The sequence below is a fragment of the Thermobia domestica genome, chromosome 7 (genome assembly GCF_964235325.1).
Source record: "Thermobia domestica chromosome 7, izTheDome1.hap1.1, whole genome shotgun sequence".
Taxonomy (NCBI): domain Eukaryota; kingdom Metazoa; phylum Arthropoda; class Insecta; order Zygentoma; family Lepismatidae; genus Thermobia; species Thermobia domestica.
The window spans coordinates 30,456,504-30,600,682 of record NC_137460.1 but is presented as its reverse complement, the minus strand read 5'-3'; the positions used below and the strand labels follow the sequence as shown (position 1 = coordinate 30,600,682).

The 144,179-nt window shown below is 35.3% G+C and overlaps 1 protein-coding gene across 3 annotated transcripts; it reads left to right on the top strand.

Moving 5' to 3' along the window:
- Positions 1-38,430: 38,430 nt before the first annotated feature.
- On the top strand, positions 38,431-96,534 carry LOC145689969 (uncharacterized). Of its 3 annotated transcripts, none has more exons than XM_081764374.1 (4): positions 38,431-38,981; positions 52,773-53,532; positions 68,738-75,019; positions 93,970-96,534. In XM_081764374.1, exons 2-3 carry the CDS (start codon positions 52,955-52,957, stop codon positions 70,176-70,178), a joined length of 2,019 nt encoding a protein of 672 aa, XP_081620500.1. In that variant the 5' UTR covers positions 38,431-38,981; positions 52,773-52,954; the 3' UTR covers positions 70,179-75,019; positions 93,970-96,534. The 3 variants fall into 3 exon arrangements, with proteins under 3 accessions (XP_081620500.1, XP_081620499.1, XP_081620498.1); XM_081764373.1 differs by having other exon boundaries at positions 38,431-39,348; XM_081764372.1 differs by having other exon boundaries at positions 38,431-39,460.
- The last annotated feature ends 47,645 nt before the right edge of the window (positions 96,535-144,179 follow it).

Sequence of the window (144,179 nt, the reverse complement as noted above, 5' to 3'; positions counted from 1 at the left end):
CGGTTTAACTGATAATTTTAGTGGTTTTCGTATCACTGAACTAGGTTTTCTTTCGCAAGGCTGTATGTAATAACGCAAAGTGGAAGATTTCAATACGAGCTAAAAATTAAAATATGCTTGTGATTATGGTTATCGCTCGGGCCGAATTATTAAGTAAATAAACACTAGAGATCTACGGACACAAGAGTGAGTACAATATTTAAACTTGTTGAGAAAGGTTAGGTGTGACGTGTGTTTGCCAAACAATATATAGACTACATAGTTATTGTCGGTATATTTATTGAATGAATACATCCCTTATTTATTATAGATGTCATATCGTATTTATGTGTGTAAGGGGGTGAGGCATTATTGTCTTGTTTTGAATTATTGCACTTTCAGACTCTACGTCAAGTTGGCCTAATTTTATCTCTCCCCCAATATAAATTGTCTAATTCGCACACTATATATATATAACTGGTCGACACCGTTTTCCAGAGAATATTTCTTAAGAAAATAAGAAATAGAGGAACAATAGACAATATATAATTTTTTATTCCATTTTTAGAAAATAGGTTCTGTAAAACAAGAGTTGGAAACTACGAAAAATGAAACGAACGTATGCTTGTTCTTACGCATCGAAATGTTTTAATAGATGAATTTTAAGTTATACGACCATAAGTATTAATGTTTTATTTTCCTTATACATGTATCAATGGAAGTAAATTTGTGTTTGGTACACTGATTTATTTAAAAAAAAATGTTCATTCATAAAATATTAGTTTTTGTATGCTTAAGGTCACCTTGTGCTTCCTTTAACCTGTACCTGTTTGGTTACGAGTAATTTAAATAATTTTTTATGTCTTCTAAGGGTGTAACGGATTGTAATCCAAATACTGCAAAAGGTGACTGCACCTGACTAGTACATTGGAAAAGGTCATATGGAAAAATTGACATACATCGCGAAACGCCTAGTTTTCGAGTGAAGTGAGGAAAAGAAGTAACTACGTAAAACACCAAGTACGTATTCACCGATTTATTACTAGTAGTACTAATAATGCATACGAAAGTGTTCAAATGTAGTGTGGAGGCTTTTGCGGTAAGCCTTAATCCTATGCTCTCCGCCGAGTAGCGAAATCCTAATTCCTTATCCATGTCTGTGCGTTAGTTGTCTGAATGAGTTCGGATATGTCCGTGTCGTGTATCACAATTGCAGTGCGGGGCGTTGAATGAACCAAGATTCCCGCCGTGTTCACAGATGCAGAATACGCAGACAATATTCGTCTATGGGTTCAGCAATGTCAATAGTCATCAGGCAGTAAACGAGTTTCGATGTAGATTTCCAAACCGCCGAACATCAAACATCCGTCTGTTCGCCAACGTGTACCAGCACATCAGGGACTGTGACATAGCGCCCAATGTTGTACATGCTTAGACGGATAAAACGCTGCCCCGTGCGCCACGTTGGCGTATTGCAATTCGTGGAACGCAGCCCCACAAGAAGTACCAGGCGCATAGCACGTCAGCTCGAGGTCGGATCTCATATGGCAGTGTAGAGAACATTAGCAACGGAAAGCATGCGTCCGTACCATTTCTATCCTTTACAAAACCTTAATGATGGCGACGAAGAGAAACATGCGGCCTTTTGTGCATGGGCAATGCAATATGACCACTTAATCTGGCACAGCATGTTTACCGACCAGGCTACTTTAACGCGAGATGGCGTAAATAATAACCACAGTTGGCCTTAGTGGTGTAATGCGAATTCACATGCCACAATCCTTACAAACTTCCAGCACAGATTCTCGGCATGGTGTGACGTGGTGAATGACATACTCATTGGGCCAATCGTTCTAGACAATAACCTGAATGAACAGACTCCCCTTCAGGTTTTGGAGACACTGTCACCTGCATTTAAAAACTACAACTGGACATGCCTCAATACGTGTACTTTCAGTTAGATGGGGCTCTAGCATACTCGACATTACAGGCCCGAGCGTTGCTCAATGAACATTACCATTGACATGGGATTGGACGCAATAGTCGACCTATATGTTGGCCACCCACGTGACCCGATTTGACGCCAATGGACTGCGGAATCTGAGGTGGATGAAGAATGAAGTGTACAAAGTCAAACCACCCTCCCGTGATGAACTCATTGAGCAGACACTGCAGCACGTATTAAAGAAGACGTCATGGCTCTTTGAAGATGTACACAAGCTTTACGACGACGTGTAGCATTATTTCTCCAGTTTAATTTTGAGATTTTTGAACCTCTTCTCCACACTCGGATGTACTAATTGGTGTCTGGACTCATTGTATCACGCCAAGCACACTCTGTTTCTGTGTTGTTTTCTGATTGTGTTCTTGCATTCATGATAATACGTGTCATACATTGGTATATATCACTTGTTCGTATACATAGTTTTATTTCTAGTTTTCCCCGCCAGTACCTACACACAACATTTGTGCACTTTCGTAAGCATTAATGTGTACTACTAGTAATAAATCGATGAATACGTACGTGGTGTCTTTCGTTGTTACACCTTTTCCCAAATCTACTCGAAAACTAAGTTTTCACAATATGCGTTCATATCAGCTTTTTCTTCATGTACTTATCACGTACAATCACCTACCACAATATTTGCATTACCTTCTGTACAGACACCTAAATTACTTGTAACCAAAGCGATACATGGTGACCTTAACCATAAACAAACACACCATATTTTATGAATGACGCATTTTATTTAACAAAATAAATAAATAAGTAAATCACATCAGCAATTCTTCAGCTATTATTAACTCCCGTCAGTAGAACTTATCTCTCACTCCCTGAAGTGTAGATTGAGCGTACATAGAAAAAATTAAAGTAGGACTACAATCATGGACAATATCCAGTTTCCAATTTCTCAGGATGAAACGAAATATAGAAACTATCCAGCCATGGGCGCCTGAAGAAACTTTTCCACGAGGGATCCACCTCTCTGGTTGCTATATTACGTTTGGTATTTTTTTATTTGTATTAAGAAAATTTTAAGACATTTAAGTTGTTTCCGTGAGTCAGAGGTGTGGCAGGGCCCCACCCTGCCCCACCTTTGGGCGCCCATATATCCAGTACATTTTTCTTGACCTGATATTGTTAATCGTACAGTGCCAATGAATGCGAAGATTTGGATTGATAGTAGACAAGCTACAAGTTGCTTTTCTGCTTTTATTGTGATGGTAAGCCAATATATTGCAATTTACGTTTTATTTACTCTTAATTCTGAACCCGTAATATGTGAGACTTGTATCATCGTTTTTCTTAACACCCAGATAGCAAAAATGACTTGCGACAAACTTGCAGCAGATTTGCAATTCAAGTCTGGCCAACTTGCAGGAGACTTTTGATGCAAGTGCGCAAGTTTGATGCACGTATAATGCAAACTTCCTAGTTGACGCTCTTCGAACTTGCAGTATGCCTGCAGTGCAAGTGTATGGGAATTTTGCAAAGCAAGTTTCTGCAAGGGGTTTACTTGCACAGCAAGCCTGCTGCAAGTTTCCACTTGCTCTGCAAGTGCACATAAGTCGGCAGCAAGTTAGTGCAGGTTTGACGCAAGTCTCTGCAAACATATCACGTGCACTGCAAGTGCACAAGTTGGCAGAAAGTTTGTGTATGTTGAAAGCAAGTCTCTGCAAGGATAGCACTTGCACTGCAAGTCCCTAGGAATTCTACAGCAAGTTTGTAGTAAGTCCTCTGAAAATAAATACTTGCATTGCAGGCCGGTAGTCAGCCCAAAAATTTAGGGGGGGGGACCGACTGAAGTTAGGGGGGCCCGATCCAACAATATTATAGTTCATCGCCATATTATAGTTCATTTGCAAGTCTACTGTGAAAGTTTAAGGGGAACAACAAAAATTTAGGGGGCCCGGCCCCCTAGACACCCTGGATACGGGCCTGTTGCATTGCAAGGCTACAGCAGGTCTTCATCAAGTGCGTGTAGTAAGTCTTCTGTAGGTATATACTTGCATTGCAAGTCTGCTGCAAGTGTGTGGAAGTTAGCAAAGCAAGCCTGCAGCAAGCACTTTACTTCCTCTGCCAGTCTTCTGCTAGTAATAGCACATTGAAGAATGCAATAACGAGTACAGCTTGCACTTCCATTGCAGAAGAAAAGTGCATTATTTTACTATAATACAAATATCCACTTGCGAGACCAAGTGATGTACTTGTAAAAGAAATAGTAAGACATGCATTTTTCTTTTACAATGGAAAGTATAAGCCGCGATGGTTAATGCACATCTCGCCACTGCCTGCCGACTTACACAAGACTTATAGAAGTGAAACGCTTGCAGAAGGTATTGCATGCAAACTTACACTCATACGAGCAAGATATTGTTGGCAAAGAAAATTACAATATGGCCTAAAATTCTGCAACAGCAAAGTAAGACAAAATAATCTGAAAATTCTTTTGCTGTAATCGTCAAAAATCAAGTTATTATTTGTATTGCATTGTGGTTCGTTAAAACAAACAGTTTTAACATGTAAGCAAGCGTCATGATTATAGCAGTTACAATTCAATCACATGGAATTCTTCGAGGAAAGTATAACTAAACGCTAGTGCATAAATCTTGATCTTCTGAGAATGGATACATCAATAAAGCTCTAGAATACCCTTTTTCATACCTTTGATGTTGAAAAAGCTCACCCTAGCTTTATGTTACAGCGAAAAATACTTTTTTAACATAATAGCACGTCGGAGGGTGAAAACTGGAATGCTTTCCGGTAATTTTAGCTCTTTTTATGTCCATTTAAAAATATTTCGAATTTTATAGGCTCGTGTTCATATTCTAAAGGAAATTAAATAAATAACATAAAAGAAATTATTACTTCAATACCATAAGGAAAGTATTCTAAATAATATAAATGAACAACACTTAATTTAGTTTCGTTAATTATATTTCGCCCTTGCTGGTTCAGTTTTTTTTTTTTTTTTTTTTTTTTTTTTTGCTAAATATCTAATATAAAATTTGCTTTTCAAAGTACTACGTTAATTCTTCCACTTGTTCCCTACCAACTGCAGCTGCTTCTCCTTACTGAAATATAAAAGTAAATGCAAACCGTCAATTTCTTACATTATAAATTCATTACATATTTCATTAAATTAATTTAAAAGTAGTTTTCGCATTATTAATGCCACAATGTCTGTAATCAGGGTGTTTACTGGAGTTTACTTTTATATTTCCAGTGTTCTATTAGAAATACTGTCTACTACGATATAATATCAACCCTGCAGCTTGTGCAATATCTTCATCCGTATCTCCTCTTTGAGTGTCACAGCGTTTTATTTTATATCTCAGATTTTATATAAGTAGTATCTATCAACACTATCACGAATCACTATTAGACACAACTATCAACACTATTAGATACAAACTAAACCTTTTTCTTTCTCGGGCTAGATATTCTTTCTCTAAATTTTGGTTTTATTTCTCTAAATTGACGTGATTTGTTTAAGAAGTGAGTGATTAAAGACTGTGATAGTTTTTAATAACTGAGACTGAGAACGTGTAATTGTTTAAAGTAATGAGACATTCAGAACACAGTTTACGTTACTTTAGGTTAATAATCACTGCCCTCTTTTGTATCTTCTACGTCTGCTGTCCCATTGCATCTGTGATAAAGACGTTGAATCCACTCCGTGAGGTACTCGGTTCAATAGAGTTGTTCACTGTACTGCTACAGGTTATAAATTGATATGGAGAGAGAGTAGTTTGGTGTAGAGAATGAGATCTTAAGAATCCAAATCCGACTGAGGGAAATAAGCGCGGATGCACAGAATGAGCCAGAGCGAGCAAAATGAACCAGAATGAGTCCGTCTGTGTCCTTTCAGGGATTTTAATAATTCCTTTGTGGTGGACAACACTGTCGCGTGTTATCTTCGTCTCCTATTGTTTCTTCTCCGAGTCTTGTTTTCTTGAGATGTTCGGTTTAAGGAAACTAAACGTGACTTCATGAATGTACAGTCAGTTGACTATATTCTTTACCTTCAAAGAATTGTGTATTCTCAAGTGTGTTTCCGTTTCATTCTTACAAATTGATAAAAGAGGCAATGTTTGTTACTTTTGTTTCTAAATTCAATTGTAACTAAGACACCTGTATGGTCATCTTGTACTTCAGTACTACACTCTGACTTCATCATCCTTCTGAATCTAGCTGGTACACTCGAGGACAAAACTTGGGTCCTCGACAATATTTTAAACAGATTTACTGCGTATCTAATCAGTCCTCGAGCCATTCAATGAATCAGCTTAAAGAAGCGAAATGCGTAGGTTTTACTACAAAGTAGAAGTACGTATTACCCTTGTATGATATTTGGCAATTATTAAAGATTTCTTTAAGTTTGTAACAAAGGGCTGCATTATAGGTGGCATTTGCGTTATAATACAGGGATCTATCATTCGTTGAGGAAATATCCAGTCTAGTCTCCTTTTACGAAACCCAAAATCTAGTTTCCATTTACAAAACCATCAATTATAAATTTGCATACTACTTCCAGCCTAGTTTTAGCTTGGTGCAGCCAATCGCCTATGTTTCCTTTCATTTTCTCATCAGTAATGTACATTTTCTTGTACGCATTTGAAAACAGAAATAATTAATTAAAAAAAAAAACTGTATTTGAGTATACACAGAAATGCAAGACACTGGTAAAGACGAAGTTTTATAAACAAGACTACATCGATATGTTCACATTTTTTCGTAAGGACAGAAAGATCTAGAATTATTTATTCATAATGTACAAAACAGCTTGGACATGGAGTTAATTTCATCCCTTAATTTTTCTCATTTTAAATAAAAAATATAAGATAAGCACCACGGACCCTAGGGCCGGTTCTAGGCATTTCGTAAATGTAAGCAAACAATATTTAGGCGCCCTCACCTAAAAATTATAATTAATTGACTGTGGATGAAAATTGAATAGTTCCAATTTTTAATAATTAGTAGCATTTTTTCAAAAAGCATAACTAACATGTATTTTGATAAGTATAATTGAAACACAATAAAACTCATGAGCTTTAAGTTTAACATGAACACAGGCTTGATTTTGGCAAAGAGGTATGCTCTTATGCTTCATTAAAAGCATATTTACGTAGTATATTCTAGTGGCAGTGTTATTTTTCTTGTCTTTTTGCTAGTTTTGCTATACGGACACTTTAATTTCTTGATCTTTGAAGTTTTATAACTCTTATTTGGCAACACTGACAGGTGCACTTTCGCTTGTTGGTATTCACATTCTGTGGTAATTCTTTTTATGGCATAAACTCCTATATGTCTCATTTAAAAAATAAAACTTTGTACTGTACTAGCAACACTGTTGAGCTGGTAACATTGTGTGGTACCTCCAAAAGACGTCCATCTTCCACAAGTATCTGGATCCACCACATTCTTGCTAATATTTCTTCTTGTTTCCGATATTCAGGGCTGTCCAACATTACTGAACCACCCTGTATATATATATATATATATATATATATATATATATATATATATATATATATATATATATATATATATATATGGTGTAACATAAATACATGGCCAAAGGTGACGAGGTGATTGCGGACATCCAAATAAGTAAAAATGTTCCTATGAGTCCGATGCCGCTTAGTTTTTGAAATACATGGTGTTGTATTTCGAACTTCTTATTGCCCTACATATTAATCAGTAGCGTAGCGTGATATTCCGAAAGGGGGATGCCAAACTTAGTCATTTGTGCGATATAGTACTACTGCAAGCAGCAATACATAGCTATTCCGAATAGAAATACAGGGTTATACAAAATTTAGGAGGAAACCTCCCTAATTGGAGGTCTAGTGGGGCATAGAGAAGCGAATGCGTGGATTACGTTAGAATTTAATAACCAATTGTCTCAGCTCCTTCTTGCCACTACCGTTGTGACGAGAAAACTAGGCCCCACTTTTGTATGAACATTGTTTCCAGTATCGTTCCCTTCATTTCTTTCTCGTGGGCGGTTTTTTTCTCCACATACCACACGTCAATCTCGTTCTTTAAAATATATATATATTTTATATATATATCGCCCCTAGAAATTTGTCATCTTGGGCCCGGAACTCAGATGCCCGTTCGTGAATATGGGCCTGATTGTATATATCATTTGAAGATGTAAATACAAAGCACTTAAACCAACTCTGGGGGCCTGTTTCTGTATCCAGATACTGAAGTCAAGGGCGGAAATCTGTCTTCAACGTTCGTAGAATGGGTAAGACTGTTCCCATAATCCTTTCCTTTTTTAACGATGTTCAAAATATTTATGAAGTTGAAAAAAATGCTGTGGAGGATTAGGGAAGCAGAGTTGTCTATAACATCGGCAGGAGGGTACATTTTAAGGCTTATTGTGGGGGGAGGGGAGAAGAGACTCATATTACAGTAGATGAATCAGATTTCTGAGGTAAACCTGTTATACTCGTATATTATATACCAAATGATGTAGATGAAATAGTGGTACATATCATTATTACAACTCAGTGCCGTGAGCACATTCTGAAATTTGAATATATGCATAATAATAATTGACATGTTTCTACTTACGCATCCACAATGATCCACATTAAAATTTTAGGACTTTGTTTTATAACAATACAAATAATGACTTCCCCAAAACTATGAAAGAAAATCAATCAGGCCTATATTCGGCACAACAATACTCTTATCTGAGCAAAATTATGATTACCATAATAGTATTATAGGAATTGTTACAGGAATTAAACAAATAGTTGAAAATAGACTACTAATAATTAATGACAATGAAATATTAAAGAATACGATTCTTTTTTAAAAATGAAACAAGTCAAAGGACATCAGTTTCCTTTGTGGCAGTCGGATAGAAATCATCATCATCACAATCTCAAATCGGATTGTTGGGGGGGGGGGACAAGATTGTAGGGAACATGTTCCCCTTATGTTCCCGAGATTTGTGCCAGTGACATAAGGGCCCTGGCACAATCTTTGCGAGTGACGGGGAGTGGTGGTTCTCTTGTCCTACCAGATTGGTGACCGTAATTCTACAGAATACTTTAAATTTATGCCTGTGTCTTTGAGCTCCTTTACGATGAAGATTACAATTACGATGCATTTAGTTACGATTAAGGCATAACTAATTTAATACTATTATTTACATAACCGGCATGCTTAAAAAATGCGTTGAACTAACCATTTCCGTTTTGTTCTATTTCCTTTATATTAGGGCTCGTACGTTCTGTTCAGAAACTATAGCTTAGTTCAAAATATATACAGTTGGAAATACTTGAATATGCCAGCGTAGGGTTGCAAGGGATGAGGAGGAGTGAGAAGGGAAGTATTGCGCATGCGCATTCAACAGAAAGCAGACGAAAACACCGATGCTTTCAGCAGGCCTGGAAGCCCGAGGAAAATAGCATACGACAGGAGGAAAGACAGAAAATGTGCATCTGAGCGACGCGCATGCGTAGGTTCCAGTGTTGCCAATTTGGGGGAAAAGTCGCTAAATCTAGAGGATTCGCCTTCCAGGATAGCGACAAAAAATAATTTTTCCGATTAGCGACTTTTTTGGTGATTTTGGAATGACGATTTGGCGACTTACCTTCACATCTAGCGACTTTTGTGCTGCGAATAACTTGTCCTAAAATAAGTACTATTAGGTCGAATCAGTTCAGATATATGTTTATTTTCTTTTTGCTTATTTGAATCAGTGCAGGTATTGACGCGCTGGGAAAGTGCATAACATTTATCTCTATATTCCCACTTTGATTGCTGTTATCTCTAACCTCCTCATGGGGACCAATCCCAGCTTTTAATGTCCTTTAGTTTACAGAGGTTCCTTTAGAGGCACAAATAATACATTGCCGATAGCAAACAGATTATCTGTAGAAGCGAGAGTAGAAGTGAAGTGTGTAAGATTTTTTCCTAGACCTTTAATTTCGTTCGTTTTTCTAAACTCATTTTTGATTTCGCTGAAAATTGATCATAAAGTTAAAAATGTATAAGAGTGAAATAATTATTAGTTATATATGGCTTTCATATATGTTCTTCTAGCGTAGATAGTACTATGGTTTCAATTGATCACGTATCTTACACACACACATAAATTATATATATATATATATATATATATATATATATATATATATATATATATATATATATATATATATATTTGGTCTAGGAATTAATTCGTGCGGTTGGTACGCACACATTGAAGCTGTAGTACAAACAAAAAATACATAAATACCTTAAGAAAAATATTGTCCATCGCTAGCCACCACTTTCGCCCATCTGTCAGGCAATGTACGGATTCCGTGGCGAAAGAAGTCCTCATCCTTGGAAGCGATCCAGTCAGAGACCCATGTTTCGATATCTTCTGAAGAAGTAAACCGCTGTCCAATCAAATCGTTGTTCATGCAATCGAACAAGTAGTAGTCCGAAGGAGCAACGTCTCGTGAATACGGCGGGTGGGGTAAAACTTCCCATCCGACATTTTCTAAATAGGTTTTGACCGGTTTTGCGACATGTGGGCGAGCGTTATCATGTTGAACAATAAGTTTATCATGTCTGTTCTCCCATTCTGGTCGTGTTCTGGCCAGAGCTTGCTTCAAACGCATTAATTGTCGTCGATAACGTTCTCCATTCATAGTTTCACCCGGTTGCAGCAGCTCATAGTACACCACACCTTTCATATCCCACCATATGCACAGCATAACCTTTGCACAGTGAATATCTCGTTTTGGTTGTGATGGACCTGGTTCACCTGGTTTCACCCAGGCCTTTTTTCGTTTAGGGTTCTCGTAATGGATCCACTTCTCATCACCCGTAATAATTCGATGCAGAAACCCCTTTCTGCTCTGTCGTTGAAGCAGCAATTCGCAAATGGTTTTTCGTCTTTCAACGTCTCTGTCTTTCAATTCATGTGGAACCCAATGTGACATCTTTTGAATCATTCCCATGGCTTTCAAGCGTTTGGAGACTGTTGTTTGATCAACGCCTAATGCTGTTGCAAGTTGTTCCTGCGTTTGACACGAATCCTGCTCGAGCAATGCTGTCAATTCTTCGTCTTGAAATTTTTTTGGCTGTCCAGCTCGTTCTTGGTCTGCCAAGCCGAAATCACCACTTCTAAACCGTGCAAACCACTTCTGACACGTTCGCTCAGCTAGAGCATGGTCACCATACACTTCCACCAAAATACGATGACTTTCAGTCGCACTTTTCTGCATGTTAAAGTAATGCAGCAGGACACCCCGCAAAAACACTTTATCAGGCACAAATTGCGCCATGTTCACTTAACTACAAACTGGTGTTGTTGACGCTTTAATCCACTGCCCTATACTACGAACGATACGCGATGACAGGGGTTTGCAACACATGTGTGGATACACGGAACTGTGGGACGCTCCGTTCGTTGCGCCATCTCTTGTCCACCCGCACGAATTAATTCCTAGACCAAATATATATATATATATATATATATATATATATATATATATATATATATATATATATATATATATGAAAGAGGCAAAATTCCCCGAAAAATTTTTAGCGACTTTTCACCCAAAATTGGAGTCATTTCATCTCCTATTTAGCGACTTTTTGTATTAACTTGTTGGCAACACTGGTAGGTTCCTCTTGTCAAAGTCAGTCGAGAGAGCGCGCCAGAAGATTGCAGTGGAAATAATTGTGATAATTATAAGCAAACAATTTATATATAATGAAATACGTACTTTTTCTTATTAACAGGGGATGCCGGGCATACCGGCGTTCCCTTACGCTATGCCGCTGATATTAATACGGATAAAGATATAAAACTCTACGTACGATTTACAGGCTACATCCATGTTTCTGGTTTCAAATACGGAAAAAAGTATGCGATGAGTTCGTAGTAGTATATTCATTTCTTGCTCGTTGGTTCTTACGTTTTATTTTTCCAGATCATGTTTACATTGTTAAGACACAAATTGTTGATGGATTGTTTCAGTTGTTGCAAGTCTTACAGTTATGCACTGTAGTTTAAAGGAGAGGCGGATGATTAATAAAAGTAAATTACTAGCTCGCAATCCGTTCTGTTTTATCCTGAGGAGTACTGTGGCTCAGTGGTACAGTGCTACCTCTAGTGCGTGGGTGCCTGATTCGATACAAGCAGGCACGTAGCGAAAGGGGGGTCCGGAACCCCCCTCCGAGACCAGAAATGAAAAAAATAAGGAAGGATGAAATAAAATGGAATGAGAAAAAAATGAAGGACCAGCGTTAAAAATACAAAGTATAAAAACTACAGCAAGCTTTTGGTTACTCTTTCTTATGAAGAGATTTGTATTACTTGCAATACATGGTAGCGAGGTGAGCAAGATAACCTGGAAGAGTCAAGAAATTTGAAATTTCTAGAAAAGTTACAGAATTCTCAGAATTTCTACTACTAGTCAGGGAGACTTCAAGCTTCCGGATGCATAATGCCGTTGAGTAACAGCGTGGATATTTTTTATTATCATTTTTCGTCATCGCATCCTTGCAGTATCAAACATGTTATTTCAAAAACAATTTTCTACTGCTCCTGTCATTTCGAACTGACAGTAGTTGACGGAATAATAAAAACAAAAATTTATGTGGAAAGGAAGTTCTATTAGCTTTAGATTCGACAGAGAAAGGAAAGCAGATATTTTAAAATATTTTACAAGACTTTATTGAAATACTTTTTACATTATAGAAGTACTTTTTATAATAGGGAATATGTCCTTTTTATAATAGTTGAGGTCATAATGAAAGGAAAATTGTTATATTTGAATACACAGAGGAAGGACGTAAAGATTGTAAACATTTTTCGAATGTGTATTTTTTTATTATTTCACTCGAGATTTCTTCATGGTTTGTTATTAAAATACTTACCAAGATATCCTAATTTTATTGTCCTAATAAACCAATATATGTTGATAGTAAGATAGTTTAGATTGATCAAGCTCCTGGTGTTATAACCACAGTATTTTATGTCACGTACGCCCCCCCCCCCCTCACGAAATCCTGGCTACGGGCCTGGATACAAGGACCAGTAAGTTTGTAGTGGACAACATCGTTATCCTGCTTTTCTTCAGATTACTCCCGTTTCATTCCAAATTTTCAGTCCAACAAGTTTTTTCATCATTTTCTTGCCTCAGTTATCTTTTTCCCTTAGCCTGATGGGCATAATAGTCGGGCGTTAAAATGAAAGATTTCTATTATACTCGGCAATATGTCCTATTTTACTCTTCAATAGAAAGAAAATGATTGATCTCGCTGAATGCCTTTCAGCTGGGGAAAGAAGACAGGAAGTTGACACGTCGACATATACAGTATTTAATGTCATGATTTTAGAAGACTTTTCCCAGGGAGACTGAATGAACGGGACATGAAATGACATTTTTCATTTTTGCGTCCCATAGTTATGCCGTCTAGACTATAGGAGACAGTGATGATGATAACGAATGAAATAGTGAAATAAAAAGATGTAAGAGAATCGGAATAATCGTGAGAAAATCCTCATATACGATGTTTGTCCACCACAAAGATAACTTGGATCGGATATCCTACCTACCAAAATTAAACATTCTATTACTGAACAAACGCGGCCCAAATAAACAGGAAATGAAAGTAAGACTTTGAAAATACAGTTAACATAAGTTCAACCCGGTCCAGGATATCCCCAGGATGATTTTTTACCTCGGGAGATTTCCTTCTCGGGCCACCTTTGAAATAATCACCTTTCGTCTATATTCCTAAGAGAAAACAATTAGTATATTCCAGTTTATTTCCAGTAGTGAAGCGAAAACCAGGTACCGCCAAGCTTTTTTTTTTTTTTTTTTCATGTGAACTACTGTTTTCCAAAGTAGAAAATATTTACTGAAAGGTTTAATACACTATCTTCCTAGAATGTATCCATGCTCGTCTTTTTACACATAAATATGTAAAACCCATTATGAACAGTGCAAATAGTTTACATTGCATGGTATACTGTTTAAATACTGTACTACTCTTAAGTATAAGGAGTTTACTATTAAAAATTAAAATTAATCTTTTGGCTAGTGTGCAGACTAAAGTGACAGAAATACTTTTATCCAATATAGTATGGTGTCTTAGTAAAAATGGGTCAGTGGCTACGAAAGATATGTAGACTAACAACGAAATCGTATTACTGCTAATTGAGCAACACTCAATAATTCGCTCCTAAGAAAGCAATGAATAAGCATGAGGAACGTTTAATTTTCGAATTCATATTTTTCCAACATCGCGACTTCCTTTTATCATTCATGCTGTATCTACGAAAGCAAAAAGAAAAGAAGTTCTCGTGTTCTTTCTTTTTTGTGTGAACTGCAAGTACATCTACAGACGCAACACAATTGATTGTCTCACACAAGCTGGCACTTTTTTAATTCACAATTCATTTCATTGTAGAAAGAATAATTATTACTTTCATCCTCGACTTTATTCGTTCATAATAATCGAATTGTTTATGTTCGATACAACATTAACTATAATCATTAAAATAAACAAACACACACTTATTGCAAATATCAAAAGGATGCATTAAACTCATATGTACACAAATATATGCTTACATATTTATGGGGCGCGTAATTTTAGTATCAGTAGTTTTGACCCAGTAGTATTGGCACCGAGAAACGAAAAATTATAATATATTCTGTATATAATAGATCTTGGAAGCGAAGTGATGAAAATACACACAACAGTTAAATGCACTATTGGATAGAGTGGAATTGTCTTACACCAAGGAATTCTCTTTTCTCATGTATATTTCGAAGACTCACTTAAAGTTTAGAATTGAAACCGAAACAAATATTTGAGCATCTGCTGGTCAGAAGGCGGTGCTGCGGCGGTCGACACATCTGGTCGAAAAGTGAAGGTATAAATCCAGTGTGTTATTCTTACTGCCAGTAGCAACTCACTCGAACATTCACTCATCGACAGTAGCGGAGTTGATTTAAGTGGAAGAATTACTTTTCAGTGGCAGAGGGGAAATGAACACACACAGAGAAGAGGACGCCAAGACACATTGATAAATTTTTGGTGTTTTGGCTAACAGAGATTGTGCTCAGCATACAAGATCACTACTCTGAAAAGATAAGTTATTTTGACACTTTGTGTTTGTGCTTTAATAAATGTTTCAGAATACAACACATGCACACACAACTTCCTGTGGAAATGGGGATTGTTTTCTGCTGCTTTACCCCCTATTGTGAACCATGATTCACTTTGGCCATATAGGTTGAACAGCCTTCGAAAACAGTCGGCTGACGAGAGCGCAATATTTTGTCTTCGTGATAGCATTAGAGAAGCAAAAAACACTGCATATTAGAGACAGTAAGATCCTTACAAAGACTAGAAACCCAAATTTGTGCATTCCCTCTTAAGTGTACAAGAGGATCATTATGGCTCTTTTCAGGACAAAAACAGTGAATTACCAATCATGCTGTAAACCAAGAAACCAATATCAAAGAATCCGACTAGTAACGAAAGCTCACCAAGAGGAGATGGCTGCCCCGGAGTAGTAGGATGAAACCCAGAGCCGGAGGCCTTTCTGAAGACGCCACCAGTGAAAATATGTGGAATTAGCAGATTCCCAAACATCGAAGACATTAAGGACATTGTGTATAAAACGGTGACGAAAGAGGATTTACGTACCAATGAGAAACGTTCGATATTTTGTGTACTTCACCTCAACAGTTACCAGGGAGACTTTAACATCTTTCACAATAGTAACTTTGGATTAGAAGCAGTGATACTATGGATGCAAAACAAGTCAGAAGTTTGGAATGAACATAACAAAAAAGCACCAACTGAGAACGCAACGAAAAAGCACCAAAAAGCACCAACTCAAGGAAGACGACGAGGTATCAACCATCAAAGTGGAATATAGACAACCCCGGCAGAAGCAAAAGGTGGGGGAGAAACTCAGGAGCCTAATTGAAGTTTCCAACAAAGAAAAGCAAACCTAATTAAGGAAAGTAAACAACCAAGATAAAGAGACAAACTCAGAAGATTACGCCCAAGAAGGAAATAAAGGAGAGCATGGACACCACCGAGAGCTATCTAGCACAGGAGAGAAATCTACTCCAAATACAGGTGGAAAACCAATAGATGTGAGACCCACAGAAGAAAGAAATCAATATAACCCACACATAGGTAGATAAAAAAAAACACTGCACCAAAGACAGAAGAAGGCTTCACTTGGGGAAGTCAAGGAAACAGGAGAACAAGGAGCAACAATCAAAGAGGGACGATACACCACGAGTGTATGATTTAGAAAGAAAGCAAACAAGGCGCTCCGGATCTTTTCAGGACCAGACCCCTCAACAACAGAAGAAGCCGAAAAACAACTGCAGAAAAATTACCATAAACGGACTAACAAAAGAGGTCCAAATTGCTCCCATGCAAGGAAGTGAGGAGTTATACAGGAAAAACACAGAGAGTAGATACATAACCAAAAGTTACAACTCGACCATGTGGAAGAAACGTTGCATTTACATGCGTGGCTATTGCTGTCCGTGTCAAACTAGACATCAACATAACTACAATAGGACTCAGAAGCCAGAACCTAAAGATCACTAACATGAACCGGATTAGGACAGACAAAGGACCACCTCCATTAATTACAATCTTCACACCCGATCCAACACAAGCTAACAGCCTGGTATCACATGGACTCAAAGTTCAAGAAAAACATGATGATTTGGAAGCTTCCAGAATACTATCGAGAAAAATGCCATGCTACAATCCCTACCTAAAATACTGATGCGGAAAAGTCAGAATCTGCAACTGCTGTGGCAAATCCCAGACAGAAAACTGCAAACAACTAAGAAAGAACTTCCGTGCCAAATGCATTAGTGACAACCACCCTACTGGTAGTAGGAATTGTCCAAGAAAACCAAAATTCCAACAGGCAAGGAGACTACCACTACTAACAACCATAGACATTACAGCAAATACAAACAATGACCCTTTGCAAGACCATCAGGCAACAAACTAGGAAACCACCAGGAAAGTAAATTATGTTCATGCAAATTGTCAAGTGGTACGAACAAAACGAGTTAGATTTGTATATTCTCCTGAAGTTGTAACATTTGCTTACGCTTCCACAAAACAGTAAATATTGAAAGTGATAAAAAAATACATGAAGGTAAGAAAGGCTAAATAGTAGTTTTTGAAGTAAAATTTGTTAAAATTAATTTTGAATGGATTCAAACTGAATTCGGAAATATTTTATTGGTTAATTCTATTGTAATCCGAAATCCATCTGTGAAAGCAGTGAAAAATGAGTATACTGAATGCCATACAGTCTTATCAGTTGTTATTATTTAGCAATAAGTTGTTATCAATAGCCAGACTTGTACTGAATTTCTGGACAATAAATTTGAACAGGTTGAAGAAATATCTGACTAAATTAATAGTAGTGAAAGAAAAAAGATATAACATAGGTTATTAATATCTTACAACAGAGTTACGAGTAGATAAGGCCAAATAATTTGTTGTGTTTTCTTTAAATAATAGGTTGTATCCATGATAGAGAGTTCTGTTGTGACTACCACTAGAGCAGAAAATGAAAAAACGTTAGAAACGTACCCCAGCTGTCAAGAACAAAGTTAGTTGCCAGACCGCTGTTGTGATTACGCCCAGTGTAGAGTATATGTCAATCAACAACCAGCTGTTCCCATTGCATGCTGTTTGTTCCGTGAAGTAACAAGAATATTCTCTATTTCTGAAGGTGATAACCTACAAATAATTTTACTGACGTACTAATATATTGTGTTGGAAATAGTAGCAGAGATGTCCTCCAAACACACCTATAGTGTACCGTCAAATGGGGTTACTTGAGACACTAAAAAAATTCTAAGTGTAACTGTTTATGAATTATACGATCTATACTAAAACTGACATAATCAGATGTCCGGTCTGCATACGATATTTAAAAGAAAAACAGAATATTTTAAGTTATACTTCTAGATTTTTTACAGGTGCAAAAAAACAACGTGTCTCAAGTTACCCAGCAAGGCGGGGAAACTTGAGACAAGAATCAAAATTGTGTTATTAAGCACGAGAAATCAAACAATGTCGCAAGTTATGCATCCTAAGCGTTATTTGAGACACAGTAGAAAGCAGGAAAAACGTTTTATTGAAAAAAATACATATACAAGGGAAAGAAAAATACAAAAATTACACGCAGATATTTATGGAGCAATCTCAAAAAAGTATCTTCCTCTTGAGCCTTTGCAGGGAAAATCTTACAGACAATATGTTCCAAATTAACTTCGTTTTCGTCATCAATAACCGGAAAAACAAATTTTGTTATTTACTGGATTTTGAAGAGTCAATAACTCTTTTAGGATGCCTACACTTTCTCCTGATAAGAACCCTTTTCCTTCCAGGGTCGTCAGAAACATTAGTCTCATCGCAACTCACGATGAGTTGTGGATCCACGTCTCTCACTGTAGCTTCAAGTTCATTGAAATAGCTGTCTAAAACTTCTTTATTAAGGGCAGCCCTGGATCTTTTAATGTTTTGGCAGAGTCTCTGAATGAGTTCTTCGGAATGTCGTTCCAAAAATGAGTCAATCCAGTCTTGGCCTGGAAGATTATTTTTAAAACGTGATTCCACAACTCCTTTCCGGTCAAGATACCCCTTCACAATGAGGCGCACATCAAACTTTGTTAAGAGAAACGCCCACTCACCTGCCAATTTGATACATTCGCTGATTGTGTTCTCTTCATCAGGATTAAAAACACATGGCCGTCCATATTTTCTCACATGCTTAGCCTTATACCTGCGATGAAGTGAGTGTTTGCTAACCCCGTATTTTTCTGCAACTTGCCTCAATTAAGCACCTCCCTTTAGAGCCGCGAGAGCTTTCTCCATCTGGTCTTCTGAATAGTTCCGATAAGGTCTGCTGCCAGCTTTTCGTATATACTTTCGTGGCAATTTGCTAAGAATAGACCTGAAACGAAAAAGAAATGCCGCTATTAGAGGAGGTAGTAATAGGATTGTGTTACATTAAACTTAAAATCAACAAAATTAAATTTTATACATGGAATTATACCTCGTTTTTCTTCTAATTAATTATTTATTTCCCAATTAAAAACATTCAAGTGTCTCATTTTACCCCATTTTTTTGTCTCAAGTTACCCCTCATCAACCCACTTCGAAGAAATTTGATTAAGTACGAAAAAGGCATGGTCACATTGGACAGGTGAATATTCAGTCATCTATTAAACACATTAGGGTAGGCTCTAGTCAAAAACATTTCGAATTTCAACAAATCCCTTGCGAAAATAATGGACAGTTAAAAAGACAATCAAAATAGATTCCCCAAAAGCTCATTTACATTTCCATATAAATCTTAATTGTAAAATAATAACTGGGTAATTATTACTTACACTTTTCTTCAACACCTTTCAAAAGTAGACCGGCTTCAGAAAATGCTTCAAATCAAAACAATGTAGCCAACAGAGCTATCTGAAAAGAACATATCATTTTGTCTCAAGTTACCCTTAAGTCTCAAGAAACCCCACTTGACGGTATTATTTTAGGTAGATCAAAATTGCTTCACTAAAACTTCGTTGACTATAAATTACAATGTGCCGCATTTTTTTTGGGGGGGGGGGGTAAATGTAACTTAACTGTTGTAAAGAGAGATCATGAGGAAAAGAGTTCCTTCAGCTAAGCTAGTAATAAAAGAAATGCAAGTGAATCAAATAGAAGCGTAACTTTCTGCGTATTCATGTGCATATATATATATATATATATATATATATATATATATATATTTACATCAGCTAATGCTTCTGGCAACAAATACTATTCGAAGCTTTCTTGCACCCACTGGAAAACGTGAAGTATATTAATATTTATTTGCATATATTGTTATTGTAGACTGTTCCCATAATGCCCACCGACTTCGATTTTACAAAATTTGAGAAATAAATTTCACTTTTTATTTAGTGGTCAATTTGAAGGCATTTTGTTATACTACCATTAAGAAACCCATATACATCATATTACGAATCAATCATTATGGAACAATCTTATGTGTGACACGCAGCAGTGGTACCAATCTTTGAAAGTTTCATTTACAACTTTTTTCTTTTTTCTTTTTTAACTGATTTTGTGAGTAATGGTGCATTCAGTATAAAGGTACAACAAGATATTCTCTTTCTCTCTCTCTGTCCCTGTGTGTGTGTGTGTGTGTGTGTGTGTTTGTTTCTAGTTTCCGGCGTAAGCGTGTGGATACTACCAGGTATATTTTCGTGTGTACAAATGCTAGTGTGTGTGTGTGTGGCGCGGGTATATGAACTATTAATTGGGATCGCGTAGTGGAACTTATCAATATTAGTACGTACATACAAACGGCTGTTACTTCACACGATAACTTTGGACGAATGCGAATTTTTAAATTCTGCTTTTTGCAATAAATAAGTAGAGTGATTCCTCTCGAGGGAGTTCCCCTAAATGGTAGCCCCTACCATGTCCAATTAAATAACAAATTGCCGCAATCGTTTGTACATTGTTTGTACAGAAAGGTACAGGCCAAATTTTCGTTTGTACACTATTAGGGGCGCCGCCAGAACGAAAACAAATTGGGGCTGTTTAACTGGTACCCCCCCCCACCAACATGTTCTATTCAATCACTAATTATCGCAATCGTTTGTACTTCGTTTGTACAGAAATGTGCACCCGAAATTTTCGTTTGTACATAATTAAGGGCGCCGCCAGAACAGAAAAAATGGGGGCTGTCTAAGTTGTAGCCCCCCCCAAAACCAATTCAATCACAAGTTGTCGCATTCGTTTGTGCATCGTTTGTACAGAAATGTGCAGGCGAAATGTTTGTTTGAACAAACTTAGGGGCGTCGCCAGAACGAAAACAAAGTGGGGAGATGTCTGAGTGGTAGCTCCCCCCACGATGTCCAATTGAATCACAAAGTATCGCAATCGTTTGTACATTGTTTGTACAGAAATGTGCAGGCCAAATTTTCGTTTGTACACTATTAGGGGCGACGCCAGAACGAAAACAAATTGGGGGCTGTCTAGCTGGTACCCCCCCAACCATGTCCTATTCAATCACAAATTATAGCAATCGTTAGCAATCGTTTGTACTTCGTTTGTACAGAAACGTGCAGGCGAAATTTTTGTTTGTACACAATTAGGGGCGCCGCCAGAACAGAAAAAAATGGGGACTGTCTAAGTGGTAGCCCCCCCCACCATGTCCAATTGAATCACAAATTGTCGCAATTGTTTGTACTTCATTTGTACAGAAATGTGCAGGCGAAATGTATGTTCGCACGCAATTAGGGGCGCCGCCAGAACGAAAAAAATTGGGGGCTGTCTAAGTGGTAGCCCCCGACCATGTCCTATTCAATCACAAATTGTCGCAATCGTTTGTACTTCGTTTGTACAGAAATGTGCACGCGAAATTTTCGTTTGGACATTATTAAGGGCGCCGTCAGAACAGAAAAAAATGGGGGCTGTCTAAGTGGTAGCCCCCCCACCATGTCCAATTCAATCACAAGTTGTCGCATTCGTTTGTGCATCGTTTGTACAGAAATGTGCAGGCGAAATGTTTGTTTGAACAAACTTAGGGGCGCCGCCAGAACGAAAACAAAGTGGGGGCTGTCTAAGTGGTAGCCCCCCCCATCATGTCCAATTGAATCACAAATTGCCGCAATCGTTTGTACTTCGTTTGTACAGAAATGTGCAGGCAAAATGTATGTTCGTACACAATTAGGGGCGCCGCTAGAACGAAAACAAAGTGGGGGACTGTCTAACTGGTAGCCCCCCACCAACATGTTCTATTCTATCACAAATTATCGCAATCGTTTCTATTTCGTGTGTACAGAAATGTGCAGGCAAAAGTTTCGTTTGTACACAATTAGGGGCGCCGACAGAACAGAAAAAAGGGGGCTGTCTAAGTGGTAGCCCCCCCCACCATGTCCAATTCAATCGCAAATTATCGCAATCGTTTGTACTTCGTTTGTACAGAAACGGGCAGGCGAAATGTTTGTTTGTTCACAATTAGGGGCGCCGCCAGAACGAAAACTAAGTGGGGTGCTTTCTAAGTAATACCTCCCCACCATGTCCAATTGAATCACAAATTGTCGGAATCGTTTGTACTTCGTTTGTACAGAAACGAGCAGGCGAAATGTTTGTTTGTACACAATTAGGGGCGCCACCAGAACGAAAACTAAGTGGGGCTGTCTAAGTGGTAGCCCCCGACCATGTCCAATTCAATCACAAATTGTCGCAATCGTTTGTACGTCGTTTTTACAGAAATGTTCAGGCAAAATTTTCGTTTGTACACAATTAGGGGCGCCGCCAGAACGAAAACAAACTGGGGGCTCTCTAACTGGTAGCTTCCCACCAACATGTCCAATTGAATCACAAATGTTCGTAATCGTTTGTACATCGTTTGTACAGAAATATGCATGCGTAATTTTCGTTTGTACACAATTAATGGCGCCGCCAGAACGAAAACAAAGTGGGGCTGTCTAAATGGTAGCCCCCACCATATCCAATTCAATCACAAATTATATCAATCGCTTGTACATCATTTGCACAGAAATGTGCAGGCGAAATTTTCGTTTGTACTCTATTAGGGGCGCCGCCAGAACGAAAACAATGTGAGGGTTTGTATAAATGGTAGAAGCATTAAAAAAATGTGTCACATTTATGGAGTATTTTTCTAACAGGACTTTGTTCACACTATTGTGTGGTTTGGTTTGTTCACACTATCGTGTGATTCACTATATTGATCTTATCCTAACGATGATGGAATTAAATGTTTTTTTTTTGTTTTTTTTATATTTATATTTATACTTACAATCATTATTGCTGAGTTAGTTTTTCACTCCTCGGCTCTTATTATTAAACTTATTCATTATTTCTTACGTGAACTGAATCCTTATGAGAAAAATGTATTTTTTTCTTTCTGTCTTGCGCAGAAACCGTTATTCTCATCTCGTACAGGAAATTGATAAGTGGAAGATATAACAAATCCACAAAGTAGACTGTTAAAGGGAAAATTATAACACAGTATTTTGTTTTATATGATCATATTCATTAAACTCATTTTGCAGAAACTATAGAATGCATGGTGAAGTATTTTGGTGCATTCAGCATTCTGATTTACGAGTAGAGTTGCTAACTGGCCGGTATTTGCTGTAATTTTGATTAAGGCCGGTGACCGGTACAAACTTCTTATTAGACCCCTTCTGACCGGTATTTTGGAATCTGCAATCCAGAATATAACATTGAACATCGAAATTTTTCAACAGTGCCTTTACAAACACAAATTTCCGTTGTATTATACATTATCGATATTTTTTAACGTATGGCAGTTTTTTTTTTATTTATTTAACATAACAAATTTGATAACACTTATATTTTATTGTAAAAGAATTTTATTCATTTATTGAGAGTAGAAAATGACTTTTTAAAGCAATTTCCTTTGTTTGAAGTGAAGTTTATAGAATAAATTTCATTTTATGAATCAACTATTGTTACATAAAGATTAATATTATTATTCATCTGTTTCGATAATTTTAAACAAGTGGCAATTGCTGGTAAATATAATAACATCAATACAGTCTTCAGTTTCTCATTTGTACAGATAATTTTGAGGGTGTGCCGGTAATTTTGTTTTCCTGAGTTGGCAACCTATTTACGAGGTTTTGTTTCAACTCTGCTACGTAGTGGCTCCGTACTGACACTCCGCATGCAAATAAGTATGTAAGGCTACCATACACCCCGGTTTCTTAAAATTTGTCCCGGTGTGCAGAAATTTTCCTTCTTGTCCTGTTTTTTTCTTTATTATTATTATTAATTACATATCAAAATTTCTGAAAAGATAATAAAATCGACTTATTCCTTTTGCTTTCAATTCCGACAATACTATAGGAACAATTTCATTCTAATCTTTATTATTATTGCAATCGCTGCTTCCCCGGATATAACATGCAATGTTTAAATCCTCCTAAGTAGCACTCTTATCACTAAAAGTAAGAATGTATACCCCGAGGTGGCAACAAATTCTTGTGACGTTGCAGACCAGCCCCGAAAACACATTTTTTTTCTGCTTCAGAAAAACAATTATGCAAATTGCTTTCTTTTAGTTCGCATTTTAGGTTAACAACAATAAATTAGCCTATTGAAATTTTGAAACAACTTCATAAATCTGGATATTTTTCTTTATAGACATGTAGAGCATGTAAAGGTGGTATGCGTAATAATATTGAAAATATAATTTTTGCCTAAATATTGTATGTTCACTGATTGCGTTTATATTGTATAACAGCTTCTAGCTTCTATAATAATTTTTAGCACTGTTGATTAAGTATGGACAGTGGCGTATTTACGATTTTGTTTCGGGAGGGGCTTTGCTAACTTCCGGGGGTGCTTTGCCTGAAAATACGAAAATTCTGCAAGATATTTCATATACTTTACTATAGTAAGTAAGATTTCGGTGGGGGGCTTGAGCCCGGAAGCCCTCCCCCTAAATACGCCACTGAGTATGGACTATATTAATACATTATTTTAAGTTGTATAACTAGTGCGATACTGTAGTAAAATTCGAAAGATAAAATTAATACAAAATGCAATATTTATTACTAATTTGTAAGATGTCCCGTTTTTTCTGTTTTCAAAAAGTATGGTAGCCTTAAAGTATGCTAAACCATACAAAATAAATTGTACTGTAAATAGTACCCCTCTGATAGTGCTCTCAAACGGGTCGGGTTACGGGTCGGGTTGTCGGGTCGGGTCGTCACATTCTTCACTTATTTTCTATACGGAATACTATAAAGAGCTTTGTTGTGGAATTCAATTCGAAGTTGGTGAATGAATGATAAATGTGACTAATTGAAGGTGAAATAGTAATAAAATTTTAATTTTACCCTATATTAACTAATTGGTATTGTAATTGTAATTAATATTACTACTGACTTTTTTCCTTTCTGCGTTTCTATGTCAAGTTAAATGTCACATTAAGTGAAATTGAAAGGAAATATCTAGTTAACGTCCCACGTTATGCACCAACGCTAAGAGAGACAGTGATGATGAGAAATAATTGAAGTGGTTGAATGAAGAAAGTGGGAGGAAATGGGAGAACACCGAGAAAACCCATGCACATGGGGTTTGTCCACCAGAAAACTTACTTGGTACGAGCTGGAATCAATACCCATGGACCTTCGGATCAAACATCTGCCTTTGGGCAGGACACATTATTATTATTATTATTATTATTATTATTATTATTATTATTATTATTATTATTATTATTATTATAACTTTAAGAGTGCCCAAGAAAGTTCCGCCGCCTTTTCACCAACACCTTCGAACATTGGTATGTAACCTAAGACGTACCTGGAATATCAAAAATCGTCTCCATCAGCCTCGACGACCTTCTGAAAACGTTCTGGAAGGCCATGGATTCCATCGCAGTCGAACTTGGTGGGACGTGAAGTGAAGAAGATATCAAGTGCATATTGAACCTCTACTAGCTGTTTGAATTGGCGTTCTCTAAGGTGATTGTCCAAGGAATGGAACAGGTGGTAATCGGACGGTACAATGTCCGTGGAGTATGGCGGATCCAATAGTGTTTTCCATCCAAGGCGTAGAATGATGTACTGGGTCATTTTAGCCACGTGGGGCTTAGCGTTGCCTTGTAACAAGAGGACCCCTTTGCGATTCAGAACTGCTGGATCCAGACAGTACACAGTGACAGTACACAGTTGCATTGATGATCTGACCAGCTGGTAGCAGTTCCCGATGGACGATACCTCGAGCAGTCCACAAAATGCACAGGAGAACCTTATTCTGGCGTGGTGCTGGCTTGGGCTGTTTTTGAACCGGTTCATGGGATGCTAACCAACAATGACGGCGCCGTGGAGCTTCGTACAGGACCCACTTCCCATCACATGTCAACACCCTGTTCAGAAATTGCTCCTTCCTCAGACGAGACACCAAAGAAACACAGGTGTCTGCTCGCGTTGCTTTCTGGCTCCAAGTCAAATCATGTAGGACCTATCAACCCAACTTGCAGTGCTTCCCAAGTTGATGGTGGTGGTGCAGAATGGTTTCTCCACTTACACTGAAAGGTAGTACCAGTTCCTCACATGTCTGTCTTCGCCTCAATTGCTGCCCGAAGATCTTTATTTTGAACATCTGTTTGTCTTCCGGCACGTGGTGCGTCTTCGAGTGTTTCGTCACCGTCCTTAAACCGTCATACCACTGCACTCTCCGCGTAGTCACGACACCCTCACCAAAGGCCTGTCATATCTTCCGCTCCGCGGAGCAGCAATTTGAACTCGTACAGCAAACAAGCCCTTATGACGCTCTGTGAATGCCCCATGTTCACTCAGTCCTTACGCACGTTCACGGTGCATCTGAACAGCCACAACCATGTAGTATGTTGGATATACTCACTAGTGTTGCTCACGAGACCTGGTTTGGGGCATTCTCGTTTCGAAAATGTGTCGTGAAGGTAGTCTCGTCTGGAAAAGTGCATATGTTTCTATTGAAAGAGCTCTGTCTCATCTCGTACCCTTTCATGAAAATTCTGTCTCGTCTCGTCTCGTCTCGTCCAACAACTGACCTTCACCCATTCCTTATATCCATTCGCATTCAACCCACGGTGTGAGGGCCAATTGAACACAGACCTCCACAAAGAGACAGAACTTTCTTGGTCACCTTCAGATTATTATTATTATTATTGCTGGAGTAGTGATTTGACTTCCTCCGCAATAAAATACTTGCTAATTTTATATAACGTTGCAAATATCTTCTATATAAATTAATCAAGAAAAAATAAAAGGTAATTCCCTACAGAATGATATTTCAGTGCAATTAGTTCCTTATGATTCTATCAGACAGCAACGCTGTTTTTAAATAGAAAAATCGGAATGTTAACGTGATGAAATTGTTGTTTGTTACACAGCAAAAAATATTAAAAGAAGTTCTATATACATTCCTTACTAGAAAATAATGTTGTCTTCAGAACTTTTATTCTTTTAGCCTTCAGAACTTGTCTTCAGAACTCAGTCAAATTTTATTTTGACTTTTGAACTTGATTGCCTAAATTTTAACCTTGGAAATTTGGATGTGGAGTAAAATAAAGAAGGTTAGCAGGGTAGAGAGGAAAACGAATAAGGAAATGCTGAAAAAATGCAAGGGACGAGAGCAATATTAGACGATATAAGGAAGCGAAAAATGGACGGATCACAAGTTTTGATCTTGCTAAGGGATTGCATTCTGAGGGATGTAGTAAAGGGGGTGATATCAGGAGAGCGAGAGTGTGTAAGAAGGTTGGAATTGATAGATTGTAATAAGGAGGGTGGTACTTTATGTTGGGTTGCGAGGCAGATATTAGCGGGAAATCGCAAAAATGGAAGCTTCTTACCTAATTCACGGAAACTGGCCTGTTTATTAATGGGAGAACACTGAGGAGGAGGAGGAGGATAATTATACTACAAGTAAAAAAAGCCGAAACAATGATTTATGCATAAGAATTGGTCAGCATTTTTTTTCTGGTGGCAGTTTTGTAAAGTTCTAGCTCTCTCAAACTGGTTAGATTGTAAGTTCAAGTCACTCGGGTCGGTTGTCGGGTTAAGTCACCTCGGGTTGGTTCACTCGGGTCACTTTGGGTCGGGCCAATCGGGTCAGCTCGGGTCGGGTTGTCGGGTGGGGTCAGTCAATTTGGGTCACGGGTGGGGTCGGGTCGGTCTTCAACACATATAATTTCCACGAAAATTACAATATACCACGGTTTATACCTCATTGGACTTCCAATAAAACGTTTTCAATGATGTGTACACCATGTCACCATTTTTGTATGAGGGAATGTCTAGAGGGATTTTGTGGGAATTTGATGGAGTGTAGATTCCTGTGTGTGTGTGTGTGTGTGTGTGTGTGTGTGTGTATGTGTGTGTGTGTGTGTGTGTGTGTGTGTGTGTGTGTGTGTGATACCTTACAGGATACAAGATGTCGAGGAAGTGTGTAAATAAACCGGACAATTTCTGTTATGTATGTGGGGAGCTGATATTGAAATCACAACGTCGATGTTTTACTCCACTTGTGAGGAAGTGTTATCAGTTATATTTTGGTTGCTGTGTAGGAGACCAGGATAAGAACTGGGTTCCTCACTACATTTGTTGTACTTGCGTGAAACGTCTGACTGGGTGGGCAAATGGTGGACGAAACATGGACTTCGCAGTACCGATGATCTGGAGGGAACCAAAAGATCATTCTTCAGACTGCTACTTTTGTATGACACAGATAAAAGAAATAAGCAGTAAATCTAACCACACAGTACAGTACCCTAATTTGCATCAGCAATTAGGCCAGTTCCACACAGTGCAGAATTACCTGTACCGGTACCTCCTCCTCATCTTACGGTAAATGAGGATTACGTACTTGAGGCAACTATTGAAGTTCCAAATGAAGATGATGATCCTACTTATGTAGGAAGCACATCTACATTGGATTCCCATCTGATAACTCCGGGTGAACTAAATGACCTCATACTGGATTTAAAACTCTCCAATACACAGACAGAACTTCTTGATTCTAAACTTAAGGCTGGAATCTGCTGCATCGTGACACTAAAGTGTGTATTTTTCGAAACCTTCATACAGAGTTTCAAAACTACTATTCTCAAGAAAATGATTTAGTGTATTGTAATAATGTCTGTGCTGTGATGGATAGACTTGGACATGCACATATAAGTACAGAGTGGAGATTGCTTATTGACTCTTTGAAAACTAGTTTTAAGGCTGTCCTTTTGCACAAGAGCAACAAATTTCCTTCAGTGCCTTTGGCTTATGCAACTAATATGAAGGAAACCTATGAAAACATCGAAATAGTGTTAGAAAAAATTCAGTATGAGAAATACAAGTGGACCGTTTGCTGTGATTTACAAGTCATTTCTTTGTTAATGGGTTTGCAGCTTGGTTATACGAAATATTGTTGTTTCCTCTGCGAATGGGACAGCAGGAACAAAGCGGAACATTACATCAAGAAGGAATGGCCAACGCATGTATTAACTCCTGGACAGAAGAATGCTGTTTATTCCTCACTGGTGAGCCCTGATTAGATAAGTCTACCTCCTCTTCACATAAAGTTGGGGCTCTTCAAAAACTTTGTTAGGACAATGGACAAAAGTAATGCAGGATCTTGTTACGTCAAGGAAAAAATTCCTCGGGTTAGTGACGCTAGGGATTTTTGTAGACCCCCAAATAAGATGTTTGATTCGTGACCAAAAATTTGAGGATCTCTTAACTTTGGTTGAGAAAGCAGCTTGGTGTCCATTTAAATGTTTAACAGAGATTTTTTTAGGAAACAAGAAAGCCCCAAATTACCGTGAAATTGTGAGTGATTTCCGGCAATCATTCAATGAAATGGGTTGCAACATGTCCCTTAAAGTTCACTTTCTAGACTCCCACCTGCATTTCTTTCCTGAAAAGCTTGGTGCTGTTAGTGATGAGTATGGGGAACATTTTCATCAGGACATTTCCTCCATGGAGAAGAGGTACCAGTGACAGTGTAGTTCAAAAATGCTAGCTGATTACTGTTGGACACTTAAGAGATGTTCCAGAAACCAAACACAGAAGAAAGTCGACAACTAAAACATATTAGTTGAGGTAAGTAATTGTCCATTTATTAAGAAGATACCACTCACTTCTTTTGTATTATTTATTAAGTAGATATAAAATGGTGACACGGTGTATACATCATTGAAAATATGTTTTATTTCAAATCCAATAAGATATAAACCGTGCTTATATTGTAATTTTCGTGGAAGTTATATGTGATTTTATCTGCACTAATGAATATTGTAAAATGAACAGTACACATAGCATATTTTTTATATAAATATGTTTATTTCTCTAGATAGAATAATGCTATTCTTATGAAACTTAGAGGGCTTACTAAGTATAAATCAGGCTAACATACAATATAATTTGTGCGTTTATATACCTAAGGTACCCAAGCTACAAGTATGAAAATGGTTTTAAAAAAAGAAAAAAAGAAAAAGAACAGAAATTTGAGGGGAAATTTTCCGAAAACACCTCTGTCACGGGAAAACTGAGGGTGATGGAGAAAAACTGATTGCAGATTCGAATTCTACGTGAAAAGTTCTATTAGAATCAGACATTTTCTTCCGTGTGCCAGAGAAAAAGAATTTTTTTTCAACTAGTGCAATAGGAACCATTTTCAAACTCATCAACCGTTATCCAAACCGGTTAATGTTGATCGCAGATATTAAAAATACTCACATCCGTATATTATTTAATACAAACGAAAATTTTACCTGCACATTTCTGCACAAACGATGTATAAACGATCGCGACAATTTGTGGTTCAATCGAACACAACTGGTGGGGCTAGCACTTAGACAACTCCCCTTTTTTTTCGTTCTGTCCACGCATCTGATAGCTTAGAAAAAAATTTCGCCTGCGCATTACTGCTCAAACGATGTGCAAACAATTGAGATGATTTTCTTTTGAATGGGACGTAGGGGGTGCTACCAATTAGGTAGCCTATACTTTGTTATCGTTTTGGCGCGCCCGCAATTGTGTACAAACGAAAATTTCGCCTGCAAATTTCTGTACAAAACCGTAACAAACAAGTGCGACAGTTTGTGGTTGAATTCGACATGGTGGGAGGCCTATCAATTAGAGAGCCCATAGTTTGTTATCGTTTTGGCGGGGCCACATTTATGTGCAAACGAAAATTTCAGCTGCACATTTATGTACAAAGGCGTACAAACAAGTGCGACAGTTTGTGATTGAATTGAACACGGTGGGAGGGCTAACATTTAGACAGCCCCCCACTTTGTTTTCGTTCTGGCGGCGCCCCTAATTGTTTACAAACGAAAATCTCGCCTGCACATTTCTTTATAACTATATTCAAACGATTGCGACAATTTGTGATTCAATTGCACATGGTGGGAGGGCTACCATTTAGACAGACCCCCCCTTTGTTTTCGTTCTGAGGTCGCCCCTAATTGTGTACAAACGAAAATTTTGCCTGCATATTTCTGTACAAACGATGTACAAACGATTGCGACAATTTGTAATTGAATTGAACATGGTGATTGGGCTATCACTTAGAAAGCCCCCCACTTTGTTTTCGCCCTGGCGGCGCCCCTAACTATGTACAAACGAAAATTTTGCATGCACATTTCTGTACAAACGATGTAGAAACGATTGCGACAATTTGTGACTGAATTGGACATGGTGGGGGGCTATCACTTAAACAGCCCCCACTTTGTTTTCGTTCTGGCGGCGCCCTTAATTATGTACAAACAATAATTTAGCCTGCACATTTCTGTACAAACGATATAGAAACGATTGTGACAATTTGTGATTGAATTGGACATGGTGGGGGGCTACCACTTAGACAGCCCCCCTTTGTTTTCGTTCTGAGCTCGCCCCTAATTGTATACAAACGAAAATTTTGCCTGCATATTTCTGTACAAACAATGTACAAACGATTGCGACAATTTGTGATTGAATTGAACATGGTGACTGGGCTATCACTTAGAAAGCCCCCCACTTTGTTTTCGTTCTGGCGGCGCCCCTAAGTTTGTTCAAACAAACATTTCGCCTGCACTTTTCTGTACAAACGATGCACAAACGAATGCGACAACTTGTGATTGAATTGGACATGGTGGGGGGCTAAAACTTAGACAGCCCCCATTTTTTTCTGTTCTGGCGGCGCCCTTAATTATGTACAAACGAAAATTTCGCGTGCACATTTCTGTACAAACGAAGTACAAACTATTGCGACAATTTGTGATTGAATAGGACATGGTCGGGGGCTACCACTTAGACAGCCCCCAATTTTTTTCGTTCTGGCGGCGCCCCTAATTGCGTGCGAACATACATTTCGCCTGCACATTTCTGTACAAACGAAGTACAAACTATTGCGACAATTTGTGATTGAATAGGACATGGTCGGGGGCTACCACTTAGACAGCCCCCATTTTTTTGTTCTGGCGGCGCCCCTAATTGTGTACAAACGAAAATTTCGCCTTCACATTTCTGTAGAAACGATGTACAAATGATTGCGACAATTTGTGCTTGAATAGGGCATGTTGTTGGGGGGCTACCATTTAGACAGCCCCCACTTTGTTTTCGTTCTGACGGCGCCCTTAATTGTGTACAAACGAAAATTTCGCCTGCACATTTGTGTGCAAACGATTGAGACCATTTCCGATTGAGTGTGATAAGGGGGGGGGGCTGTCTAAATGGACGTCTCCTTTTCACCTCTACTGTAATTAAATTCTTCCTCGAGAAAATCTGTAATCAACACTGTCAGTAGCTACGTCCTCGACTAATATACCTTAACAAGTACAGCTTTTTTTCGTATATTTTTCAACAGTTAACCAATTTAAAACTATCGCAAACAAGAATATGTAGTCAACTTCTTAAATACTTCGCTCGCCGAAACCCGTTCAGCGCGTGCAACAAGCAAAAACAACATGTTTGGCGTCTCACAAATGGAAAAGGGGGGAAAAAAGAGAAGGAAAAGCAGCACGGCAGTGCCTTATCGCAGTCAGAGCTGACAACATAGTTTCGGTCGTCACTAACGCGAATAGACCTACTAGCGGTGTACAAGAGTTATACAGTTACAATATACGTCGTGCCACAGTAGCGCTACAGGCGGAATGTGCACGAACTACAAATGAATACGTTCCCTTACAAGCATCAGTCACTGTTGCACCCTCTTTACATTCTACACATCCTTTTTTCTCCCACTTTTTGACCTTGACAAGCAGAAGTACCAGGCTTTCCGAGTTCACAACCTAAACTGTTTGTGTACAGAGTACGTTTTCAGTTCTTCGAATGACTGTGCGCGCGAAGAACAAGGGTGATGATCGGGCTACCGTATACGGAAGTCAGTAACACCCGGTTGCAATAATAAATGTAAAATACAAATATAGAGCCTTGACAATGCCGTGAGGATGAATATATATATATATATATATATATATATATATATATATATATATATATATATATATATATATAATTTAGAGGATAGTGAAAACGACTTAACAGGCAGCCAAAAACTAATGGTAGTAGAGAAAGGGGGCAGAGACGGATCTAGAAGATAAAAACTGGGGGAGGGCAGTCAGAACCCAGACTATGATAGCATATCACGTTTATTATAAACTTTCAAAAATATATAAATAATAGCTTAAATTAATTTTGTCACTCACAAACTGGAAGGGCAGAACCCATCGGCCCCGCCCTATATCCGCCACTGGAAGGGACATACACACTACAGAACCTTATATTCCAGACCCCAGCCGAATAGAAGAAGAAATCGCTAAAAAGAAATTAAAGAAACACAAATCTCCGGGTGTAGATGAAATTCCGGTGAGTTAATTTTAGCTGGAGACCAAAAATTGTGGAACAAGATACACAAACTCATTCTCCTTATCTGGAACAAATCAAAATTGCCAGAAGAGTGGAAAGAATCAATCATTGTTCCAATTCACAAAAAAGACAACAAAACTAACTGTATTAATTATCGAGGCATTTCTCTTCTGTCAACGTCCTATAAAATCCTTTAAAACATTCAATTATCAAGATTGACCCCAGATGAAATTATTGGAGATTGTCAGTGCGGATTTAGATTAAATCGATCAACTATCGACCAAATATTTACCATTCGACAAATACTCGAAAATAAGTGAGAATATAAAACCCCGGTACATAAGCTGTTTATTGATTTTAGAAAGACTTACGACTCGGTTCGGAGAGAAACATTGTACAACATTCTTACAGAATTTGGAATACCGAGAAAGCTAATCAGATTAATTAAGGTAGGGGAGGCCAGGGCTGGGTGACACACTTTTTCATTTGTCGGCTATAACGAGTGAGGCAAATTTTCTAGAGAAGGAAAGGAAGTATTGGCAAACTTGTTATACTTTCTCCTACCAATTAAAACAATGTCTAACATTATGTGTTTTATATTATGGGAGCTAAACGTGTGACAATAACATTAAGTGAAAAGTGTCAACTAGCCCCGAGTCTGGATTGGTTGACACACTATATGGGGTAAATGGACACACTCATATATATAAAATTTTGTGCCTATTTCTTTGATATTGAATGTATTTCCAAATTATTCATTCTAGTTAAATATGTACGAAAATGACTACTAGGACTATTATCTTAAACAATTGAATACAAATAATGCAAATGGAGTGTTACGTCTACTGTAGGCAACTGAACACTTCTATACTATGAAAGCTAAGATTCACAATTTCTTTAAAAGGAAATAATTCATGGGCTTCCTACCTAACAAGCACAACCAAAAATATTATCAAAACTGCGTAATAATTCTTCCAACAACAAAAAGAACTATAGATTGGAATAGGTCTGTTCTTGACCTTAAATTATTCTTTTCAGAACTAAAACAGGACAAATTGAACAAGATGAAAAATATTTTTATTTATAACTAACGTAGACCTTGTAGCTATTTCGAACAAAGTATTCCTAGTTACATCAAATCACAAAATGTCTAAGTCATTGAATCACAATTATGACAGAAATAAAATTTGCTTCTATCAATACATGCCTTGTGAGCCCAGATCTTGCAACGCGAGCATTGGATCCATGACTCGTTTGGTTTATTATAGATAAAGATAGCAATATGTTGCAATCTGTACTTCTTGTGGTAGCCTATCATAGACCTAATGACGTAGACTAAAGAAAATATTGTTTGAATATATTTACTTCTTGTCCTCCACATCCCATTTTACTTTCCCGTATTCTTCATTGAGTATTTTTCAAAAAAGAACACTAGGTCTCCATCTATCTATATTTATGTTACAATAGAAAAATCATTTAACCGTTCCTGGCTTCATCTTACCGTAAAAAATCATATTCTTCCGCTTGGCATTTATTTCTTTCAAACTCTTCTGCTGCTTTAGGAATGCAAGAAACATTGTCCTTTGCTTCAATGCTCAGAAATGCAAGACAAATATGCAGCAAACACCCTTTCAAAGTGCCTCCCCTTTTGTTATCATTACGTGCTTGTCCAATGAAACATGGTTGTTCTGTATGGTTTCGAAACATGGTCGCTTACTCTGAGGGAGGAACATATACTGAAAGTATTTGAGGACAAGATCATGAGACGAATATTCAAACCCAAGATGAACGGGAATGGGGAATGACGGAAACTTCATAACGAGGAACTAGGCCTACATAATTTATACGGTTTACCGAACATTGTTATGGTCATCAAGCCTAAATAGGCAGGCCCTGTAGCTAGGATGGAAGAAAATACAAGCGCTTTCAGTCTTGACTGGACGGCCAATCGGAAAACGATCATTAGGGAGACCTTGGCGCAGATGAGAGGACAGTAAGATGGATCTAGTAGAAATATTAATCCAAGGTGGAAACTGGATCCAGTTGGCTACGGACAGAGGTCAGTGGAGAGCTTTTGTGAACGCGGCATTGAACTTCCAGGTTCCATAGGCCATAGAGAGGGTGAAAATGGCTTTATGCTGAACAAGGATTATGACAGTAAAAGGAACCTAGTACCATGGCAAAAGAAGACTGTAAATCTGTCAAGAAAATTTCAGTAAGTTACAAAAATGTTTTCTGTAAAACTGTAAGCAAATACAATTATTTGGAAGCTTGTTGTACCGAAAGCGTTGGCAATATAGAAAGAAAAAACATAAAGTCAGACAAAATAAATAGGAGTTGAGTGTGCGTTATATTGTTTCTACAAGTTTTCGAAAGTTGTTCGTAAGCATTCTTTGAAATATATGTTGTAGTCAATGTGCTACACCGACCAGTAATTGTAAGTGTAAAGATATTTTATCTCACACTTACATCCAACGTTCTGTTTTGTATTTAATACTAAAGAAAACGATCAAAAATTCAAACTTAATTAGAGTAGCAGTTGAATAGCTCATAAAATAGCAAGCGTTTTCTAATAATAGTAATATTAATAATAGAGGTATATACGAATAGAAAAACAAAAATAAAAGATATTGGAAAACTTTACGAAATTATCGTCGTATCATAATCCGAAAAGCGTTTTATACGGCCTACGCGTTCGTAATCTTAGTTTCGTATGAAGATAAATTATTTATCTTTTTGTTCTATTCATCGTAATGGATTTTAACTATTTGAAAAGTAATGGATACAGGTATTCCTGAATAACTGGAAAATTTCGTGAAGATTTTAAAGAATATATTTAGTGAGAATAGTGGAGTGAATTGTGAAAACAAGTGTTCCAAGGTTCAGTTTGCTTTTTATGCTCTACAAACAATCGTCTCGTCGAACGCCTTTACGACACTATTGAAAATGCCACAAGAAATTTCTATGAAAAAATTAACTGTGAAATAACCCTCGTATTAAAAATAATCTTCGAAAATGAACACAGATATACGTTTGAAAATGTAAACTCTTGCTTCGTCGAAAATTACGTCATCTCTTCACAAAGGAACCTAGAATAACCCAAGAAATTTGGTTTACAATTTATTTAGAAAAAAGTGAATAATGAATTATCGTTAATGGAATGGTGGTTACGAACTGCTCATCCGCTTCTCCCGCGAGCATAGTGCGAAACGTGATTAAATGGGGCTAATATAATAAATGCTTTACCTCGTCGAAATTATGTTCCATTGTATATATATATTCCAATTTGTAATTTAAAATGAGGTGATTGTGTAGTGAATTTTACCTGTTACGACTTCAAATTATGTAATCTAACTATTACGAGTCGTCTCAAATTAATAATATTAAGTACATTAATATACAACTTAGATATTATGGCTTGGAAATATTTAACTTGTTGTTTGTCTTTTAGCATCAGTGCTTACACAACCCAACAATATTCATATTATTGATTTGTATCGGCACAATTGGAACAACTAAAACCTATCCTTAGAATACATTGTGAAAATATTATAACACGAACTCTGTGTTTCAAAGAATTTAGTCTTGCGGAGTCCATCCATGTTTATATTTGCGAACCAACGCTGAGATTAGTAACCAAGGATCTTATAAAATAAAGGATCTGCCCATATGTATCTTCATCCTATTAAATCAATAAAGCCAAGAAACAACCGAGCATCGGCACGTCTGATTAGCTACTCTCGTTTCCGCCATCGTCTCATTGGCTACTTTCGTTTCCGCCATGATTGTTGGCTCAAAACATTGCGATCCTATTGGGCGGAGTGAGCAGAATAGGGGTGGCGAAACTGTGACGTATGGCTTCAAGATTTTGTTGTAAGGGCAGATCCATTATTTTATAAGATCCTTGTTAGCAACAGTATATAAAATTGCTTGCGTTTACTGGAATTGAATCTGTAAATGCCATGAAATAACTCCCCAAATAGAGATCGATGAACCCGTGAATGCCATAGAACGGCCCCCTAGCAAACAGGAACGTAAGGGATCGAAACCCTGAACGTGATAGAATGTTTTCCCGAATAAGTACGTACAGGATCTGAACTCTGAACGCCTTATGAAGAGTTGTTTTGAGTATGATTAGAGACATACTAAAGACCTGACTACTGCAGGAAACATGTTAGTCGAACTTTTTAATATTGCATTAATCATGCATCAGAACAAGTGTGCGTAAGGCCCTGAATGTTCATAGAATATATTCCCTAACAAACACGTACAGGAAGTGAATCCTGATTGTCATAAGGCGGTCAGGTAAGACCTTCTTCACATTTAAACTGCAGCTACACCCTTCTTTTTTTTTTTTTTTTAAAAAAAAAAACATTTGGTAGTGTGAACATTTTTCCATTACACATTTCAATTACACTTATGCCTTTTCATAATACATTTTTCCACCTTTTTAATAGTCCATCTGAATAATTAAAGCCCTCTTTCAGTGACTGATCTTTTCCCTTATTGATTTTTCATATTTTGACTATGTTTTCCCGATTGTTACATTACGTCTCATATCAACTTTATTACTTGTGAATTTTCTACCACTTTTTAATACACCGTATTTTTTTTTTTTTATTTTTTGTCACTTTTACTAGTTAATATTTTCATTGAACACATAATACAACTCTTAAAAGAAATACAGCCGGGAACATGATTGGGGGAGGTTTTTCTTCGGCTTGCTGCTCCTGTGATACTGAAAATAGCGGGAGAACTCTGCAAACCTCCCTATTTCGATCTTTTTGTCGCTTTTGTCTTTTCTTCCTAATTCTGTTCTGTATTTAATTAAATTCTTTCATGAATCATAAATCCTCCGTGTGAGGTACACCTAAAACTATTTTCAATCGTAGCACACATGTCTGTATAGCTGGAGCACCTACCTATATGACCGATAATGGTCTAAGACAAAGCCAAAAAAAACCTGTAAAAGTTGTTCGACAGTGGCTGTTAGCGCTAGTGCCTCGTGTGTGGCGATGCTGTATGAGGAAGAGAGATGAGTGGGAATTCATATACACCTACACTACACTTACACTTTCGTTTACATTTACACGCACATACATCCCCCTTTTTTATACTCTTTCTTTTTTTTTTATTTTAGACTTCACGTTTTTCCTACTTTCTACCCTGTTCAACTTTGCTATCAGCTCTCTTTCACTGTCTGAACTTCTTTCCCGATTTTGACATTTTCCTGACTTTGATCTTTTTTCCGATTGTGACCTTTCTTCCCAATTATGTCTTGTATTATATTCAATTTTGTTACTGAATCACAAATCCTTTGTGTGAAGTAGACAAGGACAATTCTGCATATTTAGCACACATGACTTTAATGCTGGTGCACTTACCTATTTGACTGGTAATGGTCTCAAAACAAGACAATTCTGTAAACCTATGCTTCTGTACAGTATAGCTTTATTACTTTACTACATAAAACACTTTATTCAACACCGCAAAGACTCCGGTGCAAAAATATCGTCAGGGCCTTCGAGATAATCCATTCTGCTGCTGCCAGGAAGGTCTAGGTACCTTGAAACACCTAATCTATGCTTGTCCATACACAGCACAATGGACCAGTGTTTCTTACTTCCTTGGAGTCCTTTCTTGGTTATGATCCCATTCCCTTATCCATTAACAACTTCACAGTAATTTATCATCACCTTTAGCTTCCTCTTCTCCATAAGGTTGATCTGTAATCACTCACAGAGCCTCCATTATCTTTACCAGCGCTACATGTCTTCCTCATCTAAGCTAACCTTCTCCGTAATTTACCCTTGTACTTACCATTGTTAATACACCCAATGTTCAAGGCGTTGCTGCTGGAACATAGGAGGCGGAGCATCTCCTCCCTCAGACATGGAAGAAGTGGAAAACACTATTAATTTATTATAGGTTAATACTTTTTTTTATAACTGCCTGGAGGTGATTTAGCCTGAGATATCATATCATTAAATTCTATAAAAGAACAAAATACATGGAAAATTTAATACAGAAATTCCTGTAGGTAAGTAGGTCCGAGAGTAATTTGGGATAAAATACAGTTTTAGATGACGGGGGACGATACCCAGGATTTGTAGGTTAAGTTTAAGGATACATTTTAAATAATTATCCAAGAATTAAAGCTGTTTGAACAACTATCTCTTTCTTACTTTACAAACGCTTAAGGGGCTTACTATTTTTGAAACAAAACGAGTTATTAAAGAAAGAAAAAAAGGTAATTCTTAAGAACAGCTACTTCTCATCCCCGGTGCACGAGAATACTTCTTACTGTTGCACTAGCTACAAAATTGATTCTATTTGATGTACAAGTGGTAATACAACACATGAGAAACCCAGATCATGTTGTATTCACACTCCAATATGGAGTGAGAATAGAGCGTGATCTGTTGTATTACCACTTGTGCATCAAATAGAATCAATTTTGTAGCTAGTGCAACAGTAAGAAGTATCCACGTGCACGGAACATGCGAAATGCGTTCAATTGCCCCCACACATACTCATACATTAAGTACAAGGGCAAAACACAACGAGAGCGGAATACACACACATCTTCTTTTATTTCGAATCACTCATTAACTAATTAGAACTCACTCTTTTACCTACTTTTTAACATGCTAGATACTTAATGAATAATTCCTAAAAGTATGGCGCTTCTCGTCCTTTCCTAAATGGGAAGCGCGGCTCCTTAAGTATAACCGAAAAAAAAAAAAAGCTTTAAATAATCATCTGGCGTTTTGCATTGTTATTGGCCAGCACATCCCAAATATTTGCGTACAGACTGATAAGGTTATGATTAAGAATAGTTCGTCGTAAAAATAATTTTGTGGCTAAAATGAGCGAGTGAACGTGAAAGAGGATGGTGTAGAATATTGGTCGAGCAAGAGAATTTTTCAGAATATAGAAAATCAGTATTTCATATTTAAAAAGGAAACAAAAAAAAGTAAATTATTACAATAATTATATTAATGTTAAGTGGGTGATTACACAAGAAAGATAATTGTCTGACGTACTAATTTGCAGTGGTGGAGCATTTCTATCCAATGTAGAAGAGTATTTTGACTGTTGTTTACCTTTGGGTGGCCGCTTTTCTACGATATTCTTTCTTGCGATATTCTATTCCGATTCCGTGGTTTTATGGTTTCACACGTTAAATTATGTTACGGTACCAACATTTATTTCAGATAGTATTACCGAGCGAACGTTAGTGAGTGTAGTCGGGATGGAGCTGCACTGGCCACGTTGTTTCCTGTCTTCGTCACCATCAATTATTTTTTTTCTCATAAATCGGTTCCACTTACTTTTACGGTTTGTACAGGTCCTCTACTACCTTCAAAAAATTGTGTACGATACTTTCTTGACTGCTGAAACACCATTATCAACTCATTTCTTCTGTAAGTCATCCTAATTTTGCTAATTCTAGCCTGTGTTTACGTCTCTATTGCTTCTTTTAATGCAAATTTTTCTTTCCAATATTCTCATTTATCTCGCGTACACTCCGTCGCTGACGCGCCTGCACCCTATAGACGCGAGAACGCGCTCCCTCCTGCTACGTTCCTCCCTAACTCGCATAGCTTAGCTTCTCGCGCTTTTTGGCCATCAAGCACAAGTAACTTTGTTTTTTGCACAGACTATTATCTTGCATACATCCGAACTCGTATTGGTACTCCTAAGGGAATGTTATTGTAAACTGTGTTTGCACCAATGTATGCAACTCCTTCCCAAGTAAACAATTCCTAAGATGCTGCGAGTTAATTTCATTATAGAACAATTCCATTTAACGGATGGAAGGTACTAGAATAGCTTGTAGTAATTTGCAATCCGTATCAGTTTCCACGCATGGTGTCAATTCATAGAAAATCTTCAAGCCTGCGCCAGAGTAATATAAGATCTTAAAGAATTATTTAAAACAAGAAAATAAAAACGAAAGCTTTATATTAACGTTTTTCATTCTTTATGCCAAACGATGTGTTATGAAAACTTTTTTTTTTTCCCCAAGAGATATAGATACACCAACAAGTTATGGTTTCTAGATTCCCCAATTTGGTTATCAAAGAATATTTCTTGTTGTCTTGGAAAAAATTCCTTCACAGGGATGCTTAAAATTCCAAAATTGATTCTTTATTTCCTCACTAATGATTATGCGGTATATTGGTTATAAAATCAAGAAATAAGTTTGAAAATATACAAGCTTGCAACTGTCTTAGACGCAAGCAGTTATTATTGTTAACCTCACCCTGCTTTTTACATGATCATAATTTTTCATGAATAACCTACGTTAGCTTACAACGTACGTATGCGAAGCGTGACAGCTAGATATTTATGAAAAATTTTACCCTGAATAATTGTGGTTCGGTAATCATCGTGCTGATAGTCAGTTGGTGCGAAAATGCCTTGTTTACCTGCTACGTATAATCCATGTACCAGGAAGTGATCGGGGGAGACTGTGCCGAGTTATACCCCAGAATGAAAGAAAAACGAAGAAAATGAAAATGTGTGCAGATTGCCTGATACCTACGGGAGGGGGACACGTAACCAAGAACAAGACAGTAGGCTTAAACAAGCAGTGTCCCCACCCTAACGCAAACTTATATCTTTTCAAATAGAACGTATATTATTTTGTGACATTAAAACAATTATCATAAAACGTGGAAGAAAATAGGCAAAAGTTTTTGTTGCCAGTAAGGGAGATATGAGGCTCTAAATTTGAGAAATTATAAGATCAATGCAGAGAAACGAACAAATGTATTATAACAAGAAGACTGCAGAAGGAACAAATATACAATAGGGAGTAAACTACAGCATGCATATCATCCAGTGATTAACGAGCTTAATACATGATTCACTCAAAACAAAGAACACATGTTATAGTAGTCGTAGAAAGAAATCCCATGTAACATAATACTGAAGTGTGAACAGCAAGTCTTCTAGAAGCGCAGTAATTCCAGTGGCATTTGTGTAGAATTGATATATTGAACCGTCCAAACCACAGAAACAACGGCGTAGAATTTGAAAAGATTATAGTAAAGCTGTGGTACGAAAGGTAACAAATCTGTGATAAGGAAATACATCAAAATCGATTCTCAAATATTAATTGCCTGCGATGGGTGTCAGTTGAGAATGTAGAAAAAAATTAGCATGTGAGACAATGATGAACACAAAACACATCCAGATATACCAAAAATATACAGACACAAATTATTTTAACGTAATACAGCAATGCATACTACAGGAAATCCATAAGTAGCGGCAAAATACGTACATTTTTCGCCCTAGCCACACACTCGATAAAAAGTTGGTATGTTCTGACATATTCAGGGGTGATGATGTGGTTCCAGAATGAATTGTCCAAGACAAAGCAGCATGGAGCACTACAAACGCTCTTTGTTCACACTTTTGGGAATATTCACTATGGTCATCGTGCACTGTGAACCGTCTTTTAAGAGCATTTTCGAACGCAAAAACTGTCATCCGTCACATAGCCACATTTCTACCATGCATATGGGATCGTATTCTTTAGCTCAGCAGAATAATACTGGTGCTAAATCACAGTGTAATTTTATGAGTAATGCTCTATCACGCAGTTTATCTTGCGTACGAGCAGAGATAAATTGGGGCCGCAGATAATCCTCGAGCTTGCAAATCACCATTTTATTTATATTGCCTTAAAAAGTAGACATCAAGTGGCTGGATAAATCTTGTGCTTTTCGATGCTATGACCTTAGTACAATTGTTTTAGCCATGTTAACAGGTCAGACACTGTAACCGACCAGAGTCAGGGTTTAAAAAAACCCGGGCTTTTTTGAAAAAGCCCAACCCACCTGGGCCCATATGGGTTTTTTCGGGTTTAATCGTTTTTTTTTTGAAATATTGTAATGTCTTTGGGGTGAAAGTGTTAAAATGTGATTTATATTTCAAGATTGTCATTGTCACAACTTGCAACAATTTTCTACTCGGTGCTGTTTTGAACAAAATGGCCGCCATTTTGAAATTTTACTTTCAATCGCCGAGAAAATCTATACAGCAAATTTAGCATGTCTCGTGATTCCACAGCCAAAATTTCAACTTAAAAGATTGAAAATTGCGTTTCATAGCATGGATACTCGCTGGTTTGAAAAAATGGCTGCCATTTTGATATTTTACGTTAGTATGCCGCCAAAATGTATACAAGAAATTTACAGTGTCTCGTACTTGTACTCTGAAAATTTTAACTTAAAAGGCCGAAAGTTGTACCCTGTAGTGTGTGGTAAAGGCAGACAAACGAGTTGAGTTGATTTTGTGTTTAACGTCTCTTTCAGCAGTGAGGCTATATGAGACGGAACCTACTGATTAACGTGGAATCCGAACCACATGAGCTTCCTCCGAGAAGCAAACCCGGGTACTACGCCGAAGACGCGTACATTAACCGCATAGCCATGAAGGAGCTCGGCAGACAAACGAACAAATATAGATCAAGTCATCCAGAAGCCTGACTGACGTTCGCCAAATATGAATACCAAAAGGGGTCTATTAAATTAAAACAAAGATACAATTCATGTTGTATGAAATAAATAAATGTTTTAAAATGTCTTATATGAAATTAACATCTTCCAGCGTAAATAAATCTGCCATATTTTCTTAATGAGAATACGGGACACCTCAGATCCCCCCCCCCTTCAACTTTCCAACAATGCAATGAACTGTAGTCGGGTTATGAATAAAAGTATAATAGGCCGCGGTGGCTCAGTGGTAGAGCGTTCACCTTTAGTGTATGGGGTTCTTAGTTCGATCCCACTCGCGACAAGTGAGCTTTGTGGTGGACAAACACCTTGTGTGTGGGTTTTCTCGGGATTCTCACGTTTCCTCCCATTTTCTTCATTCCGTCATTTCATTCATTTCTCATCATCACCGTCACCTTGAGCATAGCAGGCATAACTATGAGAGTTAGAGATTTCATTTTATTTATTTATTTTTTTTTTCAAGAATACAATAGACGAAAGTTCACTAAGCAGCAGCTGCTTTTCTCTGTTCGTACCCTGCAATTAATTGTACAGACTGAAGATGCTTAAAAACTTAAGATGTGCTATAAAAATGCTTTACAGGAAAACAATATGCAAATTATTTAAATCAGTGGTACAATCTACATTAAATATTCTTCGCGCGTTTAGCAATATTTATTTACATGGCTCTATTTGCCAAAATTACGTTCGTCAGTTTAATCTGATGAAAAAAATTGATTTTTCTCCTTGTGTCGTGTGTAATTGTCAGGACCAGATTTACATTTTTTTAAGACCTGGACCAAAGCACAATTCTGCGCCCCTAGCCTCTGAAAAGGATTATAATTCTTCTTACCTTATCTAATGTGTTGCTGGAGAAAAGTTCAGTCATCTTCCGTGTGTTTGTAAATGTAAAAACACTTAAAGCCATTTTTTTTTTAATGTTCCGGAGAGTATTCGAGTTTCCATCAAGTGCAATGAAAAAAGTAGCATTGCAAATTTCGCTCGCTATCAAGTCGAACAGGATGGTGTAATAACTTCATGCTGTTGCATGCAACAGCGTACTGTTCATTCACTAATTACAGGATTCCCAGCCAATGTCAGAATTTTTTGTTTCACTTTTCCAATAAGCTGATATTGATAGCAGAAATGGAACGGAGTTAAAATACGGGACATTTCCCTGTCCCGACTAAATTTACGGGGATGCGGGACACTCGGGCTTAAAAGCGGGACTGTCCCATTTTTTACAGGACGTATGGCAGGCTTAAGCGTAAAATAAATAGTTTTTTTGTTGAAGTATTCATTTTCGATCCTTCTGCGTTTAATTCGGAAATTTCCCGAGCATTTCTTTCACAGCGTGTACATAAAATCTTCCACTAGTACGGAAATTTGAACTCAGCACTTAAAATAGTAAGCTTTACATAGTCTTCGGAACCCCGAGCATTAAGCCTCTTAAATTTGACAAGAATTTTTACGCTACTGATTGTATTGATTCTACAGAATGCTTAGTAGAGTAGGAGTAGGAACAAATGACTGAAATAAACTGTTGTTGTAAAACCGAATTTTAGTTGAAGAAACTTCTTTTTTTACATCAAAGGCAAGAAATAATACTAATACTTTTACTAATGTATTTACATATGTACTATTAGTACCGGCACCTATGACCTTAAACCCGTCAAACGTATGAGTGACAATGTCCCTCGGTGTCGCCAAGTCGAGGAGCACACTATTCATGGAAAATATTTTCTAAAGTACAATTTGTTCTATAACTATCTCAAGTTAAGATAAGTTTTTTTCTTAATCATTTAGGGCATTCAGAACTTTATAAAGGTCTTATGTTGAATGTTGTTTATACCTTAATGCGAAAGCTTCTAATTCGCCCAAGGAAAGTCTAAAATCTGATAAAAATAACTTACAATGTGATTACCTTTGTTGTACCAATAATATACTAACAAATAAGTCAAAAACCCAGGTGGGTCCAACCCGAAAATACCCACCGGGTTTTTTCGGGCTGGGTCCACTTGGGCAAACCCTGACCAGAGTTCAGTGTTCTCTGTTCGTGGTTCGTTGTACTACCAATAAGTATTCTCCTGAGACCTGAACTTAACTGGATAGGACGATGAAGGACCTCTCTAAGAAAGGGTTACAAATTGTTTCCAAATCGCTCGTCGGTCTCAATGATGAAATGAGCATTAGGCGCAGAGAGGTTCGGATATCTCGTCTCGAGAAGCTCACGGACGGTGAGACGGTCATCCAGACCCTAACGCACACAAACATCGTTCACGTAAACAACGAAAACACGCAGGATTAAATAACACTGTTCTTATTTATTAGAATACTAATATATAAAAAAAATAACGAAGAGAAAGGAACACAACACAACACAGAATATGTATAATAATCTTCATTACTAAAATCACACTTTGACTTTTTAATGAACTGTAGCCATTTATATATATATATATATATATATATATATATATATATATATATATATATATATATATGAGATTATATCTGAAATTTCACTATGAATGCTTCTCTCACACCATTGACGCACTTGGGGGATTAGCACTGGGAAAAGTTTGCGGGATAATCCCACGTAGAAATCCAGTTGCTGCGCCAAACAATCCTGAAGCGTTAAGATGAATCATCTGCAAATTAAAAAAAAAGTCTCCAAAGTAGAATGCCAATGTTGGAGGGCGCGTTTATAACTTACAAGTACGCACAAGGTATAGGAACCTGGGACTTCACTAGTTGGGGCTAGCCGTAAGAAAACGTCCTTCACCGGCTGATACCTTTTGCCCCTTAATACAAAATCATACTTAATTCCCGACGCAACGTGCGTGGTGGCTGCACTCAATACCGGAGTCAAACTCCCCGAGCTCAAAAGTTCAGGATACGAGCTGTAGTGGTCGACTGAAGATTGTTGGCATTTCATTTCAAAAACCACTGAGTTAAAGCACTTGTATGTACATGCAAACAGAACACGAAAAATAATTTATGTTAATTTTAGTCGTTTGTCCACGATGCGAGACATTACGATAATTCGGGCGTGAGAAAGTACAGATAAGGACCTGCAAAAGCGATGAGACTGGTGCCATTCGGTCACTTGAATACCTGGTAGCTAGTATTTCTATAAATGATTAAAGAAAGCACTTAATTCAGTTCCAAATAAGTCCAGAATATATACTGTGCGTATAATAAGTCAGGGAGAAACACTAAGAAGGTTTGTGGCTCACTGAAATGTTATGATCAAAAAGCAATGTTTCAAATATATAAATGAGAAAACAATGAGAGACTTCTTTGTCCAGTTGTGTGGGAAAGAATGAATTCCCACCGAAGAAAGAACTTATTTGCGTCGCAGAATAAAGTATAAATCGAAAATAATAATCACTGTCTTTACGAAATATACAGAGCGTCCACAAAAAATACTTCTATAACCTGGTAGCGGTTATAACATCATCTGCGCTGAACATAGTTTTATCTGTTTCTCCAGTTCAGGAGTCGAGCAAAGCCAGTGAATCATATTTTACATCAAGAATAGACACTTCCTTTAACCATCATTTTACATGTTATCGTGTCAGTTTATCTGATTAGTTCGCCGGCAGATGACATTGAAGGGAGTATATCGTGCTAAATGTTCTTTTACTTTAGAATCGAACATGCCATTAGGCTCTTGGGAACATGTACAAGCGAGTCCCTAAGTTCACTGGGGAGAACAAAATTTGTATAGTCTGAATTAATGCTGTAGTATATTTTTCACCCTATTCGCAGTGTTCTATTTGATATAATTTCATATTCAAACCGAGATTGGTTAGTGTTAAATACGCAGTTGGGATTGTACGGTTTCCCATGTATGATGCCAATAACATAATTGACAAACATGTGGGCTTTATTAAGCAATTTATCTTCATTTTCCATGTCTGTCCTTGCCAAAAATTATTATCTTTCTTGAAAGGATCCCGTATTTTCGCTTAAATTTGTGAATAAACACAAGCGGAACACGGAAAGAGTTTAACACGTCATGGATAAACGTTATGTTGAACATAGTTACTCTCGACTGACACCTATCACAGATCATTAACCTTTGAGAATCGATTCTGTGATGTTTACTTGTCACAGATTTGTTACCTTTCGTATCACAGCCTTTCTGCATTCTTTTTTAGGTTCTGCGCCCTCTTTCCTGTGGGTTGGAGCGCATGAAAGATTTTATGCAGTGTTGCAACCCCACAACAGTTTCTTTAATATCTCACGGGAACAGTTCGATTTGGCAATTCCATGCAAACTCCATTAAAATTGCTGGGCTACAGGAGAAGTTCCTCTTCACACTTCCTCATTATCTCGCATGGGACTTCTTCTTTCTACGGCTACTATAACATGTGTTTTTTTTTTTTTTTTTTTGCGTGATTTCTATATGAAGCTTCTTAATCGCTGGATGCTGTGCATGATGTAGTTTTCTCCGTACCGTCTATATGTTCCTCGTAATTCCCCAAATTTAGAGCCTCATATCTCCCTTATTTGGCAACACGGACAACTTACCTTTTGCCTATTTTCTTTCAAGTTTTATACTAATTTTTTTTTAAATATCATAAAATGGTATACGTTCTATTTGAAAAACTAAAAGTTTGTGGTGGGCTGGGAACGCTACTTGTATGATCCCACTGTCTTGTTCTTGATTACGTTCCGTTTCCCGTAGGTATCAGTTTACTTGCACATTTTTTCATTTCTTCGTTTTTCCGGTAATTTTGGGTATAACTCGGCACACTGCGTGGTATATGTATTATATGTAACACCGTCACCACGATGATTAGCTATCCACAATTAGTCAGGGTACCAATTTTCATAAATAGCAAGCTGTCAAGGTTTTGCATGTCCTTTGTTAATACAGGTTTTGTTTCCATCATTTACCTTAGTATATTCGTTTGGCGTGACGGGTCCTATTGGAACTTATCCCAATTACACAAGCGAAGTCTCATTAAAAATTCAGTTTAGGTGATGGTGACCGATCTTAGCGGCAGTGGTTGTAAGAGAGAAAACGATTGTTTTTCTTGTCTTTTTCATATGTTCGTCGAGATTCTTTCGGTCTTTGCACGGAAATCCTTTAAAAACGAGGCACCCCGTAGCTATAACTAAATATATATATACCATAACTAAAATAGTTTTTCATGTTTGTTAGAAAATACGTATTGATAGTAGTGCGGAATTGATTTTTCAGAAGAGCATAATTCTCTTGCACTTACATGCTGTAAAAATGGTAATCACAAGTCGAGTTATAGAAACTAAATATATAGATATCGATATGAACAAAGCTTATGTAATTTTCAGAAATCTAGCTTTAAGGTTTGACATTTGAAAAAAAAAAATCCATCCATTTTACTATACGGATCCATAGTATAAGTAATAGTAGTAGTAGTATTAGTTGGAACGGGTTAGAAGCTGCGCAGGGATTTGTTGGCTTCTGTTCTCGACATGAAGTGGGCAAATTAAATACTTCTCCAAATTTTTCCGTACATTTTACAATCTGTGGATCTCTATAATAAAACTGCACCAAAAAACTGTCTTCTGATAAGTGTTTTCCTTTGTTAAATCGTCCAAATAGAAATTAGGACGCAGAGGTCTTTCGTTGAAATTTGTTCCGGAACAGGCCAACCCTGCAATATATCAAGTAGAGTAAGGTGACTTACAAGGAAGGTCCATAAACCGTGAGAGTTTTTTGAAAAATAGTGACAAGATTCAGTTCGAGCTACTAAGGAACGCAGTAATAGTCACTCGATGCGCAAATGCTTCGTTGAGGTGTTACATCGACGCCATTTTGAAATCCGGTACGCAAAATTCTTCATGTTTAACATGAACGTTTAACGATAGGTCGAAGGACAGTTTCATTTTAGTAACGTAGTGCTTCACAGGTAAATCAGAATTAACTGCTTTGTGATTATTTATCTAAAATAATTAAAATGCGTAACATACATATGGATAACGGAGAAATTTGATATTATTATTGTGTGAATAATAATTATTATTCTTATTTTTATTTTATTTTACGTTAGCTTAGAAATTGTATACTATTTTCTGTACGTATCGCAAAACCACAAACGGCAAGCTTTGGCAGTATGATCAGTTTTATCAAACTCACTTTAGAGAGTTTCGTACGAATACCTTGGATAAATGCTAAAAACGATGGAATTTAAGCGTATATGGATTATTCATATACTAGGAAGTTCGGAAATTCTGGCTTAAAATAGTCTTGAAACTTTCTGGATATAAATTGAACTGGGCAGATGCTTGTTGGCAGAATATGTACTCCAAGGAGTTAAAATAATCGTCTATTCATTTTTAAATTGTATTTTGTTGAAAGAAATAATTTTATGATTCTGCTTATAATAGATTTGGTAACTAACAGATTCCGCAACAGAACCTAAAACATCTCTTAGTGCACACAAATATTTCAAACAAAAGATGTGAATGCTTCTGAAATTAGGGACGTCTTAGGTATATCCCCATAGAAACAATTTCAGTTTCAAATATAAATAAGAGTTGATTTTGCTCCATTGAAAAGTTATTTAAATTATTAACTGAGGAGACACTTCGCCATATTCAATAATTAGTACTTCTTTCAACACAAGCCAAATTTCCGCTGTTTTGATTGAATACGTTGGAGTTTGCTGCTCCTGAATTGAAACATTCCCGAGACGCCACTCTTTTCAAAAATTGTAGCGATCGTTTTCGCATATGCACTTTTGTACTTTGCTTTAGTTTTAAACAGTTACTATTATTTTGAGTTGCAGCATACGTAAACCCTCCTATAAATGTACATATTAGCAAAGTGAATCCCCCAGTTTTTATTTAAACTTTGATATTTTCTCCCATAGACGTATACGCGAGAGGCCACTCATTTCAAAAGCATTACCACGTGTTGGACACATGCTCTTGGTTTTTTTTTTCGATTATTTATGTGACTTATGAGCTCCGTTAGATTCGTGAATCACCGTGTAGTATGCATGAGAATTAACGGCTTGAAAGCAGTTTGTTATCACCACTCGAGAACCTCAGTTGTGTATTTTAGCATCCAGATTGCACGTAGCTTTACTTAGTTCGTTTCTGCTAGTATAGTTCTATAGCTTCTACTTCATCTTTACTAGTTTGAGCGCCTTACTTGTACTCGCACTATTTCGTTTTCCTCACCCTACCATTCTTGTCATATCTGATTGTGCGAAAGCTTGTACAAGAGAAAGTTCAATTACAAGGATAAAATTATGTTTGAAGAAGGGAAAGATAGTCCTTGTAGGAAAAAATATAATATGCAAGTTAATCTGTTTTAAGATATAAATTGGTAAAGTCAAATAGTCGTAACCACACTATACCGTTTGGATAAGGAACCATTTCTACCAGTAAGATTTAGACGATCACTGATGAAAGTTCCTTATAAAACACTTATAAATGAAGTCCCAACTCCGTAAAGAACAGCTGATTGTCTTTCGCAGAAAGAGTTATTTTCTGAAGTTCTTGTTGAGTATAGTGCCTAAAGGCGAGTCTTAATCTATTATAGATTAATTCGATAAACTCGTGTCAGCCTTCTAAGGTATTGCTTAATGGTTTAATAATTCTTGTGGAATTTCAGTTACTCTGTGTGCATATCGTAAATCTCAAACACTTGTGACAATTGTCCGTAAGTTTAATTTAGTGAATTCAAAATTTCAGAGGTGTAAAAGAATTATAGACGTTTGGATGCAGTGCAAGAAACGAAAATATAATAAACGGGGAACTAAAAAAATATGATGGTACTATTTTAACGTTCTGTAAAATCTTTTATCCTAGCAACTGATACATTGAAATTGAGAAGTAATATTTAGAAAACCAATTTTGCCAGCTCTGCAAAATGGATATTGACCCACACAATATAGAAACCGAGAGTTGTCAATAAAAATATAATAACCAAGTGAGCTATGTTTTGTAGTGGGAAACTACCGTTTCAGTGGTAAAAATACTGAAGGCTGAGTCCGTGACTAATGGAAGACCTTTCAGTACTAAAATAATTGTAGGTAATGCTAAGGAAAAAACAAACTAGGAAAAATATCTATAGGCCAATTTTTACTTGACAGCGACACATGAGCGGCAATATATTCAAGTCGAATTGAATTGAAGTCATATAATTGTAGAATTGTAGAAGTCATATAATTCTTAAATAGTTGCATTGATGATAGGATTTTAAAATGTCTTTCAAAGCGGACGTTACATTTAAGCAACCATACACCTTAACATAGACTGTGAACTGCTGGTTTATTCTTTATCCCAGACAAGTACAACGGGATGTGCATTGGACAATTTGTCGTGAAAATTGCATACTTGAAAATTGAATACTTGGAATCAGAATACAGTAATGATTTATCTGGGTACGTCAAAGGATACATCATTGTAATTTTATTTGAAGATTACTTTTTGCGAAGATTCCATGTTGCTAGGTTTAGAAGCTAAAGCATGTTCATTTCTTGAGGTGAAGACAGTCTTTTTGTTGACTCATGTCGTTATCTTGAAATGCTTTCTGTCTAACCACCCAAGTTTCTCTACTAAAACTAAATTTGACATTTTCAAAGTTTCAACATTTTAGTCAAAGGTACGTATATGTGAAATTACAAACTTCCTATTGCACATCCATATACTAGATAAATTACATTTTCTTAAAATTTTAATATACTAATCAGAATGCTTTCAGTTAATTTTATCTTTACTGCTCAAATTACTAAGATGTGTACACATAACGAACAACTTTGAATCCTTTAGTAGCCTGTAAATAATAATAACGCTTATCTGTTGCAGAATAATAATTCCATTCATCTTTTGCAGGTTATTGAATATGATAAAGGAACTTTCCCGCTGCAATTAAAGTTGTTATAGATGTGACTTAAATTGATGTCTCACTTCGAAGTAGCATTTTGCGGAAAATATATTTCATTGCAGCTTTCTAACGAACTATTTTTATTTATCATAGTAAAAGCTCATTTTTCTTTTTTTTTTCACCAAGCAAAATGTTTCTCACTAAGAAAGCTATTGTCTTATGTGAGCGACTTCCTCTTGATTTAAGTGTTTCTAAAACTAACGTAAAATTTGAAATTTTTAATCCCAGTGAGGTGAAATATAAAGTGAAAGATACAAAACAGAGTTTTTCTGTTCACGAGCAAACTAGCTGCAATAACTCGGCATCTGCTGAAAGCGATTCAAATCTTAAGGTTAAGAAGACAGGATTGACGTGCTTTGTTCCTAAGAATGACGTTCCTTTTTTAACTAATTCTAGTGGAAGAAACTTTTCAAATGACAGAACTGATTACATAAGTACAGAAGTGAGCATAACAAGCCTAGCATCGTCAGCTAAACATGTACCTCTGTTAATCGAAAATATTGTAGAAACTGATGGAACTAGTTATTCAAGTTTTCCATTAGAATTCAGTGGAGACAGTTCCTCGATCAAGAATGCTTCGTTACAGTTTCAATCTTCTAAAGATTTAGTGGTTGTAAATAAATTCATGGATGACGTGAGGAAAGCTGAGGAAAAATGTAATACCGAAGATGATACTGCTGCATTTTCGACGGATTCTTCCATACAAAGGTATGTATTGATTTACGGCGCCAATGCTTTTTCTCAAGAAGTTAGGGTATAACCTCAGCTATCATTGTTGCAAAATAGAATCTACGTATATTTGAACCTGCAAATTTTATTTGTTTAACGGTAGTAAATCTCAACTTGCCAACCGCTAATACTACCTGAAAAGGAGGTGAAATTTACTGGAGGTGTTAAGAAAATGGTTTCAGCTGCTTCATTATTTTTGAAAAATATCTTTGTGATTTCAAAGTTTCAGATTAGTCTTAATTTGTAACAGGTTATTAGGTGTGTCATCGGTAAACTTGTAACACATAATCTTTATAGGTTAAGGAAGGAAGTATGTATGTTCTATTTTTTATATATAATTTGCTAGGACAAAACGTATAATAAGTCTCTTACAAACAATTCTTCGGATAGAACAGTAAGGAAAACTTAATATTTTTCCTTGTATTACATTCAGTATGTGCCAATAATAGTTCATAAAAATAATTCCAAATTGACCTTGATTGTTTTGAAAAAAATATACCATTTATATGATTTTCCTCTTGTGACAAGATTTTAGACTTTTAGTTAAGCTTATATAACTTCAGCACTTCTTAAAACAGAAACACACTTTAACCTTTTTGAATTGCAAGTAACTAGCCTATACTTCCGTATAAGTTTGAATATTGCAAACACAGGAACATAACAGGACCTATTTTGGAAATTTCCGAAAAAAGTTTTGTTTTTTCCCTCATTTTCCTCACTTATAACATCCCAGCACTGCCATATAAAAAAAAGACACCTCATTATCTTTTTAAGACACTATGTGAATATTGTTTTCATTGCTTGAATAATGTTAGAGAAGAAACGTATTGTTTTCACTTCTAATGAAAAAGTAGAAAATTGAGTTTAATAAAATTAAAAGTAATGTTTATTCACACCCTTTAATTGGACTGTAGATACAATCCATACCTGATTAGGATTGTAGTTAAGTGATCTTTCCTTTTGTATAATTCCAGTTTGAATATTCCCCAAAGAGGGAAGTAGCAGAGGGAAACTAGACATTTTCCCAAGAAAATATACGGTTTCTAATTTTATTCTCGTATGACATAAATTATTTTAACATATGTTTAAAGTCTAGCAGTTGTGTCAGAATGACGCGAAAGTTTTTTTTAAATAGTTGATGCAAAAAAATCCCACTCTTAACAACGCCTCAGTCTTTCGCCGGGAAATTTTCACGTAAATAGGCCAAGTAGTGGAAACATTCTGTATTTTTCTTATGTATTATTAGAATTTCCAACTCAAAGCTTACATGATATGCCTTTGCGACATAAACTGATATTTTCTAATAAATTCAACTAGAACGTCTATGAATAAACATTATCTTACATTTTGCTAAATACTATTTTCTATTAATTTTTCCGTGAGAATTAATTACTGGAGTATACCTCAATACTTTCTGGTTTGTCTCGAAGACCATGCTCCCGAGTTACAAGCGAATAAAGCCAGGAAGTTTACATTTTAGTTCGGAACTTTTTTAACACTAAACAATATACAGATTTTACAATTTTAAAAATGGCAAACACATTTCTGTTGCTGCTATACAAATTATTTGGCGAAATTTACCATGAATAAATGGTTATTATTTATTTTAACGAAAAGTGAGCTAATTGCAATTTTTATTATTAATATTTACTTATGGAAGTCTCCCGCAGGCTTTCATTCCGCGTATTGCAGTGTCCTTGGTTACCAGGATATTAATCATGTATCGATTGTGTTTTTATGCTAATTACAAGGAAATATTTGTTATGGTACATCTCAAACAGAATTACCTGCTTCAGTTCGAAAATGCCGCACATTTCTTTCTGCTATTGGGATTGCTGCAGCGCAGCAAATTAAAACTACCGGAAAATAAACTAACTGCACCTTATAATAAAACCGTCATTCGATAAACAATTCTGAGCAGACAGAGTATTATATACTTTATGTACCGCTTTTTTATTTCTCAACACGTGACCAATAACATGAACATACATACTTAATAAACATTTCGTGAACTGCAAGTGGTGACTTCATTTACCTTCTTTCCTTCTACTGCTAGTAATCACATATATAAGACCGCGTTAATTAGGAAAGAATCACTGAATAATTTGAGGATGCGTTATTCAGAAATTATGCACAGATTTTAAGCATTATGATAGTCTTCAGGTACTTCTATTACATTTCCACTAAAATATGAAGAATCTACTATGATCTAATATGGTAAGCACTACATAAACAAAGTACTTACTACAATGCAGATGGTACACTTCTGTTTAGAAAAAGCTAGAATCCCTTTCAGAGACTAGTGCGAAAAAATGAGCCTTTGCTTCATCTCAGTCACCACAGATCTGTGTAAAGGGACTTTCATTTTACTTCCGTCTTTTATATTAGCTTCAAGAAATACCTGTGTCTGAGATAGCCTAGAGTGATTAGGCACTAAGTCTCCGCAAAAAGCTTGTCAAACTTGAAGGAGGGCTAATCCATATGAAGAGGTCCAAAAATGGTTGCTATACCATCTCCAAAAATTATAAAAAGTGAAGTGTGATGAACCTTGTGTATGAAAAGATCAATAACACGAGTCACGTTTTCAGAGGTACAGTTGTTCCAGAATGCCGGCCATCTTTGTTGTCGGCGAAGTGCCATTTTCTGCAGTTGCAAGCGTTTACGAAAACCACATTTGCTCAGGACTTACTAATCAGAGGAACATAAAACAAAGACGCATGTGTACACGAGAGACCAAGGTACACCGAGAATATATAATCGTGCGCCCAAATAGAGATTCAGGGTTGCAAACTAATACATGAAATTACCAGAAAAAGTACAGAAAAGTGCACTTTCAAGGGGCTGTATTTTAAAATGGCATAAAGGTAGTGGTTCAGAATTTATGGTGTGAATACTAGGTCATGTACAGATTCTTCAGAGACATTCACAGCTATGATACCACTGTGGCCACAGAGTTATGGGGGTTCGAATGTTGGAGTTTGTCATTTTTATGGCATTTTTGGGGCTTAATATCTCAAGATGGCAAACTGCTAAAAATTGCTGCTGCAGCTACAAAGCAGTTCTGTATGTTAATAAACTATTACAAAAAAATCATGACTGTTATTACTTGGAGAACAAAGGTAGGACAATGTTAAGAAAGCACGTGCGTGACGATGCCAAGTCGGTGCATGAATCGCATTTTATGTTTTGATCGGATGGATATTCATTCTACTTTACAGTTTGAGGAAACAGGTAGCAGGTGGCAGTGAAATCGCGGCGTTAATCGTTCATGCTGGAGCTACCGATCTGTATTGTTTATGTTATCCATGCATTTACCCTCCAAGTGTCAGTCAGCCGCTTGGAGTATCCGTCAGTCGTTTTGTTACAGCCACAGTGGAAGGTGGTTGTGTTGTGCGCTGAAAATGACCTCTGAGTGCTCTGTGGGAAATGCAACTAATGAGGAATGCCATAAATCTAAATATAGTATTCGTGCAAAGGAACTAAAGTATATTTCGGACTTGCAAACAGAAAGACAGGAGCTGCTTCGTCTGCGAATTGACTGTGAACCTGTGACAGTGTGGAAGTACCATGAAATAAGATATTTTGAGTAATGTAGCCATCGGTCGGTCGTGTGTGTTGTGACCCAATGAACATTCATAAGAACTCTATTAAAAAGAGACTTCGAAAAATTCTCGTTGAACACATGCTACAATGGAAGAAGACTGGTTTTGTTCAGTTAATACCAGGAAAAGCACTTTGTCCCAATTGTTACTCCGCACTATTTGCATCTAGTACAAGTAACCTGGTAGATTAAAACATAAACAGAGATGTTGAATTTGTTCCGTCAACATCTGTCTTAGAAACTTTAGATTCAGCATGATGTATGTTTATCGCCACCGTCAAAAGTACGAAAAGTCAGTGCCGAGAAAAGGAAACGTAAGCTTCAACGCAAAATGGACCAAGTGTCACAAGGGCTAAGAAGACTATTATAGCTTGCCTTCGAGGAAACTATTAAAAATGAAGACGACAGCGTACAAGTGTTCTCGGATTATGAAATCCTGATACGCCAATTAAAAGAGAAATGTACCATTGCTACCAATGAAGAAAAGTAAAAATCTTAAGTTTGCTTCCAACAACATAGCCTCGTAAGAAGATTGCAACTGAATTTAATGTGTCAGAACATCTGTCAAGATTACTAGGAAACTAGTGAGTGAGCAGGGAATTTTATGAGACCTGGGGCACAGTGTCACCAGAGACAACAGAAAAGGATCTCCATTTTTATGATGAATACAACCGTTTGTGTCCAGGCAAGAAAGATTGTAGACCATTACGTGCAGGACATGTGAGGGTTCAGAAACAGAAACGACTGTTGTTATGTAACCTGAACAAGCTTTACCTGGCATTTAAACAGAACCATCCAGAATGCACAGATATTCACAGGGCTAAGTTTTGTGCCATGAGACTTAAATGGTGCATTCTTGCCCGTGTTGCAGGTACTCATAGTGTCTGTGTATGTATGTACCACCAAAATATAAAGTTAACGATTGATGGGGCACAACTAAACGTTGAATACAAGGATATCCTTGAGTTACTCGTATGTAATATTAACAGCAATACCTGCATGATGCAAACATGCAAACACTGTCTAGGAAGATCTGCCCTTCTGTGAATGTTTGATGAAGCCATGGAAAGTGGAGTTCTCCCTGACATTATTCAATACAAACAATGGATTACAGTTGATAGGACTGAACTGATTACGGTAGTCTAACATGCGGACGATTTTTTTTGAAACATTATGTGAGAAACTCGAGGATCTCAAAACATATCACTATATTTCCATGGTTTAAGCACAATACTTAAATACAAGAAAGACAATCTCAGTGATTCTGAGTGTATAGTTTTGGCTGATTTTGCTGAAAACTATACATTTATCATCCAAGATGCAATAAAGTCCTATCGTTAGGTAAATCAGCAAGCCACTCTGCATCCTTTTGTCTACTACTACCAACAAGGTGGAGAACAGAAGCACTCTTGTCTCTGCGTACTAAGTGATCATTTAGTGCATAATACTGTTGCAGTTCACGTGTTTCAGCAACATCTTATCAGTCACATTCGAGAACATTTACCACACGTAGCAAAGATTACATACTTTTCTGATGGTGCGTCCAGCTTGTACAAAAACATGAATTGAATCTCTGTCACCATCAAGCAGACTTTGGGCTGGAAACCTAATGACATTTCTTTGCTACGTTACACGGTAAAATTGCATGTGATGGTGTTGGTGGTATGATGAAGAGAGAAGTTGCAAGGGCTAGTTTGCAGAGGCCAGTTATTGATCAGATCTTTACACCTTACGATACCTTTCAGCTTTCTTCACAACACATCAAGGGTATCACGTATATCTTTGTTTCCACTGAAGTTGTCTCTAACATGAAGATGAACTGAAAGAGCGATTTGCGAGCTATCAGTCCATTCCAGGCACAAGAAGCTTCCATCGTTTTACCCCAATTTCTGAACATACCTTACGATGTTATGTTACATCAAGTGACGAATTTTAGAAGTTTCCTGTTACCAAATGTGTGTCCGTAACAAACTGAGAACTAATTCTGTTTTTTGTACTGCATTGTTGCTCAGTCAGTACTAATACACTGAATACCATCGTCACGCACGTGTTTCCTTAACATTGTCCTACCTTTGTTTTCCATGTAATATCAGTCATGATTTTTTTGTAATAGTTTATTAACATACAGAACTGCTTTGTGGCTGCAGCAGCAATTTTTTATCAGTTTGCCATCTTGAGATATTAAGCCCCAAAAATGCCATAAAAATGACAAACTCCAACTTTCGAACCCCCATAACTCTGTGGCCACAGTGGTATCATAGCTGTGAATGTCTCTGAAGAATCTGTACATGACCTAGTATTCACACCATAAATTCTGAACCACTACCTTTATGCCATTCCAAAATACAGCCCCTTGAAAGTGCACTTTTCTGTACTTTTTCTGGTAATTTCATGTATTATTTTGCAACCCTGAGTCTCTGGGCGCACGATTATATATTCTCCGTGTACGTTGGTCTCTCGTGTACACATGCGTTTTTGTTTCATGTTCCTCCGATTAGTAAGTCCTTAGCAAATGTGGTTTTCTTAAATGCTTGCAACTGCAGAAAATAGCACTCCGCCGACAACAAAGATGGCCGGCATTCAGGAACAATTGCACCTCCGAAAACGTGACTCGTGTTATTGATCTTCTCATACACAAGGTTCATCACACTCCACTTTTTATAATTTTCGGAGATGGTCGAGCAACCTGCCTTGGACCACTTCATATGGATTAGCTCAGGACGATGGTTCGAAGCTCTGTATCGGACGCTTTCTACTAATTTCTTTAAACATGATAATATTGTGAGATAATATTTGTTACACATGTAAATTTCAAATTGAATGCTTTGGTGTTAAAATTAGCGTGTATAGCTACATTGTACTGTTTTTTTCTACTTTTTGTTTCAAAACAAACACAATACTTTTCTGTATAAAATTGTAGAATAATCAGTGATACCTGGATGGGTGTGAGATTAGAGTGAATCATATAAAAAGAAATTTATACGCCAAACTAATTTTATACCTGATAAAATACATTTCTACAGCAAACATGTTTGATAATCAAATGGTCATAGAATACTGACAACTTAAAATAATTATATTTTGAATAAATTCACTCACTAAAAAAGGTAACTTTATTATTTTTTTTTTTTTTTTTTGCCACCACGAAGGTAGATATCTATCTTTTCTGTAGAACGAAGATTTATGCTTCTCGTTTATGAAGAACTTCCATAATCTTGTGGTCTTTTCGTAGATAATCGTCTGATTTAAATTTTTAAAATATTTCCTAATATGCTTATGAGAAACAGTACGAAATTTACACACATAGGAAACAATAGATACTTGCTGTGGTGTAGCGTGTGAATGTAAAGTTTCAGATAACCGTGAATGTTATACACTGATCATATGATATTCCGTCAGTAATTATCAGAGGTGCTGTTTTTTTCGAAAGGAAATTTTGCGGAAAGAAAATATTCCCCCTTCTTTTACGTTGATTTTCTCAACTTTCAGTGATTGTTGAGGAGAGGTAATGGAAATTGAAGAACTTAAGAGAATGATGTGAGGCATATATATTTCCAAAATTCTAATAAGCAACCTTATAGGAACGAAATGTTAATTGTCTAGAAAGGTTATGTCTTAAGAAAGGGAACAGTAAAATTCACTTTTCGTAAGTAGTGAATATTGTATGATATATGAGCTAGGCAGTCCCGTTTTGAAATAGCTTATTTAGGAGCAGGGTGAGAACTAGTAGAGGAAACATGCGTCAAACCAAACGCGTTCTTTCGCTGTTGGAAATGCAATTATTGTTGTTAATGAAATAGGCATATATTTACACAAACCGTTATCACGACATATCTGATAAATACCAATTTGGAAACAGTGGCTATAAGACCGGGCTCTGAGTCTTCCATCCAGTGTTAATGTAGAGCTAGACAATCGACTCAAGTTTCTCTACTTTCACATATATTACTGCAATTATAAGTATATGCATTGTAGTAAATTTCGAGATGTGGATATGGAGATGGATTGAAAAGTCAACTTGGTAGAGAAAATAACTAAAGAAATTCTAAGAGTGAAGGAAGACAGAAGAATATGGAACTTGATAGCAGAAAAGAAAAGACATTAGTTATGACACTGTCTAAGAATGAGTTGGCTTATAAGAAATACTTTGGTAGTATCAGTGTCTGGAAGGAGAGAGAGCAGGGAAGAAGAAAGTTGCATCTCCTGTACGATATTAAGACCGAAGTTTCCGATGACTTGACAAAAGCTAAGGCTAAAAATAGAAACGAAAGCTTGGGTTGCTTGAAATATTTGCCAATGCGGCAGAACACTGATGAAGGTAGTGAAATGATAGTCGTAGTAAAGTACTTAGGATTTGTTGCCTTATTAAGATACGAAGTAACGCCCTTTCTTTGGATAAAGAATTACGAATATTTACGTGTTATATTGATATTTTAACATATTATACATGCAAATATATTAAAGAATTTTTCCGATTTACAAATTTTGGGCGAACAGATATATGAAACGTATTTTAAATGGCGAACAAAAATATTATTTCTAGCCTCAGCAGTAATAGAAGGCGAAGAAGAAAAAGTAGAAAATTACGAACAATTCCACAATTGTTAGAAACTTTTTTTCTTGATGAGTCATATTTTTGACCCGAACTAAGGATGTATCTTATGTATTCAAGAATTGTTTGCTGAACACGTTGCATTCACATACAAAACGAATGAAGGTTGATAGGTCTGGCTTCACTTGGTATACGTATTGTTGGTATTTCTGCGAAAAAGTTGTCTCACCTGTAAGACCGAAAAAATTGAATGTTTTATGTTATTATATATCAGAAGTATCAATATTAAAAATGATCAAAAATTTCCCTTATTCACTCAGCGGAAATCGAAACTAGGACCGTAAAGTTGTAGGGACCCGTGAGCTATTCGAAAACATCACTCTTATGTAAAATGAAGAAAACAATCAATGTACAGTGTATTTAGCGATGTGCAAATCTTTTCGATTCCTGTGTTATAATAATGACGGAAACTCTGATCTCAGTCATGATAAAAAACTGAAGTGTCATATACAAACAATAGTCGAGGGAACAAATTGAAAAACAAAAAGGTATACAAACACGCAAGGACATAAAGAAGAAAATGATGTAATTTCTATACTCATAGGTTTATGCAGAGAAAATTGGTCTACAAGCGGCAAGACAGACGTCAGTGACATATATTTCACTGAAGAAAATTGCGTTAAAACTTTTCTGACACGAAGAATCGTGTAATAGTCAATGGAAACTATGACTCTTTTTGTTCGGTTAACGATTTGGTACAGGTTCGTATTACAAACCGAAACTGAGGTTTACGAGTACTCGAACCATCCTAACTACTCGAAGCCACCCGCTTGCCCATAGCTTAGATTCGCTCCTTTATAAAGATAATGAATATAGTATCTCACTTGGTCAAGGATGCCCAACCTTGTTTTCAACCCACCAAGCTATTTACCAGTTGAGCATCATATTGCGGGCGACAATGAAAAATAAAACCAATGTCCTTTATAAAATCCATTTTAAAGAAATTCAATTTTGTAAAAGTTAGATAACAGAAACATAACATTTGTGGTTGTAAATATACTCTAAATGTTAAAAATTGTTAATACGAATTCGAAATTTTACTCCTCTTGATTCATACGGAAAAGGGATAGCTATGAAAGTATCCTTGTGCTTTAACGAGCATTGTTACCATAATGGACGTAATGGAAAACATAGTACAAATGTTATTTTTTTCAATACTATTTACGTTTCCTTCAGGTGTAAAAGCCAATGGCTTTAGTTTAAGTTTTTTTTTACATTATAATTCTTCGTTGTCTATATTTCTTTAAAAACCCGCCCACATATCACAGCTTCGCGGGCCAACGGTTTGACATATCTGCTCTCAAGATTTAGATCCCTCATTTTAAAGGAGACTGAATAAAACACTAAATACGACTAAATATAATGTATATAATGTATCTTGAAAAAATGTAAAGTACCCGAAAATATATTTTTAAACGGTAGTTTCACATAACATACAGTGTGGCGCAAAAGTAGATATACCGTCTCGTACTGGTCTGAATTAGGCATTTTATGTAATTTCTTATTGTCCATACGGATCCCTATTATTTGTCTTAATCTATTATTTTTTGTTGAGGGACCGCGGTGGCTCAGTGGTAGAGCGTTCAACTCCGGTGCTTGGGGTACCTGGTTCGGTCCCAGCGCCCGCCAAGTCTACTTTGTGGTGGACAAACACCGTGTGCGCGGAATTCCTCGGGGTTCTGTTTCCTCCCATTTTCTTCATTCCACCATTTCATTCATTACTCATCATCAACGTCTACTTTAGCCTAACCGGCATAATCGTGAGACGTAAAACTCAAAAATTTCATTTCATTTTTATTTTTTTTTGACTTCTTTTGACATGAAAAAAGAGAATAAAGTCTTTCAGTTTTACGTCCCACGATTTTGCCGGTCAGGCTAAAGGAGACGGTGATTATGAGAAATGAATGAAATAAAGAAAGAGGGAGGAAACGGTGGAACCCCGAGAAGACTCACGAGCACGGTGTTTGTCCACAACAAAGTCCATACCACGCGAACCGGGATCGAACCAGGGGTTCTAAGCACCGGAAGTGAGAGCTCTGCCAGTGAGCCACCGTGCCCCCTTCTTTTGGACTTTAAGCTCGAAACAAACGGAAGAAAACTCGTTATTTTAATAAATTAAAATGTCATACTTGATCAATTAAATGTCTACCTCTTGGGCCACCCTGTATATCCTCGATGCTCAAGTAAGGCGTTAAAATTCCTATTATCTTAATACTGCAACAATATCCACTAATATTACTTAAGACAAAATTTCAACAAACCAATTACAACAACTGCTAACAATAATTATATGTAATACGGAAGCACAGGTAATATAGTATAAACAATTGCATTCTTCGGTTATCTGTTTTATATCACTTACATTGGAAAAATTCTTTCTCATTGTCTTACTACTTCATATATTTGTGCTCCGTTCTTTGGTGCACGAGGTCTTGGGTTGGATTCCCGGTGAAAGAGTGTGTGATTGTAACCGACCCAGTTGTTTCTGTGTTCTTGTCCCAGTTCTTTAAAGAGTTATTGGTAAAATTAAACATTGACTGAAACGAGTACAAATATGATACATACATTACAGAGAAACATTCTCTAAGTTATTTAACTTGTTTAAAAAGATAGTTCGTTGGTCTGAAAAGCCAGATTCCAGTCAGGAGGAGTGCCTGTTAAGAGTTAGAATCCCTTGAAAGACGACCATTACCTTTTTCGCATCCCTGTGTGTTTGTATATATTTTTGTACTTCAATTTAAATTAGTTCTCTGGACTATTGTCTCTACATGACACTTTAATATTTTGTCATGACTGAAATCAATGTTTAGCATTGCTACAACATTAAAATTGTAAAAGTGGGGGATTCTGAATACGAGTCTTTTTTCCTCTTACTTAACACTGATGTCTTAGAGTAATGGCTTAAGCGTGTGTTTCACATCTTTTGGGTCCTGGGTTCGATTCTTGCTGAGATATTTAAGGATTAATTTTTATCATTTGGAATATAGATACTTAACATGTACAATAACAAGAAAAATAACAATTTTTTTCGGTCTTAGAGTTCAGCTGACTTTCTTCGTAGGTGAAATAACACCTACGAACTGACCTCAGCAGTGTCGAGCTTGATGCTTACAGTCTGGGAACGTAATGTGTTTATCAAACAATTAATCAATACATAGAGCATATACTTAGTACGGGTCAAAACTGTTACTCACCAAGAACAGAAAGCAGTGTTTCCTAGCAATTGTGGAATTGTTCATAATTTTCTACTTTTTCTTCTAACGTACTGGTAGAAATTAAAACAATAATATATTTGTTTGCCATTTCCAATACGTCCCATATAACTGTTCAACTAAAATTTGTCAATCGGAAAAATCTTTACTATATTCGTATGTATATTTTCTTAAAATATCAATACAAGTTATAAATTATCGCAAATCTTTTACCCAAAGAAAGAGCGTTACTATGTATACTCATAAAGACAACAAATCCTACGTGCTTTTTTATGAGTATAACTATAACCGTACTGCCACATAAGTGTTCTGTCACATTAGCAGATCCTTACAGCAATCCAATATTTCATTTCTATTCTCAACGATAAGTTTTGTGGAAGCATCCGAATTTTCGGTCTTCATATTGTCCAGGACCTGGCACTTTTTTCTGCCTCCTCTTTCTTCCTCCAGACTAATCTGTTCAAAGTATCTCTTAGAAGCCAACTGTTGTATATTTACTTATCCTTTGACAGTGTTGCAACCATTTATTTTCCCTTTTTACTTTCAAATTCGTTATTCTTATTTTTTCATTCACTTCTCAAAACTCCCTTATTTCATATTTTCTCTTTCCAGCTCATTTTTGCATCTTTCTGCTTATCAACATCTCGAAACTGCAATACTGTGTATAATTATAATTATGGAAAAACATGTTTGAAAGTACAGTAGTGTGAATATGACTATCCAGCTCTATAACACTGGATGAAATACTAAGAGCACGTTCTTATAGCCACATTTTCCAGAGTTGACATTTATTAAATATGTCGTGATAACTGTTTGTGTGGTTACCTTCATTTCATTAATGACGATAATCATTTACAATAGCAAAGTGATACATTTGGTGTGGGGCGTGTTTCCACTATTAATTCTCACCCTGCACCGAAATAAGCTTTTTGAAAACAGGGCTGCATGGCTCGTATTTCGTACATATTTAGAACTTATGAGAAAGCGAATTTTATTGTTCCATTCCTTAATATATAAACACCCCAGAAAGTAACATGTCGATTCTATAAAAATGGTTACTACAACGGTTTGTTAGTATATACATAATTCCTTTGAATTCTTCATTTTCCACCTCGCTTCAAAAAAAAGTGAATAAAATTGACCTTGGAGATTTATTTTTCTGGCCGCCGATCTTTTGGTCAAGAGCTGATAATTACCGACTGAATATCATATGATCAGTTTTTCGGTTGTCTCAAACTTTTCATTCATACAGAAAATATGTATTGTTTCTTTTGTTTGAAACTTTACACCGCTTTTCATTAGGAAGTTAAGAATTTTTAAAAATTCATATCGGACGATTGTTCGGAAGAAAATGATATCGAAATTCTTCATGCAGCTCGGAGAACAACTCTTCGTCTAAATGCCATCCATTTTAACTTTGGAACTTCTTGCAGACAATAAACGACTAATTCTGACTAAACCATATATTACTTAATAAATAATAGCGTTATAGTTTCAGCAAAGTGTCTTTGTCTTCATCAGACACTATCATTCGTTTTCATGATGGATATGTATATTCGGGTGGTAAAGATAATGTTACCTTCATTGTAGAGAGTGGTGTACTTTATCTATTTTTTAATTTGTCAGTATTCTAAGATTAATTGTTTATCAAGTAGATTTGGAAGAGAAATATATTTTTCAGATATAATATTAGTTCGACGTATAAATATCTAATTACATGTTTTTCTTTCTTGCATTTATTTCAGTCTAATTTCACACCCATCCAAGTGTCGCTGAAAATTCTAGATATTTTATACCGAGAAATCTTGTATCTGTTCTTGAATTAAAGTTTAGAAAATCATATAGGCAATAAACCTCAAAGCTTTAGAATTCAAATTTACTTGTGTAACAAACTTTGCAATTTAATTATTTTATCATATGTTCATGTTTAAAAAATTAATCGAAAATAACCGAGACAGGGTTTCGAATCTTCGATCTTCAGATTTGAGAAGTTCTTTACGAAGACTGATCCAACAGGTTCGGCTGTTGTCCGCATATGTATATCTTTTGTAACGAGAATTTCATTACCATACGTGGAAGGTAATACTTTCTCTGACTGGAGATATTTCAAGCTATAGAGGGTTTACTGTGCAGAAAAGTTGCAGGATGTATGACACTATGAGTTGAAGTACGAAAACGTTTAAGGGTATACGTTTTTCAGATAAAACCTTATATAAAGGACGGAGAGCAAATGCAATTACCAGTGCGTAGATCTGCAGGAGTTGTGATATATCCAGGCTTACCTTTGTGGTATAAGACTCTGAAAAGTTTTCTAGCTTTTTCTAAACAGAAATGTACATTTTTGCATAAATGGAATTATATACTGTTACTTAGTTCTGTTTTTTTCTAGTTTCTAAACGTAGTAGGGCTTGCTTTATATGAAACCTATCATCTAAATTTTCAGACTAGAAAACGTTTTAGTAGTAAATAATCAATATAAGAAATATTCTTAATACTGGAGAGTTCAGTTAGTAAATTAAACGGAAGCTGTTTAATTGCATAATACATGAAATTGTGATTAAATATAACTTATAACTTGCACGACATAGTATACAGAATTCCAGTTACAGGAAATCCGAATAGTAAATCTTAAGCATCGTTTCTTAAATGAAGACCAACCAAAGTGTAATGAGAAGAATTGCTAATTAAATGACATGTTCATGGTATTTAATATTGCGAGAAATAATACAGTAATATACAGGTAAGTCAGCATCTAATGTTGAACATTCATACATCTTAAATTGTTTTCCTATCTGTGCCTAAGCCTCTTTAATAGTCGTTTTCCAATGAGAACTTTGAAAGCGTTCGTACTTTCGTTGACTCTGGGTACTTGACCTGCTCCTCTGAGTTTCCTAGACCTGATGATCCTAACAATGTTTGGTATACGGTCTAAATTACGGAGCTCCTCATTATGAACTTTTCGCCATTCCCGGTCCTCTTCGGGTCGAATAATCGTCGAACGATTTTATTCTGAAATATCTTTCTCCATTCTTCCGTCAGAGTAAGCGAAGATGTTTCTAAAACCATACAGCACAACCATTATTATCGTTCTGTATATATTTTAAGCTTCAAACTCCTCGACAGAATGCGGCCACAAAAGAGTTCGAACAATAATAAACGAATTCCCTGCTTTTAACCAACATTTATTTTTTTTCTTGGATATGGTTTTGGTATATTAGTATTGATTCTAGATATTTAAAGGTAACCAATTTGCCCAAACAACTATTCGATGTCCTAATTAATCTACAATTTGTAGTATTACGATGCCGACAAACTTCCGTATATTGAAATGAATTTATAACAAAGAATGATAAAGTAAATTTTCGATTAAATAAAATATAACGGTGAGGAGTATACTGGTTCCCAACGTATGACATATATGTTGATATCTCAAAATATATTTTATAATCTATGGGAATATAGATATGTGTATGTATGTATACTATTTTTTTTATTTTCCTCTTAGATGGAAATTTACCACTCGCGTGATTTGCTCATCTATACGAATCTTGATGTATCTCCTAACATATTCGTACAAAGTTTTTCTATATTTTCGTTTTGTCTGCGTTTATTCTTCCTTACATTTTTTCTATACTTTTATTCCTGAGTCTCTCTACCAAAGTCTTGGATTTGTATTCTGACGTACTATTTTGAATTTTGTGTCAAAAATAAGTAAATTATTTTATGTTAAAATAACATATTTATTTTGCAATATTTCAGGTGGACACCTAAGGTTCAGAAATCAGTTGAGAAGCAACCTACAGAGTTCGTTGAAGGCAACACAAACTCCATGTACTCAGAACCAATAACTGGAGAAAGCCATGCCGTTGTTACTGACAGAGTGAATTTCCAGAAAGATGACTTAGTTGAAAATAAAGTTTCATGTAGACACTGGAAGTGTTCAGGTGGTGGAAAATCATACGCATCAAAACAGTGTTTACATCAACATAAGACAATTATGAACAATGATTCTCAACCTGTGAAGTGTTACGAATGTGGAAAATCTTTTACGTCAAAACATCGCCTACGGCAACACATGAAATTTGTTCATATTAATTATCAGGAATACAGATGTGAGATTTGTTCCAAATCATTTAGTTCTAAATATTCTCTGAAATCGCATAGTTATAGTCATAGTGAAAAGCGACCTTTCAATTGTCAAGAATGTGGCAAAGGATACATAGCAAAAGCGCACCTGGTAATACATATGAAAGGTAAGCATCATCCTCAGGAATATTTTGCATGTGAATACTGCCCAAAACGTTTTTCCAACAAAGATTACTTCAAAAAACATCATAACAATCATACAAGAGTGAAATCGTATTACTGTAATTATTGTGGAAAATCATTCTCTCACAAAAATTATTTGCAAAAACATTTGGTAGTACATACCAAGGAGAAAAGATATCAGTGTGGAATATGTAACACGAGGTTTACCGAGCAGGGAAGCTTAATAAAACATAAGATTCTGCACACCGGACTAAAACAGTTTGCATGTAATATTTGTGGTAAATGTTTTGCACAACGTGATAAATACTATATTCACATGAAAACTCATTCCACAGACAAGAAGTACGTTTGCAGTAAGTGTGGTAGAGCGTTTACAATGCAGAGTTACCTGAATGTGCACGCAAAAACACATAATAAGACGGAACATTTTACGTGTGATAAATGTGGGAAATATTTTAATTCTAAAATCGTTTTAGTGCGCCATATGAAACGCCATATAAAGAACTGCAGTTACACCTGTAATGAATGCGAGAAGGTTTTCTACCACAGAAGTGATATTCAAAAGCATGTTATGATTCATATTGGTCTACGGCCCTACAAGTGTTCGTATTGTTCAAAGACGTTTATTCAATATGCTGGTCGACTACAACATGAGAAAATCCACACAGGAGAAAGAAATTTTGAATGTGATACATGTGGGAAGAAATTCATTCTCAAATATTGTCTTGAGAGTCACATGTCCGTACACAGTAATGAGAAACCTTTTGCATGTAAGGAATGTGGGAAGAGGTTTACCAGATTATATGGTGTTTCACAACACATGAAGACTCATAGAGGAGAGTACAACTTTAAATGTTTAGATTGTGGGAAATTATTTTTGACTCAAGGTAACCTTAAAACTCATAACAAAACTCACTCTAGAAGTAAGTAATTTCATTGAGAAAAAGCGGAAAGGCTATTACTCACCTGAAAAAATATGTAACAGAATTTACCTTGTACGTGCAACAGGTACCCCTTTCGAAAAAAACAACTTTCTTCATCAGCCTGTGGCACACTTCAAAAAGGATAAAAATCATGAAGAATGGTTAAAAAGTCAGGTTAAACAGTTAGCCCCTATTGAAAGTTTCGAGGAATATTTCCATATTTAGTTTCTTACTATGAACTACAAATAAATTTAGTGTAAAAGTGGGACAGAAGTAAAATACTGTATATAAAACAACATGATAATAAGACATTTCTCTTAGTTTAGAGCAGAATAAAAGTGACCTGTAATGTACTATTACAAATATATTATACGTATAATATAATTTTTTTTATATCAGTAGCTTTGAAACATTATGATTGTGGCTACTACATCAATTCAAATTAACAATAAATCGCGGGTAGATTGAGAATACATCACCCCATTATAGCTACAAATATTAAGTTCATATTTTATTGGCGCTTAGTCATGTCTCAAACTCTTAACTGTACACGTTGAAAATTTGATTGCGTACATATTATAAATGAATCTTCAGGTTATTACACTACGGCTGCAAATATACGATTTTCTCCACCGAAATGCTCTCCATGCGTATAAAAATGGTCTTTATAGAAATTCGTATCATACTGCACTTGTAGATATTAACAGCTCGTCACCCAACATTATTACTATTAAGATTCTTACCGTAATGCTATAAGAATCGTGTTTATAGTGGCTTTATCGTTTTACTATATTTCCACAACGGTAGTTAGTTTGTCATAGCGATGATTTTAGTTGAAGAAAGCTGTAACAAAAAAAAAAAAAAAAAAAAAACTTGTTAGCCTCCCGAAAGAGCATTAGGAAAAAGAGCAGTGCTCTAGATTTTTCTTCTGTCCTAAGCACCAATACTCAAAAGTAGTTACCATAATAATACAACACGATTTAGTACATGGGCACTCATATTTTGGATTTAAGTTATCAATACGGAAGACTCGTATTTCCAGTTGCCATGCCTACCTAGTGCTAGTTATTTTTTGAATCTGAACAGGAGGTATATTAGCAGATAACGCATTATATATGCCACGAATTCATTATGCATTACATGTATTATTATTTTGATAATTCAACCTTTTCAAGGACCTTACATAAAATATTTTACTGAGCATACGTACACCTTTTAATTTTTCTGTCGTGAATTATGTTTGGTCTACGGTGCTATACTTGGAAAAAGTTAGATATAGAAAGTATTGTGTTCTGTAAATTTTCTTCAACAAGACAAGAAAATCCTAAAATCTTTGAATAATTCAGCCCTCTGTCAAGTTTCGTTCATATAGATTGGTATTCTTAGATTGCATCGCTTACTGGAAAGGAATAATGAATTTATTATACATCCTGACACATTAGAAATATCCATTATAAGAGGACAAAGTGAATCACAGGTGGAGCGTTCACCTAGTTGCTAGGGTGGTACCTGGTTCGATCCGAGGTCGTGACAGTTTTCGACAGCAGATCCGTGGGTCCTTTCATTTTCCTGACGTTTCCTTCCATATGATCGTTCGACATATTATTTTATAATCATTCACTTTAATTAGTCATTAGTCTCTGTTAGCCTACAGAGCATATTTGTGGAACATAAAACTAGAAATTCAATATCATTTTATTCAGTACTTAGCCAATTTGAACTAGTTTGTAATCATTACTGTATTACCATATATATGTATGTTGGTTTAGATTAGAGATGCAAGGGCTCGGGAAAAAAACGGCTTTTTTGAAAAAAAAACGGTTTTTTCTGCTTCGCTTTTTTGCTTGGGAAATTTTGGGCTTTTTTCAAATTTCTGCTTTAAATTGTTAAAGCAGACTTTCTTTCGCTTCTTTATAACACAAAAAGTCATTTAATTAGTGGTTGATGCTGATAATAATATAAAACCTCGAAAATAAACTATGAATTTCGAAAAGATATTTCAAACGATTTTTCGTCAATATATTTACATTATGAATTTTAAAGGATTAACCAATGTATATAATAAGATTTTTTTAACCTCCTATATACAAAAGTAAGCAGAGTTGGCAAGAACCATGGTTTGTTTTGAAAATGCCAAAAACCCGTTTTGGGGGGGATGTTTAACCGAGGCTTTTTTGGTTTAAACCAGGTTTTTTTGATTTAGATTCTTTGCTTTATGTATTTGTATTACATATTCACAGAAATAAGTTTGTTTCGCCTTTGTGTTATTATGCAACAGCGGGGTTATGCCGGAAGAACTCCCATAAGCTTAGAGAAGTCCGGTCAGTAAATTTCTTAAATTGAGAAGCTCACGCCCTAACCATCGGGAATATCCCGTCATTACTTGAAATGTAAGACAATAACGGAAAAATTATTTTATTGCTTTGCATATAAAATTTAAATGTCAACGTATCATAATCAGCACGCTAAAACTGAGGTATTAAATTACAAATTTAGTGCGTAGATGTCATTGAAAGTCCAATCCAAGCTGATGTTGGAAGCTACGTAGGCAATCGATAAATTTTGTCAATTTCTATCAATATATTTAAGCAATCTTGGCTTCTTTATAAAACAACAGGCATTTAGGCATGCAGGAATATACAATTTGGTTTCGTTTCGTATGTTTAGGATTAACATCCTTACGAAATACCGAGGTTATCAAGGAGAAGACTTTCGCTTAAACTGACATCTGAACCGCTACTTGGTTTACGCATGAAAGAAGGGTTATGGTTCGACCGAGAATTGAACATGGGACAACTTGATTAAAAGGTGAAAGGGAAATAAAACTATTGCAGGTGGTTTGATATCTGGAAACGTCACCATGAAGTTCACACGATTCGCATTTTTCATTTTTTTTTATTTTTTTCGTTTAAACCACTTATTAAAAAAAAGTTGGGGTAAACCAGCCAACCCTAAAAGTAAACACTTCTTTTTAAAAAATACACAAATAACTAGCAAAATTGTATGCAGTATTTTTACTTCAAAATATTCCATACGCTCTTTTTGAAACAGAATAAAATTAAAATAAAACATAAGAGAAATACTTAGATTTATATTATACACTTAAAAGCTGCACAACTAGACCTTTTGGTTCTGTATATTCTTCAAAATTCTACAGTTTTATTTAAGCACCATCATGGTTTACCCAATCCTCAAGTTTTCTGAATTTTTAACAAGAGGTATTCAACATATCATTACGGACCCCCCCCCCTTCCAAAAAAAAGGACTACGGAATATATTTAAGTTAAGCTAAATACAACTGCACAACAAACATGAGTGAGTGATTAGCTTTTGCCCTTCTATCGGGAAGTCCGGGAATCAATCCAGCATTCGACCATTCTGCCAAAGCTTTTCTTCATTCCATCTGTGAAGTAGAAATAGTGCGTGTACTGTGAGTTGGCCGACTTCCTTTCTTATTGTTTTTAAATCGTTATTATTACTAATTACCAGCAGTGGCAGTTTTGCGAAGTTTAGGGGGGCGGTCTTTCGGACTGAAGCCTGTACCCCAAAGTTACGGAATGTCTGCAACAAACGAAATATCTATTAGTTATGGCTTTACTCATAAACTTTAAGCTACCGTCAAATAAAAATTACAAATGTTTAGAAAAACTAAACATTAGTAAAAAAAACCCTTCCCAAAACACTTTTCTAAATCCGCCACTGATTCTCAGTATAAAATGATCTTTAAGGTTGTATCCGGAATATTATTGCTAAACATATAAATGAAATGAAATATTAGTTATGCCTGTACTCATAAACTTCAAGCACCTCCCAAATAAAATTAGGAGATTTTTAGAAAACGAAACAATCAGAAAAACCCCTCCTAAAGTACTTTTCTAAATCCGCTACTGATTATTTGTATAAATTGATATTCAAAGTTGTGTCCGGAAAGTTAATGCTAAATCACTTCATAACTACAGTATAACAGAAATGTGGAAGTACGGTTTGACGGATGTAGCTATTGAAAAACTTACGCTTTGAAGAATAAATAGAAAAACGGGCAAGTTTAACTTTGGCGCTACAAACTAAAATGATCTAGAGAAGAATAAAGATGTCGATAACTCAAAAGTTAAAATAAAGTTAAGTAGCCTCTAAAATTGCCCTCAAATACTACATTCTTCATGTTAGCTTTAATTCGTAAAACATGTGCTCCATCCACCTTGATGGTGAATTTCAGAGCGAAATATCGCATTTAGGTCATGGAATTCTTATCTAACTATAGAATATACTATAAGAAAGCTATTTAGATAGAAAAATCATGAAAATGAAAAAAGCCAAAATTTTCAAAATTCTCGTTTTTTCCCCAAAAAGGCCGGCTTTTTATGTAAAAAAAAAACCGTCGATTCAAAAAAGCCGGCCTTTTTGCATCTCTAGTTTAGATGTTAATTTATGTGTTCGAAACAGTTCTGTCTATCTATAAATATTCACATGGACAAATATAAAGAATTTACGAACATGGTCATTGGCTAAAGGAAACTAAGATAAGCGCGATTATCATAAAAAAAACTGTTAATTTGTGAAGTAGTTCATTAATTGTACAGAAATATTATCAGAAAAACTCATTGATATCAGTATCTTTCTAAGCTTGTGTATCCAAGTGTTTAATTCAGTAGAAAATGTGTTATTTTTACTTCGGGAAATGTTTTCATATGAGTAAATTTCCTTGAGCTTTCAACTGAACGCATAACATCAAATCAACGACAAACTTACATACCAGAAATTTGCAATGAATGGTCAAATTATTCTGCTTTCGTATCATTTTTTTTTATTTTTTTAAGGAAGAATAAAATTCACTTCGTAAAGTCGGTAGGTAGTAGTATAGGCGTCTGTACGGACCACTTTTTTTGGGCCACTTTTTCAATGATAAATTTATGAAGTCGCCATTGACCATTACACTTTAACACAGAAGGATACCCTCAAGTGAGATTGAATATGCTTTTATGACATTTAAAATCATAAAAACTTATAATTAAAAACTTATAATGGAATCCCACACAAAATATATTTATTGTATCTTAATCTCCAGTTTATAAGCTTTCATTTGACACTTGAATCATGAAAATCCGTTAGTAATTAGCTTTAAAAACTCAATAAGAAGGAATACATACAACTTCGGAACAGGTGATCTGTCACTGATTCATTTGAACGATTCCAGTACCAGCACAGGATCATTCAATCCGATTCTCTTTCCTTCTTCTCGCACTAACATACCTATATACACATTAGCCGCTCTTCCTTCAACAGAACTTCTAGCAGTAGACACCAGATGGCGCTGTTATGACGTAATCCCGCGAGATGGGACTACGCAATAACTATGACGAAATCCCGCGAGATGGGACTACGTCATATATCCTTCCACCTCCAGCAAGAGAGAGAATGACTTACATATAGCTCAACATGATTTCCTCAACATGATTTCCTCAAATAAAAGAAAGAAATTCACAACTCACAAATTGAACATGCTGTCCTCACTAGATGGCTTTTTACCATGCAGTGTATCCAACTCCATATATTTTTTCGGAACGTTCCAGGATTTTAATTTTTCAAGATATCGCTTTAAAACATATAGGGATGAATTCACCCCATTAGTAATAAATATGATAATTGTTAAAAATGAGTTGGCAACACTTGCAGTGCCTCCCCCAAATAACGTTTTTATTTAATATCTCGGCTCCTGATTAACCGATTTTCAAAATTCAAACGACATTCGACAGAGAAATAAATTCACCATCTTCTGAATGTATTGTGGGTTGCATACCTCTAAGGATACTATTCCGAATTTGTTATATCTCCGTTGTTTATTAACCGATTTCAAAAATTCAAACGACGTTCGACAGAGAAATAAATTTGCCATCTTTTGAATTTATTGTGGGTTGCATACCTCTAAGGATACTATTTTCAATTTGTTATATCTCCGTTGTTTATTAACCGATTTTCAAAATTCAAACGGCAATCAATAGACAAATAAATTTCCTATCTATCGAATGTCTTATAAATTGCATAACTCTGAGGATATAATTACAAAAAACTCAAATAAATCTCTTATTTATGTATGGATATTTAAAATTCGAATGACATTCAAAAGTACTGCTTCTCCTTATGCATTGTGTATATCCAAAGATCTCAGTTTTATGGCTTTATTACCATAAAACACTTAGAAAATACTTAAAATTACAAGTTCGGATACTGATAATGGAATCTTCTGTTAACTTCGTTCTCTATAGGAAACAATGACTTCTTAAACTCTGTCCACTGATCGTAATTCAAGCTGAATAGACAACCGTTAATATCAAAAATTACTTGAACTTCGGTTTGCACATTTTTCACAATTACATTGAAGTAATTAATAAGAATGAACTTCTTTTGGGGATCCATTTCTAAACACTCCATTTTTTACTTCTGACAACATATTTTTGTTCATTTTCGTTCATTTTTGGATTTACATACAGAACTCAACAGTTGGATAGTTACCTTTCAAACCAGTGTATTTGATTTTTATTCCATCTTTAGCGATCTCATCAATCATTTTATCTGTTAAGTGTTTTGTAAATCTAGGTGGAAGAAAAACCTGGAACTTCTCACACTCAGCTAATATGCTCTTCCCAAACTTAGTTTTAATTTTTTCCATTTTCACAATCTTATATTCTGTATTTAATTCTAATTCTCTTAATCCAATAACCTCTTTCTGCTCAAGACTTCCAAGCTTGTTTAAAAAATCAACGTGTTTGCCATCGTGTTTATTATATAGAAAATCAATGAACACTTTTCAATTTTTATCTTCACCAAAAATATTTAATCATTTTCGTCAATTTCGTTTGATGGAAAAACTTCGATAAAACAATCGTTAATGAAAACAGTTTGAGGATGCAAGGGTATCTTTTCGATACCCTTTAAAGTCGCTTATGGTTAACTGATAAAGGGTCGGTGATACTGGCTCTTAGATTCTTGAACCGTAAGGGGTGAGCAAAACGCTCACCCTTAAAATCTCTATATGTCCGTTGATATTTTGTTAACTATCTAAAACTCTTCTACAACTTTCTCATTCTTGGGATCATATGTAAAGTTCTTTCGCCCAATTAAAATCGCATAACATATAGTATCAGCAGCCACAGCTTCTGCAAAGTCTACAACAATCTTTATGTTTGTTCTCTCATTTACCGATACATTCTTCCTCTTACTACAATTAATCACATACATTGGTCTGTTATCTATAAACTCTTTAGGGTCATAGTACATTTCGGTGTTGCCACACGTTATTCTCTTAAATGCAGTATAATCTTCGTACATCTTGAAATAATCCTTGTTAGCAATATCTAAGTTTCTTGATTCTTTTGGAAATACCTCATTCCTCCCATTCTTAAGATAGATATTCTTTACCTTACAATGATCAAACTTACTTGCATCTGCTGTTTGTTTGCCACTTCTATCAGTTTGGAACATTACAACTACGAAATCAGGCATATCAAATTGTCTAGAATTAAATTGGGTAGTAACATCAAACTCCAAGAAAGAACCTACAACAGTCTTTTGAACACATTGATAAGTATGGAATGAAAACATGATTTTTGGTTCTTTACGAATATTCAACTTTACTTGTTTTCGTAATTAGACTCGTATTCAAAAATATGCATTCTTATCTCCATACTTTTTATTGTTATTTTTCCATCATGAGGAGCTGCTCCCGATCCAGTCCATTTGTACAAGACATCGTTATTGTTGTTAGCTTTTGTAAATGTTATTCTCAATCCACCTTTCCACATAACCTCTTTATAATCACTTAAGAAGCCTGGAATTAATCTTAATGGATACAAAACACTAAAGTCCTTTCTTAGACCAAGTTTATCATCTGTTTCAAATCCTGCCTGTTTTAAATATTCAACTTCTGGCTTGGAAATCTTTAATGTTCCGACACCTGTAGATGTAATTCCAGGTAGCTCAATTTTATCTATAACAACTCCATGCTTTCTAACCTCAATTTGAGAAAAGAAGAATGGGAAGAAGTTATCTACAAGTTTCATAGTATCGTTTGCACCAAATGTTCCTCCAAATGCACCAACAACTTCAAAAGTCATATGACAATCTGCTTTGTGTGGATGTATGAAACCATCCCCCACGTTGAAATCGAACTCGATATCTTTGTTAGCTTCATTCAAATTATTAAATGTTCTTGTGTTAGCTTTAAAACTCTGTAACTCGTGACTTTCAACACTATCCATTTATTATAAAGAAAATCTTGAAACAATGCTTTTATGGGATATGTCCATAAAAGACTCATTGGCCCTTCACATGTGAAGGGCCTAATAACAACTAAAAACTTATAATCCCCATCCCAACTTAACCTTAGCATTCATAGCAGTACCAACCCCAAAAGCAGCTAATCGTTCACCAATTGGCGCATCACTACTAAATGCTCTTTTCCATGCTTTAGTTTCTAGTTCCTTATCTGCAATATGTCTCGACTCTGTATCTTTATTGTCTCTGTAGTATATATCGTGTTCTTTACAAGCCTCATCTAATGGGTTAATACCTTCATCACCTCTCTCTAACCTTTCTTGAAGCTTAGTCCCAGGCCCGCAAAATCTGAAACCTGGAATATGTAATTCAAATGGGAGTTTATTAATCAAATCTTTTACTAATCCTTTTCCAAGTTTCTCATCATTCCAGAATCGTGGTGGTAACGTATTTAAGATCTTAATCAAATAACCTATACCTTTTGGATCATTAGGAATAAATTGTGAAAGCTTATTATTAATCATACTCACTATACCTACTTTCTCATTGTAAAAGTTATGATTTCCAGCCCTTTCTTCTCCATCTATAACTATTAGCCGATCAATTAACTTTCTCACATCATCCATCCATATATATTCTTTAGGTATCTCTGTATATTGTTTAATTCCCTCACCAGTCCTTTTAGGTGTCGTGTTCTTTTTAGGAGTTGGGGGTAAAGTTGGTTTAATATAATTATCCCAAATAGGTTTGATAATATTAATGTACTTTGAACCTCTATTAGATGCTACCTTTTTATCTCGATTATATTTTTGGAAGGCAGCATCTGAGTCTATTATTATTTTCTTGTATTGTTCAAAATCATCATCATCATAATCTTCAATGGTTTTATTAGTATTCATCGTTAACAATTCCCATAGACCTTCTGTTCCTTTATAAGTTTTACCATTAATTATCAAATCATCACCATTCACTTTAACTTCCAAATTTCCTATCTTGTTTATTATTTTTCCATCTTCTTCTGCAGCTCTTATTCCAAACACAGTGTCATTTCTTTTACTATAATATTTCGTTGCAATCTTACAAAATGACTGTGCTGTTGTTAAAGGTTCTACTCCTTCCACTTTGTCTTTAATCTGTTTTCTCATTTGTTTTATTTCTCCCGTTATAGGCGTATCACTACTACTTGGAGAACTGTCATAAGGTATCTTTTTAGGTGTTTCTAGTAGACTGGGATCTATTGAAGCCGTCTTATGTGCAACTGGAACAAGTTCAGTTATTAGATTTTTATTTTATTCTGCTACTTCTTTGATCTCACTTCCCAAGTTTTGAATAGCATCAATTACAGGTTGCTCTTGTGTCTTAAATTTATCGTATATACCTGCTCTTTCTTTCTTCCAAGATTTGAAGCCCTTTATCAAGAACTCCTTCAGTTTAATATTCTTATCAATTTCTTTCTCATCCATTTATTGTATAGCAAACGAACGAACGTCAAAGAACGTCAATGAATGTCAAAGAACGTCAATAAACGTTAAAGAACGTCAAACGTTAAAACGTAAAACGTCAATAAACATCAAACGTTCAAGAAGTGTTTTATCTTGTTCCTATACTTACCACTGTTTACCTTCCTTGTCATATCAATTACTATGAAAGCATAATCTTCTTGCCAACATTTTGAACACATCTCTTTAAACTTATCATAAGACATATCTCCCCCAACAAACTCATTATACACATGTTTAAGATTAGTATCATCTTGTCTGAATATGCATAGGAAGTTGACGTTATCTCTTATAAGCTGTTTAGGTACTTTTGAATATGTTTGTGCAAGATAGAAACAGTCTAAATGTCTATGCCTACCTCTTGTAAAGTAATTTCTAACAGTATCTTGATTCTCCAAAATGTAATCATCAAACACAACAACAGAGTATTCTTCACATTCATCAATAGGTACAATAGAGTCATCACCGCTTAAGAACGTTGCTATTTGCTTCTTAAACTTTAGTTCTGCCTTTTCAAATCGATCTTTTAACTGCTCATACTTTGGCTGATTCATGCTTTTAGAATATATGTAGAAGTAATTATTGTTTAACCAACCTGGCTGTAATAAGAAGTTAAAGAGCAAAAACGTTTTACCAGACCCCGACGAACCTACGATAAGACAACGAACATCATCAGGTATAAGCTCTCCATTTCTTTTCTTAGCTGTTGTTTCTTTTATCATCTCTTTTACATCCCAATTAATAGTTTTCTTACTCATTTATTATAGAGAAAATCATCGCCTTCTACCGGGCTCGTTAATGAAAATTGTATGAGGTTGTATGAGGTTGTATGTTTGAAAGGGGGTGAGCGTTTTGCTCACCCTTAAAATCTCTATATACTCGTTGATGAAGATTGCTTTACCATCACAACGGCCGTCGATTTTCCCGACGTCTATAAAAGACTTAAACTCGCGCCTGTCTTCAATATCAACGTGATTGTTTACAGCGTCTCTAGTGTTTTGGTATCCAAGAATTTCCCCAACGTCCTTACCCTTGTGCCCGATATGGTGTCATTGATTTTGTTACCTGCTAATTTGACTTCATATGATGCTTGTTTGAAACCCTCGGAATTCCGATGATTAATTTTCTGCTCATAGTACTAGTACAGACCCGGTTCGTTGATGAAAGTTGTGTGAGGTTGTTCATTTGAAAGAGTGTCCATAGGGAGCTCCGATTGGTGCTACCAAAAATATACACGTTGAAGTCTTGGACTTTTTGGACCTCCGAATACAGAGGGGCAAATTTTATGATCTTACATCTTTAAGTTGTTCTCTGATCTTAAGCAACGTATCTTTTATATATTCACCATCCATTTCACCATTCAATGTTATTATCATCTCTAACTGTTCTTTAAATGAGTTAATACAAGTGACAATGGTTTTATACTCGTCTTTTCTTTTGCTTATGTTTAACTTCGAAGACAAACCTGTTATTATAGCACTTCCAGTTGCAAGAGACGTTGTTCATATCGAGTAAATTGTTACAGGTATAAAAATATTAATAAACCCAGTTGTCGCAGAAAGTATAACCGACAACGTGATCAAAGTGTAGTATGCATATTTAACAATTCGTAGTTTTCTCTTTTTCTTCTTTAAACTGCATTCTAACTTTCGAATGACATCTTCTATTAACTTGATTACTTTCTCTCTTGGAATATCTCTAGGTAAATCAAACTCGTTCATTTATTATATAATAAATGGCTAAGGTATTTAAGCTAACGAGTGATACTTCGGTTTTAAAGAAGAAACTCCATTACGAATTAGACAACAAGAGCAACTATTTAAGTATAGGACTAGTTGGGTTTTACAGTACATATCTAACTCCAAACATAACAACACAAAAAAACAGTTTCTCATATGGTGATAGACAAGTTTTTATACCAGAAGGACAATACAGCTTAAACAGTCTTAATGAATATTTAAAATCTCAATCCATCAACATAACATTATCAGAAGACCATTTAAGAAATAGAGTTAAAATTGAAACTGATAGTAATGATGTTACAATTGGGAGTATAGGCACTGTCCTCGGGTTTAATGTTTTTGAAATTTTAGAAAAGAACAAAACACATATTGGAAGTAAGTTGCCAAAGTTTCATCCGTTTGATACTATAAATGTTCACTGTAATATAGCAGATGGCATGTTTGTTAAAGATACAGAATACACACATAGAGAAACAGGAATTTTAGCATCATTCAAAACAGATGCTGAGTTCAAACATAGTATTATTTACGAGCCTACTCATCCATTATTTTTCCCTGTATCCAAAGACAAGGTTGACAATTTTGAGATAAGGATAACAGATGAGAATGATTCCTTAATTGATTTTGGTGGAGCTACAACAACTGTACTTTTGCAAACCAAGATTTTCTCTTAAATAAATAGGAAGATGTGTTCTATTAAAGGTTGTATGTTTAGTATTCCTTATAACGAACTAAAGGATCTAAATATTGATCATGTATTAACAAAGAAACAACTTAACGATAAGGCCAAGAAAATTAAAGAAGGTAAAGGAATGGATTTAACTTTAACTACTGCACAAATGAAAAAGATTAAGAAAGAGCATATTGGCGGTTTTATCTTTACAATTCTAGCAGCTTTAGGAGCAGTTGGCTCATTAGCAGGTTGTGCAGCAGCGATTACTAAAACTGTCCTTGATGCTAAGAAGAATAAACAAGAACTTGAAGAACAAAAAAGACACAATATGGCTATTTAAGAAAAGCAGGGAGCAGGTAAACCAAAGAAGTCAAAAAACTAAAACCATTGACCAACTTCGATATAGAGAGGTTGGCTAAAGAACTAGAGATAAAACGATTTAGAGGTGTATTTATGAGTGATGAACTTCCACAAAAACCTTATGTACATGAGTGTGGTGTAGTTAACCTTGATAAATCAGGAAACATTGGTACTCATTGGATATGCTATTGGAAAGATAACAACATAAAGTACGTGTTCGATTCTTATGGTGGTGTTCCTCCTAAACAACTGGTGCAATATCTTGGTATCGAAAACTTACTTTACAATGACGAACGAATACAAGACTTTAACTCAGTTATATGTGGTCATCTTTGTGTTAAGGTTTTAAATCTTTTAAATCAAGGGTATTCTTTTAGCGACGTTATGTATATGATTAAAAATGAATAAGTGCTTTTATGGTTTTGTATCCATAAAAGTTTTACTTTAAGATAAATATGGAAGCTATACACAATAGATTTTTAGATTATTTTGAGAAGCATGAGGATGAACTAGATGCACTAGATAGATATAATTTTTATCAGTATTTTCAGGACGTTAGCGGGATAGACTTAAAAGATAAAAACAACGTATACAATGTTATTGATCTATGGAAAAGGTTAATACCAAAATTTTTGTACACGGAAGAAGAGTTGGAAAAGTTACGTCCAATAATTACCTTAAAGGACTTGTTGTCAAATTATAGCTCTAGACCATTACAATGCAGTTATTGTGGTAGTAAGTCATTAACAAAAGGTATGAGTAGTTACATTTGTGACGATTGTTTTGTAGAGAGTGGTTGGGTTTACAGTACTTGTGAAGAAACGAAAGTTGCTTGCGTACGAAAACCATGGTATGATACTATAAAAAGATTCAAGTTACAGTTATCTCGTTTGCAAGCTTTACAGGATAGAATTGTCCCCGAAGAGGTGTTCAAGGTGTTAAATGATGAACTTAGAGATATACCAAGAGATTTAATATCAACAAAAGATGTTCTAGAAGTACTAAAGAAAAACAAATACACAAAATATTATGATGATGTCTATTTAATACACTATCACCTTACCGATCAAAAACCATTAAAATTACAAGATATGGAGGATACACTCATAAACGACTTCGAAAACTTACACGAGGTCTTTAGGGAGCTGTATCCGGAAAGAGCATTGTTTATTAACCTGAAATGTGTATTGCACTATCTGTTGAAAAAGCATGATGTTCATGTTGATATTGATTTTAAACGCTCACCTAGACAAATAGAGATGTTAGAGAAATGTTTTGAAAAACTAGGATGGGCATTTTCTGTATAATAAATGAGTATAGATATATTTGGCAATGTTAAAGATAGAAAAGGTGATGTTGATATTAGTGAAGAAAAATTAAAATTGTTGGAGAATTTAAATGATATTGTTAGCGTAAGTCAACTTAGGTCAATAGAAACCCAATTAGAGAATGATAGAAAACGATTTGAAGATGCATTAGAAACGTTACAAGACACATACATCAAGAAAGAAGATTTTCAAAAGATTAGAACGGATACTACTAGATTGGTTATGCAGAAAGAAACCATACTTCTATTATGTCGATTGAGAGCTAAAAACGTTAAGGAGCCAATCTTTAGAATATTCAATCTCTCTAATGGTTACAAATTTCTCTATAATGGGAAAATAATGCACATGGAGTTAAGTTTGGATAAATACTTTCTAGAGATATATTTGGGTGATACTTTGATTGAAAATTTACCTTTCAACTTTAACAAGAGTGATATAATTACAATTAAACCAACTAAAAATTCAGCTATGGAGGAAGGGCAATTATTGTTTGTTGTGATATACATAGAAAGAGAGCTTTCCTAAAGACGTTTGCTATATAATAAATATGGATATCTTTGGTAATTTTAAAATGACATCAGAGTTAGATAATGCAGTTGTGAGGAAAGACATTGCTATGTTGAAAGAAGAGCTTAACTTCATCAAACGGAGTTATGTTATAGAGCTTCATAGTCGATTAATATCAGAAAATGTTGAAACTCCGTTCTTTTTAATACATAATCTCTCTATCACATACAAATTTCTTTATAAAGGTAGGTTAATGCATATAGAGTCATCTTACAATACGTATTACATAGATCTATATTTAAATGATTCTCTAGTTGAAACTTTTCCATTGCACTTTAATACAAATGATAATTTGGCAATTAGACCATCTAAAGGTTCTGATCTGAAACATGGTAAATTACTATTGCTTCTTATGCATGTAGAAAGAGAAGACGAAGATAGTGATGATGGTGAGAATGTTGATAGCATAATATTAAACAGCGATAGTTATTGATTTTCTATATAATAAACAGGATGTATTGTGTTAAGTGTAAGAAAGTGACAGATACGAAGAAAGATACTATTAGAATTGAACAAACAAAGAATGGAAGATATCTAAAGAAAGGTATTTGTTCTGTATGCGGTATTACTAAAACTCAATTCGTTAAAAAGCCTGATTGAGTAGAAGAAGGTAAAGGTGTTAGAGAAGACATTGTAGAAGAAATTCACAAACCATCTAGAAAAAACTTTAACAGATTAAGTGTAGTTATAAAAGGTATCGATGATCTTTGGCAGGCTGATCTTGTAGAAATAGATAGCGGAGTATTAAAAGGTGTTTCCAAAATCAATAAAGGTTATAAGTATTTGCTAACGATTATAGATGTGTTCTCGAAATATGCGTTTGCTGTTCCTGTTAAAGATAAGAGTGGCAAGAATGTTACAGAAGCATTCGAATCCATATTAAGAACGAGAAAACCTAGTAACTTACAAACAGATCAAGGTAAAGAGTTTTACAATAAAGAGTTTAAGAAGTTGATGGATGAAAATAAGATTAATCACTACTCAACCTATAGTGGTAAGAAAGCTTCTGTTGTTGAGAGACTTAATCGAACACTTATGCAGAACATGTGGAAAAGGTTCACGACACAAGCGAACTACAAATGGATAGAGATATTACCAACACTAGTTAAAGAGTATAATCATCAAATTCATAGAACAATTGGTTTAAAACCTGTAGAAGTTAATAAGAAGAATGAACAAACAATATTGGAGAAAGTGTATCAAAAAGAATATAAGCGTGTTAAGCCCAAATACAAGTTAGGTGATCATGTTCGTATAAGTAAATCGAAAGGGTTATTTGAGAAAGGATATACACCTAATTGGTCAACAGAAGTATTTGTTATTAGTGAAGTTATTCCATCTTATCCGCCTACATATAGAATTAAAGATTTAGAAGAAGAGGATGTGCAAGGTAGATTTTACGAACCAGAACTATTAAAGACGAAACATAAAGATGAATACTTAGTAGAAAAGGTGTTGAGAAAGAAAGGTGATAAAGTATATGTCAAATGGCTAGGGTTTGATGATTCGCATAATAGTTGGATAGATAAGAGTAATGTTGTAGTGTAAATATAAATGTTTGTCTTTTATAGCCATAAAAGGATAGTTCGAATGAGATAAGGGGGTAACGAAACGATACCCCCATAACATACATTTCCAGGGCTGAAAACACTCTAAGGAGCTTATTGAGTATTACAACAAACTTCGAAGTTCCTCGGTCGACTTTCAGACAATGCAAATATTTATACAGCTATACAAACACAAACAAACTCCCGAACGGAAGATTTTCCGGTTGCAAAAATATACTATCATGACAGAAAACAAAACATCGGAAGACAAGCACATTTCAGAAAAGATAAGCGGTCTAGATATAGACCACTTCAAAATTCCTCCAAAGCTAGAAACTTCAGAAACTCATCTTACACAGTAAAACTAGCTGGTAACAAAAATGAAGTTAAAAATAAAGATTTTCTATATAATAAATATGGGTACTATGGATAGTTCACTTAGTCTAAATGATATTTGCTACGAACAGATTAAAGACAACTATTGGTACGGCGTCTTTGGTGACTTCAAGTTGATTATAGATAAGAGTACAGGATATTTCAATGCTACTAAGTTGTGTCAAGATGGAGGAAAGAAATTTTATAAATGGTTAGAAAATAAACAATCTAAAGAGCTAATTTCTTATATAAAGTCATTGCAACGATTTCGTGGGGATGACTTTAAGATTGTTAAAGGTGGGCAATTAGGTATTATACGAGGAACATATGTTCCGAAAGAGTTAATACTTGATATAGCAAGATGGGTTTCACCAGATTTTTATATTAAATGTAATGAAATTATTATTAATTACTTCACTCAGGAATTTAGACACTATCAACAAGACAATGAAGAGTTGCAAAAAAGAGTAGAAGAAATAGATCAAACAATGGAGAGATTGAGAATTCGAAACGAGAGCTTAAAAGAAATTGCAGCACCATATACAGATGATGTTTCAAAAGATAATTGCCTAATCATATATAAGAAGAACAAACCTAATGATCCTTTCCCTTATTATGCTATCAGATGCCAAAAGAGAAGTCTATACAAGCCTCTTAGTGAAGCAGAAGAAAAATATCCGAATCATTTAATAATATACGAAAAGTTTAGAGTTGTTGAGTTGATTTTAGTTTAGCGTCCCTTTCAGCAGCGAGGCTATATGAGACGTGGACCTACTGATTAACGTGGAATCCGAACCACATGACGAAAAGTTTAGAGATCCTAACAGTATTAAGCTATTCAACCTAATGCAGCAAGAACTAGATATTCGTAAAGGTAAGGGTAATGAGTTTTGGACATCACTATCAGAAGAAGAATTGGTTAACAGTATAGATCGCTTGTATGATCAGTTATTATCTGATAATTAAAGTTACGACTTTTATGGTTTAATCCATCAAAGTACAATTTCAAGCGTTAAACAAAACCATCCAGGGGTCTCTTACATAAATCAAAGCCGGTGCGGGATATCTGGCGTCGGCTAGCTGGTAACGAAAATGAAGTTAAAAATAAAGATTTTCTATATAATAAATATGAGTACTATGGATAGTTACTTTAAACAGCTTCGACAAAACACAACCGCCCTAAAAGCAAGAGTTTAAAAAGTAGAACAGCTAATGTCCGACCTCAAAATACGTAACGAAGAACAAGCAAAGGAGATAACAAAGCTCGAGACCATAGCAGCAGAACACACAGAAGACCCAAGTAAGGTACACAAGTTGATCATCGTTAAAAAGAACCTCACAGCTGGTCAGTTTCAAGACATAGTAGACAAGTACGACACAGACAAACACGATCAGGTTAGGTGTTACGAGTCATACAAATATTGGGTTGGAAGAGTTCAGCAGCGAAACATCAAAGCAAGACTTCAGTGTCTTAAAGAAAAGTACCCAAGAATGTCAGTGTTATCAGAAACCAAAGATCCAAACTCGGTCAACCTCCTAAACAAAGTCAAAGAAAAATACAGCTGTGTTGTTTCGTATGGTTGTCACGTGGATATTGAAGGAGAATACGACGATGAGTTTGTTGTGGATTTGTTTTTGAGTATAAGAGATTTGTAAAGGTAAAGGTAATGAGTTTTGAACATCCCTACCAGAAGAAGATTTGGTTACAACTGGGGGGGCCACCAGCACTGGCTCCCTTTCAAACATACAACTTTTATGGTATAATAGCCATAAAAGATAATTAGTTAAACATTACCCTCTGCTGTAACAGCGAATGCTACATTCAACATATCACCTAAATTGGGATTATTATGATATTTTCTTATTATAGCTCTCCAATCTACGAAACGAATATATAAAGTCTATAGATAGGTCTTGATAAGTTGAAATGTTACTCCAATGAACTCTACCTTCGAACTCTGCAATAAATTCTTCTGTTAAATTTTGAGACATTGAAATCATTTCCCAATCTACTTTGTCAGCGTAATCTCTTAAAGGTTTTCTGATAATTGTTTAGTTCCAGATATGTACCACCAATTAACTCTATCTGCATGTTCTCGTATAAAGGCTTCAGAGAGTTCGTTTTTGTAAGATATAGCATCAAAATCAACTTTATCTATAAACTCATTAATAAATTCTTCAGATAGCTTTTGGTGATACGATACTTCTTTCCAATCAACTCTATCTGCAAATTCTCTTATAAAGTCTTCTGATAAGTCTTGGGTTCCTGAAATAATCTCCCAATCAACTTTATCAGCTAATTCTCTTATAAACTCTTCCGATAAATTTTTCCATAAACATATTTCGATCAAATTAACTTTCTGCAGATATTTACGTATGAAGTCTTCTGTAATGTGATCATAGTTGTATTCCCCCTCATAATCATCATAGCCTATAGATAGCCATTGTTCATCAGTCAGTGAATCTAACATCTCTTCGGACAAATTCATAACGTTCGCATAGAGAATGTTTTGTGTAAGAAATGAGTTGTTTTCTTTAGTAGCCTTCTTGAACAAATGATCTAACATACCTATGGACACGCTAAAATTTATTTTGTCTTCATCGTTATAACCACCAATATCTAAATATTTACATACACAATCAAATACAGGTTTGTAGGATAATATTTCCTTAGCACTAGTCATGTTTGTTTTTATTCTTAGATTTTAAAATTTATTTCATTTTTGTTGGTTTTCTATATGACAAATATGGAAGCACATTTTGACTTATTACATGATAGACTTGAACTAATTCATCATGATCTTAAACTCTTAGCAACACTACTAGAGAAGCAAATACTGTTAAAGGAAAAAGAGTTATTAGTAACGCAGCAAAAAACATCTGATTTGAGTAGTGATGATGAATACAAATATGGTAGTGATGATTATGATGATGATGATGATGAGTAAGCTTACAAAAATGAATCAGTTTTAAATGTGTATATGTGACTTTGATGTGTTAATCCCATGAAAGCCGTGTTCAAATACAAAGCGTAATATGTAGACAATAGCAGGGGGTGTACAATGTTAAGCGTTGTACTAGGACAAATGAAAATGAACTGAAATAACCTGGTGAGGAGTACTAACGAAGATTTTCTATATAACAAATAAGATGAGTAATTATAAGTTTACTGTAATAGAGTTAAGACGGCAATGTAAAGAGAGGGGAATCAGAAGATATTCCCGATTAAGAAAAGCAGAACTAATAGACCTTCTTAAACAACATGACGATGAACAAAGCAGGAGGCAGATTAGAAATATATTCCCCTTTAAACAAGAAGTGTTCTCTGAAAGCGAAATAGCACAAAATACACCAAAGTTAAAGCGAAAGCATTTGAAAAAGTTATTTCCATTTGATGATGATTTATTTACAAATAAAAAAATATTACGAGATCCTAAATGTTAATGAGCCGACATACAATGAAAAATTTAAATCCTATACAACAGATTACAAAATAAAACTGACAAATATAACAGGCGAAACACTTACTGAAACAATACAAAGATTACACACAGCAGTAGACGATATGATTGACCAAGCTAAACAAGCTTCCAATTTTAAAAAGAATGACAGAATAAGAGTTGTTGTGCACAACGATGGATTTTGGATTAAAGCAATATCAACACCAATAACAACTGAACTAAATGCTAGAAATGTATTAACACACGTGCAAAGAATTGTAACATCTGACGAAACAATCAATATTGAAGAAACAACATTTAATATTCAAATCATTAACATGCCTAGAGGAAGTAAAACAAACAGACGATTATTAAACCTTGCAGAAGACAAAAAAGCTAAAAGATGTATTACCAAAATCAATAACAATGACAATTTGTGTTGTCCACGTGCAATCATTTCAGCCTTAACGTATAAAACAAATGTAATACTTGATCAAGAGCTAACACCACAAAACATTAAAGATATAAAACGTGGAAGAAAAATACAGACAAAATTAACTGAGAGACTTTGTAATCGTTTACCGAGCTACTGTGAAGACGGTTTTACATTAGACGATATTAAACAATGTGAAGAACTATTGAACATTCAAATTAAAGTTGTATGTGCTGAAAACATGAACGCTATTATTTACTCAGGGCAAGACAAAGAGGTGAAGATTTATTTATATAAAAGTGGAAATCATTTTGACGCAATTAACAGCATGCAAGCTTTTATTGGAAGTGTTTATTATTGTGAAAAGTGTGATACAGCATACGATCATAAAGAAAAACACAAATCATGTATACGAATTATACCAATTTGTAATATGTGCAAGCAACCTAAACATCAAGAAGAAGAGATTGATAACATTTATTGTGAAGCTTGTAATCGATTTTGTTATAACCAACATGTAAAGATAACCATTCAGTTGTTTGTAAAGAAGTTTATAAGTGTAAAGGCTGTAATAAAATTTTATTAAGATATAAGAAACACAAGTGTGGATATTACTACTGTATCAACTGTAATTGTGTAGCTAAAGAAAACGTTCACAAATGTTACATGCAATACAAACGCCAGAAAGGTTATTGTGATGATGAATGTGTGTGTAATGCTAAAAAAGAATTAACTGTTACAGATTTGTTTATTATGCTATGCAAGACTTATGGTATCGAAGATCGTGGTAAGAAAATTGTTAAAGAAAAAAACATGTACGAAACCATGTCTAAGTGGAGGAAACTTCAAAAGATATATGATGCATGGAACAACAACAAGTTAACAGTAGATGACTTTAAGTATATAATTAAGAACTTTCTAAAGTCGAGTATTAAACAAATGAACAGTTGTAATTACACAGAAAAGTATATATGGTTTGATTACAAAGCACAACAAGACACAGGAATTCATAAAGCTAATTATGTAGTTGCTCATGACTTTAAAGGTAGCAAATATTACTTTGAAACAAATGACGATTTTTGTAAGTGGTTAGTTTCAAAAGAACATAGTGGTTACACTTGTATTGCGCATAATGCCAAAGCTTATGATTCGTACTTTGTTCTTCAGTACTGCATTAAGAATGCTTTGAAACCTTACACTATATATAACGGCTCTAAGCTAATGTTACTTGAAATTCCAAAAGCAAACATAAAAATTATTGATAGTATTAACTTTGTAGCACAACCATTATCGAGTTTTCCTAAGACATTTGGTCTAAAAGAATTAAAGAAAGGTTATTTTCCACATTTGTTTAATAAGCCTGAAAATCAAAACTATGTTGGGCCAATACCTAACGCAAAATACTATGGGATTAGTACCATGAAAAAAGATCAAAGAGAAGCGTTTCTTAAGTGGCATCAAGAAAGAAGAGAAGAAAATTATGTGTTTGACTTTAAAAAAGAGTTAAGAGAGTATTGTGATTCGGATGTAGATATTTTAAGAAGAGGTTGTTTAGAACTAAGAAATCAGTTTTTAGAAATAGCAAACATTGATCCATTTCAATACTTAACAATTGCAAGTGTGTGTATGGGCATTTATAGATCAAAATACATACAAGAAAACACAATTGGTATTATTAAAGAAGAAAAGAAAGAAAAATACTCTAAACAGTCTATTGCATGGTTAAATTCTTTTAACAACAATAATATTAAACACGCGTTAAACAATGGGGAAGTAACGATATGTGGATCTAAAGTTGATGGTTACGATTATAAAACAAAGACAGTGTATCAATATCACGGTTGTTTCTGGCATGGTTGCAACAAATGTTTTGAGAAGTATACTATCAACAATGTCAATCACGAAACAATGGAAGATCTATATGACAAAACAAGAAGAAGATCTCAATAAATAAAAGAAGCTGGTTATAATCTTATTGAGATGTGGGAGTGTGATTGGTTAAAAGATAAAAGAGCCAAACAGTTAATTCAAAAAACTAGTCTTATTGAGAAACTAAAGTTCAGAGATGCATTCTTTGGTGGTAGAACCAATGCTTCAAAATTAAAAGTTACTAATAAGAAGATGAAATATATCGATGTGTGCAGCTTGTATCCAACTGTTTTGTTTTATGATCAATTTCCTATTGGCCACTCAACAACATTAAAGTCTATCTCTCCTGAAAAATACAAGTGTAAAAAGTACTTTGGTTATATACTTTGTAAAGTTCTTCCGCCAAAACAATTGTATCATCCTGTATTACCAGTTAAAGATAACAATATTAATAAGTTGGTGTTTCCCTTATGTAATCAATGTATGATAAATCAAACTAAGCCGTGTACACACAGTGACGAACAAAGAATGATAACAGGTACTTGGACAACTATAGAGTTAGATAAAGCTTTAGAGAAAGGTTATGAGTTAATTGAAATTTACGAGATTCAACATTTTCCCAAAACAAGTAACAAACTCTTTACAGGTTACATGACTTCATGAAAATCAAATTAGAAACATCACCATGGGAAGATGACTTTCAAACAAAAGATGATTATATTAAAACTATTAAAGACACACTGAATATTGATTTAAATCCTGATCAAATAATGGCAAATCCTGGTAAGAGAGCAGTTGCAAAAATTTGTTTAAATTCGTTATGGGGAAAGTTTGGCCAAAGACAAAACTTAACTCAAACTGAATACATTACAGATGTTAGAAGATGGTACGAGTTACTTTTAGATGACAAATTAGAAATATCTGAATGTTTGTTTATCAGCGACGAGATGGTTCAAGTTTCATATAACTACAAAGACGTATATGTTAACAATTCTTATTCCACTAATATTCACATTGCAACTTTTACAACAGCACATGCGAGGTTATGACTTTATGACATGTTGGATAAGTTAGGTGAAGATGTAGCGTATTACGATACTGATTCTATTGTTTATATTGTTAATGGTATAGAAGTAAAGACTGGTAGTAACCTTGGTGAGTGGACAGATGAGTTAGGAAAAGATGTTTATATTATTGAGTGGTATTCAACTGGTCCAAAGAGTTATTACTACAAAACAGATAAAAACAAAACTGTGATGAAAATTAAAGGTTTTACTCTTAATTATGAGAACTCTTTGAATCTTAATGGTGAAAACATAAAGAAGGTTGTTAACAAAGAACTAGCGAACATAACTCTTAATTATAATCAAATAACAAGAGACAAGAGAACCAAAAATTTAGTTAACAAACCTGTGACTAAAGAGTTTCAAATGGATTACGACAAAAGAGTTGTTTTAAAGGAAAAAGATAATATCATCAATACTTTACCTTATGGTTATTAGGTTTAAGTTTTAGATTTAGGTTTAGTTTTAGTTAGATTTAAGTCCTTTATGGTTATATATCATAAAGGTCATTATGTTCTGTCTTATGTTCTGTGTGGTTTATGTTCTCCAAAGACAGTGGTCCGTACAGACGCGTAAAATTTGAACTTGATCATTGAAAAAGTGGTCCGTACAGACGCCTATACTACTGTAGGTTACCTAAACATTAAGAAATTAGTGAATTAAATTTGTTGTGAACAATATCTGTTTACGAAAAAAATGTAGCAAGTAAAATTACTATCACAACTGCCTTCGTGTGTAGATGAGTATTATTTTGAAACTCAGTAATTTGTTCTACCACTAAGGAGAAGAACATTTGTTATATTTTGAAGTTGTGCAGTAAATTCAATGGACTGATTTTATTGCTGAGTAATACTTAAAAAATTATGTTAGATATTTCGTTAGATATTGTATACTCCTGCCAATTAGTACACTATAATTTTGTCCTTAGATATTAGAGTGTATTTAATACTTGACTATAAACTAATTGACAAATAATCTGATTAAAAAGAAGTTCCGCTAGTTTCCCATTTTTTGTTCTATCAGTAACGTCTCCTACATTTGAAAAGTATGTATCGTATCGTTCTCTAAGCCTTTTTCGTTCTGATGGGCGCACATTGTTTCCTCTGAACCTTCAGATGAATAAATATGGCGGTCATTGTTTGAAGGGCATGGATAACAGACTGAAATTCAATGTTTAATTTTGATTAGTTAGAATCAACGCATGAGGAAAGGAAGTATTTCGCTTAAGTAGGTAGTTCTGAAGTATTTTCCAGCACAAAAAGTCAGTAGAAATTCCTATTACCGATTCAAAGTGCTGTAACTTCCACATTTTCATTAATAACTCAGTTTTCTTACTATATTATCGCATCTTTGTGCTTTCCTTAACATAACAGTGTAATAATGAATAACTATATATTATTTTGGAGAAAAAATAAAGCAAAATAAGATAATTATAAGCAAAAAATTTTATTATTATGAAACCTTAGTCTGTCAAATAATTACGCGAAAAATATCCCGAGGGAGATTACAGGGAAAGTGACTCATCAGTGCACAGGTATTAAGAACACTCACTAACATGTGAAGCTATTGAACAGAAACATGAACTGAACAGTCATCTACATATTTCTGCGTTGAATACGCAATATGGGAATTCTATTGCTGTTTTTCCAACGTTCAATATTTTTGACAAAAATAATTTTTCAGTAAAGCTAAACAAGTATCTGTTTCACAGAAAAAAAAACAATATGTAAAATTCCACTTTCCAGTTTAAGATTTAATATAAAGTGCTGTATTTTTAGAGGTTAAGAGGAACTTACGTAATTACTGCTTTCCCAGGGTGGAAAGAGTAGTTTCCACAACTTTAAAAACAACAATTCTCATAGACATTATCAGTTAGGCAACATTCCTTTTAAAATTACTGCAATTATAATTTGTGCAAGTAATATGCAACATAATAATAATAATAATAATATGTTAGTACAGGGTACTAACGGTAAAACCGGCCCGTAAAGTGAACACATAAAATGAAATATATTGTATTGAATATGATTAACTACAACACATAAATGAAATGTAATGTATTGAATATGACTACTCACCTTCACAGCAGGTGCTGAAAGTGTCCTCCGCCCACTTCAACACACATGTGAGCACGATTGAGGAGATTCATATTGTCAAGACCATAGATAATTATTAATTATTGGTTTAATTTGTTTAGTTTAATTGTAGTATGGCCTTGAGTTTTAGGAGACCTAATTTACTCTTGTTTATCTTTAAAGAGATATGTGCAGAGAATACAGTATGTGTATACTTTAAATTGTATGAATTCTAGTCTATCAACAAGAGCTTGTAATGCTATGTAATAAATTTGTTAACATCCACACTTTTCTTCGGACAATGAGGACATCAAGAAAGTGACATTCTTTCGTGTCATCATGATTGAATTGAGGTTATGTGAATTTGGTTGAATAAGATCTTTTTAGATCTGGGACGCACGTGGATGAAAAATCGGCCCGAGTGCTAAACCGTATTACTGGAACGTCAGCAGTTTGAGTTGTATAAAAACATTTTATTTTATTCAATGGGATCATTATCAGAGGATCACTATCAGAGGATCAATATTAGAGAAGTAGCATTTAAAGTTCTACGATTCTTCAAGTTAAAGCATTATTAACTTCAAATACTAAGAGAACTGTCTAAGAAGTTCCAACGTTGAAATACAACTGACTGCTGTTACTGGTATACGATCATTCAGTGCTTGGTTCGACTAATCACCAACAACAGGTATGTGTCACAACCAAATTCTGTGCTAATCCAATTCGTTATACATGATTCACACATTAAATCACACTTTCTTAAGTCTTCATTACACAAACAAAACTTCACACATAAATGATTACTAGTTCTGTTAAAATACACATGTTTAAGTAGACATTTGTGTTATCATTTTAATAGGGCTCTGGTTGGCCCTCAATTACTGCAACCAGTGGTGGAGTATCCCCAAAATTACCTCTCATATAAATGTAAGTAAATATAGAATTGCTTCATGCAAATTAGATTAATCTGGGGAGCTCAGAGTGCTCTACTAGTTAAATTCTATTCAATTTTATCAAGAGCAACCGCAAGTTGGCATGGTGGAGATTGCTGGTGGCTTACGCCTTTGTTAAGATCCCATGCTTATAAACATTTAGCCATTGGCATGATTGTTTGCATCCCACACTCTTGCTTGATAGTTGCTAAACCCTCCCGCCCACCCTCGAGAAATGTTTAAAACAGCGATGAAGTTAAATAATAATAATAATGACTAATTTTTCCATTTGGTAACAATAATTATTATGTGTGTAGTTAATAAGTTATAAGTAAACATAAGAATTCCTTATGAATTATTAAGAAATGGTTGTGTTATAAAAGTATATTTGCCTTATTACGTGATTAATACAAAAGGTGTTTATGTACAAGCTTATACGAAGGGTTTAGAATTATATAATGTGTGTATACATATTTTAGAATAAGTATAGTTTAATGACGGAAAGACGAATTATAACTAGAGCACAGAAAGCATTAGAAGGTGTAGACGTAGGAGTCGATAAGTTAGTACGTTTATTAACACCACCGCGGGGACGCAAGAAGTTAAACGAGGACTGTGTAGTAGATCAGACAATACGAACACCAAGTTTTAGACCGGGTCCAGTTTCAAATTTTCCAGGTAGCCCTGTATCGGTAAAAACGTTTGATTTCCCACGTGAATTTGAATAAATAAATCCAGATATAAAAGAAGAAAAACAAGTAAAAATAAATAAGGAACAGGAAGAACCTAAAATAGAATTAGAAAATAGAGATATGGCGACATCAGAGAGAAGAGTAGCAATATTTACGGATATGAGTAGATTACCAAAGTTTGACTTAATAAAGGATCAAGACATAGTTGCGTTCTTTGATGAGTTTGACGACGCTTGCGAAATAGCAGGGTACGAGGAAGACAAAAGGAAAACACTGCTAACTACAGTTTTTAAAGGTGTAGGTAGACAATGGGTAAAGCTATTTTTGAAAAGAAAAAATGTAGCTGACATTTCATATAAAGATCTACAAAAGGATCTGATAGAAGAATTTACAAATTCAAATTTTAACATAGATTTAGAAGACAGGATTAGAGACAGGTTGCAGAAAGAAGATGAACCTGTGATAAATTTCGCGTATGATATTCTTACATTAGCAGATAGAATAGACGAGAAAATGGACGATACAAAGAAAATAGGATTAATAGCAGCAGGACTTTTGCCATATTTTATGGAAAAAGTAGGAACAAAAACTTGTATCATTAGAAGAATTCTTAGAGGAATTACAAAAAGTAGAGAAAAATAAGTGTAAAATAGAAAGGAGACAGAAGAGAGATAATAGAGATAGGAAAGTAAAGGTGAAAGACTTATTAAAGAAAATGAAAGAACAAGTAGAAAATGACGATAGTGATATAGAAATAGATAAGCTATTAATCAGAAAGAAAGAAGACAAAGAAATTAAGAAAGAGCCAGTTAGTGTTGCGCAAACTACAAAATTAGAAAAGAAAATCGAGGATTTACAAGTAGCATTAACGAATGCATCACAGTTCAATCATAATAAGGATCAAGGTCAGGAGTCAAACGGTAGTCGGGATCAAGGCCAAAATAGAGAACATAGGTCAGATCGAGGAAAAGGATTTAAAGGAAGAAATTTTAGAAATCAGAAATTTCGGGGAAACAATAGAAACTATGACAACAATCAGTCGTATAATGGCAAATATAATAATGGAAATAATAGAGGTCGTGGAAACAATTACAGATCCGGTAACGGAAGAGGACAAAGAAATTTCAGGAGAAATTGGCGCGGAAGAGGTTTCCAAAATAATTTCCCGAATAACTATCAGTATAGTCCGCAATTTCAGCCTAATTTCCCGCCGCAATATTATCAACAGATACCAATGGTATCTCAACAACCTCCACAGTCTCAGTCTGCGGTACCAACAATGGTTCCACAACAACTAAATGGAGTGACATATTATAATCCAACTACTCAGTCTTTAAACTGAAACAAACTGTAAATGAACGAGGCACATTTACAGGTAATAGAGTTAGGAAGATTAGAGAAATAGTAGCCTTAATAGAATGTGACAATGAAATGGTATTTTTACCAGTTTACATAGCAAACCGAAGAATAAGATCAACAATTGATACGGGATCACAATTGTCAATAATAAGTGATAAATTATTACCGACAAACGCGATAGTCATTCCGAAGAAAACCCAAATTAGAGGCATCACGCAAAATTCATTGACAATTCATAAAGTAGCAATTGTTCAATTTACAATAAATGGTAGCAATTTTCACCATAGATGTAGAGTTATTAAGGATTTCCCTAATCAAATTTTAATTGGTAATGACTTTTTACACCCGCACAATTGTCAAATTCATTACGGCAAGAGACAGATTATTTTGCAAAGATTTGGTCGACCTCCAAACAAAAATAGGAATAATAATAATCCACTAAATGTTTCTGAGAGAATATCGCATATTCTAAGGGTATGCATGGTTCCGAAATTTGTCGTAGGAAAGAAAACATTTTTAGCTCCCAGAAGTAGAGTAATTGTTCTATTAAAATTGGTAAATTCGTGGACAAATCAAGAATATTTATTGGAACCTAATAGAGAAACAGAACAGAGGAAAAATATTTTTATTCCTAGGGCACTATTAGCACCAAATCAAACGTTGTTGGAAATAGTAGATCCTACTCAGAAACGGGTATGGTTAACTCGTAATACAGAGATCGGAAAAGCAGAAGATTATGTTGAAGATCAGGAGTTGATAAATCAGGGTTTGACACAGCAAGAGATTGAGGAAGTGATACAATCTAGAAAAGAGTTTGATAAAACAAAGTTAAACATAGGTGAAAAAACGGAAGATAGGATAAGACAAAAATTGGAAACTTTATGCCGAGCATATTCAGATGTATTTGCATGGAAAAAAGAGAGTATAGGGAAAATTAGAAACTACAGCCATCACATAGAGTTAAAAACAAAAGTTCCGTTTAGGCGCGCGCAATATCCAGTGCCAGTAGCATTAAAGGACAAAGTTAGAGAACAAATAAAGGTTCTTTTAAAACAGGATATTATAGAAGAGGCTTCAAGCCCTTATAACAGCCCTATGCTATTCATTAAGAAGCCAGACGGGAGTCTAAGAAGTGTACTAGACGCTAGACAATTAAATAAACACGCAGAATTTTTCACGGTGTCTTTACCGCCTATACATTCGATTTTATCATGTATGGGAGGTCATAAATGGTACTCTGTGTTAGATATAAAATCTGCTTATTTTCAAGTGCCAATCACAGAAGAATCACGTGATTCCACCGGATTCAATATTCCTGGTTTAGGAAGTTATAGATTCACTAGACTAATTCAAGGTTATTTGAGCGCACCGGCGGTATACTCTAGGATAATGGCTATGGCGTTGGCGAACATATCGGTAGAGTCTGTATCTTATTATATGGATGATATTTTCCTATTCACGAATGAGCAGAGGAAAATGTTAGAAGTTTTAGAGAATGTCTTCAAAAGATTAAGAAAATTTGGAATGAAACTGTCAGTAGAGAAATGTCAGTTTATGAAGGAAAAGGTTTTAGCGTTAGGCGATCTAGTAAGCGAGAGTGGATATGACATCAGTGAGAAAATAATGAAGGCAATTAAGGTGTTTAAACCACCAAAATCACCAAAAGAATTAAAATCATTCCTAGGACTGACAAATTACGTAAGAAGATTTTGTAAGGATTATGCGAATCTAACTGCAGACTCAGAGAAACTTTTGAAAAAGGGACAAAAGTTCGTGTGGAATGAAAACCACCAAAAAGCATTTGAAGAATTAAAAGCTGCTCTATTATCTGCTCCATTATTATGTCCAAATGTCCAGGGAAGACCTTTACGGTTATGTACGGATGCATGTTCAAAATCCGTAGGCGCAGTGTTGCTACAGCAACAAGAAAATGGTGACTGGACACCATTAGGATACTATAGTAGGCTAAAACCGAATGAACAATCGAGACATATTGTGGAACAGGAATTGCTTAGTATCTTAGCAGCATGCAAAGCATTCAATTTTTATTTATATGCGAATGAATTTGAATTGTACACGGATTGTCGTGCTCTAACGCATTTAAAAACATGTCCTAAACTATCACCAAAACTTTTACGTTGGTCCCTGGAACTCGAAGAATACAAGTACATCCCGGTTCATTGTGAAGTAAAAATCCGTCTGACGTATTGAGCAGAAACACAACAATAACTCCCGATAAAAATGATTTCGATTTAGATACACTCGATACATTTCTAACGTTTGAAGAGAACATAGATGTAGCCGAATTACAGAGAAAAGACAAAATATTCGGACCCTTGATTAATGCAATAGAACATCCAGATCAATGTACACCGGAACTCGAAAAACAAACTCGAATGTATGAAATACGAGAAGGAAGATTGTATAGGATACATAGGTTTGCGAATGCAAAGAAATATCTACTGTGTATTCCATTTTCGTTGCGTGAATACGTATTTAGACAATTACATGTAGAACAATACGGAGGAGGACATTTCTCCTACAGCAAGTGTTATGCACGAGCAGTTAGGAAAATTTATTTTCCTAATATGAAGAAATTCTTTCACGATAAATGCGCATTCTGTATAAGTTGTCAAGTAAACAAGAGGAAGACTGGACGTATTTCCTTACATCCACAGACGTACCCACAGTACCAACCGTGGGATAGCGTAGTGATAGATGAGGCTGGACCATTCCCGATATCAAGCATTCATAGGCATAAATATATCTTAGTTATAGTAGACCAAGCTACTAGATATTTAATAGCGAAATCCATTCCAAATGTGTCTGCAGAAACGATATGTCAAACCATATATGAAGAACTAATATTAAAGTATGGCATCCCAAAGCAGATTCTGCTAGATCGGTTGTCCTCACATCGGGGAAAACTAATGGAAGAAATGGCCGAGCGGTTTGGAATTCATCTAAATTTCGCTCACACAGGAGCCCATTATAAAATCGGTCAAGCAGAAAGAATGAACTTAACCCTACAAACAGTATTGAGACACTACTCTGATAAAAAACTGAATTCATGGGATGTTGTATTACCAAGTATTGTATTTACTTTAAATACACAAATACATGACGGAATGAAATATAGTCCATATTATTTGTTATTCGGTAAAGAGGCTAGAACCCCTCTTGAAAATTCTTTAGACATTCCATGTGAACACGAAGACGAGTTACGTAATGCCGCATTAAAAGAAGCTAGAAATTTGGCATATAAGAACTTGCAAAAACGTTTCAAATCTCAAAAGAAATATATGGAAAAGAAATTTGATCAACCAACTTTTGAAATTGGCCAAAAGGTTCTAGTGCGTCAGATGCCAACACCAGGGACACCAGCATGTTTTGCAGAAAAATACAATATTAGAGCGGAAATAATTGAAAAGTTAAATAATAATTCCTATAAGGTAAAATATTATAATAATAAAGGACAGGTGAAATATGATTCTGTCGAAATTCGTAGATTAAAGCCATATATTGAGGAGGAATTAGAAGAAGAAACGCTAGTTAAAGTTCTACGATTCTTCAAGTTAAAGCATTATTAACTTTAAATACTAAGAGAACTGTCTAAGAAGTTCCAACGTTGAAATACAACCGACTGCTGTTACTGGTATACGATCATTCAGTGCTTGGTTCGACTAATCACCAACAACAGGTATGTGTCACAACCAAATTCTGTGCTAATCCAATTCGTTATACATGATTCACACATTAAATCACACTTTCTTAAGTCTTCATTACACAAACAAAACTTCACACATAAATGATTACTAGTTCTGTTAAAATACACATGTTTAAGTAGACATTTGTGTTATCATTTTAATAGGGCTCTGGTTGGCCCTCAATTACTGCAACCAGTGGTGGAGTATCCCCAAAATTACCTCTCATATAAATGTAAGTAAATATAGAATTGCTTCATGCAAATTAGATTAATCTGGGGAGCTCAGAGTGCTCTACTAGTTAAATTCTATTCAATTTTATCAAGAGCAACCCCAGGTTGGCAATATATACCCTTGTCAGTTCTTGTGTTGTAATGCTATTGGTGACATCCTGGATCCTGGTCTTGAGTTCTTCAATTGTGTGTGGATTTGTTTCGTATACTCTTCCCTTTAACAGTCCCCATAAGTAAAAGTCACAGGTGGACAAGTCTGGTGACCGAGCCTTTGCTGATTGTCCTCTCTGGTGTAAACATCTCATGCAAAAGGGACAATGATGCAGCTGATGTGTGGCATGTTGCACCGTCCTGCTGAAAGTAACATAACTGACGCTCCTCTTCGGTCAAGTGTGTATAAAACTCCTCCAGGATTCCCATATACACGTCACTGTTCACTTTCGTCTTAAAGAATATGGGCCCAATAATGCGTGTGGCGGAAATGGCACACCAAACACCAATCTTCTCGTCATGCAAGGGTACCTGGTGGATTGCGTGTGGATTCTCTGTCGACCAATATCGGTTGTTTTTGGAATTTATGTACCCAGACAGGTGGAACTACGCCTCGTCACTCATGATGAACATTAGTGGATCCAAGAAACCACTGGCAACATTGCTCAACAGCCATGAACAGAAATGCACCCTCTTCTGCAGGTCAGCCTCCTTCAGTTCTTGCACAACACTTATCCGGTATGGTTTTAACTTCAGTCCCCTTAAAACGTCTGCAACTTCTCTCACTCGCATGAACCTGTTGACTCAATCTCCTGGTTGACTTTCGAGGACTTCTTGTCATTATCTCCTCCACCTGCATCTTTAATTCAGGTGTGCAGACAGATGGTCGGCTGTTCCTGGGAGCATTTTGAACCGATCCTGTACGCCGCCATTTTTCAATCAATTCCTGAATGGTGCTTTTTGCTGGCACAGAACGTCCTGGAAATTTCTCCCGAAACAAATTCTTTGTTTTCACAAAAGATCCATTGAGAATGAACCCTTCAAAAATGGCAACACGCTCGGGTATCGAATACGGCATTATCACACACTGACACTCACCCGGCTTAACACAACGAGGCCTTTTTTTCAACTGGTTTCGACAAGTTTCACTGGCTGCGGCTGCACGTGACTGCTGCAGGTCACGTAAGTCGACCCGACCTTGACACGCCATCTCTTGGTAGGAAGGTAGATTATTTAAGTGTTGCCAAAAACACAATATACCAGAATATTACGACGGGTCGGTTTTACGTGCCGCACCCTGTATAACGCCTTAAGGGATTTTTGTATGATGCATATATTCATGAAAATAATCACTATTTCTTATGTACTAATTTTGTGTTCCCCCAAGTGTTACTAGGAATTGAAATGAGGATCTCTGACTCTGCAATCCAACATGCTAACTGTATCACCACAGAGCATGGGTCTAGCAAACCACATTTTCATAACATTTTGGCAACCCTCCTTTTCCAGTAACGATTAAAATGCCATCCGTGAAGAAATTGTTTTCAATTCTGGGTGAAATCAGTCCCCTTTTTCTGGAGATTCCAAATGTGCAATAAGAAATGGGGTTTCCACTTTAAAATTATAAAATTACCCGTTACCGCCGAAGGGGTGGAGATAAGGGGTCGTATTTATTATCATTGAAATATACATATAAAGCAGAAACATATTCTCATTTTGGGCGTGTGGTTTCAATTTCATATTAACTTAGAAATCTATTAGAGCTTTAGTAGTGTTAGCGCCATCTTCGTATACAAACAGATGGTGAATAAAAGTGACAGAAGTTTGAACGCTGACAGTTTCTCTGATTTTTTTATAACCAGTTCGAATGTTCAAAATATAACATTATATTTAGAAAAATCAAATCTCCATATATTGAAAGAAAAGCGGACAGGGATCCGAACCGTCAATCTTTATTAATGTAATTTCAGACGCCTCGCTAATCCCACTTATTTTCATTTTAAGTTACGTCGCGAAAGGCAGCCCTGAAGTTCACTTACTAAAGTCTGCTCTCCCCTTGTCAGAAGTGTCTGCTTTCCCCTTCTCTTTCTTCCGCTTAATACTTTCCATATCAACTACCGCCATTTCCATTTCCTGTTTTATAAAAGATTAACTACCTATTTTGCATTTCTCCTATCCCCCTTTCGTGGCAGAAATAGGGAAACATGTGAACGTCTCTGAATTGTCCTTCGTACAGAGTTCAATTGAGAGGCTTAGAGACGAAAATAAATCAATGGAAATAAATTTCAGGTATCAATTAAAAACAAAGAAACCAATTAATTATTGGTAGTCCATCAAAACATACAATCAGTTCGGAATAAACAAATTGATTTAAAAATTATGTTGGAGATATATGATATAGATGTATTATATCTCTGAGAACACTGGCTTGAGGTAAATGAACAAATAATTATTCCGGGTTATACTTTGGTTTCTACTTATTGTAGAAATACAATGCAGTGTGAGGGTGTTTGCATATTAACGAAAAATACGCTTAATCCTTCACGCCTCAAAGTAATTGATAAAATAGAAAGTATTGATAGACATTTTGAATATACTGCAGTAGAGTTACCAAATAAAACAACTAATCAAATTATTATTGTAGTGTATCGCACCTCAGACTCCAAAGTGTTGATATTCTTCAAAAAAATTATATAGAAATTCTTGATTATTATAAAAATATAAATCCCTGTACAAAAAGTTATTAATAAAGCTGAAAGGACTATTATAGTAATAAAATAGACAACGCACAGAATAAAAGCAAAGAGTCGTGAAAAATAATAAAGTGTGAATTAGGAAAGAAAAATGAAATCACAAAAATATAGAGTTACGTATAAAAGGCAGTAACTTGACTACAAATGACCCAATATTGGTTTCTGAGTACTTAATAATTACTTTTGTACGGTTGCAGAGAAAGCTATACGTGATATACCTACCCCAAGTGACACAAGTAGACCACAGCCACATAAGTACATCTGTAGGTCATTCTTCCTTACCCCAACTTCCCCACAAGAGATCGTGGAATCAGTATGTAAACTTGATAATAAAAAATCTGCAGGAGTGGATGGTATTCCACAGTTTCTTCTGAAGAAATGTATCCACATTATCGCACCTTCATTAGCGGTCATCATTAATGAGTCATTTTCACAAGCAATATTCCCTGATGCACTAAAACTCTCAATCATTAAACCCTTGTTCAAAAAAGGATGTAGAAACGAAATAGAAAACTACCGTCCCATATCACTTTCTTCTGTTTTTTCAAAACGTGTTGAAAAACTAGTATGTAAGCGATTACTAAGTTTCATTAATGAACAAAACTTAATAACGGAAACGCAACACAGGTTTATAAGAGGTAAATCCACAATTACTGCCGTACATGAACATATCAAAGTAGCTATAAAGTCTGTTGATCAGAAAGCCAATACTGTCAGCATATATTGTGATCTCTCAAAGGCGTTTGATTGTGTAGACCATGATACACTTTTTGGTAAATTAGTAAATTATGGCATTAGGGGTATTGCTTTGGAGTGGTTCAAATTATACTTGTACAATCGTTAAAAAATCGTACAAATTCTTCATATGGACGAAACAGCTAAAAGTCTGAGCAAAATAAACTAAAATGAAAGAATAAATAGAAAATGTGTTCATAATGATCAGTTTTAGGACCAATACTCTTTCTTCTATATCTCAATAATTTATCCTTAAATATAGAGAAGGGTAATTTACTCCTTTTTGCTGATGACACAAGAGTAATAGTAACTGAGAAGGACAGAAATAGCTTACAAGAAACCATTGATCTTACACCATCCCAACTCACGCATTGGTTTCCTTCAAATAAATTAAAACTAAATACAGATAAAACAAAGTGTGTTTTCTACCATTTATCTCAGAATATCAAACCAATTGTCACAGATTTCATTGAATAATGAAGTATGTACATTTACTAATACTGTAAAATTTTTAGGTATGTATCTGGATGATAATTTCTCATGGGAAGAACACGCAGAGGAACTAAGCAATAATTTAGCTCAGGTTATGTACATAATACGAACTCTAGTCCCAATACTTAATCTGCAATCAATTCTGTCCTTGTACTATGCCATATTCTTTTCTCATATTAAATACGGAATTGCGTTCTGGGGGTCTTCGCTGAAGCTTCAGAATATATTTAAACAACAAAAATGTGTCTTAAAAGCCATTACCAAATCATCGAATCGCACCAGTTGCAAGAAAATATTTGAATCATTGAATATGATGACAGTCTCTTCTTTATACATATTTGAACTTCTGAAAATTACCTGAGATCATTTAGATAATATTGAAAGAGATGGTGACATTCACAACTACCTTACGCGTAGAAAAGATAACTTATCCCCTGTGAATCATAGAACATCAGCATACGGAAAATCAAACATCTATATGGGTGTAAAGTTGTACAATAAACTACTTGTGTACATAAAAAAGTCATGGAAAGTGTTTCTTTGTGAACTCACTGCGCTAACTGCTATTAGAAAATACATTTTATACTGTAATTTTGCTGCTGTATATCTAAGCAGCAAATTTTGAAACTTCCAAAAGTAATTAAATTCCAATTATATATACTAGATTTATGTCAGTTGATGTAGTTTTATGTAGTTAAGATGGTAAATACTAATATATAGTAATTAAAATAATAGTTAAGTTCATATATATATATATATATATATATATATATATATATATATATATATATAATTGTTATATAGATTGTAGAACCGGTTTAGCCTATATCTATTTTCACAAGTTGTTGAACAGTAGAACATTGTATTTGTTTTATATGTATCGAAATTATGTGCTGACGAGTTCTATATCATTTTGTAGAAATGTACATGTAGCATGGTCCAGAGAATGATTAATAAATTTATTCTAATCTAATCTAAACGTTTGGTGGCTTTCTTCTATCTCTTTCCCTTTCTAAAGTCCTTCAACGCTTCCAATCTAATTAATATTCAACTCTTTCGAACTGTCAGTCTTCCCAGGGGAACTGCTGCCACTGCGCTTTTTCTGATACTTGAGTACTTGCCTTAAGTCCTGACTTTAAATACCTCTCGGATAGATTCTGTCTCCAACGTTTCTAAGTTACCCGTTTTATTCTTCTCTCTAAACTTACTTAGCTTTAACATCTTTATACAGCTCTTAAACATTTCCCATACACTGCTCTTCTCCCTTTCATATACAAAAGTTACCTCCAGCTCGTTCCACATCAGCTACATATTCACTGTACTTATACTTACTCTTCCTTGCTATCTCTATCTCTACCTTCTTTTATAGCGGTATTTTGGTTATTCCACATTGGATGCATTTCGCCACTTTCAATAAAATGTAGCGGATGGGTGAGTGATAGTATAGTGCTTTTGTACCGTATTTATTTTTACTTTAGCGGTAAGGAACAAGACCATCGTAATAGCCTACGAAAGAAAACCATTACGCCTTACACTGTTGTTTACCTTGCGGGTCCCCCCATTTACACCCCGTACGAGTCAACCATGCAATAGTACAGTTTTATTTGCATGCGAACCCGCTCACAGATACACCTAGAGGCGCCCACAAAGTTTACCTCTTACAACCACCACTCCCGACCTACTAAACTCAGAGTTCGGGGAACAAAGCGTGCTTATGTTACCCTGTGTAAGACCACAATATTAAGCTGTATTAACAATATACGTTAACATAAGTTACACAATAACATTTCGGTTTCATCAACATTTAAAATGTTCTATTTTTATGCTTGTCGAAAGTCACAAAAACACAAAGGTATCATGCATAATTACGTATTTATATGAATATCAATTAAAATGTTTTACATATTTTGCACAATTATGTTTTATATTAATCACATTATTTCAAGTTTGCTAAAGGCCCTAATACCCGTACGCATCGCGAATTATTCGTCCCGGGAAAAACCCTTTCAACCGTAACTTATATTTTGGTTTCTGTCCACCCTCTTCGTACGAAGGCACACATTTGCGATGTCCCTGCTTCTGCCTATAGTCCCTTTCTTCATTTATCATTATAGATTCACTTATCAAAATTACTTTATAATTTTCTTATTCACGAGTTAAATAGATTGAAGCAATGAGCCACTGTTAACTTATATGTTTGTTCTTCGTGTTTTCTCTCAGAATGAGTGCACTGTTGCCAGTCCCTTCTCACAGAGGTGCTCCCAGCCACCAACGCAACGCAATGGATAACGTAATAGTTAAAAATAACCAGAAGCACTATGGTTAAGAATGCGTAGGGAGTAATTTCCTCTTTGGGTTACATTTTCTAACCATATTTGGAGAAGTGAAAGGATTTTTTGAGTCGCAAAGACGCATACATACATATGCAATTTTGCCTGTTTGCGAAGAGAAATTTCACAGAGCTACCTTTGTACGAGATTCAGTTTAAAAAATAAAATTTTTGTTAACTAATGATAAATGAGTTATACTTTAGTGTTACACAGGAGCTCGACAGATCGTTTGTGTTAAAGGAACTGAAAAACAAACAGAACCCTGCAACACTGTTCAGTTTACTGCAATAGCGTATGGAATATGTAAGGAAATTCTTCAACGTGATTTATCCATTGTTCTTTAAAGAGTTAGTCCATAGTCTCCTAAATTATGTGACGCACAAAGATTGTTAAGTTCACTCGGAAATACGATTTAAAACACAAGGGCCAATTTTAAACAATTTTCGAAACTTACAACGGTCATTAATTCCTTTAATGTCTTTCCCTTCCTTTTGTTTTACCAAGGTTCTTATGCTAAACACACTAATATTAAGTAATAACTTCCATTCACATTTTTTTCTCAAACAGCATATGATAAATTTAATATACTATTACCTCTATTTAATACTATTCAATAATATTTTGTACTATGAAATGTTATTTACTATGCACTAACTGAAACACTTAAAATAATTATTAATGCATCACAGAATACTTAATATTATTACATAACACAATTACTTATACAACATTTAACTCAATTGTAATTTTTTTTAATATCCATAATACAATGGACAATGACTTTCCATTATATTCATTAAAACACACAGGAAATTATTTCAATGCCCTATTTAAAACAATAAAATTTGTATATATATTTCATTATTTAGCATCTAAGTTAAATTTTTATCAATGAAACAATATCATATTTCCAAATACTCGCAATTAAATGAAATCAGCACGAAAAATCAATAGCATGGTACTAATACTAGACGAAAAACCACACACAAATCAAATTACAATAAAAAGGCATGTAAACTTATTCAAATATTAATTGTAATATTAAAAGTTTTATTGAGCTTACAATAAAACTCCACATTTATTACATTCTGGTTTGAAATTAACCAGGAATGGAACGAGCAGTGGGGGGTTTGTCAGACCAATACACTTTTAAAGTGCCTGCCCTTCTAAATTTAGAAGACATCACCAACTTTATTATTATAGTTATCTGTTTCCAAACCTCGCGATGAGGGTGAAAGATAGAGTGAGAGGTTGATATTAAAAAGAATATAGAAGGATATAATACCAAAAAAGCCTGCTCCGGGCTTGAAAAAATATAAAATTAGCCAAAAGTGGGAGGGAACCTCACATCATGCCTTGACAAGCCACTTTGCACATTATACCTTCTTCAATAAAAGGCTTCGGCCGTCCGGAGGCCACATAGTGGGTCATGGGCGCCCACTAACGCCAACATGATATGTAAGCCTATTGGAGTGTTTCTACGAAATATATATATAATATTAATTTTTTAGTTTATAATAACTTACTAAGTTTAGGATTCACAAGATGTTTCAGTGTAAACGACAAACCGTAACTGGAACAATTAAGCTCATCTCTTAAATGTTTCAAATATTTATTACTCTATCAATCTTTTCACTAACTTTTTAATATTTTCGTTTCGACTCTTGCTAGAATTGAACACAGATAAATCCACTTTCACAACATCGTTAAAATTCACATGAATTGTTGTGTCAGGATCACACGAATCTACATTGTAACAATATGGAGTTATGTACTCAAATTTTTTTCGTGTACATGCTTTTTTTTGGCAAGTTCTAACCGAAGTTATCTATTTTTTGGAGTTGGTATCCAAACTTTCATACGGTTTATTGAGTTCCTAATGATTCACCATTAAGTGGGTATATCAATTCAAACACTTTATTTGTAACCTCTTGTTTACAAAGTAAGGGCCCCTTGTGCAAATGAAAAAAACTTGCTCATTTTTTATCTACAGCTAAACTAAGATGATTTTGAAGCAAACAAAAAACAAATCACAATCTTTTAAAACATATCTACGTTCTTGTGTTTTATTGTACTTTTCATTTTTTCCTAATGTTCTCTTTTCTACCAAAAATTAGCCATTATGAATCTATAGAATTGATTTTTCTAAAAAACTACCAAACTTATTGCAGGTGCCTAAATTTCAAAAATACTAACAATCCGGCTTAACAAAATTAGATTTTTATCTGACACCTACTTTTGATTTTTTCAGCGCAAAAACAACTTTTAATGGTTTTATCAACCAGAACGTAGCAAGCGTAAAATCACGAGTGTTGAAGTGATTTTTGTACATTGCGTTCTTTTTTGAAAACTAATATTTCCAAGTCTTTTTTTTGGTATTTTGATATCACGGATTACAATACTAGACACGAAATTATTTACTTTCTATTTACATCTAAAACGATTCACTTTTAATACACCAACAATAAATTTTGCCTTAGAAAATTGTTTAACTAATTTTTGATTATTCCACAATCTTCACAATTTTGTTGTTTTTTTTGTGAACTTTTGCAGCACAAAATTTTCTTTCGAAGATCACATCATAACTGTTTGTACTTTTCAGATAAGATTGTTTTTCGCTTTCTCCGTATATTTTGACTTTTTTATTGCACTGTCATTAACTGACCATTTAGCACTGATTGGCCTTGATTTACCTACATTTTGGGTTCATTTAATTTTAATTTTCACTTTTTTTTATTTATGTGTGGTTTACCCACTTGGCGATTGAAGATTTTACGATTACTTGTATGATTGCTTTTGTTATTTACGTTTGATGTGTGACACCTCTTCTTTTTTACTTGGATTTACTACCTTTTTGTAGAGAAACTTTTATTGACCAAGGGTTCTTTACGCATGCTGAAACAATGTTTCGCTTACAAGTATTTAAATTTACATTGTATTTGTGGCGATCGGTAACTTTTGAAGACATATTATAAAAAGCTTTTAGAATTTTGCAAAATGAATAAATCATACGGTACATCTTTCTGACCTTTAACTTTAACTTGTACAATTTTTCTTATTCGGTGACTTTTCTTACTAAAAGCTCGCAAATGCACATATCTTTTAACAACTTTGTGAAAAGTACTTTTTAGTTGACTGCACTTTTGTTGACGAATTTTTGTTTGTTCATGCCATAGAATTTAATTACCAATACTTTCACTAAGACTATCTGATTTGGAACTAGTTTAACTTATTAGGGACATTTGGTGCAATGGCTAAGTAATTAACATTTTTATGAACATGTGGAATGCGCTGAATACTCTCTCGTTTACTTACGCAAATGCTACTAACAAATACATCATTTACAGGTAACTCTACAGTACTTTCAGCTACTTTTGAGATTTTACTAGTGGCATTTAAACTTTTATTCAATTTTGCACAAAATTTTTGAAACTTTATTCGCATGAACGTTCTTATTTTATTTACCTCAGTTTGCAACTTTTTCTCAAAGTCAGACCATAAATTCTCTCTTTCTTCCGTGACTTTCTTAATAATGGAAATGAAACCTACTTTATTTTCTTCTGTAATTCTATCTAGGCTATCATGTAAATCCGCGTTAGGTCCTTCGAAATTTTCTTTCACACTCACATTAATTTTTTGCGATTTTTCAAACTTTCCTTTATTCCACATTGGATTTTTCAAATTTTTCTTTCAAGTCTGCCTAAGATTTTTCAAACATTTGATCTATATTTACTGACAAATATTTAATTGCTTGAAGCAATGTTTGTAAATTTAAATTTTCACTCTCAGACATGTTGACAATCTAAATACACACAATAATGAAGAAAATAACACTAATAATTAAAATACCGTTAGTGCATACTAAACCAACTTAATATTTACCCCACACAAAGTCAAACTTAAACACAATTATATACGTAAATAAAAGTTACATTGGTCCCGTCAACGTGCGCCATTCTATAGCGGTATTTTGATTATCCCACATTGGATGCATTCCGCTACTTTGAGTATTAAAACGTAACTCCGAAAATTCGGCAGTGAGATACAGACATGAGGGAGTCTGTATCAACTGAAAAAAGTCTGTAGATCCTTGTATCCACCAGATTGTAGAACTGAAAATCAAATGACTTACCCAAATATGTAAATGTGGGCAGTTATCAGGCGCGGAAAGTTAAAATAAAGAGGAAAGAGCAATTTTTAGTACAGGTACTGAGCGTGTCCGCTCAGCTCACTACCCATAAAAATGCCCAAATAGCCCATAATGTAAACTTATACCGGGCCGGGAACTCCCCTCATGCAATACACCCGGACTTTTTGTATTGTGCCAGCATTGTAGAAATGTTTCTTAAAATTGCCCGAAGGTGACGCAACAATAATAGCAATTGACTTTCGTTGTTTCTGTCTCTGGTGCTGGTTTACTTTTAGCGCACCATATCTTAATTTTATGTTTATAAGTGTAGGATTACTAGTGCAAAATTATTACAAGTGTTTTACGACTTATAAAATAAGTGTTCATGCGAAAGATGCCTGTATAGAAACTATTTTCCACCGGCGGTAAATTTCTGCACAAATGTACAGAAGTTGTATTTTGTTTACAAGTGGAACGCTACTAGTATGAAACCATAACAAATGCTATTGCAACTCATGTCATTGCCAAAACCCATTCATTTTCACTACCGGACGCAGACAACATTGGACGACAAGCCTGGGCACTTAATTTTGGTCGCTCCCGACAAGGTTGGACGACGACAAGCTTTGACAATGACACGCTTGGAAGCTTCTCAATTTATTCTTTTGCGCCAGACTCGAACGAATTCGTGAGGTGTCCAAGCTTGTCGTGGTCGATCCCGACAACCCTGGACACATCTCATTTTAGGCCGCTGACAAGGTTGGTCGACGTCAAGCCTGGACATATTCCTGAGGTGTCCAGGCTTGTCGGGATCGATTTGGGATCGCTGACGACAAGGTTGGGGAACGACAAGCCTGGACACATTCCAATGGGCCGATTTGGTGCATTCAGAGCACGTAGCAATAAGTTTGTTTAGCGCTGAAAGAGCAGCATTGTTGAATTTCAACCAGAAAAGTTTCGTTTTGTTTCCAGGTTCGGGAGATGATAAATACCTCGGGAAGTGGCACCGCAGGCTCCATAAAGCTGCTAAATTTTGTGAAAATGAATATATTTGTGCATGTGTATGAAAAGGTACAAGTTCACGGGTATTGGTGTTTTCTTAATGTTTGTTAAAAGTAATAACCATATAGAATGCGGTTTGAATACGATTTCAGCATAAAAAATTACTTTCATAAAGTTAAAAAAAAAGGTATACACTTTTTATATACAGGGTTTTTATGTACATTTAATTTGACAAATCAAATATCTTTGGAACGAAGAACAATTTTCAAATTTGGTTTACGAAAGAAGATAGATAGTGTAGGGGCACCGTTAGAGGCTATAGAGTAGAAAAATGAAATCTTTAAGTTTTACGTCCCACGGTTATGCCGGTTAGGCTAAAGGAGACGGTGATGATGAGAGATGAGTGAAATGGTGGAATGAAGAAAGTGGGAGGAAACGGGAGAACCCCAAGAAAACCCACGAGCGCGGTGTTTGTCCACCACAAAGTTCACTTGGCGGGGGCTGGGATCGAACCCGGGACCCCAAGCACCAGAGGTGAATGCTCTACCACTGAGCCACCGCGCCCTCCGGCTATAGAGTAGAATCTGTGAGTAGTACTCGCAGCACTTGGCCGAAGTTTGGACTTTGACCCCGACATTTATGACGTCATAGGTCAAAGGTTAATGACCTTGGCCCGGGGTCAATGACCGAGCGGTACTTAGGACCACCCCTCTAAATTTTGGCAGGGGTACCATGGCCAACTCCCTAAATTTTGGCAGGGGTACCATGGCCAACTCCCTAAATTTTGGCAGGGGTACCTAGGACCACCCCCCTTAAATTTTGGAAATTGCCAAATCTCAAAATTGGGTGTGGTAGCTTAGGACCATAGTATGTACCTCTATCAGTATTGGGGTCTGTGTCGTTCCCTTTCATGGGTAAAAAATTGCCAAAAATTCAAATTTCGGGGGTTTTGACCTAATTTATTCCCTTTGATGAGGTGTTATTACCTTATATAGTTATATGGGTGTATACAGGAGTCCATTACCTTTTATAAAACATGGGTATATTAATGCACCCCTTGAAAATTTTGGGAAGGGTACCTTGGCCCACCCCTTAAGTTTTGGAAATTACCACATTTAAACATTGGGTATTATAGTACAGAACCTAATATGTATTATGATAAATTTGTGTGGTCCACCTCGTTCCCTTCTAGGGGTACCAAATTGCCAAAATATAAACGTAAGCAATACGTTGTACCACGTGTTTGGTTTTGATCGATTTTCCCCCTTTGATGAGGTGTTATTATCATATATAGTTATATGGGCATTTATAGGGGTCCATTCCCTTTCATAAGCTATGGGTATATTTGTGCACTACTTTAAAAATTTGGGAGGGGTACCTTGGCCCACCCCTTAAATTTTAGAAATTACCCAATTTAATAATTTGGTATTATAGTACTGGACACTAACATGTTTTTTGATAAATTTGGCTGGTCCACTTTGTTCTGTTTTAGGGGAACAAAATTGCCAAAATATAAACGTAAGCAATACGTTGTACCACGAGTTTGTTCTTTGGCCCAATTTATTTGCTTGGATGAGGTCCTATTACCTTATATGGTTATATGGTTATGTAAAGGGGTATATTCCCTATCATAGGACATAGGTACATTTGTGCACCCCTTTCAAAATTTCGGAGGAGTACCTTGGCCCACCCCTTAAATTTTAGAAATTGCCCATTATACAAATTTTGTATAAAAGTATAGGGCCCTAATATATATTACTATAAATTTGGGTGGTTCACCTCGTTTCCGTTCATGGGTACGAAATTGCCAAATATTAGTACAACCATGTGTTTCGTTTTTGACCTAGGGGGCGCGGTGGCTCAGTGGTAGAGCGTTCACCTCTGGTGCTTGGGGTCCCGGGTTCGATCCCAGCCTCCGCCAAGTGAACTTTGTGGTGGACAAACACCGTGCTTGTGGGTTTTCTCGGGGTTCTCCCGTTTCCTCCCATTTTCTTCATTCCACCATTTCACTCATCTCTCATTATCACCGTCTCCTTTAGCCTAACCGGCATAACCGTGGGACGTAAAACTTAAAGATTTCATTTCATTTTTTCGTTTTTGACCTAATTTATTCCCTTGGATGAGATCCTATTACCTTATATGGATATATGGTCATATATAGGGTTCCATTACCTATCCTAAGACATAGGTTCATTTGTGCACCCCTTTAAATTTTTGGGAGGGGTACCTTGGCCCACCCCTTTAATTTTGGAAATTGCCCATTTTATATATTCGGTATTACAGTATAGGACCCTAATAGAGATTACTATAAATTTGGTTGTTTCACCTCGTTTCCTTTCATGGGTACGAAATTGCCAAATTTTAATACAATCACGTGTTTGGTTTTTGGCTCAATTTATCCCCTTGGATGAGGTCCTATTACCTTATATGGTTATGGTCATGTATACTGGTCCATTTCCTATTATAAGACATGGGTATTTTGATTCACCCCTTCAAATTTCGATTTAAGCATTCGGTATTATAGTACAGGACCTCAACATGTATCATGATAAATTTGGGTGGTTCACATCGTTCACTTTCATGGGTAAAAAAATTGCAAAAATATAAATTTAAGCTATATGTTGTACAACGTGTTTGGTTTTGGCCCAATTTGACCCCTTTGATGTGGTTCTATTACCTTATATTGTTATATGGTCATATATATAGGTTCATATCCTGTCATAAGACATGGGTACATTGATGCACCTTTAAAAATTTGGGAGGGGTATCTTGGCTCATCCACTCGCTTTTAGAAATTGTTTAATATAAGCATTTGGTATCATAGTACAGGACTTCAATATGTACCACTATAAATTTGGATTGTCCACCTCGTTCCCCTTTCATGGGTAAAGAACTACCAAAATCAAATTTCGGAGGTTATTGACCCTTTTGATAAGGATTTCACACGTTATACGGATATGTACAGATGTTTATTACCTTCATATGTTTATGTGCCTTTTAAATTTGGGAATTATCAAATAACAAAATTCGGTAAACGTTTTCTATGACCCATTGGTGTTCCTCTTATAGCCAAATACTCAAATTTTGAAGGTTATTGGCCTATTTTTTGATACGGCTTTATTATTGAATAAGTACAGGATTTATTACTTTTTCGGAAGACACAGTTGTATTTGTGTACCAATCTTAAATTTTGGGATGGGTACATTTCTTATTGTCATATCAATAATTGGTAATTGTTCTTAGAATTGGGTGGTATCTCTTTCTTTGGGTAAATCTTTGTCAAATATTATTATGATCACGTGATCAGTTATTGACCTATGATGGGATTAGGAATCCAGGACATTAGTACATTTAACCTTCGTAGGATAATTTGAGAATTGTCAAATGAAATTGCGTCATTGGTTTTGATTATTCCAGCCTATGGACCAAATATAAACGTAAGCAATACGATGTACCACGTGATTGACCTTTATGAGGTAGTGTACAGAGATTCATTTCCTTTGTTGTGGTACTTCTTAAGTTTGAGTACACACTTGCAGAATACAGTTGGTTCTACTCAGGTAAACAAATGACGGACATTATTGACCTTATTGAACATATAATGATTAATTCTAAGACTTAGGTATATCGAGAAAAGTATTCTTTAAATTTGGGAATTGTGATAAACAGAACTTTAACATAAGGCGCGAAATTTGAAACAATACATTGAACTCTAGTCACAGTTCATAGTCTAAGATCATTTGTGGTGATTGATTTGACCTTGAGCTTTAGAAATCTGATAGCTAACCTTATTGAATCTTATGACTCATAGTCTTAAGGGAATACATACTACAACACTGGCAAAGTTATTGTTGATGCAATTTGATTGGTTGATCACTATCTTTCGTGCAATCTGATTGGATGATCACTATCTTTCGTGCAATCTGATTGGTTGATGAGTTTCAAATCTTTGATGCATTCAGTTTTGTTTTAACATTTAAAAAGTATTTGAAATTTTTGTTTGAAAAAGTTTTTGTTTGAAGCTTTGGTTTGACATTTCTTCGTTTGATATTTTTAGTTTAAAAATTTTTGTTTCAAAATTCTTTGTTTGATAATTTTTGTTTGTAAATTTTTTGTTTCAAAATTTTGAAATTTTTTCGTTTGAAATCTTTTTGTTTAAAATTTTTCGTTTCAAAATTGAATTTTTTTTTGAAATTTTAGTTTAAAAAATGCTCGAATTTTTTTGTTTAAAAATTTTGGTTTGAAAATTTTTCGAAATTTTTGTTTGGAAAATTTTGCTTTCAAATTTTTAAGTTTGTGCACTCATTAGTAAAGAACTGTTTAGAAGAAAATTTGGTTTGAAATTTTTTGTTTGAAAATGTTTGTTTCGAAATTTTTGTTTGAAATTTTTTGTTTGAACACTTTTTGTTTGAAATTTTTGTTTCAAAATTTCGGTTTGATATCTTTTTATGTTTGTGTACTCATTAGTAAAGAACCGGAACTGTTTAGAACAAAAACATCTGACATCATTGTTTATCATGGTGCAATAGTTCACGTTAAAACATGGGGTTGTACTTGAAATGAAAAAACACAATTCATTGAAATGGATCATTTTATTACACTCCACATACATCCATACCAGATATAGGATCTGGATATTGTCGATACAATGTATTTTGAACTTCTTCCACTAGTTTGTCTCTAGCATATAATTTTAATTCCAATTGAAGTCTTTTAAGGTTTATTGCAATATCAATTGGTGGAAACTCAATGTCCATTTGATCACAAATAAACTGTTTATCAATACTGGTATGCACCGACGAACGATGTTGACAACCATCACAACATCTAGATACATGTTGTACAATATGCATGACACATTTTTCAAAATAGTTCTTTTTCAGGAAAATACTTGTTTTGTTGCACACTTCCACTGCGTGTTTTACACACTGGAATAAGTTGATGAATTTGTTCAATTTCGTTTGCGTTAGATACACCATGTTGCGAGGGACATGCAATGTACTCTTTTTACGTAACAGCATCATCTTCTCTTCAAGGACTGTACGTAGCACCACTTCATGATTTGAGCCTAATGATTTGACTATGGACACATATAGCTTGTCATGAATATAGTCATTCATTTGGTCGAATTTTGAACATAATATTTCCCATTCTTCACAGGTCAGATGTACACCAAATTGTTCTGCTTTGCGAACCACAGGTTCAAATTTTGTAGCACTGATACCAATCATCACATGTTTTGTTTGAAATATATTTACTGGATAATAGCTTGCGAAGATGAATTCTTTATCGTTAGAAGTACACATCTTTCCTGCTGAAACGCACTTGCTCAAATGATTTCGTGGGATGACACTGTATTTGCTCATTTCATAGTTATTGCTGACGTCATTGGAAAGAAATGTGCTGACGTTTGAATTCATGGTTTCATCACAGTTGCTGACGTCATGCTGACCAACCAAATTCATAGATCGCATTCTGCATACAGCTACGTCTGATGTCAAAGGAATGTGCTAACGTTTGAATTCATGATTTCATCACAATTGCGGACGAAACCGGCTGTGTACTAAATTCAAGTTGATGACTTCGACCCAAGAATCCTTTGTAACATAAAGATACAGATGCAGTATTTAAGAAACGCAGCAGTTCTTCACGTTTTGATGCTTCCATGGGTAAATATCTTCCTGGTAAAATTATATTCTTATCATTTTCAAGCTTCACTACGATTCTTAATCCAAACTTTGTAGGGATTTTTTTGGCTAGCTAAGATTCTATAAGGTACGTTCTGTTGTAAATCAGTAATCTTTGTAAATGATTTCATCACATCACGTGTGTTTAGTAACTGCAGACAAGTAGCCATGATGATGTTATCATGAATACTAACGCGAACGATACTTATATATGATGCAAAATTGATGACGTTGCATTATCATGTTCTGACGTGTACTATTGCACCATGATAAACAATGATACCAAAGGTTTTAGTTCTAAACAGTTCCGGTTCTTTACTAATGAGTGCACAAACTTTTAAAAATGTCAAACCAAACTTTAAAACAAAAATTTTAAAGAAAAAAATTTCAAACAAATTTTGAAAAAAAAATCAAAAAATTTCGAAACAAAAATTTTCAAACTAAAAATTTCAAATGAAAAAATTTCAAACCAGTTTCAAACAAAAAATTTTGCAACAAAAATTTCAAAAAAAAATTTAAACGAAAGTTTCGAAACAAAAATTTTCAAACTAAAAATATCAAACAAAAATGTCAAAATTTTGAAACAAAAATTTCAAACAAAAATTTCGAAACAAATATTTTCAAACTAAAAATTATGAAAAAAAATTTCAACCAAAAAATTTAGAAAAGAATTTCAAACAAAAATTTTGTAACAAAATTTTCAATCTAAAAATTTCAAACAAAAAATTTCAAAAAAAATTTCGAACCAAAAATTTTCACACAAAATATCAAACGAAAAAAATGTCAAAGCAAAGTTTCAAACAAAACTTTTTAAACAAAAATTTCAAATACTTTTTAAATGTTAAAACAAAACTGAATGCAGCAAAGATTTGAAAATCATCAACCAATCAGATTGCGCGAAAGATAGTGATCATCCAATCAGATTGCACGAAAGATAGTGATCAACCAATCCAATTGCATCAACAATAACTTTGCCAGTGTCAGATTACATCACCTTGTGACTAAATTTCAGTGTTGTAGCATGTATTCCCTTAAGACTATGAGTCATAGGATTCAATAAGGTTAGCTATCAGGTTTCTAAAGCTCAAGGTCAAATCAATCACCACAAATGATCTTAGACTATGAGCTGTGACTAAAGTTCAATGTATTGTTTCAAATTTCGCGCCTTATGTTAAAGTTCTGTATATCACAATTCCCAAATTTAAAGAATACTTTTCTCGATATACCTAAGTCTTAGAATTAATCATATCATTATATGTTCAATAAGGTCAATAATGTCCGTCATTTGTTCACTCAGAACCAACTGTTTTCTGCAAGTGTGTACTCAAACTTAAGAAGTACCACAACAAAGAAAATGAATCTGTACACTATCTCATAAAGGTCAATCACGTGGTACATCGTATTGCTTACGTTTATATTTGGTCCATGGGCTGTAATATACAAAACCAATGACGCAATTTCATTTGACAATTCTCAAATTATCTTACAAAGTTTAAATGTACCAATGTCCAGGACTCCTAATCCCATCATAGGTCAATAACTGATCATGTGATCATAATAATATTTGATTACCCAATGAATTATACAATGATTTACCCAATGAATGAGATACTATTCTATTTTAAGAACAATTACCAATTATTGATATGACAATAAGAAATGTACCCCTCCCAAAATTTAAGATTGGTACACAAATACAACTGTGTCTTCCGAAAAAGTAACAAATCCTGTACTTATTCAATAATAAAGCCAGTCAATAACCTTTAAATTTTCAATATTTGGTCATAAGAGGAAATCCAACATCTACAATGGGTCCTAGAAAACGTTTACCGTATTTTGTTATTTGATAATTCCCAAATTTAAAAGGGAACATAAACATATGGCGGTAATAAACATCTGTGCATACCCATGTAACGTGTTAAATCCTTATCAAACGGAGTCAATAACCTCCAAAATTTGATTTTGGTAGTTCTTTACCCATGAAAGGGAACGAGGTGGGTCATCCAAATTTATAGTGATACATATTGAAGTCCTGTACTATGATACCAAATGCTTATATTAAACAATTTCTAAAACCGAGTGGATGAGCCAAGATACCCCTCCCAAATTTTTAGTGTTCATCAATGTACCCATGTCTTATGATAGGAAATGAAACCATATACATGACCATATAACCATATAAGGTAATAGAACCTCATCAAAGGGGAGAAATTGGGCCAAAAACCAAACACATGGTACAACATATTGCTTATGTTTATATTTTAGCATTTTTTTTACCCATGAAAGGGAACAAGGTGGACCACCCAAATTTATCATGATACATGTTGAGGTCCTGTACTATAATACCGAATGCTTAAACTGGAAAATTTCCGAAATTTAAACGATTGGCCATGGTACCCCTCCCAAAACTTAAAAGGGGTGCATCAATGTAGCTTATTTTTATGATAGAGAATGGACTCCTCTACATGATTATATAACCATATAAGGTAATAAGACCTCATCCAAGGGAATGAATTCGGTAAAAAACCAAACACGTGGTTGTACTAAAATTTGGCAATCTTGTACCCCTAAAATGGAACGAGGTGGACCACCCAAATTTATAATGGTTTATATTAGGGTCCTATACTATAATACCAAATATATAAAATGGGCAATTTCCAAATCTAAAGGGGTGGGACAAGGTACCCCTCCAAAAAATTTAAAGGGGTGCACAAATGAACCTATGTCTTATAATAGGAAATGGACCAATATACATGACCATATAACCATATAAGGTAATAGGACATCATCCAAGGGGATAAATTGAGCCAAAACCAAACACGTGGTTGTACTAAAATTTGGCAATTTCGTACCCATGAAAGGGAACGAGGTGAACCACCCAAATTTATAGTAATCTGTATTAGAGTCCTATGCTATAATACCAAATATATTAAATGGGCGATTTCCAAAATTTAAGGGGTGGGCCAAAGTTCCCCTCCCAAATTTTTAAAGGGATGCACAAATGTACTTATGCCTTATGATAGGAAATGGACACCTGTATACGCCCATATAACTATATAAGCTAATAGGACCTCATCCAAGGTGATAAAATGAGCCAAAATACCAAACACGTGGTTGTGGTAAAATTTGGTAATTTTGTGCCCCTAAAAGGAAAGGAGGTGGACCACCCAAATTTATAGTAATATATATTAAGGTCCTATACTATTATACCAAATGTTTAAATTGGGCAATTTCTAAAATTTAAGGTGTGGGCCAAGGAACAACTCCCAAATTTTTAAAGGGGTGCACAAATATACCCATATCTTATGAAAGGGAATGGACCCCTATACATGACCATATAATTATATAGGATAATAACACCTCATCAAAGGGAATAAATTAGGTCAAAAACCCCCGAAATTTGAATTTTTTGGCAATTTTTTACCCATGAAAGGGAACGACATAGACCCCAATACTGATAGAGGTACATACTATGGTTCTATGCTACCACACCCAATTTTTAGATTTGGCAATTTCCAAAATTTAAGGGGGTGGTCCTAGGTACCCCTGCCAAAATTTAGGGTGTGGGCCATGGTACCCCTGCCAAAATTTAGAGGGGCTAGTCCTAAGTACCCCTCGGTCATTGACCCCAGGCCAAAGTCTTTAACCTTTGACCTATGACGTCATAAAGGTCGGGGTCAAAGTCCATACTTCGGCGAAGTGCTGCGAGTACTACTCTGTGGATCTAGTCTTTTTCTTCTTCCCGAGTATTATCGATATGCAAAATACTGATTCCCCATTTCATCCACGGTAGTTCGCAGTGGAACAACATAAACAGTCTCTTTAATGTATCTTACCCACACAAAGTGAGAACAGGTGATAATCCACTATTAGAGATCCTCATGCGAGAAATTCTAGAAAATTTCTATGCAGAATTTTCGAATATCACTTCTGATACGAACATCACCCTTATTGGAAATATTATTCTGATATTTCCAATAAGTATATTATAATGTATGCACGGTGTCTGGTGAGGAAATGCAATTTTTTTTGGGATGTGATGGGAAGGGGGGATCGGGAAGGTCACGCTAAGAAAAAATGCTTATGTAAACATAGGGTATATTCCCCTTCATTTCGGGGATAGGGGTGGGGTAACATTTTTCGTGGTGCACTTTCCGAATTTCGTTTGAAATATTATAGCCCATCTTGTAGTTGGTCTTACGTTACATGCAGCTCATCCCAGTATTTTCCTATTTTTTAAAGGTTACTAGTCTTAACGCCCGACTTCGTACGGGGAGATCTGGTTTCTTAAAAATATTTTGGAATACTATTACCTATTTCTACTACATTATACTACTATTACTACTACTTCTACCTACTACTACTACTACTACCTACTAATACTACTGCTACTACCTACTACTACGATTACCTACTACTACTACTACTACCACCACTACTACTACAACTACCTGCTACTACTACAACTTCCTACTACAACTAATACTAATACTACCACTACTACTATTGAAACTACCTACTGCTACTAACACTACAACTACCTAGTACTACTACAACTATGTACTACTACTGCTACTACTACTATTAATACACCTATTACTGCTACTACTACTATTAATACACCTATTACTGCTACTACTACTACTACGACGACGACGACTACTACTACTACTACAACACCTACCTGCAACTACTACTACTACTACTACTTACTACTCCAACAACAACAACAGCAACTACTACTACTACGGCTTTTGGAGTGTTAACATTGATCCAACTGATCATTGATTTCAACCAATGTTGATCCACTGCTGGATGAAGTTCTCTCCAACTCTTCTCCATAACCACCTATTTTCTGCTGTTATTTTCTATGCTATTCCACAGTGCTTTTTCATTTCGTCACTCCGCCTTCTATTAGGATGCTTTCTTGGGCGTTTCCTGTCTCTAGGTATCCAGTCGAGAACTGCCTTTGTACATCTGCCATCACTTCATACGATATGTCCCGCCCACTGCCACTTCAGTCCCTTTATTTTCGCAATAATATCCGTCACTCATGTCATCTTCCTGATCCACGTATTTATTTTCCTATCTTTTCTGGTTATTCCGAGCACACATCTCTCCATGCTCATTTGTGTAGTCTGCAGACTATGAATGTCTGATTTTGTTAGTGCCCATGTCTCAGCTCCGTATGTCAAAACAGGAGGAATACATTCATTGAAAAAACTTTCCGTTTCAGACACATCGGCAGTTTACTTTTTAATATATATATATATATATATATATATATATATATATATAGTAGATACATGGAAAATAATATTAAATTATTATAGGTTATTTAATGGTGATTGGCATAATTGTAATTTAAATAAAGTGAAGTTTTGAATTAAGAAACTACAAAGATGTGAAATTGTGATATCCTGGAATGGCACTTGTTATTGTTATTGTTTGTTTATGTAATCAAGTTACGCATGGTTGTGTTTTGATGTTCATGAAATACTGATGAGACGCTAGCTTGCAGAATGATGTAAACAGAAATTGAGAAAAATTAATTTAAGCCTGAATTTCAGAAAGATGTAATGAGAACCACTTTGTTAGCACAAACACAATTTGGATATGGCATAATATTCAGACTCGCAAAGATTGACAGTCTGGGAACTCGGTCACGATATGACAAGGTCTGCAATGAAAGTTTTACCAATAGTTGAGGTAACCAACATCGAGACATGAAACGATGAAATCCATCGTCTGGAAAGGAGAATTAAAACGAGATCTACATTGGATCGAGGTTGGAGTTCCAGCTCAGAGTTTTAGACGAGAACTAGAAGTATTAAGATTCGACCGTTACAAATATTAGTAACTACAATCTTACGATGGTTGGCTTCTAGTCGGCTATTCGTTATAAAGCCGAACTACCAGTACAAGCTTGAGTAGTTTTACATATTCGGTCGACGTGAGGTCGATATTTCTTCCATGGTCATCACCGAGAACTAAGACCTTCAACTGTCCAACGAATGGCCAACATAGTCCAGAAAGGAATCCAGGGTTGGAACATTCGTTGCTCCAGGCAGCCAGAACATCTTAAGGTATGTGAACATCAACTATAAGTGTTACCTGTGATCAAATCTCCGGACATTTGAGTACTGTGATCTGTAGTGATGGGCAGTTTGGTTCCTTTTCCGGAATCAATTCCTTTGAATCCGTTCCGAAGAAGGATTTGTTCCTCCGGACCGAATCCTTTGGTTCCGCAAAGTTAAATGATTCCATATTTTTTTTTCGATTTGATTCCCCCAAACAAGGATTCATTCCTCTCTGGATCGAGTCCTTTGGTTCCGATGAGTTGGAATAATTGTGAGTTCTCATATGGCTCTCCAATTCAATTCCTCCTTTCACCTAAAGTTGTCAAACCACTCTTATCGCCTGAGAAGTTGCTGCAGTATGGTGGTGTGGGAAATTGGAATGAGTACAAGCAAAAGAAGGGATTGCAGTGTTTTGAAACATGTTCACAAGGTTCCATTTTTTCCTGATAAGGCAGAGATAATATTGCCCATAGCACAAGATCAGATACAGATATTGTTTGTTTCTTTGAATTTGTCTGTTTTATTAAAGCGTTTTGCCAAGAGTTCACGTTGAAACTGTTAAAGAGTAACAAGTGGTCTTCTTTTTCTTCTTATTTTTTTACATGACTATTAAACGCCAAAAAAATAAATGTTTGTTATTTTCATCCTTACTATTTACTTAAATACGTAATACCAGCAACATCAAACGAAGTCTCGGGCTTCCTTGTGTAGGAGTGTCATTTGGGGAGGGCAAGGGGCAATTGTCTATCCTGATTTTGAGAATTACATAAGTAGATGGGCGGCACTTTACCCCCGGTAGCTGAAAAATCGCCTTTTTTTCCAGGGTCTCCTGAGAGCAAGGACTCAATTTTCCACTGTCTCACGATACGCTAGGACCCACGCCCCGTCAACCCATGGTCTTTTACGACCTCCATGTTAGGGATGAATTTGTTCTCTTTTATGAGCACTTTTTAGGGGGTGTACTCGTTCCCTTTTATGAGTACTTTTTAGGGGTGAACTCGTTCCCTTTTATGATCACTTTTCCAACCCCTACGAACACATAGAAGAGCAGATAACACATAAGACTACGTAACACACAACAGAGGAGATAACACATAAGAGTACGTAACATAACAAGGGTGTACTCGTTCTCTTTTATGAGCATATTTTTCAACCCTTACGAACACATAGAAGAGCAGATAACACATAAGGCTACGAGATAACACATAAGACTCGTTCCCTTTTATGAGCACTTTTTCAACCCCTATTTTAACATAGCAGATAACACATAGCACTATTTTAACATAGCAGAACATAAGACTATCTAACATAACAAGGGTGTATTCATTCCCTTTTATGAGCATATTTTTCAACCCTTATATTAACATAGCAGAAATTACACTGAGACTATGAACGCACAGCAGAACAGATAATACATAGCACAGCTAATAAAAGAGCATGGCTTATTTTCCAACCCCTATTTTAGCATAGCAGAAATTACACTGAGACTATGAACACACAGCATTTTAGGGGTGTACTCGTTCTCTTTTATGAGCATATTTTTCAACCCCTACGAACACATAGCAGGGTGTATTCGTTTTCAACCCCTTAGCATAAGACTGTGTAACATAGCAGTTACGAACACATAGCAGAGCAGATAATAAACACAACAACCTCCATTTTAAGGGTGTATTCATTCCCTTTTATGAGCATATTTTCCAACCCCTATTATAACATAGCACAGATTACATAGCAGATCTAATACAAGAGTATGGCTTATTTTCCAACCTTTATTTTACCATAACAGAGACTATGAAACATAGCGGACATAGCACAGGGGGTGTATTCATTTTCTCCACCCTTAATTGAACATAGCAGAAATTACATAAGATTTTTTTCAACCCCTATTTTAAGACAATGAATACCTATGTAACAAAGCGATTCGATACGCTCTTTGAACCGATTTGGATGAAACTCGACATATGGGGGTTTTCGACCATGCTGAGTACGAATATCATATTATTTTTACCTGGGTCCTATAGTTTATGTGGCATACGCCCTTTCTATGACAATTTTAACCGATTTGGGTGAAACTCTGTATATGGGGGTTTTTGGACATGCTGATTAAAAATATCATACTTATTTTTATCTGGGTCTTATAGTTTATTAGGCATACGCCCTTTGTATGACAATTTTAACCGATTTGGATGAAACTCAGTATATAGGGGTTATCGGACATGCTGATTACGAATATTATATTTATTTTTACCTGGGTCTTATAGTTTATGTGGGATACGCCCTTTCTATGACAATTTTAATCGATTTGGATGAAACTCGGTATATGAGGGTTTTCGAACATGCTGATTACGAATATCATACTTATTTTTACCTGGATCTTATGGTTCATGTGGGATACGCCCTTTCTATGATAATTTTAACCGTTTTGGATGAAACTCAGCATATGGGGGTTTTCGGACATGCTGATTACGAATAACATATTTATTTTTACCTGGGTCTTATAGTTTGTGGGATACGCCCTTTGTATGACACTCAAAACCCAATCACTCGTAAACGAAGCAACATATTGAGGTGCTGTTTCCACATTTAGCAATTGGTCATCAGGTACTACAAGTTCCAAAATAATGACCATCGAGGTCAAAGGTCAAAATACTTAAAACCTAATAACTCGAAAACGGAGCCACATATTGAGATGCTGTTTCCACATTTAGTAATCGGCCACCAACTACTACAAGCTCCAAAAATAATGACCATCGAGGTCAAAGGTCAACATACTTAAAACCTAATAACTCGAAAACGGAGCCACATATTGAGGTGCTGTTTCCACATTTAGTAATCGGCCACCAGCTACTACAAGTTCCAAAATAATGACCATCGAGGTCAAAGGTCAACATACTTAAAAGCTAATAACTCGAAAACGGAGCCACATATTGAGGTGCTGTTTCCACATTTAGTAATTGGTTATCAGGTACTACAAGTTCCAAAATAATCATCATCAAGGTCAAAGGTCAACATACTTAAAACCTAATAACTCGAAAATGGATCCACATATTGAGGTGCTGTTTCCACATTTAGTAATTGGTCATCAAATACTACAAGTTCCAAAATAATGATCATCAAGGTCAAAGGTCAACATACTTAAAACCTAATAACTCGAAAACGAATTTACATATTGAGATGGTGTTTCCAAATCTAGTAATTGGTCATCAGGTACTACAAATTCCAAAATAATGACCATCGAGGTCAAAGGTCAACAAATAACTCGAAAATGGATCCACATATTGAGGTGCTGTTTCCACATTTAGTAATTGGTCATCAGGTACCACATGTCCCAAAATAATGACCACCGAGGTCAAAGGTCAAAATACTTAAAACCTAATAACTCGAAAATGGATCCACATATTGAGATGGTGTTTGCACATTTAGTAATTGGTCATCAACTACTACAAGTTCCAAAATAATGACCATCGTGGTCAAAGGTCAAAATACTTAAAACCTAATGACTCGAAAATGGATTCACATATTGAGGTGCGGTTTCCAAATCTAGTAATACGTCATCAACTAGTACATGTTAAAAACGTACTGACTTTCGAGGTCAAAGGTCAAATATTTAAGCCTTAATAACTCGTAAACGGAGCCAGCAAGAAATTTCTGTGACTTATTCATTTTTTTTTCCAAGCAGAAAAAGTGAAGAATGAATAAATTTTAGTGACTTATTTGCTATTGTACTAACGAGAAAAAAATCAAAACAACGCCATTTTTAACTAGCTCAGAATTTCTGTACATTTTTGGGTTATTCAAAATAAACGAAAAAAATAATTTGGATGGACTAACGAAAAAGAAAGCAAACATATGCCATTTTAGCTAGCTGAGAATTTAAAGAAACAAAGGGAGCCTAGTCAATTTTCTATCAACGAGAAATGCCATTTCAACTACCTCAGAATTTATGAGCCTTTTTGTGCTAAGGTCTGTTTTAACTCTTCTTGAATAATTAAATAAACGAACGAATATTGTACCAATGAGAAATGCCATTTTTTCTAGACCATGTTCTAATATTTTAACAAACGAAGGGGTGAATTTGAGTGACCTATTCAATTTTGCACCATTGAGAAATAACGGCGTATTTTAAATCATTTTGTACTATTTAAATAAACAAACAATCGGATAAATTTAACCGGCTCAGAAGTGTACTATTTAAACAAACGAAGGTCTCTTGAGTGAGATTTCCAATTTTGTAGCAAGAAGGACTATTTTCTAACTAACTCAGAATTTCATTTCATTTTGTAATACTCAAATTTGGATGGAGTGTTTAGTTTTGTTCGAACAAGAAAAATTTGATTGGATTATTTCCTTATGTACCAACTGGAAAAAGGAATAAATTTGGGTAGAATATTTAGTTTTGTACCTAGCAAAATAAGAAAAAGAAGTGAAGAACGAATAAAATTTGGATGGACTATTTTCTTATGTACCAACAAAAAATGGAGCACCAGCGATAAAAAAGAAACCGAAGGAGGAATAAATTTGGGTGACCTATTCAGTTTGTACTAAGCAGAAAAAATGAAGAAGGATCAGCATTCTATACTTTTTTCTGCCATTTATTGGGGGTGTCCTATTTCTTTTTGTGCCAACGAGACCATTTTTAACCGACTTAGAATTTGTACCAAACAGAAAAGAGCTACACAAATAAACAAAGCAATCAATTTTTAACTAGCTCAGAATTTCTAGACCATGTTGTACTATTTAAACAAACGAAGAGATAAATGTGTGTGACCTATTCACTTTTGTACCAAGCAAAATAAGAAAAAGAAGTGAAGAACGAATAAAATTTGGATGGACTATTTTTTCATGTACCAACAAAAAAATGGAGCACCAACGACAAAAGGAAACCGAAGGAGTACCTAATCAGTTTTGTACTAAGCAGAAAAAAAGCGAAGAAGGTAAAATTTAAATAGCTCAGTATTTATGTACATTTTTGTACTACTAGAATAAACGAAGGAATAAATTTGGGTGTTCTACAGAAGAAAACGGGGAAGGGCCATTTTATTTAATTTTGTAGTACTCAAAATATACAAAGATATAAATTTGTGTGATCCATTTAGTTTTGTACTAAGCAGAAAATTTGTTGACTTTTAGAAATACCATTTTATCTTTTGTATTCATATTTTCCGGCTACTTTTTGTGCTCTACAAATAAACGGAGGAAAAGCAAAGAGAGACCATTTTTATGTGCCTTTTGTAACGAAGAAACAAATTTGAAGGAGGTTCATTTTAACTAATCCTGCTGCGAGTAGTAAAAAAAATAAAACAATATGGCATTATTGCGACTTTCATTTTCGAATACATACGGATTAAGCCACTATGGCAAAAAAAAAAATACTACTCTCTCCTTATGCTTATTTGGACCAAGCATTAGAAATCCGCTAGTAGGACGTCGATTCAGTAAACTCGTTATGCTTTAGAAAACAAAATCCATATTGGAGTATACCTTTTATACAACAAACAAGCTTCTTAGCCCCACTCCAGAAATTAGAAAACAAATTCTTTCTTCTACGGTCTTCGGCATGCATTTTAGACCAAGGGGAGCAAGATTAATATTAAATAACACTTCTGCTGGATAGAAATTCGATTCTCTCGATCTTCTGCTTTATCCGGCAACTTTACTTGGAAATTATCCACATCTTAGAATTTATCAGGTTACATCTAGTAAAAGAAAACGAATAGATAATTTTGAGACAGTTCCATATGGGTAAATGCAGTATTAGTAGAAACGATAGTTTTTAATTAAGTAGAGATAAGGAGAGAGTGAAAAAAAATGGAAAATTAAATTTTAAATCATTATTATTATTATTTTAGAGGTCAAAAGGAAGAATAAATGAATTCGAGTGGCATATGAACGGAATTTAGTTTTGTACCGGGCAAAAAAAAAAAAAAAAAAAAAGAAGAAGAAATGAAGAATTAATAAAATTTGAATGGAATATTTTATTTTGTACCAGCTGGGGATTTAGTGTTGTACCATTGTATCAATTTAAGTATTTTGTACTATTTAGTACCACCAAGAAGGTGTCGAATATTTAGTTTTGTATCAAGCAGAAATTTGTTGGCTTCTTTATTTTGTATTAACGACTAAAACCTTTAACACATACTTGGTTGTGTGCATTACAATTGCCGAAGTTTTTCATTTCCCTGTGGTACAACGTAATGGTCGCCCCGCTTATTCTAGGTCTACAGTTAGATATTTTCGGTTGGATAATGGTATACAGCCATGTTTTGTTGAGCACAATGCCCACTATAACGATGTGGTAGACAATTATTTGATGGATAGATATTTGTTTAATAGTAACTATAACAAATGGTATATGGTAGAATTTGTTAAGCATTTATCGCAGATAGATATTAAGATAGACTTTTTGTCGTTGGTTACTCGTTTAACCGCACACAGTTCTCTTTTCCAATCAGCTACCTTTTTTGCCATGAAAACTAAGGGTAATAGTTATACTGTGACAGCTTTCTTTCGCTATGGGGGAACGCAGGACACTTTGGATGAGTTATTAAAGTTTTGGAATCATGTATGCGAGTTCAGGCCAAGTATCCAGATTGCAGATTTACTTGGTTGCTTTACACGATGTGGGAAAACTGGCCTTTTTGCGGTATCTCCTGATACCTATCTGTTGGACCTCGCGGTATTTGGAAACTTGGTGAAAAAGAATAGCAAATGGTTTTTCTCACAACAAAGCTATACATACAGAATAATCCATTATGGCAAAAATACTACTTTCTCCTTATGCTTAGTTGGAGTAGACTACGATAACAAGAACGATACATTGTGTAAGAATTTCCAATTAATAGCGGTATTGTACTGCACTTATAATAGTCTGTAATAGTGCAGTTTATTTTTCGAATGAGAGTAGGTTTTAAAGGTGTATTGTAGTCTACCAGCAATAATGATCTCTAAGAGAGTTAGTGGCGAACCAATTACACCACAATTCTGCTAACACATTTATACGATCCAAGTTCTCAGATTTAAGGCTAAATTAAATGGGCAAGAGATATACAGTATTTGGGAGATATAACTAAGAAGTACTAGGATGTGCCAATAGAAAAATTTCAGAACTTCTATTTTAATTTTGGGGTGGAAAAACATGCCTATTAACACTATTTGTAATAACGATGATTCCGTGGGTGTAGATTGTCTTAGATAGAATACAGGTAATTCTTCCATTAAAATTTACAACTGTCTAATTGATTTTCTTCATTGTTCAGACAAGCGTTTACAGGGTATTACGAGATGGGAAGCAATTATCTTTAACTACTATACTGATGTGTGGATCCAATACAAGACTGTTTAGAACTAATTTTACACATCAAAGAATATTTCCAGATGCTTATTGGAGTTGCCGGATAAAGCAGAAGATCGAGAGAATCGAATTTCTATCCAGCAGAAGTGTTATTTAATATTAATCTTGCTCCCCTTGGTCTAAAATGCATGCCGAAGACTGTAGAAGGAAGAATTTGTTTTCTAATTTCTGGAGTGGGGCTAAGAAGCTTCTTTTTTGTATAAAAGGTATACTCCAATATGGATTTTGTTTTCTAAAGCATAACGAGTTAACTGAATCGACGCCCTACTAGCGGGTTTCTAATGCTTGGTCCAAATAAGCATAAGGAGAGAGTAGTATTTTTTTTGCCATAGTGGCTTAATCCGTATGTATTCGAAAATGAAAGTCGCAATAATGCCATATTGTTTTTTTTTACTACTCGCAGCAGGATTAGTTAAAATGAACCTCCTTCAAATTTGTTTCCTCGTTACAAAAGGCACATAAAAATGGTCTCTCTTTGCTTTTCCTCCGTTTATTTGTAGAGCACAAAAAGTAGCCGGAAAATCTGAATACAAAAGATAAAATGGTCTTTCTAAAAAAGCCAACAAATTTTCTGCTTAGTACAAAACTGAATGGGTCACAAAAAATTTATATCTTTGTATATTTTGAGTACTACAAAATAAAATAAAATGGCCCTTCCCCGTTTTCTTCTGTAGAACACCCAAATTTATTCCTTCGTTTATTTTAGTAGTACAAAAATGTACATAAATACTGAGCTAATTAAATTTTACCTTCTTCGTTTTTTTTTCTGCTTAGTACAAAACTGATTAGGTACTCCATCGGTTTCCTTTTTGTCGTTGGTGCTCCATTTTCTTTGTCGGTACATGAAAAAATAGGCCATCGAAATTTTATTCGTTCTTCACTTCTTTTTTCTTATTTTGTTTGGTACAAAAGTGAATAGGTCACACACATTTATCTCTTCGTTTGTTTAAATAGTACAACATGGTCTAGAAATTCTGAGCTAGTTAAAAATTGGTTGCTTTGTTTATTTGTGTAGCTCATTTCTGTTTGGTACAAATTCTAAGTCGGTTAAAAATGGTCTCGTTGGCAGAAAAAGAAATAGGACACCCCCAATAAATGGCAGAAAAAAGTATAGAATGCTGATTCTGCTTAGTACAAACTGAATATGTCACCCAAATTTATTCCTCCTTCGGTTTCTTTTTTGTCGCTGGTGCTCCATTTTTTTGTTGGTACATAAGAAGATAGTCCATCCAAATTTTTCTATCATTTATTTGATTAATGGCCCTTCACTTTTTCCAGTTGGTACATAAGGAAATAATCCAATCAATTTTTTCTGGTTCGAACAAAACTAAACACTCCATCCAAATTCGAGTATTACAAAATGAAATGAAACTCTGAGTTAGTTAGAAAATAGTCCTTCTTGCTACAAAATTGGAAATCTCACTCAAGAGACCTTCGTTTGTTTAAATAGTACACTTCTGAGCCGGTTAAATTTATCCGATTGTTTGTTTATTTAAATAGTACAAAATGATTTAAAATACGCCGTTATTTCTTATTGGTGCAAAATTGAATAGGTCACCCAAATTCACCCCTTCGTTTGTTTAAATATTGAAACATGGTCTAGAAAAAATGGCATTTCTGATTGGTACAATATTCGTTCGTTTATTTAATTAGTCAAGAAGAGTTAAAACAGACCTTAGCACAAAAAGGCACATAAATTCTGAGGTAGTTGAAATGGCATTTCTCGTTGATTGAAAATTGAGTAGGTTCCCTTTGTTTGTTTAAATTCTCAGTTAGCTAAAATGGCATATCTTTGGTTTCTTTTTCGTTAGTCCATCCAAATTATTTTTTTCGTTTATTTTGAATAACCCAAAAATGTACAGAAATTCTGAGCTAGTTAAAAATGGCGTTGTTTTGATTTTTTTCTCGTTAGTACAATAGCAAAAAGTCACTAAAATTTATTCATTCTTCACTTTTCCTGCTTGGAATAAAAAATTGAATAGGTCACAGAAATCTCTTGCTGGCTTCGTTTACGAGTTATTAAGGCTTAAATATTTGACCTTTGACCTCAAAAGTCAGTACTTTTTTAACATTACTAGTTGATGACCTATTACTAGATTTGGAAACCGCACCTCAATATGTGAATCCATTTTCGAGTCATTAGGTTTTAAGTACTTTGACCTTTGACCACGATGGTCGTTAGTTTGGAACTTGTAGTAGTTGATGACCAATTACTAAATGTGGCAACAGGACCTCAATATGTGGCTCCGTTTTCGAGTTTTGACCTTTGACCTCGATGGTCATTATTTTGGAACTTGTGGTATCTGATGACCAATTACTAAATGTGGAAACAGCACCTGAGTATGTGAATCCATTTTCGAGTCATTAGGTTTTAAGTACTTTGACCTTTGATCACGATGGTCATTATTTTGGAACTTGTACTAGTTGATGACCAATTACTAAATGTGGCAACAGCACCTCAATATGTGGCTCCGTTTTCGAGTTTTGACCTTTGACCTCGATGGTCATTATTTTGGAACTTGTAGTACCTGTTGACCAATTACTAAATGTGGAAACACCACCTCAATATGTGGCTCCGTTTTCGAGTGATTGGGTTTTAAGTGTCATTCAAAGGGCGTATCCTACAAACTATAAGACCAGATAAAAATAAATTTGTTATTCGTAATCAGCATGTCCGAAAACCCCCATATGCCGAGCTTCATCCAAATCGGATAAAATTATCATAGAAAGGGCGTATCCCACATGAACCATAAGACCCAGGTAAAAATAAGTATGATATTCGTAATCAGCATGTTCGAGAACCCTCATATACCGAGTTACATCCAAATCGATTAAAATTGTCATAGAAAGGGCGTATCCCACATGAACAATAAGACCCAGGTAAAAATAAGTATGATATTCGTAATCAGGATGTCCGAAAACCCCTATATACTGAGTTTCATCCAAATCGGTTAAAATTGTCATACAAAGGGCGTATGCCACATAAACTATAGGACCCAGATAAAAATAAGTATGATATTTGTAATCAGCATGTCCGAAAACCCCCATATACCGAGTTTCACCCAAATCGGTTAAAATTGTCATACAAAGGGCGTATCCCACAAAAACTATAAAACCCAGGTAAAAGTAAATATAATATTCGTAATCAGCATGTGCGAAAACCCCCATATGCCGAGCTTCATCCAAATCGGTTAAAATTGACATAGAAAGGGCGTATCCCACATAAACTATAAGACCCAAGTAAAAATAAATATAATATTCGTGATCAGCATGTCCAAAAACCCCCATATACTGAGTTTTATCTAAATCGGTTAAAATTGACATAGAAAGGGCGTATCCCACATAAACTATAAGACCAAGGTAAAAAGAATTCTTTGCTATGTAATCTGGTATGTCCGTAGCCTCTGTGGGAAATAGGGGTTAAAAAGGGAACAAGTACATCCCCATTATTCTCTAGTTTGTTGCTGTGTTCGAATAGGGCTTGGAAACAATGCTCATAAAAGAGAATGAGTCCACCCCTAAAAATGATCATAAAGGGAAATGAATAATCCCTGTGCTATGGTAAAATAAGGGTTGAAAAAGTGATCATAAAAGAGAACGAGTACACCCCTTAAAAGGGAATGAATCATGTATTTTCTGCTCTGCTGTGTGTTTGTAGTCTCAGTGTAATTTCTGCTATGATAAAATAAGGGGTGGAAAAAGTGATCATAAAAGAGAACAAATACACCCCTAAAAATGAATCTTATGTATTATTTGCTCTGCTATGTGTTCGTAATTTCTGCTATGTTAAAATAGGGGTTGAACTGAGTACAGCACTGCTATGCTAAATTGTCTTATGTACTATCTGCTATGTTAAAATAGGGGTTGAAACGAGTACACCCTTGCTATGTTACGTAGTCTTATGCTCTTATATGTGTTCGTAGGGGAATGAATATTATGTATTCTCTTCTATGTTAAAATAGGGGTTGGAAAATAAGCCATACTCTTGTATTAGCTCTGCTATGTTTAAATAGGGGTTGAACGAGTACACCCTTGTTATGTTACGTACTCTTATGTGTTATCTGTTCTGCTGTGTGTTACGTAGCCTTATGTTTTATCTGCTCTTTTATGTGTTCGTAATCTTATGTGTTATCTCCTATGTTAAAATAGGGGTTGAAAAATATGCTCATAAAAGAGAACGAGTTCACCCTTGTTATGTTACGTACTCTTATGTGTTATATGTTCTGCTGTGTGTTACGTAGCCTTGTGTGTTATCTGCTCTTCTATGTGTTCGTAATCTTATGTGTTATCTCCTATGTTAAAATAGGAGTTGAAAAATATGTTCATAAAAGAGAACGAGTACACCCATGTTATGTTACGTACTCTGATGTGTTATCTCCTCTGCTGTGTGTTACGTAGTCTTATGTGTTATCTGCTCTTCTATGTGTTCGTAGAGGTTGGAAAAGTGCTCATAAAAGAGAATGAATACACCCCTTAAAAAGTGCTCATAAAAGGGAACGAGTACACCCCCTAAAAAGTGCTCATAAAAGGGAATGAATACACCCCTAAAATGGAGGTCGTAAAAGACCATGGGTTGACGGTGCGTGGGTCATGGCGTATCGTGAGACAGTGGAAAATTGAGTCCTTGCTCTCAGGAGACCCTGGAAAAAACGCGATTTTTCAGCTACCGGGGGTCAAGTGCCGCCCATCTACTTACATATATTTTTAATAAACTGTATAATAATAATAATAATAATAATAAACGTTACGCGCAATTTTGGTTCTCCTCGCGGGAGACTCGAGTTGTATTTCCAGTGGCAACTCGTGTGGTTCGAGGGGGGTGCTGTGGCTCAGTGGTAGAGCGTTCACCTTCGGTGTTTGGGGTTCCTGGTTCGATCCCACCTCGCGCTGTGTGGACTTTGTGGTGCACAAACACCGTGCTCGTGGGTTTTCTCAGGGGTTCTCCCGTATCCTCCCACCTTCTTCATTCCACCCAGGGGCGTCATTTCAGACTTCGCTTGGGGGGGCAAGAGCACCACCGACATAAGACTTTCACATTTTGTACTAGTATATTAGTAGGCAATCTATGAAACTATATGTAATCCTCAAACCCTTGGGGGGGCAATTGCCCCCTCCTACCCTCCCTAAATGACGCCCCTGATTCCACCATTTTATTCATTTCTTATAATCACCGTTTCCTTTAGCCTAACCGGCATAATCGTGGGATGTAAAACTGAAAGATTTCATTTTCATTTTTTCGTGTGGTTCGGATTTGTCATTAGGTTGTAGACCCACGTCACATACATTAATATCTTCGATGCTGAAAGAGAAGCTAAACTCCCTTTCCGCAAAAGTATGAAAGAAGTGTGGTGAATTATGGGAACTCATAAGCAGAGTTTCTTTCATACATATTTCTCAGGGAGAGGGAAAAGGAGTTGAGTTTGTTTAGTTTATCGTTCCTTACAGTAGCTAGGTTATATGAGACGGGACCTACTGATTAATGTGGAATCCGAACCACATAAGCTTCCTCCGGGAATCGAACCCGGGTTTTCCACGCCAAAGGAGCGTACGATAACCGCTTAGCTACGAAGGAGCTCGAGAGGGAAAGGGATAAGGTAAGTAAATCACTATTTCATATCATTCTTGTGCAGGGCATAATGTTTAGGAAATGGTCACATTTTGATCTAACCCTTTTGGAGAAAATTTTCTGGATGAATGCCAGAAGGGGGAGAATCTGTAAGGTTTAGGTTCCATTTTTTTATAGCTCGTATTTGCTAAGTACAGATGATATATCATTCCCGTCTGGTTTAGAATTTCATTCCATTTTTAATGCTGATTGTGAAACAACAAGGCCCTCTTTGATGACAACAAGCGCAACAACCATTGGATTCCTTCAGCGTCTTAATAGATGAGTGCCCTTATCATGAATTATCTGATAAAAAAAAAATTCATTTCAGTTTAATATCCACTATTATGCCTTTTAGTCTAAAGGAGACGATGGTGAAAGCAAGTAAATGATGGTGGAAGAATTGGTGAAATCAGAAAGTGGGAGAAAACGGCAGAGCTGGATTAACCCATCTGGAAGCCCGGGGCTTGAAAAAATATGTGGCCGTTGTTGATTTCACTTAATACATTTTTGTGAAAGTACAGTAGAAAAGTTAAATGAATATGTTTCATATTTGTGGTCATATTTTGTTTTGATGATGATGATTGTATCTTCATTATTTTTTTTAGATAGCCAGTTGAGATTTTAATGAGAGAGGAGGCCCGGGGTTATAGCCCTCTTAAGCCTCCCCTTAATCCGGCCCTGGAAAACGGAAACACTCAAGGAAATCCACGGACAGAATGTTGTCCACCACAAACATACTTGGCCCGTGATCGAACCAGGGACCCTGCAAACCAGAGGTAAGCGCTTTACCATGCCCCTATTTTACATCTGAGGCACCATGCCCACTATTTTATAAAAAGTATAGCTAAAGTTGATTGAAGGTCGTACCCAAGAAAGGTATTGTGGATCAAGACAATGTCTCCGATTCTGGGGGCCCGGGACCCCAAATGTTTATGTTGGCCCCATGTATTTTTATGAATATGAATTTTTATATGTATTTTTTATTTTCACATGTATTGTTACATGTATTTTTTGTTATGAATATGCAATATTTGTTATAATTTAAATTTCTCTTAAAATTCTCGTATATACCTTTTTAGACCCTTGTCTGCAACCACACATCTGTATGGGCCCCTCCCAAAGTTAGAGAAATTGGCGCCCTTGGATCTAGGTGAAGTATTTTTAAAATATGAAAGCAAGTAACAACATAATCATCAGTTCTTCAAGGTAATTCTTAATTAATAGCAAACCTATAATTGCCTATTCACGCCTAATATGATACATTCGAGATTTTAAACCCAACTCTAAACTATTTGTTACAGCTGCCTGGTAGACATATGGTTAGCTCGTACGTCTTCGGTGTGGGATTCTTGGGCTTAATTCCCGGTTGGAGCTCATGTGGTTCAGATTCCATATTAAGCTGTAGGTCTACGTCTCATATAGCATCGGTGCTGAAAGAGACGCTAAACTCCAAACCATCCAACTAAACTATTCTTACACGTTCAATAAAATATTACTGAAAAATAATAATTAATCTATACAGATATGTACACAAAAGTAACGCATGTCTTGAAACGACGAAAGTTGAGCATTTAAACCTCCGCTCTTGATTAAATTATCTGTACGTCACTGCATTGAACTAACGATAATGGTATTAGTGTTAAGGAACCCATAAACTCCCTTTCCTTCTGGATGTTGCAAGGATACAGTTTCAACACCATGTAACGCAAGCCTTTATAAATGTATTGGTGGTCAATTTATGAAATATTAATACTTTACAAGAATGGTGAGAAAAGATGCCCAAAATAACAGTCACGATAAATAAAACCCAGCAGATTTCCGTCTCCTCGTGTGCTTATTTTACCCCTCTAGAAGAGGCCTAAAAACAGAAGATTTCAAGGAAACTTAAAAAAAAAGAAAGAAAAAATATTTCACTATTCAATATTTTCTAAGTCAAATAATTACACATAAAATTAAAATATTATTTATTGTTCGATTTTTTCAATATGCCTATTTTGAAAAAAAAAATGTGAAGAATGAAGACAGAATTGATAACTACTTCTAAAAGGCTATGTCTACCATGCAACTGAGAGGGACAAACAGTATAAGAGGACACGACTTTTACGTTCTAAGCCATTCAAAACTAGCGTTATATTAGTATAGTGTTATATGGACATTACATCAGAATATATTGAATAAGAGTTTGTGTGTTACAGCAAATAGTTTTTTTTAATCCATTTTGCAATAAAAATCTATAGACCTGGTAACGCTGAACACCTGTGAAAAAGTAAAAACAAAAAGAAAGAAAGAAAAAAAATTGTGATAAGACTAGCAATCGAACTCCCCCTCTCCTCCAGTTGGGACAGTAGTTGCGATGGTCAGAATATTGCGGAAAAGTGACACGAGAGCGCGTAAGATTGCTTGTTTCCAGACATGCGCAGTACGTGCATTATTTGCTTCTCTGTTGTGCAGTATCGGTCTATTCTTTACTACTGTTTTGGTCCCATCCATATCAATCCGACTCCATTCATATCAATCCACTCGTCTGCTGTTTGGTTCCACCAACCGAATCCACGGACTCAATCCGTTAACTTCCTGAGTGAATCTGCCCAAATGAATCCGATTCCTTTCAGAGATTCAATCCTTTCATTCCTCTGAAGGATTCGTTCTTTCGGAACGAATCCTTCCGGAATTACCCATCACTAGTGATCTGAATTCATTAGGTCATATCCGCTATAAGAACACATTGCACATTAGACTTTCTAAATGATTATAATACATGAGTTTTCACAGATGAAGTGGAGCGTTTCTTTGATTTGCTAAATTATCCTCTCGCTAGAGTAATAGATTTATTGAAACCTGCCCATTCCAGACATGGACAGAAGCAACTTCTCCACGTCACAGCGCATTCATCCCCGAAAATTATAGGCACGACGCAAGGAGATTGTCATGGTCTAGATGCTTTTGGTTCGATTCCCGGTTCGTTCATAATTTTCTTAGCTATATTAACCCACCATTGTTATGGTGGAAATGATTTTGGTTCAATACCCCGGGATATTAAAGTATAGATGCAACAATTAAGTTCGTTAAATTTAAAATGAAGTTAATTTTTGAGTGGACACGTTAAAGGAAATGAAAATTAGTATTAATAATAATAAGAATAGATTAACCCTCACCACCCACCCTTACCGTAGGTTAAGTAAAATTATTTTGCAGCTAAATAAATAAATGAGTGAAAATAAGTACTGATTAGAGCACAGAAAACGAATAAAGGCATACGAGTAGAGTTTAATAATTTATTTAATTTAGGAACGCCTGAAAAACGAAAACAAGTACAGATAAATAGTCAAAATACGAAAGGGGAGCCTGCAAGTACAAGGATTGAAGTAGAAATGGGACCTGTGTTTAATTTTCCTAGTAGCCCAGTAGTGAGATTATTTTCCAAAGATTATCCATCAATTATTCAGTTTGACGAAAATTTGTTACATAGTAACGACGTAAATCAGAGTAAAGACAGGAATTCAGATAGTTTAGATAATAGTAGTAAAACAAATATGTCATCGAACGTGACTTTTTACGCGGATGTAAATAAACTTCCTAAATTTGATTTGAAGAATGATGGTGACATAATATCATTTTTTGACGAGTTTGATGATGCATGCCAAATGGCAGGTGTCGCGGAAAATAAGAGAAAAGTGTTACTACCAAGCGTATTTAAAAGTGTAGGTAGATAGTGGATCATGTTGTTCTTAAAGAGAATAAATTTTGACGATATAACCTATAAAGAATTACAGGAGGAGATTGTTGAGGAGTTTACTCGGATAAACGTAAGCTTAGATATAGAGGAGATAATCCGGGAACGGTTACATCAGGAAAATGAGCCGATTATAAATTACGTATACGATATGCTCGTGATGTGCGAAAGATTAGATTCATAAATGATAGATATAAAGAAAATTGAGATTATAGTTAGTGGACTGCAGCCTTATTACATGGAGAAAGTAGGGACTGTAGCCTATTCGACTTTGGATAAGTTCGTAGAAGATTTACAAAAGATAGAGAGAAATAAGTGCAAAGTAGACAAGCGGTTGAAAAGAGAAACAGAAAAAGTAACAATTAAAGATTTAGTGAAAAAGATAAGAGAACAAATAGAAGAAGACGATAGTGGTACGGAGATAGATTGAGCGGTGTTTAGGAAAGATAGTAAGAATAAAGAAGAAGCGAAGATTAAACAGAAACCCCAAAGCCTAACAAAAATTGCACAATTAGAGAAAAAGACCAACTACAGTTAGCGTTATTAAGAAAAGTGCAGGATAGCGATAAACAGGAAAGTAAAGATGATAGCTCTGGAAGAAGTCAGAACTTTGAAAACAATAGAAGAAGTAGACAATCTAGAAATAATGGGAAAAATCAGTATCAAAATAATAATAATAATAGGACGTGAAACAATAATAACGATGGTAGGAGTCAGAATAATTTTAGAAGAAATGGTTGAAATAATAGAGGAAAAAATAATGGGTTTCAGAAGATGCGAGGCAACAGAGATGGTTACTGGCGAAACGATAGAGGTAGATCACAGCGAGGGTATTGGCAAGGATGAAATCGATGTCAACATACGTGTTGTCATGAACAAGTTCAACAAAGCCAAGGCCAACAGAGATATGTGCAAGCAGTACCGGCTCAGGTAAATGGTACTACATATTATCAACCCAGGGGTACTCAGAATTTAAACTACAGATACTGTAAATGGTCGAGGCACATTTACAGGGGAAAAGAAGAGTAGAATAAGAGAAGTGGTAGCCTCAGTACTCCAGGAGAATAATATGGTGTATTTACCTATAGAAGTAGAGAATAAGCAGGTGAAAGCGTTACTGGATAGCGGATCCCAGATCTCTATTATAAATGAGAAACTAATACCACCTAGTGCTAGAGTAATTCCCCAGAAACGAAAATAAGCGGTATTACGCAGAATGTCTTATTGATTAACAAATTAGCAATTATAAAATTTAAAATAGCTAATCAGACATTTCATCTGGATTTTAGAGTAATTAAGGATTTTCCATATCAGGTATTCATAAGAAATAAATCTAAAAGCACAGAATTGTCAGATTGATTATGGGAATAATAAGATAATAGTACAAAGATTTGGGAAACCTAGAATGGGACGTGATAACGATCAAGAACCAAGATTAGTGTCAGAAAATACTGCTATTGGAGTTAAGATGGGTTTGAGACCGAAATGGGTATTAAAACATAAGGTTAGATTGTTGCCAAGAAGTAGAACTACAATAGAAGTAAACATAGTTAATTCCTGGAATGGGGATGAGTTTTTGTTGGAACCAGATAGGAAATTGGAACAACAATATAATGTGCTGACACCGCGGGCGTTGTTATCAAAAGAAAATAATAAGTTAGAGGTAATAAATCCATCCAGTAAATCAATTATGTTAACACGGAATTTAAAAATTAGCGAAACAGAGTAATATATGAGCGAGAAGGAGTTGAGACAGGAAGGGTTGCCGAGGAAGAGGTTGGTAAGGTTTTTTACGCGAGAGAAAATTTTGATAAGTCGAGATTGAAATTTGGGGCAAAAACAAAATCTGAAATTAAAAATAGGATTGAGAAACTATGTTGCGACTACGCAGACGTGTTTTCGTAGCAGGAAAACGAATTAGGCAGAATAAAAGAAGTAGAACAAAAAATTGAATT

What these genes read in the sequence shown, in the direction of transcription:
- LOC145689969 (XM_081764374.1), top strand. Translation starts at nt 52,955, where the DNA reads ATGTTTCTCACTAAGAAAGCTATTGTCTTATGTGAGCGACTTCCTCTT. An exon ending in ACGGATTCTTCCATACAAAG is followed by an intron (nt 53,533 to 68,737) that starts GTATGTATTGAT and finishes GCAATATTTCAG; the next exon opens with GTGGACACCTAAGGTTCAGA.